The sequence below is a fragment of the Erithacus rubecula genome (assembly GCF_903797595.1).
Source record: "Erithacus rubecula genome assembly, chromosome: 2".
Classification (NCBI taxonomy): Eukaryota; Metazoa; Chordata; class Aves; order Passeriformes; family Muscicapidae; genus Erithacus; species Erithacus rubecula.
In genome coordinates this window covers 5,687,595-5,812,938 of record NC_136685.1, presented here as the reverse complement: position 1 = coordinate 5,812,938, position 125,344 = coordinate 5,687,595, and the positions used below count along the sequence as shown (strand labels likewise).

The 125,344-nt window shown below is 40.9% G+C and overlaps 2 protein-coding genes across 2 annotated transcripts; both read right to left on the bottom strand.

Moving 5' to 3' along the window:
- Positions 1 to 3,802: 3,802 nt before the first annotated feature.
- On the bottom strand, positions 3,803 to 12,072 carry ADGRF4 (adhesion G protein-coupled receptor F4). Its single transcript, XM_079298658.1, has 7 exons — positions 11,973 to 12,072; positions 11,261 to 11,593; positions 10,003 to 10,284; positions 7,951 to 9,315; positions 7,061 to 7,102; positions 6,922 to 6,981; positions 3,803 to 4,742 (listed from the first exon to the last, which is right to left on the bottom strand). The coding sequence occupies exons 1-7, from the start codon at positions 12,048 to 12,050 to the stop codon at positions 4,737 to 4,739; spliced, it is 2,166 nt and encodes a 721-aa protein (XP_079154784.1). The 5' UTR covers positions 12,051 to 12,072; the 3' UTR covers positions 3,803 to 4,736.
- A 5,598-nt stretch (positions 12,073 to 17,670) lies between these two features.
- Positions 17,671 to 92,684, bottom strand: CD2AP (CD2 associated protein). The gene is made up of 18 exons (XM_079298435.1): positions 92,413 to 92,684; positions 71,553 to 71,713; positions 56,388 to 56,541; positions 52,753 to 52,853; positions 48,621 to 48,741; positions 46,135 to 46,334; positions 42,655 to 42,763; positions 39,367 to 39,458; positions 37,714 to 37,818; positions 35,333 to 35,369; positions 34,916 to 34,978; positions 31,507 to 31,666; positions 29,600 to 29,742; positions 23,572 to 23,687; positions 22,666 to 22,752; positions 21,919 to 22,103; positions 21,131 to 21,194; positions 17,671 to 19,985 (listed from the first exon to the last, which is right to left on the bottom strand). The coding sequence occupies exons 1-18, from the start codon at positions 92,414 to 92,416 to the stop codon at positions 19,944 to 19,946; spliced, it is 1,944 nt and encodes a 647-aa protein (XP_079154561.1). The 5' UTR covers positions 92,417 to 92,684; the 3' UTR covers positions 17,671 to 19,943.
- Positions 92,685 to 125,344: the final 32,660 nt, after the last annotated feature.

The following is a 125,344-nucleotide window of genomic DNA, read 5'->3' as shown; positions in this document are numbered from 1 at the left end:
AGAAGAAAGGAGAAGAGGAAGAGGAAGAGAAGAGAAGAGAAGAGAAGAGAAGAGAAGAGAAGGAGAAGAGGAGAGAAGGAGAAGAGAGAAGGAGAAGAGGAGAAGAGGAGAAGGCTCTGGTTAATCTCAGCAGTTACTTCTGGCTTAGAATATAAAAGCTTTAAAAAAGTATGAATGAGCCCTTTCCCAGCAGACATTTTCAAGACACTTAGGGCCTGGCAGTTGGTTTTAAAGGGAATTTTAGTGCTAATCAGCACACTTCAAAGTCAGCCTTCAAGTCTTGTCTTCAATATATGTTTTGACAGAGCCTGACACACATTATACTGCAAGAGCTTTACAGTTTATTGATGAAGAAGTCAAAATCCCCTGTTCCACTGCTCTGTCCTGCTCTGCCCCACAGCACTGCAGCAGATAACCAGGGGATTTCTGCTGCACCTCTCCAGCTGCACAGATGAATCCCCCAGGCTCTCTGCAATGAGCAGGGATTAAGATAACATTTTGTAATAATGCAAGAGAAATCCAGGCTGTCCCAGGGCTCCCAACCCAACCATCTCAGCAATGTGGGAGATTTTCAGCTGCAGCATGGCAGAAACAAGGGTTGCATGAGTAACTGTGATTACCCAGGAAAAAATGGATCATTTACTGTGGAAACTGCAGAAAGGCACAGAGCAGGGTGAGGGATCTGATGGGATTTAAACAGGTCAAGGGTACCCCAAGCCCAGTTCTGCTCCTTTGTAACAGAAAAAGTCAGGATGAAATATTGACATCAGCAGGGCATTTCTGGAAGAGAAACACTCTAAGAGCAAGGATATGGGCCAAAGATACTAATAATGAGCTGCAGGGTGCACTAAAAAGGCTGGCATGGATGCAGGTATACTGAAATAAGAGACCCAGCTTCATTTCCCAGAGAGCTCTGCCTGGAGATGGCACCTCTAACCCTAGAAATTCCCATTTGGCTGCTGCTATCAATGCTGGAGTGGGGAGGACAGCCTGGGACAAGGACCAAGTGTTGAGGCCACCAGGGAGCATTTCACAGGCTGGGGATCTGCTCCACACCACTGCACAGAGCCCAGTAATTGGTGTTTACTGAAAGCCTGGTTAGCAACAGCAGGGTAAGGAAAACTCACTGCTTCTCAAAATACTCCTCTATTAACTTAATCTTCTTAAACAAAGGTATTTAAAGCCAAACTCAAGCTAAATACAGTAATTGCAGCAGTCTGCCTGTTTCCTGCCCAGATATGCTGCAGCATGAATAGGAATTACATTATAAAACTCAACTTGCACTGCCCAAGGGTTGGAATGATCTTGCTAATCAATCCATTGTTCAACACTTAATCCTCAAACAGCCCCAAGAGCTGATTTATTACTGGTCTCAACCTGAAACAAAAGTACCCAAAGGATACACATACATCTTAGATGTGGGTTGAAAAGCTGTAATTAAAGATTGATGCTTAAGTCAGCAAGAGAGCACAGGGCTTTTCAACTTTAGCACTGCTGAGCAAATAAAAGTGCCATTCCATTGACTGGCTGCAGTTAAGTAAATAAATAGACCTCAGATTATGTTTTCCAGTTGTGAAAAAGAACAGCCTTAGCACATGGCTGCAGAAATCAGTGACAGATGAACTGTTTTGTCAGATCATTTCCCAAAGCAGCCCCAGGGTGTCAGTGGAGCCAGGCTGGGCTTCAGGTGCAATGGGAAACTGAGGGCCTGAAGGAACACACGGAGTCCAGCCACATCTGATCCAAAACAGGATGGCATGTAAACATGTTCACAAGCTTTACACCATCAGAAAGGTTTCTCTGCTGTGTCCAGATGGAAGTTACTGAAGAGCACAGCATTCAGAGAAAAACCATGGAAAGATTTCATTGCATTAAAATCTAACAGGGAAGTAAAATTCTACACAACTCCAATAGCATTTTACAGAATGGGTCAGGGTGGATGGGACCATAGAGGGGTCATCTGGTCCAACATTCCTGCTCAAGCATCACCCCAAAGGACATGCACAGCACTGTGTCCAGACAATTCTGGAATATCTCCAGTGAGGGAGACTCCACACCCTCTCTGAACAATCTGTTCTTTGCTCATCACTGCACAGCAAGGTCTTCCTCAAGTTCAGCTGGAACTTCCCATGCACCAGTATCAATGTGATATTGATTGTACCCCCTTGAGAGAATGAAAACACAATCTGCTTTGTAATACAGGATATGTTAGAAACTGTAAAGCACATATTCAGCATTGCCATGCCTGCAGGATACAAACAGGACATCTGACCTGGGGGCAGGGTAAGGGAATACTGATACATTTAGAATTTTGACTCCATGGCATTCACTGATTTCTGTGATAAAAATACCTTCCCATCATGGTGTTGGCCTAAACAGAACCACTGAAATGAGCAGAGAAGGGGCAGTGCTCCCAAGGGGCCCTTTCCTGGGAGCACAGCCACCAGGGATTTTAGGAGCATCCTCCCTGTGGGGCAGGAGGTGAAATAGTGCTGCATGTCCCAAACTGTGCTTGCCCCTGAAATGAGACTGAACTTTGGAAGGACTGGCCCTACAGACCCAGGTTGTGCAGTCACATGCTCAGCCACATGTAAGCCCATGGCAAGAAAAGGGTGTGCAGTGAATTGTGACCCCTGGCAAGGTGGGCACTGAGACTTTCCAGTGTCCCCACTTTGGCAGCCAGAGTGGAACAGCCCAATCCAGCTCCTGCACATCAAGGAGTCCAACTGTCCCACACAACCCTGGCATTATTGAGTTGTTGCTACACAGATAATTTGTGAAACTGGCAGAATTCCAGCTCTGGTGATTCCCTCTCCACAGCTGCAATTAAAGCTGGGCTCTCAGCCCATGAAGGACAGCTACAGCTTTCACCCCTCAAATATATTTATTCATTAAATGCTCCTGCACAGTTTAAGTTTGGGGTATTAAAAATAGAAGTTCAGTGCTCCTCCTCACCAGGACCATGAACATGTTCTCTATAAAGCTCCCCCACCCCTGTTATTTTTAAATACCTAAATGACCATAAAACACAGAGGAAAACACTGATATATGCCAGGAGCTGAAAATAAGCACCATGCTTCAAACACCCTTTGATAAACAGCAGATGAAACTGATTCCTTCCATGGTGCTTTAGCTGGGGCAAGACTCCTGCTGAATTTCCTGGGATTCTGGAAGGGGTCTGTACAATAAAAGAAGCCTCACCCAAGACCATCTATAAATTCCACTGTTTAACAGACTGGTTTAACCTGCACACATGTGAAAGGAGGGTAGGTGCTGGGATGTGGCAAGATTGCTTAAAATTTTAGGTGCTGTAAAAAAATCCAATCATTTCATTAATAAAATGAGACCAAGAAGCTGACCTTGGGGTAATGGTCTTTTAAAATAGGTTCCAGCAGCACACAGACCCAATTTTACCTCTGTTTGAATAAAGCTCTCCAAAATGCAGATGGGCTGTGTGAAAGGAACAAGATCAGAGTCTATGAGAAAAGAAGAGAGGAGAGGAAGCAACAGAGTCCTGAGGACAAGAGATGCCCCATGGCCCAGGCACAGCTCTGCCCTGCAGACCCTCCTCAGCCTCTCCTTCCAGAACATCTGGCTGTGGCTTTTTCCATGCCAGGGCATTTTTCTCCCTCATCAATAAAAGCTTGTTGATGACATTAAATTGTGTTATTTTGCTTAAATCTTCTATATTTCAAATGTATGTGAGGCCACATGGATTTAGGTGATTTCTGACTTTAGGTAACTACAGGGCATTTATCTACATTTTTGGTAGGGAAGGATAAGTACCATTTGTTAGAAACAATGACAGAATTTCAACTTTATTTTCATTTGAAACCATCAATTTATCCTCACAAGAGTCAATAATATTTCTATCAAAGCCTTCATTAGAAAGGGTTTCTCAGATCAAGGACAGATTTTCTAATTAAACAAGACACCCTATCTCACATGGAGAAACAATCTCCTTTCTTAGGACATTTCCATCCATTTGATTAGCTCTGCTTGCTTTCCCACATTTATAGGGGGAAACTGAATATTTGCAGCATCCTCTTTCTTGTTCATCTCTGCCACTGTCTTGCAGGACAGGAAAAAGAATAAAAATTCTGTTCTGACAAAGCTCAGAAGAGCTTTGTACACCTCCTCTGGTACACAAGTTCTGAGATGGAGGCAGCAAATGGGAGGGAGAGAATGGCTGCAATGCAGAAACAGAACTGTCCATCAACCTGGGAGGACAAATGGAAATTGTGAATACAGTAGCAACAAATTGAATCAATTTTGCTCAAAAGACAGCCAAAATCAGCTAGATAATGCTCAACATTTGTACATCACATGAAAAATTAAATAATTTTAGAACAGCTCCACATACTGTACAGCTCCTTTTTGCACTGGCAAAAAAAAAAAGAAAAGAGAAAAAAGAAAAGAAAGAAATTGAAGCACTGAAATGGCAAATGAGGACAAACTCTCCTCACAGCAGTTTCCACAAAGGTGAGAAACAAGCTTTATGTTTCAGCATGTTTCCTCCAAGGTCTGCAGCAACAGTGATGGTTCCTGCTCCTGACAGCAGGTCCAGGTCCTTTTCTCTTCAGGTTTTCATGATGCTTCCCATGCTGTGCTCCCAGCCAGTGCTGTCCATGCTCTGAGCTGGTCTGGCTCTTCAGCTCCCCCAAACCAGCAGCTCTCTGCAAGAATTGCTCCTTTTCTTCTTGCTGGTCAGATCCACTGAAGACAACAGTCCACAGCTAGGACTAGGAGGGAAAACAATCAGGTCAGACTACAGGAATCATTGTGGAGGTGGAGGGTCCATTTCAAACAGGAGCTGCCTCAGCATCCTGTGAGAAACACCACAAGGTGGTCACCTTAAAATGTGACCCACAGGAGAGGCTCCTGCAGGTCTGGGAAACTCAGAGACCGGAAGAGTCTGTACAACCCTTCCAGAGCTTTACATTGACTATTAAACCCCTGGGTACACAGCCCCATTTTGGGCCCCTCATTTCAAGAGAGACACTGAGGGAAGGGAACAGAGCTGGGAAGGGTCTGGAGCACAAGTCTGATGAGGAGGAGCTGAGGGAGCTGGAAAGGGGCTCAGCTGGGGAAAAGGAGGTTCAGGGGGAACCTTGTGGCTCTGCACAACTCCTGACAGGAGGGGACAGTCAGGGGGGTCAGGGTCTTTTCTCATGTAACAAGCAACAGGACAAAAGGAAATGGCCTTGTGTCAAGGGGATTTAATTGGATATTAGCAATAATTCCTTCTCCAAAAGAGTTGCCAACAATTAGAACAGGCTGCCCAGGGCAGTGGTGGAGTCACCATCCCTGGAGGAATTTAAAAGCCATCTAGATGTGACCCTTGGGAACATGGTTTAGTGGTGGGTTTGGCAGTGCTGGGTTCATGGTTGGACTCAACTTCAGAGGTCTTTTCCAACATGAATAATCCTATGATTCTGAAGCTCTCTGCAATAAGACTTTTTTTTCTTTTTTTTAAGCAACCATCTCAGTGTGACAAACTTCTCCAGCTCTAATGAGTCAAACTCCATGTTTACACCCGAGTTTACAAAAGTGGGTGACTCACATCTTTCCCCTCTGTTATGCCACAGTAAACACCTACACGTGGTTTCTTCCACCCAGGTGAGTGACAACATTGACCCAAATTCCTTGGCACACACAGCCATGGTTTCCACATCAAGTTTTGCCCAGTGAGATCACTCAACATGTTTATCAAATGTTGCTGAGTCATGGGATTTGTGACATCTGTTGTTTCCAGACTATTATACTGATCATGTCTTGAGAGAATTTTAACTTTCAAACTTTAAATCCTGACCTAGATGTGAAACATCTTTATTGGATCTTCCTGGACTTATAAAAGAATTGTAATCTCGAAGTTGCCCAGTCTCTTCTTCCCCAAATGACCCAAATGCTGGTTTCAGAGGAGAGGAATAGTTGCCTTAACCTCTGTTTTCCCCTCATAAACCACATACATTTGAACACACAGTCACTGGGAGACCCTCTGCAGCTTTCAGTAGAAGGATAACTGAGTAATAGAGTGAAAAAAAAGCTAAGAAATTATTTTTCCCATGTCCGAATTGGACTGCCACAGTTTCTTCTGGCAGACAGCAAAAACATTGCAGGTAATTCCTGAGACACCTAAAGGGCACTTTCTATTATAAACATTGTGTGAAACCACTAAAGCCTTGGTAACAAAAGAAATCCAAGGACAACAGACAAAAGTTTTCTAGTAGAGGTAAGAAACACCAACTCAGTGATGTCAACACTTCAATTCTGCCGAAGTTTTTGGAGGAAGCTACTAAAATACTGTTTCTTTAAGGATGAAACATTGTTTTTAATGAATTGTTCTGATATTTGAAAGAACATCAAGCTCTCATGAGTGCACATCAATTAGCACCAAACACACTGGCTGGGCTCTGAGTGGTTTCCACCCCTCAGATGAAAGCAGAACAATCCTCTGATATCTTAAAGCAGCTCTGCTGGCATATAGATCCACATTTTTTTGGGAAGGCAGCAAACAGGTCATTATATTGGGAATTCTAATCTTAATTCCATCCTTCCTTTCAGTGATCTTAATGTAAATCTAATTCACATATAGGGCAAAAATAGTTACTGGCACTGTTCACCTAATGGGCTTTGACATCTGCAGGTGAAGAGATTAGATTAAAATACCACTTTTAACTTTGTAACCACAGCACTAGGTTATGTAGGAGTCACAAAAATCTATCAATTGCCACTTCTGATATTTAGAAGCTTAATATCCTGAGCAGACTTTTGAGATACCTGTATGTCCTCCAGCCAGAATTTACATTTGAAAAATGATACATGGTGTAAGATGGAGTGGAAGGTTCCATTCTTCCAACACACAAATAAAGTTTGTAAATTGGTAAATGAGCCATTAATGGGAAAATAAATGAACTTTACCTTATCCAGACCCCACTTCCGCCTTGATGAAAAGCAGTTCATCCTTAAGGCTTCTCTTGTCTGCAGATTTAAATAAAAAATATTAAAGGGACCAATTTCTCAAGTTGTAGAAAATATTCATATAATCCAGAATAAGTACCTTTCTGTCCAGAAGTGTTCCAAACAACAGGATGAAGAATCCCTAAGAAATTACAAAAAAAGTTAACAAAATCAGCATTACCACATGATATTTCTGGATGTCTTTTCATTAAGGAGAGATCTCATCACCTGTGGGTTGGGTAACAGCAATGCACAAAATGGGTTTATCCACACATGCAGGCTCTCTGGGAACATCAGGAATGGATATAACTGTGTTAATCCTGACTGTGAACTGGACTGGTGGGTAACAAACCAGGACTTTCTCAGCCCACTCAGTGCAGCCTGAGCCAAGAAGAGCTGAGGCAGAGTGGGTGTGCAGCCCTGCATCAGCTAACACTGGGTGTTTGTGCTGATGAGTTAATCAAAACCATGGAATCACTTATGGAATGGTTTGGGTTGTAACTGACCTTAAAATACATCCAGTTCTAGCCCCCTGCCATGGGCAGGGACACCTTCCACTACCCCAGGTTGCTCAGAGCCCCATCCAGCCTGGCCTTGGACATTCCCAGGGATGGGGCAGCCACAGCTTCTCTGCAAAACCTGTGCCAGTGTCACCTTCACAGGAGGGACAATTTTCCGTGCAATTGATAAGGATCAGACATCTTTGCAGTTATGGACATTAATTGGTGCATTTTACATTTAACAGAAATTAATCATGGGATTGTTTATCCCGCTTCAAACCAGATCAGTTTGTTCCATGACCCATCTGCCCCTAAAACACCAACCTGGGATGCCCCATACAGGTACCATGGGAAAGCACTGAGTGGAAGGGAAAGCTGAGATCCTAATTTTCACACACACAACACCTGCTGCCAGCCCCTCTTTGATCTGTACCTTTGTGCCAGGCTCAAGGTCTGAGCTCAGCACTATTCCCAGCACCCCAGAGTTTACCTGGAAGGCGTTCAGCAGCGCAAACACGACGTGGAAGGCCAGAGAGTGACTGTCGATGATTGTTGCTAACCCAAACCCCCAGGTGAGGCCCAGCAGAGGTGTCAGAAGGGCAACGTTTTTGCTGACTCGGATCACGCTGCTCAAATCTTGTGACTTGCAGCCTTCTCCAAACGAGGATCTCCCAGTCTTCACCACAACCACGACCACCACAACGAGATTGATAACAATGATGCTCAGGGCAGGCACCACAAAAGCCAAAAGGGCTTTTGTCTCATACCAATTGAGCCAGCAGGCTCCACTCCTTAAATACCCATTTTTGGGTTCAGTAATAGCAACAGTGAGGACAGATATGACCAAGGGACATCCATATCCAATAGAGAACGCCGCAGTTAGGAACACAGATCTCGTTATCTTAAAAAAAATTAATAACAATCCATAGAGAATCAAGAGGCCCAGGGTAAACATCCAAAAAAACAAGGCAAGATAGAAAAAGTGAAGGAAAAAGGTGGCCGCCACGCAGAGCCGGTAGTCGAGGGCGGTGTCGTGCACAAGGGCCGCCAGGATGAACAGCACGTCGGCCACGAGCAGCGAGGCGGCGATGTTGACCAGGCAGAAGTGGCGCATGTAGGTTATCTCCGTCTTGGTGACGTGGCGCCACACCAGAGCCTCGACCAGCAGGCAGAGGAGCAGGCTGAGGAGGGAGAGGCCGAGCCCCAGGCGGGTGAGCAGGCCGAGCAGCGCGCTGCGGGGCGCGCCGGGCGCCATGAGGATGGAGAAGGCGCGGTAGGCGCGGCGCCGGGGCGCGCACCGGCACACGGCGGCGCCGGCGCTGAGCGCCCGCAGCGCGCACGGCCCCGCGTCCCAGCGCCGCTGCCCGGAGTGCCACCCCACGCACTCGGCCCCCGCCTGCTCCCGCTTGTCCAGCTTCTCGAAGGTCAGCAGCACGCTCTGCAGCTCCTCTGGCAGCGACAGCGACAGCACCATCCCGTTCACCGTGGCGCGGTCCGGCCGGCCCGGTTCCAGGACGGCTCCCAGCGTCGGGAGCGCCACGCTGATGGCTTTGGCGGCCCTGGGTAACCGCAGGAGCTCCTCCTCTGGAATCACCACCTGCCCGGAGATGCTGCCTGTGCCATTGAACGCCATGGAAAAGTCAAAGCTCTTGGCTGAAGCGTTTCTGTGTATGCTGTAGCCTTTGGTAGCGATGAAGGGCTCCTGGATACTCTCTGACCCATTTCTAAGAAGAAGTTTCCCAGCAAATAAATTCACCGAGTCCAGTAATATTGAGCCAGTGTTTCTGTCCTTTACAAAAGCCCAGTTGGAAATGATGGAGCTGTTCAGAATATGGTTTGCTATCCTGCTGTAGCTCTGGAACAAACAAGCAAAATATAATTTATTTGTTTCATGTTAGAAGAAACAAATATTATTCTCCTATTCTCTCTCTAAAAAGGCTCATTTAATTCATGAGTATGTGACAGATTCACTTTGACAGTGGATATGCTCCCATGATCCATCCCAGTCAAACCCAAACCCATCTCATTTCTAGAACTGTCCTAGCCTCTCCATATCCTACATCAAAAGGTGATTGGAGAAATAAATATAAAGCAAAAAGGACACCCTAGTTCTATTGTAGATGTTGTCCCATAATGCAGGTCTGATTTTTACTACCCTCTCTGATTTCTGAATTCTTCAGGGAAAGATCTCAACTGTTGTTGTACAACACATGACAACAAAGCTGCAGGTCAGAACCCCCAAGGCTGCCTTTACCTACTTTAGAAATTAGTTCTTCCTTGTACTGTTACCCCATGCCTATAACAGCAGGTCCTGAAAACCTTTGCTTTTAAAGAAATTTAATTCCACAGTCTATTTTCATCATACATTAATAAGTCAAAAAGTTTCTCTGACAACAAAATATCCCACTCTGGAAATTCTTTCCATGTGATCTCAATGTGACTTGCAACCACCACTTCATTGGACAGTGACCATAAGGACAAAATATTTGTGGATGCTCTGTAAAGCTCAGAAACACCTCCCAAAGACAATAAAAGTAAATACCTGCATTTTTCCTCTAGTGACATTCTCTGATAGCTGCAGGGAAATCTTCTTTAGCAATTCCACTATGTCAGCAATGTTTCCTGGGATGGCTGGTGAAGACAGGATGTCTGGGATGATGCATGAAAAATCAGCTTGGCAGCTATGATTCCCAGCACCAAAATGTTTTGCTCCATCTCCAGGCTTCCCATGGCCTGGCCTTCCTCCTCCTACAAAAGGAAGATGTTCTCCAGCAGCACCACCATGTCCTCCAGAGCATGAGAGGTGTTCACTTTGGGATATCCTCTGGAGGGAGGAAATAGATTTGAGACAATTAATGAAAATGAAGCCACAGTTACACCCAGGCAAGAGATGCAATGCTGGGTGTGCAGAGAAGGTGTCAGATGGACTGAAACCCAGGACAAAAGCTCATCTGAGAAGAATATCATAGTTGTACTACAGAAAGGGCAAGAACTAAATGCAGTGTCTTATTCTTGAAGTGACTTAAATAAGGATCTTGCAGCTGAGGAGAATTTGTCATAAATAATCTGATTATTACACACACTGGTATTGTTCTTTCCTCAGTTTCATCCTACTGTGTTGTTATCTCAGTTTAGATCCACGTGAGGAGCACTAGTCAAGTAAACAAGGCAACTTCATTTCTAAATTGTTTCCATGCAAGAATCTCCCAAATTTATTTCTTATCACCTAATTTAAGATTGTGAAAGAACTAGAGCAAAGTCTGATGAGGGGTGGCTGAGGGATCTGGGAATGTTCAGCCTGGAGGAAAGGAGGCTTAAGGAGGGACCTTACCCCTCTTTACAACTACCTGAAATGAGGTAAAAGTGAGGTGGGGGTCAGGCTCTTCTCACAGGTGTTAAGTGACAGGACAAGAAGCCATGGTCTCCAGTCACATCAAGGGAGGTTTAGATATTAGGGAAAATTTCTGAAATAGTGGTCAGGCATTGGAACAGGCTGTTCAGGGAAGTGGTGGAATCACAATTCCTGAACATGCTCAAAAGAGGTGTGGAGGTGGCACCTGAGGATGTGGTTCAGCAGTGGAATGGTGGTGCTGGGATAATGGTTTCACTCAATGCTCTTAGAGGCCTTTTCCAACCCAAACAGTTCTTTGATTTCATGGAGTCAGAGCCTGTTACCAAAGTATTCTGTGTTTAAGGATCCCATCTCCCTTTGCTCAAGTCTGAAAGCACATGGAAGGAGGGTCTGTCTTTGAAAGAAGTTATAAGCAAAAGCCAAAGTAGATGCACAACAGCATCCTCACCTGAAAAAGGGACTGAACATCCAGGTTTGCACAAGCATCTGACAGCATCTGCCACTTTCTGTCTTCACAGACAAAGCTTGTCTCCCCGTGGAAAGAGGGAGAGCAAGGCTGAATACAAATTGCTCCGTTATCTTGGCAGGGAATGACATTTATACAGGCATCTGGAAAACAAACCAAGCAGACACTGTTACAAGGTGAAAGGCAGCATACACAGCCTGTGATGTGAGTATCAGGGGTGTAAAGTATTGATAACATCTCACAAAGCATTAACCAAGGCACGGAGTTAGTCACTGTACCTTGCTCATCACCAGTCTCTGATGTGTTACTGAGAACCTGAAAAATAAGAAGTGGAAGGTAGAGTGAATGTTTACATAAATAAGTAAAAGATGACTCCTTGGTACAGACCAGAAAGGGTTTCAAGAGGAAAATACTCCTTTTGAGGTCCAGAATGCAGAGCTTGTGGCCCTTTGCTCATCCAGAGCAACTGAGAACTCTCCATCTCATGTCAGCTTCTATGTAAGAAGTTTTCAGTTGGACTGTGCTACTAAGTGACACTCTGAGCTCATACACAGGATCTGAGATTAGGAAGTTGTTTATGATGAGGGTGGTGAGACTGGTACAGGCTGTCCAGAGAAGCTGTGGCTGCTCCATCCCTGGAAGAGTCCAAGGTCACTTCATGGGGATTTGAGCAGCCTGGTCTAGTGAAACTTACCCTGGGAGAGGTGTGTGGCACAGCCAGGAAGAAGTGTGCAGCCCAAAGGAGCAGGCAGTGGATCACCCTCACATCCATCACCACTCATTTGCTGATTTCCTCCTAGAAGAAAGATGTTAACAAAGTTTAGACATCTCTGTTTCCACTTTTTGAACACAGTCTGATTACTTTCCAGAAAAGAAGCAGCTAAACCTATGCTAGAGACTGTCCTTACTGGGCTTGCAAGGTGATTTTCAGGCATTCATAATGAATTATCCTTACTGAGAATGGCTTGTGAACCCTTTCTTAAAAAAAAAAAAAAAAAAAAACAACAAAAAAACCCACCCCAGAAATCTGTTCAACACTCAAAATTACTGCATTAATAATTTACTGTAAATTGCAAGCTGGAGAGCTTATTAAAGCAGTTCAGCCTGTGGGTCTCTTTTGAAGTGATTGAAGACACTCTTATCTCCACTGGACTCAATGTTCTGCTTTCCTTGGGCAGTTCTGCCATGTGAGTAGCAAACTCAGTACCTAGAAATCAAAATATGATAAACAAGGGCAGGAATGAAGAGTAATTTCCTTTGCAGAGGATTCAGACCTCTATTCCCTCCATGAAGTTTCCCACAGTCCTTAATAAAAGCTAAACATCCTGGGATGCAACTTGTTACAGGCATATTTGTTAGAGGAAAATAATCCAGCAAAGGGAATGAAGGAAAAACAACATCAAATACATGTGATATATCAAATCCAATTATTAGATGCTAGACATGTCCAAGGCAAAAGCAACAGCTGCTGTGGGTTCAGAAGAATTGAGACACTGATCTTCTATATAAGTAGATTAATTTAATCTTATAAAATAAAAAATAAAATGCATAAAAGTTACTGAGCTAAACCACTAAAGCAAGAAGAAAATGCACAGTGGAAAACAGGACTACAGCTGGATCTCAAGAGAAGGCAACATGAAAAACCTCCTCAAATGACCATGCCTTGAGAGGAGCCCTCAGTTCCCCCCTGACACAAACTGATCAGCAGAGATGCTGCTGCTCAGAAGCAGAAGGGGTTCTGCACTGGGACAGCAGAGATGTTTTCCCATCTGAGGCTTCAGGCTCTCCCATCTGACAGCATCAAGGGCCCAGGCACACAGCTGGCCTCTTTCTCCTGAGATGTTTGTGCACTCTGCTGTGCTTTTAGATCTGTAGGTTTATTACCTATTCATGAAATTACCGTAAGAGTTCAACTAATGCACTGAATTTCTAAGGTAGCTCTTAAGGAAAACTTCATGCCAGCCTATGAATTCAGCTGTTAGTATGAAAAGAAATTTCTGGGTTAAAAGCAAGCAGCCACTGCTCTTCTAAGGAAATAAAATGGATCAGGAGAAGTGAAGCAGAATATTCGGGTCAATATTGCCAAAGAATGGGAGGTGGCTGGGGAACACCTACAGGTTTGGGGTGAAAGGCTCCACCAAATTCTTTTCTGATTTCTGCAGTCATTAAATGTTTATTGTAGCCCTAATTCCATTTCACAGCTTGGAATCCTTGAGCTCATCGTGTCTCACCATTAATTAATTCACATTCATTTTGTATTTACTCATGGGTGCAACTCCACCTAGGGCTGTTACCTGTGATGAGCAGAAATCTGGGACATCTCCAAGTATCTCAGGCTCACTGAGACACCAGCCCCTGCCAGCAGTGAAACACTGAGCTTGCTTGGCTGCATTGTTTGACTCATCTTGGAAACCACCCAGTCCCAGCACTGCAACAACCTGCCAAAGAACCAGCTGGAGAAACTTGGGGCAAAACAATCAAGACAGCAGCAGGTCACTATTACTTTAGAAAAAAGCATGAGAGTAGTGACACTGTTCACTGTTCATGTGAAAGCATGAACAGAGAGAGGATGATTTATCTCTTATCATAAACTCTCTACTGACCACAATCCCTGCCTTTGTAAGAAGCTGTACCATGATACTCCTCTGTTCCAGAGGTTTCTGCTCCATCCATGGACCAGGACACAGGTACATGAGCAGCTGAGGTGTCAATACCCACTCATGTGAAAAGCACTTTCTAGTAAGGGGACACTTCCATACCCAGCTCAGGAGACTGCCACCAGATGATGATCCTCCTTCTCCAGTTCATTTCAAAGCCCTCAACAGAGGGAAAGAGCAAGGAGAGAGGGGATGGGCAGTGGTTACAAGAGAGCAAAGAGTCTCTTAAAACAGCAAAAAGATTAAAAAGAAAAACTGACATGGACTTCAAAAGTAATCCTTGTTTTGGTTAATGCTCACAGCCTTACATTCAAATCCCTTACTCTGACTCCTGTAGGTGTGAAATTGAAGTGTTTTGTAAATACTACTCTACCCCAAGCATATTCTTTATTCTAAATACTGGCAGGATGCACTGCACAGCAATCTGGCCCCATGTGGGCACAGCAAACAGAGGGATCTGTCCAAATGTACAATGACAGCTATGGGGGTTACACTCCCAGTGCTGGACCCAAAGCCTCTGGCCAAAGGGCCCTTCCATCACCTGGAGTCACCTCTCTCCTCTCTCCACTACTCCAGAAAACACACTACAGTTAAGTTTACCAGGAAAGGTGGCCCGTACAAAAAAATTACAAGCACATTTTTTGCAAAATTAAGATTTATACCAACATTGCAATGATTTGCTAGAGAAATATATTTTCCTACACACTACAAACTCACAACTTTAACATTTATTAGAAGCATTAAACCCATTATTGCAGAACCTAATCTATTGGGTTTAGGGCTTGAATGACCACATGGCCTGCTTAAAATTCAATAAACCACCATAACATGGTAACCTGCTACTGCTACCAAGCAAGTTAAGGCTCCAGCAGGAGGCTTTTGTGTTCACATAGTCATCCAAGGATAAAAAGGAAAATTTAGTTTTTCAGAATGGCATTAGTTGTATTTTTAAAGGAATCACAGTTGGAAAGTATAGCTGTAAGTGAAACAGGTTCCAAGAAGAGAGCAATCTTTATATATAGCCATAAGAAAACTCCAAATTTTCTTAAAAGCAACAACACTGATTAGAGACCAATTGCAAAACTACAAAAAAAAAAAAAAAAAGAGGTTAATTAAAATATCTAATTATTTTCACAGATGTAAAGAGAATATAAAACTCAGAAAATACATGTAAAGACATCCTTAGCAATTAAATGCATTTTAGATCATGAATGAACCAATTCCACAGGCCACTGATAACTCTCCAGCAGCTCTGGAATAATGATGTTCTGTGGAAGTACTCACTGTTTTCAGAAGTCTGGGGAACACTGTGAGCAAAGTGAAGACAGCCAGGGGTCCCCAAGGTCTCAAATGTGACTGTCTAACCACTCATCTGCTGCCATCCTGCCCCAGTCTCACTCTCAGGCTCACCCAGCCCTGCCTGGGTGATTTGATTCATTTGGAGTTTTCCCATGAAGAAATAATGTTGGCCAGCAGCTGCCTCTTTTCTTGCCTGACAGGATTAAGGCTGAGGAACCTGCAGATGAAGGTATTGCACTGCAAAATGACAAAACATGTTACAAACCCGCCCACAAATCTGCAAGATTGCCACCTCTGCCAGGAGTGCACAGGGATGAGTCACACCTGGGGGCTGGTGCCCTCCCTCCAGCTGCAGGCAGCAGCTTCTGCTCTCCTGAATTCCATAAAATTATGGAATGGTTTGGGTTGGAAGTGACTTAAAGATCATCCAGTTCCAGCCCCCTGCCATGGGCAGGGACACCTCCCACTGTCCCAGGTTGCTTCAAGCCCCCTCCAACCTGTTCCTGAACACTCCAGAGATGGGGCATCCCTGGAACAATCTGAACAATCTCTTAAAGACATCAAAACATTAATGATCAAAATCTGGTCATGTAAAGGCATTATTCTTCATAAATGCAGGAGCACACTTGTGACAGCACCTTGTGCAGCTAAAAAGCTCAATGGGCAAATAATAACCTTTTCTTCAGGGCTACCCCGTCATAAAGGGTGACAATTATCAGCTGAACCTTGCACCATGATCACTGCTGGCTCTCTAAATGTCACCTCATCTTCAAGAGCCAGATTTCCAATAGCCAGAATTTTACAGCCAAGTAGTTTATCACTACAGAAGAGCAATTTCTAACACTCCTTCATGCAGGACTGACTTGGAAGATCTCTGGTCACATTTTTTTCTACATTCCTGCACTGTGTTAGTCAGGAGCTTATGGGGTTTCCTGTCATTTTTTCTGCTGTCACAACTCCAGCCAGTCTTCAGTCACAGGTTTTAACCTAAAGATAGGTATTATTTACTGTTCTGCTTTGATGCAGCCAGCCTCACATCAGGATCAAATAGGAATTTAGCCAGGCACAATCAAGCACAGTCAACATAACCCATCTGGGAAGGTAAAATTTTAAAAAATACCTTAAAGTAAGGAAGGCTAAAAACCATATCATGTCAAGGTATGGACATGTTTCAAAGTTTTTTAACCCATGTCACCTGGTGCTGTGCTTTTACACACTCCCTGAACCTTCACTGTGATGGCAAAACCGAGTGGCCCTTGATTTTCAACAACTCCTTAACATCAAGAGCTCTCTGAAGGATGCAAATTCCAGCATCCTGCAGCCCTAAGACATGCACACACTTGTCCCAGAAGGAGCCTGTGTGAATTTGGGCTCCCAGGGGGCTTGAAAAGAGATTGAAATCATGACTCCCAACAAAGAGGGCACTCCAAACCTGACCCCAGCTGCATCAGTCTCATGATTTACAAGCTGGTTGGGGTTGTTTGCATTCCTCAGGCACATACAGGGAGGGGTTTGTCTTCTCAGCTCTTGCAAAATCCAATTAACCAAGATCTGCAACCAGCTGCTTGGATACTGTGCTCACCACTTGCTTTCTCCGAGAACACAAACATCTCAGGTAACTTTTACAGCAAATGGCAGCTGTGTAAACCCAGGTTTACCATTTGCTCTGGAAAGTATTAACAACAGACTTGTGCCAACTAAATGAACACAAGGTATTTATTTAAAAGTTCAACAGATACCTTGTTATACAATTCAAATCCTGCAATAATCACAGGTTTCCATCAGAACTTCACTTCCATGGATATTAATGAAAAAAATCATCTTTGTGGAAAAAAATCAAGTAAGTAGACCTGTAAATTTTAGGGTTTTTTAATCCATACCTTGTATGCTACCAAAAGATTTTTAGAGAATCTTAAGATTGAATGAAAACCTAGCAGTTTAAAAATGCCCTTCTGCTGCTCTGTTCTTTATGTGCCTTTTCCCTCTTCCATATCCCTATTAAACATGCCAGATCCTCAGCCTTCAGTTCTTATGTACTTAATAAGGGATTCAAACATGCATTTATCCATGTTACTGAGTGGAAATAGGGATCTTAAATAAAGCCTGAGGATGCACAGTAAGGTCAGTTCAATATGGGCCAAGAGGGGAAAAAAAAAGGGTAATGGATAGATCCTGAGGAGTTAAAGATTCCCAGTTAGGGCTGCAAAGCAAAACTCAGCTTTCCAACTGTTTGGATCCTAAGGCACCTTGATAGTCAGGAGCCAGAGCATCTCAGTGAATAAAGGGAAATCTGAAAACTTTAAAGGGGAACTATTATAAATACTTTGCTTCCATCCCCCATACTCCTCCTTGCAAAGAATTTAATGTCAAATTAATTTAATTTCTATTAAATTTTAATACAAAACAGCCCTGAACAGAACTGAGCAGACGCCTGAAGAGGTTTTTATATTCATTTTATTTGCTGAGTTTGGATAGCATGCATCATTTTACAGCACCGGTAGACAAGTCAGTGAAGCACATTGCTCTCAGGAACTTGTACTGTGGAATGTCTCCAAAACCATCACCCTCCTCTCCCCCTCCACTGCAGTACATAACACTAGCTGAAGACAAGACAGACACACATCAGGGCAACTTCCTTATGGCTACAAATACTCATAGCAGCGCCTTTTAAAGGAGGGATTATTAATCAAGTCATTGCACTTGGGTCATTTATTGCTATAGCGAACAAAGGCCATTCAATAACAAACTCCTTTCATTTGTGCCTTTAACTGATTGTCTTGTTCTGTTCATCCTCTGCAAGCTCACACACAGGCACAGTTTCTGCACAGCAACCCCCTTCCAAGATTTGTTTCATGCTCTAATCACAGTGAAGAGCTTGTATAACAAAACTGGGTTCTCCATTAGGCTCAATTCTTGTTTTTCAGCACCTGCTTTACAGGCATGAATTCCAGGCAAGAGTTCAGTGTCTGACAAGAAGCACACAATTCCTCAATTCATTTGTGATGCACTTGGGCAATTCAAGGTTAAAAGCATTAAGAGTCAATCAGCTCACTAGCAATTTGACTAGCATGTGTTACTCAAAACCTGCATAGTGTATTGATCAGATTTCAATGAGATTTCATGAACTATTTGAATCAGTAATGGACAAACATTTCCCCAAATGACTTTCTGACTTCAGTATTTTATGACACATCAATTATGGAAGAATCCCACAGTGTGGGATTACTCTCAGGAAGTAACACTTCCATGTCCCTTGAACAAGTGACATACTAAATAATTACTATATTTATGACTACTTCCATGAAGAGAAGCTTAATTACTTTCTTTTATTGGTAAAGTTGTCAAATTATGTGGCATGTTTTTGTCTTTTAAGTTATAGCAGACCTAAAGGAGATGAGCTGATTAACCGAACTAATGAATTTTACTGGCTTTCTAAAGCTGTATGTTTTTTAATTCTTTAATCAGACAAACATAGCAATAAATACCATTGTCTCCCATCACTTTGCATATTATTTGTCTATTATACTGGTGCAAGTTTTGAGCCTAGGGTTAAAGATAATGGTAATCCACAAGATCTCAATTTCTTTTCCATAAAGTAATGACACCATGTTGGACATCAGTACAATGATGTCAAAGCAATTGTTCCAATCACTCATTAAAATACAAAGATGTTACTAAGTTTAGAGGTATGCAATATACTGAGAAAGTTTATGGCATAAATATATAAATATTGAGAGCTTTTGAGAGTATCAAAGTTCCAAAGGGATTTATTTGGAGATATATTATAAACAAAACCTGACTATTGTAAAAACAGATCAAGATGCATACTCGAACCACCAGTAAGACCAATGAAACAGAAGCACAGATGCTGTGACTTAAGGTTTCCTCTTCCATGCTTATACTGTAATATTTTAGGCACAACAGGTTGAGTTAAGACTGGACTCTCCCTTTGTTTCTGTATTCCTTGCATTTTGTGGCTTGTTAATTTTGTCATGATTACACAATTCAGTCTTAAATCCCTTTTTAATCCAGTAGTGCAAGTGACAAACCGTTCTGCTGAACTACTCAGATTAGATCATTCAATCTTTCTACAATGCATAGGAGTTTCACCTGCTTCATTGCACTAACAAATTCCTATCTCATTACTCAACTTATGAACAGCATAGGATTAATATTCTCACTGCAGACAGGCACAACAGCATAACCCTGGGTAGGACTGCCAAAATTATACAAATACCATATATTCCCTTTTGCATGTAGGGGAAAAGTAGTGACTACAATTAGAATACAGTTATTCCATCCCTTCCAACAGACTATTTTACAGATTAGTTGTAAAGACAGATCACCCTATTTATAGTATAGATCTCTTTAAAAATTAAGCTACAGGTATTCAATAAAAATCTATTAAGAATTCCCTCTCCTTTCTATACAGATTCAGTAGTATTTTCAAGCAAACCAAAAAAATAAGGTCTGCAATTCCAGCACAGTAAGAAATAAGGCCTCTTTTATATTGGCAAAAAAATTACACCATTACTCTTTTTTGTTTTCTTATCTCTCTGAATATAAGACTATATTCCTTTTTTTTAACTATATTTTTTTCTTTAAGACTGTAGAACACCAGCATCCATTATAATGAAATAAGAGTCAGTTCTCCTTGTGTTCAGCTTTGAATTCCTGGCGAGTTAAAAACATTTGAGTCCATAGCTGTCTCATGTAGACATCACTGCTTTCTTCAATTTTTCTACTTCAAGCTGAAAAAATGGACATTTTGAAAAGAAAGTCAGTATTAAAACAGCTATAAAGCCTTCAAAGCTTTCACCAAAGTTATAACCTTTACATTTCAAAGACACTTAAGTATTGCACCATAGAAGCATTTGACAGCTCAAAATTTACAGTAGATTTTGTACCACTCTATTGCTAAATGAACAGGAATTTAAAATAATTAAAAATCTGACTACAGTTCTGGTATAATATTTTTAAAATAAAAAATCTGTTTTATAAATCAGTTTATCTGCATAAACTCTCTCTGAAAAAATAAGTCAAAGCTTTATGGAATCACCTAACATATCCCCATGCTAAGAGTAACTTCCTAAAACAGCCTTTCATGCAAAACACTGCCTGGATTAATTTGTATTTCTTAAAATGAACAGAGGACACCTGGAGTTACATTCTCTTCATCTTCACTGCATATTTAAGGCATCTTCATAGATTGCTTTAGAGTCACATTAAAGAGTGACCCACCAAAAGTTTCTCTCATGTGTTTCAAGCAGCTTTGTAGCCAACAAGATGTACTACTTCACAAATAAAATGTCTTTTTGCACCAGACTGAAATAATTTCCTACAATGCATCCTATTAACTTCTTCATGGCATCACATTGCACTGCAGGTAGTGTTCTTCATCAGTAAATTAAAGAGTGGTGTTTATTCATGAGGAAATGTTTCAGATGCATTCTGTTCTTTGGCAAACCCCCCACACTTAATATTTAAACAATTCATCAAAAATTCAGAGAAGTTTACTTTTGCCCTGGTTTTCTTTTGATTACCTAAATTAAATAGGTCTTTCAGTCTTATACATGAAAAGTATTAACTGTTTCTCTTGGAACTTCTCCAGTTGGACATATTTCTAGCAAAGAGCAGAATCCAGCAATGCTAGACTGAACTCCTAGCCCAACCCTCACACTGATTGTTACAGATAATAATCCAGAAAAATAAAGCTGAAATTGGATCTTCCCTATACATCCAAATACCTCAGGAGACATTCATTCTGTCACAAAATAAAACAGCAACACAAAAAGAGACTGAACAGGCTTGGAAAGACTTTCCTGTGACATCAAGCCCCAGAATGAACCCTCCACACCCCTGATCTCCCCATGCTCTCCCAAAGTGATAACATTACCTCCAGACTGCTCCGCAACAGCTTCTCTTCCTCCAAATCCTTCCTTAGTTTTTCCAGTTCTCTCCTAGTTGTAGTAAAGATAGAAACAGAAATAAGGAGGGGGAAAAAGAAACTTCAAATTACTGAGGACAGGATGCACAGGCCTTGTTTAAGTTTTACAAGTGGGATTCAGAAAACAAGGCACATGCCCACCAGTGAATTGTTACTCGTCTGTTGGGCAAGTTTCCACCACCACTCAACACTTGTTACCTACTCTATTCACCTATCCTTAATTTTTAATCCAAATTTTATGGAGGCTACTTTAAAGTTTGTGCTGTTATTTAATATTTAAAGTTGAATTCAAGCTAAAATAACCTAAAATAACCTGGCTACTTCTACACAGAGAATAAATTACTTAGAATATCAAGCTCCTACCAGCCATGTCTATACTGCAAGTACTTGTGCACAGTGTTGCACAAGGCCTGCACATGTATTTATGTCACTACCACAAAAAATTAAAAACTTTTTCTTACAATGAAAGCACAAACTGTTTAAGAAATACTTTCAAAAAGATGTAATGGATGCAGGAGGGCAAAGTAAGAGGGGAAAAAATACATACAAATTCCAAAAATACTCTGACGTCAAATCTGTATGTATTTAGAACATTTGGCAAGATCATTTTCAATAGAAAATATCTGAATTCATGTATTAATATGTTATTAGCATAGAACATGTTTCAAAGTCTGGCATTGAAGACATTTATAAGATGTCTATATAACCCTGTGCAGATTGACAAAGGAAATATTTACCCATGCTCTTTCCTCAGTGCATCTACTAAACCCAATAAATCATTAATCTGAGTCCTGAGCTCTTCCACAGAATTTTTTTCATCATCTGCTTCTCCTTTAGGTTGGAGATCTCCAGGCAAAAAGTCGAGTATGACAGAACTTGGTCTCTGAGATGAAGGTGGAATCAATGGGCTGAATGCAGATGGCTAAAACATAAATCAGCAGAAAGGTAAGAAGTGACATCTTTATGAACTTAACATTTACAGAACACAGGTTGTACCAGAATGGGAACTAAAGTTCCCTTAATTTTCTAACTAAAAAGCAAAAAACAATGTCCAGTTTGAATGGATTACTGGAGTACATGAAATAGTTAATTTATACTTAATTAATACCTGCACTCCTCTATGCTTTAAAAAAAAAAAAACAACAAACTTTAATGGATCCCACTGGATCATTATAAACAAACTTTTGTGCACTTTGCTGATCTGCTCAGTTGTTCTGCCTGTCAGGAAACTGGAGGTTGAGCAGATATGGAACTTATTTGGGAAACACCTCCTGATACAACAGTTCTCATCAGAACTTATGCACTTAGTAAGTATAAATGAACTTTGATACAAAATTTTTTACTATGAACTTTAAACTACATGATTCAGCTCACTTGTACTTAAATATAAGCACTGACATTCAGATGGCTGCATGAACCTGTGCTGGAAATGAACAGAACACCAAACTGCCTAGTGGTACTCTGGCTCCTTGGTAGCATCATACCTTCTTTGTTTCAACTGGCTTTGGTTTGGCACTTTCTTCTTCTTTCTGCACCTTCAAAATTTTTTCTGGACTCACACTTTGACTTGCCTGGTAAACCATTCATAAGGAATGAAAAGGTTTTCAAAATTTAAAAAAAACCAAAAAACAACAAAACTTAAAAATCAATAAATTAAGTAAATAAAGTAAAAGGTTTCACATATTTCTAAAAATGCAATAGTGAAGAGGAAAACCATATAACTAAACTTAAATTGCTACACTAGCAAACTTGTCTGTCCCTAACAGTCAGAGCTTTCCTTCCCCACATTCAGCTGAACTTAAACACGAGAATCTTGGGCAGGATTTTCAAGTGTATTTGCAACACTTAAGTCTGTGACACTTTTGGGAGCCTGTAGGTGCTCCCACAAAACACAAATGGGCAGGAACTGTAGATGGCAACTAGCATGACTAACCATGTGACATCCAGTGACAAAAACTGATTTCAGGTACTTTGCTTCTCATTGTCTGCCAGCCTCACATTGGCACCAAGATCACAAACCCCACGTTACAGCAGCATTAGATTACAAATTTACAGTGGCCAATTGTCAAAGTCACTAAAGATGCTTCCAGATCTCTGTGTATGCACAAGACCCATTTCACCAGTGAGGCCAGAAGAGCTGAGCATTTCCTGCAGCAACACCCCATGCAACAGAAAGATTCCTTCAGCTGGAACACAGTTCCAGTTGCTTCTCTTTCATTCACTTCCCTGCTGGGAATGGATCTCCCTGTACACAAAACCTACAGGAACTGAACCCCTGCAGCATTTTGCTCTCAGATAAATAGCTTACAAGACTGTTCCCTAGAGCAGTTCTATTTCCTGGAAAGACAGTTTTTAGCTCCCTGCTAGGAGAACAGCCCCAAAATACTCACAGGACTACTGCTATTGAAACGGGAAGGCAGCCTCCTACCCGGCATCCTGGGCCGGCTGGCGGTCGGGTGGGACAGATTATCTGAGGTAGCTATGACATCATCAAAGCTTAACAGATCTACAAAAAGATGAAAACAGAGACCACCATCAAGACCAGAAGGTTTTGCTGTGTTCTTTTTATCACTTTTTTTTTTTTAAACTTGAGACACAAAAAAGGAATTAGCAGAATTCTTATTGTTTTGAGGATTTTCAGTGTATGCAACATATGAGGTGTCTGAAACAAATGCATGACTTTGATTATCTGGGAAACTGTATTTTCCCCCTTAAAAAAAAAAAAAAAAAAAAAAACCCCAGAGTTAATTCAACTAGGACTTTGTGTGAACAGAAGAAATGCTCCAGCAACATGGCAGCATCTACAGAAAATATATTTATTACTTTTTCCAAGAGCTACCACATTCAATACTTGAGACCATTTTTTTTTTTCACTGACCTTGCATGAAAAGCATGAAAATGCAAGTTTAGTGACTAGGACAAAAATAAAAGCAAAATGGTGAAGGACATACTGGTGTACTCCACCCAGTGGTGAAAGCCAACAAAACATTAACTGCACCTATGTCTGTGCAGGGTAGTTTTTTTCATGTTCAGTATCTAAAGATAATACACAACTTCATAAAGTCTTTAATAAAACACTTCAAAACTCCACTCTCATACTTTATTCAATCACACAGATCTCTTTGATCATTAGTCTCTTCATGCTCACACCTCTAGGTAAACTCCCAGATCAGCTTTACATCCTCTGGGAACAGGCAACTTCAGGAAAAAAAGTTGATAATATAGGAAGAACTGACCACAACTAATCTTTGTAACATAAGTATTTCACCTAAGTAACAACATGACTTAGCCTTTTCTTCACAAAAGTAAATATACTTACCTGGCAACAGATGTTTAGTGAGACTGAGTGGTGTTTTTTATTTAAGCATTGACATAAGACCACAGTTATTATATATCATTTACAACCCAAATTCATCACTTATTCTACAGACTGTAACTAAAATGCCACACAATATTCACTACAGGCACCATAAACAACACTCCAGATTTTGGGTTTGATTTTTTTTTTCATGACCTCTGATTCTTACTTGACATTATGATTTAGCAAATAGAACCTACAATATCTCTTTTCCTAGGTTTCCATTACAGCTCAGATAAGAAAAAAGCCTTGGATACACTGAGCCAGACCATTCATGCCCCTTCAGTGTCTGGATATCTTAAAATCATCTGATGAATGCAACTTTTATTCACACATTGTCAAAGCTAATTTATACCTGTAGGTACTGAGTTTTCCACTGAATGTTTTAATTAATTTAAATGTGTTCTCTGCATTAATATCCTTGAAAGCTTTAAAACATTCAGCTCCTTTGGACAGCCCTGATCAGACCTGCTTCATCACCCATTCCTTTATAGCACTGTTACCAATCAGTTTTGCTGCTTTTTACTTCTATTCAAGAGAATGCCAATGCAATCTTTTGCAAACATGCAATCACACCTGCAATTAAACAAGCAGGGGGAGAAAAAAACAAAAGAAGGAAGAAACAGAAGAGTGATGGATGGCAAGCAGCTGATGGAAAAGAGGGTGGGGAGAAATAAATGAGAAGGGATTTCTGCTCTACTCTGTGCCAGTATTTCACTTAATACACTGCAAGCAACAGTGACCATGGAGTCATCAACATGGTCTTTACTCAGTTATCAGTAGTCCCAGAGTGCCTCAGATTGGAAGGGACCTAAAAAAAAAAAATCATCCTGTTGATATTTTAAGCTTTTTTTTCCCCTCATCTTATTACTTTCTGGCTTTAAATGATCCTTTTGTCATTTCCACAGAAATGACAAATCATTTTGCAAGAAATGTAAGTAAGAAGTATAAATTTAGTTGCTATTATGATTTTAATGCCAGTACTGTCTCCAAACAGTAAACATCAGGAATATTAAGAATATTAAGAATACATTAAGAAAAATTTAAGTTTAAAAATAAAATTATAATATTTGATAAGGCTTGAAGACTGCTACAGTCCTGAACTGTGTACTGTTTAAATATAGATGGTGGGATGAAACAAAAGCCAAGGATTTTTTCCATATTTCTAAGAGCTTCTAAAGGAATTTGTAACACCTGAGAGAATTGCTCAACATTAAGATTTTGCCAGCAGATTCCAGCCAGAGGGAATTCTGACTGTACTTGAACTTCTGGTTTTACGTTTTCAATTTATTGCTTTGGTATAGGGAAGAAATTAAAACAGTTTGCTGGAGATTGGGGTTTGGGTTTTTTGGTGGTGGTGGTAGGTTGATTGGTTTTACTGCAGGCTTAGGGGGTTTATTTGATTGTTTTTCTTTAATTAAACAGCACTTCTTGTTATTTTAGAGAAAATTTAACCAGTAAACCATTAAACCAATAGAGATACTGATGAAGTCCACTGAAAGTTCACAGCCTACACCCATTTCAGTCAATAAAATTATTTATTAAATATGATTCTTACAGACAGCCTGTGAGCAATTGTTAAAGGAAATTCCATTATAGTGCCAAAAAAAGCAATGCCACACACCTGGAGATAATCTGGGTCAAAAAAGGGCTTTATGACTGAGCAAGAGCACCTTTCTAAGAAGATGAGCTAAGCCTAAAGTTACACAGGATAGACTACTAGAAATGTCTCTTCTACAAGTTTACCATGGACCCACCACAGAGCTGTTAGGAGCTTTGAGAGGTACAATTAATGAGAGGCTTTGTTAAGATTTGTGAATTCTTCAGGTGTATTCATAAGAGTTTGTCTTAAAAAGCTTTCACAAAAAGAAGCAAAGCTGAAGGGTGGCTGGGGTTTAAACACCCATGATACAAGTGGAATTTATCCAATATTTTAAAAGATAAGAACTCACATGAATCTGTGGAGTAAAAAGATGGTGTCCTTTCTCTTATTACTCATCTTGCTGAGATTTCCCCCAGAAAATTCAGGGGACAGCCATAAGCTATAAAATAGTTAAGTGCCCAAAAGCTTCATGATTGTGTTCTTTGTGTGTATAGAAAAATAAAGCCATTCAACCTACATACACCAGATGTGCTAAAGGTACTGAACACATTTCACTACAAACAAACAATAAGTTTGGGTTATCAATAACTCAACTATAATTTTTTTCTTGCCTTAGTCCCTACCAGTTCCTAATGGAAAAACCTACTTAAAGCAACTTCTTTAACAGCTAAGAAAAACAGGCATTCAAACAAACAAAAAACAAAAAAAAAAGATGCATTTTTAATAGAAACCCCAAAATTTTAGTACCAATAATTACAACTGAAAACCACACTCACGATGTTAAGAAGAGGATATGTGTATGGAATAAAGCATTTGGATTTCCTTAGAGATTGTTATCTTACCAAAATGGAGAAGGGTAGGGTAATTTCCTGACACGTAAGAAGGGAAACATGGCAAACAGGATAGGAAACAAAATCTGGAAAGAAAAGTCAAGGAGAGGAATGTCTAGAAAAAGATTCTGAACAAAAAAATTATTTTACAAAGCAGGAAAAAGAAACATTTGTAGAAGAAACAGAATTGCTTTACATGTTCAGCATGCCAGTATTACAGCTTTAGTCTTTTACAGTACTTGATGCTAACCAAACACAGAAACATTTATGCAATTTTTCAAATAAAACTTCAAGGAGTTATTTCTATGTGATCAATGTTTCTAAAAGGTTCTGATTATTTGCCCTTATCTGATGGCTGGTGACATAATTTTGGCATGAGTTGGGTTGGTTTTTTTCATTACAGTGTATTTAGAGCTTCTTATTACGATAAACTGAAAGTGGCTCAATCTGAAGTTCACTTCATGGTCAAACTAAGTTGCAGAAAGACAGGACATATATTTTTTTTTAAAGTTATTTCCTAAAAATTCATCTAGCTCTGGATCATAATCTGAAGAGGGGAGAAGAAATAAAAAAAAAAAGACTGGTAAAGCAGTTGCCAGCCCCAGCTGTCCATTTTCCCTCATCTTTTATTAATACCTATTCTAGTTATTTTAAGGTTCAACAGTCTTAAACATCATATAAGGACTCAATATATTTTTTATAGTTTTATATAGCCTTGCTGCACAGGGTATTATGTCTTTAGCAGCAGAGTATGTAGAGAATTAGAGCATGAAACTCATTACATTTTACTGGCAGGAGTTTGGATCAGTCCCTTTTCACAAGAGCAGTAGGAGTGACACTCAGATTGTTTTAAGGAAAGTCAGTTTGACAAAACAGGAATCTGAAACTTTCCTTCAATTGCAGCCTCCTGACCTTCTCATGTTGGAGACCCACATGAACTGCCTGAGCCTCCTTTGCTTGCTGTGCACCAAACAGAACTGAACAGACCTCACCCATCAGCCCATTGTGCACCCCTGTGCCCTGCCCCATCTAGATATTACAATCCTTAATTTCTCCATAAGCCTGTAAAAACCTATGTTAGAGAAAAAAAAAAAAAAAAAAAGTCACAGATTTTTTTTTTCTCAATCTGTGTAGAATTATTCTGTTTCTATCACAGAATATTCTAAGTTGTAGTATATACAAGAACATCTGACAGCACAAGTACTATGTTGCCACCCTGGTTCTTAAAGATGTCAAGGTAACTGAATGTAAAGAAAAAAAAAAAGAAAAAGATATTCCAGCTATTTTCATAGGGAGTTTTTCCTGGGGTTAAATGATACTATCCTATCCAGTAATACATCTAACACAACCCTACTGATAATCATAGAATGCCTTGGGTTGGAAGGGAACTTGGAGATGTTCACCTTTCACTATCTCAGGTGGCTTCAAGCCCCAACCAACCTGGCCTTGGACACTTCCCAGGATGGGGCAATCACAGCTTCTTTGGGAAACCTGTGCCTCACCACCCTCATATTAAAGAATTTCTTTTTCTACAATCTAATCTGAGTAGTAAAACTTCTGCATTCAAGACATACATGAATCAACCTTTACTCATATAAAGTATTCACACTTAAAAAGCATATTTTAACATGCTCAGTGAAAAAAAGTCAGGAGTATTCTTTTTATTCCTAAACTCTTTTAATGCATTGTTTTTATCATCCCAATGAATTTATTATACTTTGGACAACTATAATATCACAAATTGCCTTAAAAATAAATATATTTATAGTATTTTTAAATTTATCACTACTAAAATATCTTCTGAGACAAAAAGTTGCATTTGAGAAATGCAACATGAACACTGCAGGTATAATTCACTACAGCTTTTTCTGAAGTGCATACTCATAAAATATAAATAATTTAAGAGTTTAGAAAAATATGCTCACAGCAGCTGATCTCTGCCTAAGTGACACCCAGAGGTCTGGTATCAGATGCACTGTTAGTCAAGGGCTAATGCTACCAATACAGTAATTCAGAGATTCTGATCATTAAATGTGGGTGCTTTAACCACTATCAAGGGTTTTACTAGATATGTTTAGAATTAAGGAGATGCCAGGTTTGGTTCAAGGTGCTTTAAGCAAAGCCATAAGCATGCTATTCAAATGTAAAATGCTCCATGCTTTCTTAAGGTATGATAAAGTCAAAATCTAGAGTAGCTCTGAATTAAATCACAGGAGGCTGAAGGTAATGGCATGACTAAGAATTCTGAAGTTAGCTAGAAAAGCAAAGCTATCTGAACTGCAAGAGCAGAACAAACTGAACCAGCCATTAAGAAAACAACTTCAAAAAAACTCAAGATGAAAGAGGCAGCAAAAAAACCCAAGCTTTTAAATTAAAAGAACCATCCATTATCTCTGTCTCCCTTCCTGCCCACTGTCAAAACCCAGAGCTCAGCAGCAACCTGCAAATACCCTGCTGACATCTGCTCATCCCCTCCTGATTCTTACCTTCAGCTGCCTACAGCACTTCTGAAAAACACATAAATGCACTCTGTGGCATTTTGAGCAAATCTCTCAAAAAGCTTATTCCAATCCTGTAAAACACAGCAATCCAAACAGAAAGGCCCAAAAGAGCATTTCTTTTCTTACCTGATTCTTTAGAGCTCTTTACCACAAGTGAATCTACCTCTACTGATTTTGGTCGGAGTGGCAATGGTTCAGAGTCTAACTTTGGTTTTGCTACTGGCTCAATTTCAGATTTTGGTCGAAGAGTAACAACTTCTCCATTAGTTCTGTGGCAAGAAAAAAAAAGACAAAACATATCTAGTCAAGAGGTGAAATAATTTAAAAAGGAAATGCATAAAGAAGTAGAAGCAAACTGAAAAATTACAGCAGATTTTATCACTTTCTAAAGTCTTGTTTTAAAATCAAGGCTTCTGGAGATCAATTCTACTCCTATGAAATGCAATGCTTCTGTTCCTCTTATAGAGTAGTCAGATGTGCACAAAACCCATGTGAAAATAATCCAGAACTTTTACTATAGGACACACTTTGGCATTTCAGTCCAAAATATTACACCTCCAATGACAGGTGAGTTGAGTAACATTTTCACTAAATAATTCCTGAAATAATTCAGAAACTGACTCCTTGACATTAAATAAATCTTCCTTACAAGAAAAAAGGCTGACAAGAACAAGTTATTTCTTGCTGGATATGGAAAAAGCAACCATTCCTTCCATATCTGCTCACATCATTCACAGACAAAAAAAAAAAAAAAAAAAAATCTCCAAGAAGAACAATGAAAAAATCTGAAGTACTAAAACCCTCCACCAAAATAAAGAATAGGCAACATCTTCCTTTACAATTCTTGTCATCACAAACCCATTCTGACCAGGCCTGATCACATAGTTGGCCTGTACATGCCAAATATAAACTGTGCTACTTTGACTAATTTACCTCCCAAAGTCTGTTTTCTTGCAGTAGAAAAAGAGTCAGCAGCTTGATCTTCCTAACACAATGTTAAAAACTTTCAGACATTAAAGGTTTCAATTATTAAAGGCCCACAGTTTACTACAGGCCTCTATTTAACTGCACATGTGCACCCCTTTAGAGCAACAATTATTTTCTAAGCTGGAAAAGAATATGACTTGTGGTTTTAAAAAAATAATCTTTACTTGGGAAAGCCTCCAAAATACCAAGTGAATATAAGACAATTCTATACTGAAAAGTTATTTAAGGTGTAAGCTCTTTGATGTAGCAGCTGTCTGCTTTATTTGCTCAAGGCCAGATGTATCACAACCTCACTTTCTCATGGTTCTTTTAAGGCAACTGAACATCCCAAAGGAACAGTTACCAGTCAGTTGTTGGTTTACACTTCTTTAGGGTAAGGGCCTAGCAACTACTGTGATGGAGAAAAAAGGAAAATTGTATGTGTGGGAGATTGTATGGATTCAAAATTCATTAAAGTTTGAAACTCATGAGGAAAAAAATGTAAGTGTATGTAGAAGCATTTGTCCCTATTTATCCAGTAAATCAAGTGAGAAGGCTCAAGAGTGGAGAATCTGAATGTGTTTCTGTAGCAAGTGTTTGTTTTCCCAGAAGCAAACATAAGCCACAGTGAGTACCTTTAGCACAGGAAGCTGTGCCCAGTTCTTCCCTTCCATCTATCTTACCCTGTACAAAGTGCTCAAGCCTTGAACACTGAGCTCAAATTTTCAGGGTTTTCTTCTACACAGTAATAATTCTCAAGGGCCATGTCCACATTCTCTTACTCTTACTGTAGGTACAGCAGCTCCCAGATGAGCAATTTCATCTGCCCCATGGTCAGTTATGCTCTAATACTGACTCTGAGATGGATTCAATGTCTCAAGGATTTGAAAGGTCTAAGTTCACATTGACAGAGACTTGGAGAACCAAGACACTGGGAGGTGCAATGCAAAACTTATTCTTGCATCCTTTTCACCCTTAAAGCACACATTTCTTCCCAATTCATCCATGAATGAAGATCAAACAACAAATTGAATATTCTTGGTGGCTGCAGTTTAAGTGACACTGACTTGGATGCAGATGATGGCAAACCAGGTTTGTCTGGACGTTTTGGGTGCAGGAGCCCTGCTCTCAGTAAGCTGTTGGTCTTGCTTGGAGGAATGGGCTTCTTGGGAGGGACTTGAGGAGCTTGTGGCTTCAAAGGCTTCTGATCCAAAGCTCCTTTTTCATCTGACAAAGGAAATCACATTTTAAAAACCCCATGTCGTTTAGAATTCTTACACTACTAATCAATTAGAAAGCACCTGCTGTCAGAAATGCCTTCTCTGAAGATCAAAATGAAAAATAGATAGGTAAGTGTCTTAAATAACTCCTTATCAAAATAAACAAACTACTTACTGAGCTCAAAAGCTTTATCTTAGAGTAAGACAAACTTTCCTACTGACATGAAACAGTAGTAATAAATTATGGAGTCACATTATTGCACTGGAAATGACAGTTAAAACCAAAAGAATCTTTGTGCTGCTTTGTCTTTTCTACAAATTCATTTGATTTCCTTTTAAAGAGGTAAGGTTTTTTTATTTTTTTGTAACTAGACTTCTTACACACACAAGCAGCATAATTTATGTATGGAATAGGGGGAGAGAAATGAGTTATCTGAATAGCTGAATTTATCTAAAGTATACCTTCCTACAAAGAGATAGAAATTAGGTATGGATAAAAAAAAAATAATCATGTATTTGTCCACTGTCTGCATAACCTAACTGAACCCAGTCTAGAGAAGCTGACATACAGCATAGGGACACTGAAAAATTCAAGCTGCTTTACAAGCAATATATTGTTGAATAAGTTTCAACCCATGTGTCCTACCCTGATGGACAGCCAGAGCAAACCTTCTACTTCTCCCTGTAAAACTGTGCCACAGTTCAGTATACACATAGTACTGAGTAATTTTAAAAATAATTGTTAAGTTATAGCAAGGGGTTACAGTTCTTTATAGTTACTGCCTTTATAGGGCAGTGAATCAGTAAAATGGAATGGGGAGAGTGACCTTCAGCTTTGATCCCCTCCTTTGCTTTTAACCAAGTATTGATCTGGTGTAAAGTGTGTACATATGCTATGGATCTGGGAGCAGGGCTGGGTATTTGCTTCAGCTCCATGCCAGCAAAGTGCCTGAACTGCCAGGTCAAGGACTGATTTCCTTTGGACAAGTCCTGCAGCCACTGAGCATCCCTCCAACCCTAAAACAGGAATATTGGGAAGCAAACAGATGCTAGAGATAGTTCTATCAAAATCATTGCTCAGGGGCAGAATTGTCTTCCCACTTTGGGACACCTGAGCATCAGGAGGAGACATGAGCAAAAGAACAAGCTGGTTGCCATCTCAGTCTCCCTCAGCTAACAGTGCAGGATGCTGAGCAGTGGGAGGATCTGCCACACGGTGGGGCTGCCTGCCCTGTGTAAAGCAGGATGCTGAAGCAGCACCAGCCACTGCTGCCTCCCCACCCAACACACAACACAGCCAGTTTCCATCACCCAACCAGCCAGCACTGACTGCACATCAACTGGATTTATTGATCCTTTGCTGACCACAGGATGAGAATTGCCCCTTTTGCTTTTAAAAATGAGTGAGTTCATAAACAGGGCAGAAAACAATGCTGTCATCAAACCCTGCTCCTGAACTCTCATCTGTCAGTTCTCCCTTCTAATACTCCCATTCAAAACCTGAATATAAAAAATGTTTATAGCTAAGTGGAATAAGTTAATACCAAGGCCAAGGTTCACCATGAGCACAGAAACTGGGCATTTCTGCTGGACAAAATGACATGTCTTTTTTGGATTTTGCTCCTCAATGAACAAGAGTGCTGGATAAAAATGAATAGTTTAGTAATGAAAATCAGAGATACAAATCTCAAGACATTTACACTGGAAAAAAATTTCTACACAACACCATAAAGTGTCTTTCACTATAAATACAGAAATACTCATAGAAACTCTACTTTTTCCTTTTAGATCAGTTTTGGATTGCAAATAAAGGCAGACTTATTAGTCTCTCAACAGGCATAAAAATGACATGGTTTGATAGTTTCTGATTAGAACTGCTCAATTAATTTTTTTTTTTCTGAGAACTAGTTTACAGAACAATTTCATTCTAAATGGGTTTAATTACTGGTATTAACAGGGTTATTTTTCCACAAGTACAACTGCTCTGATAAATGGGCGTATCTTCCAGTAAAACTCTAGTGCTTATCTAAAAAAGGAATTTTTATGACCTGGTCTGCAACTGAACACATGACAAATTTTTCCTTCTGCATTTCCTGTAGCTCAGTAAAGAAAAGTTCTTTACCTTATGCAATTTTGTAGCTTTCACATTCCTATGTTTTTTTGGACGGTGTCACTCAATATTTTTTCCTATATTCCTCCATGAACAGGGAGCTCAACTATGCAAAGATTAACACTATAGTCCAAACAGAAGCATTTAAAATTAAACTTCCTTCAGTTTAGAAGAATTTTAAAAAGAGCCAGGTGATAAACATTTCTGGAATCATACATACATCTCATTTCACACCTGAATACACCACTCCAACAGATAAAAGTTACTTGTTTGCTCACATGCAGAACAAATAGAGCTGACTTTAACAAGTATTTTTCATATTCAATAACTGAGAAGGTACTTTGTTAAAATGGGGGTAATAAAAACTGCCCAAGGAAGCCAAGAAACCCATCAGCAGCCTCACTGGTAGAAATGCTGGTCAGCCACAGTTCACCATTCACAGGACAGAGTGGTTTTGTAATTTAGTTAAGCTGCAGGAACATCAGGATTTCTTCTGCAAGGCCCAACCTTATTTAAGGTTGTTTAAGCATCTCACTTTCAAACATAATCAAACATTTTCACTTGGCAAGTTTTTCAAACAAGAAGCCTTTTAGAATCTGTTTGAGTAACAATAGCAGCTTTGCCTCTGGAAATAAATGTCCTTTCAATTTGAAGAATAAAGCAGTAAATGTCTCCAAATTCAGTGGAACATGAAAATATGGAATACAGCAAGAATTAACAGGACAAGAAATATCTATTTCTAAGTATTATAACTGCAACATCTATCTAAGGAGTCTTGTACCTGCTCTGTGTAACTCTTTCAAAATACTTTTGATCAGGCTGATTTTTGCAGCAGTTAACCTTTCCCTTTCTAATAACTTACCACTGCAGCTAAAAACTGCAGCCACTCTCACAGAACAACCCTTCATTAATTTATAGCAACTATGTCACTGTGCAGTGCAATTACCAATGTTCAGAATGAAATGTAGCAACAGAAATAAAGATTTCAATAGTTTAGCAGTTCCTCTAAACACTCCAAAGATATTTCTGTAACATCTCACACATGAAAGCTTTAGTAGAAGGTATCAAGGAAGTTTGTATGATGGCTCCTGAACAGGGAGCCTATTGGCAGAGCAGCCAAGTCACCACAGAGAAAATTTTCCTTACCTTTTTCTTCAGACCTCAAAGGAAGGAATCTCTTCTCTCCAGTTGGCAATTCAGGTCTTGCAGCTGAATGCAAAAGCAAACCATAGACATTTCTCAAAGAGCTTTAATTATCTTGGTCACTAACTAAAAATAAAATTCATGCCAAGTTGTGTCTTCTCTTTTGCAAGGAATGTAATACCATTTATAAACACTCACTTAAGCCCAGAAAATGGCAAGCCACTGTTAAAATGTTCCCAAAGCAGGCTCCATCATAATTTAAAAAATACACAGCAGCAGCAAAATGTACAAAGTATGAGAAGTAACCTCAAAGAGTGACTATGGCTGCATTATTAAGAAATAAGAAGCTACTTCTAAATTTTATTTTGAAGTCATGCACTGCTTCCGAAATTTAGCATTTTCTTAGACCATACTACATACCTGGACTTTTAACTGGAGGTGGAGGTTTCTTTGGCCTCTGCAAAATGAAGGGGAGAAAAACCAAAGTCAAGCAAGCAAGCAGCAGATATTCTCTGTATCCAAGGCAGCCTGATTTGTGTATTGTTTTGCATACTGTAACGTGGAGCTTGTTTACCAGCTGATTTCCAAGTATTTCATAAAGGAGGCAATCAATTCAGACAGGAAAAACAAAGACCTGGAATAATTCCTCTGATATCTCCCAGACAACCAGTTATAAAAATTCAGGACCAAAATTCAGGTCTGTTCAAATGAAATCAGTGCTTCAGCAATATGCATAAACACAGGAAAAACAAAAAAAAAAAACTGAAAGCCAATAATTTAACCTTTTTTAGTCCAAAGAATTGCTCTGATCACATATTTTAATTTCAATACGTAAATCTCAATCTTAGTGTCAGTATAAATGCCAGTTTAAAAGAGTAACCAGGTAATTTTTTGAGCCAAAAATGTTCACTCTCACTAAAAACAGACTTCTAAATTAAGTATCAGATGACTGGCTTCAATTAATTGACTTTCAAAGTACAAGTGTAAGACAAAACAAATAAATGCTGGCAGCTGGTCTCAAAGACTGCAGTTACAAGAAAAACATTGATTTGAGCTTCCTTATTATGTTTAAGTGGGAGAAACAGGACAAACTACACCAGCCATTAAAAATGTACAAATCATCACAAAGTATCACAATGCAGCAGTTTGCACATTGAAATTGCTATTTTGAAACACTCATTCATCACTTTCTGATACACTTGAAGTTGAATCTCTCTCCTGCCAAAAGGAGACTGGCATCTCAGGAGAGATCTGAAACACTCATCCTCACAATGTGATTCATTAAATTGCTTTACAAGAGGGGCTTTTCTGGTTGTACTGTGGACAAGATTCCCTGATAAAATGACACAAAAACCTACAAAACCACTTGTTCTTCACACAGCTACTACTGAAACTATACAGGCTCAGTCTAACACAGCCCTGCCAAAAATGCCTCTCAGTGGGTATTTTTAAAACTGTTGCTATGGATGGATTTCACTTCTGTGCCCCTACAGCTATTGAATAAACTCTTTTTAATGCAGCAAGATTTTATTCTAACATGTGAAATGTAATTAAGCAAGGAGAAGAGCCCATATACAATTTCTTTCTCTCGTTTCAGAGGGCACAAAAGCAAGTGAACCTGAGAAACAAGATTCTATTTTCTTTCTTCCCAAAAAAAGTACCTACATTATCCAGCTGTGCAGCATTGCTGCCCACACCAAAAACAATTAAACAGAGTTCAGCATCAGCTTGCCATTATACAGTTCTGCTCTGTGCTTTCATGAAGTCAGTATCAAATAGCTGATTATGATCACCAGCCACCCAATGCCTTGAACCTCAAAGCTGCTCAGTGCAAGATGAATCCCTGTGCTGAGACACTGCACACAAAGCAGAATAAAGGATCAAAGCAGGGAAATGCTGTTTAGGGTAAAAGAATGGTTTTTCCTCCCTCTCTGAAGGAAACAACTCTGTATTGTCAAACAGCAACACTACCTAGCCTTTCTTCTTGTATTTTATGGCATTTATGCTGCCCTGCACAGCTGAGAATCCATCCAAAAAGAAAATTCTAACTGGGGGTAGGTAGGTTTCTGTGGATGTGATGCAATTCATGATGAATGATAAATTTATAACTCCTGATTTGGAGCTGAATCCATTTCACCTGGGCTTGATGTACATTTGGGAATTAACACAACCATCTTCGCTAACATTTGTCAAAAATGTGACAGAACCAAAACATCACACTAATCTCAACAAAAAAAATTGTAATACAAGGACCAAAATTTTAAGATTATTGAGTACCATGGGAAAACATGAATCACTGAAAGTCAGTAAACAAGATGGTGAAAAAATATTTTTAAATCCCACCCAAAAAATATCCTTCATATATTGCAGCCTACTGCAAGTTTTGACACAGAAAAATCCCAGTCAGGCCTAGAGGGGTCACTCAGCACTTTGTAATTAGTTACTGAAGGACTTGAGATGGAAAAAACAACAGCTTATCTCCTTCCTAAAGAGTAAGGGTTTAATTCAGTAACCAGCAGCATTTAACACCATGCTACCAGAACTACACTCTTTTCTAAATGATCTGACCACCCTCACTAGAGTTTATCTCAAAAAACACACCTCACTTTAGTATTTATGGACACATTAAACACAAAGATTAACCTTTTCATCTTTCTTCTTTTATACAACTAGGTCAAGATGAAGTTAAAAGTGCCACAATTGTAATATTTTAAGCAGCATAATGTGCTGGGACTTCTTTAATTCTCTGCATTTTCATCAACAGTTTTTTGTGATACTCAACAACAGGTGTAAGAACTTACAGGGAAGTCTTTATCAGACTCTTGTATTTGAACAGCAAAGTTATCAGGGAAGACTCCTTCTTTACCATTGAGTTCTCCTCTCCACCAGCCTGGCTCTCCAGTGTCCTAAAACAAACAAAAGGTCATTCCAACCAATATTTACTTCTCCCCCAGAACAGAAACAGTTACACAACAACTTTTTCCCTTTTACACGCAACATAAAGCAATTGTTTGCCTGAAACTGGCCAACTTAACAAGGGGAAACATCTACAGATCAGATCACATTTGGTCAGGTTTTGTTGATTTTCCAAAATGCAGGATGAAATTATATTACATCACATAAGATAAGGGTATAAGGATAAGATCTCCAAAGGGAAGGAAAGTATACAAACCCAGTTAAGACCTAACACACAACATCTGATCTTTCCAGCTTCCTTGACCAACAAGTTATTCTGTAAATATTTCAAGTGTTATTGGCATGATGCACAATTCTACTAAATAAAAGTGATTCTGATGTGATGGATCAGCTCCACTGGTCTGAAAGGGTAAAGAAGCAGAATATACCCCACTGAGAGAAAAAAATAACCATACTATGACAAAAGAAAATAAAATATTGGATAATTAATTCAATGGCAGAAAAATCCATTACATGATTTTACTGGATCAAGGCCATTGTCCATAACAGAATACATGATGTTAGACTTTACCAGCATAAATAACAGCTTTCCTCTCTACCTCCAATCCAAAAAAAGCCTCACAGAAACCTACGATGGTTTGGTTGGAAGGGACCTGAAAGATCATCCAGTTTAAAGCCCCTGCCATGGGCAGGGATGCCACTCAGACTGGACTACTCTTCTTAGATCCACTTTGGACCAGTGTGTGATTGGAGTAAATTGGTTTATAAAGACAGAGAGGCAAGAGATTGAGTGGAGATGGAGCAAGGGTTGCTGTGTTTACAAAAGGGCCTTCCATAACTACTCTTTCCTACTGTACTTACAATCAAGGATGCTCATAATATCTATAATTTAATTGCATACAATTAAAATCTTAATAAAGAAAAATGTGTTATGCTTTCTTCTGCAACTGAGAGAAAGTTGAAGATGAAACTTCCCACTTTTTTAGGGAAGTCATTATTCCTTAATATAGCAAGCATATAAACAAAAGACTGCAGAATAGTGCAGGGAAATAATGTATGGGTAGGTTTATTTCCTGTTTAGAACCATCTCTACAACAAAGAAATCTATAAAAGGTGCTTTCAGAATTCAACATAAATGAGAACCTACAATTAAATAGTCATGTTTCTCTTATAGACAGGAAGTATCACTAATTTCTGTCTGGTTATTCTGAATCACCAGAGAAAAATAACTGGTTTTGAAGGTAAAGGGGCTGTTTGCAAAGCTTTTCCCATTTCCTCACTGAAAAGGCATTTGGTACTGAGTGTACACAGATCCCATCAACCTCTGAGGACCCAAAGATAACATCCTACTCTGGAACCACCTTTAAAATCACTTGTACCAAATCCACCAAGCACAGAGCTCACTCTCACATGAGAGAAATCAGTCTACAGGAATATCTGCTCCAACAGACCCTCCTGGCTCTCAATTCATACATGACCTCCCTGCACAGAATTCACCAAAGCCATACACATGGCCACAGCAGACCAGACTTTCTTACCTTACTGATTATTTGAATGATCTCGCCTTCCTTAAAGCTGAGCTCATCATTTGAGCCATCATAGGAAAATATTGTCCTGCAATATTCCTTGGCTGGAACAGAAAAGTACAATTAATCTGGATACCATAGGTAGTAACATTTATTGTAACAGCTCAGTTATTCTGAGAGCTGAGAAAACCACATATAACTTTCCTTCTAGACCAGCCACCTGAGACTGCTTTATGATGCTCAAATCACAGGAAAAAGAAAATTATATATTTATTGAGCAAAGGAAATAAATATATCTTTGAGAAGTTGGAGGTATAAGCCCCAAAACATTTTTTCACAACAGCAAATTAATTCAAGCCCTCTGATTTCAGAGGGAAAGAAGAAGCATTAGAAGTGTGACAGTTAAAATTGTAATGCCCTAACTCCTCCATAGCATTTATATATTCAATTTTGAGCTACTTTACATAAAAATGGTTTCAAGGTTATTAGAGTTTATATGTATTTTCTCAAAATTAATCTAAATTTCAAATTTGCAATCCTAATTAAATACAGGCAGCTGTTTTCAAGTGACATCCTTTATTAACATGAACAACTACAGAAATTTCAAGCAGCAGACTTCAGAAATTGTGCAGTGAAACCAAGCAACTGAAGCAAAGTCATTCTTTGGCTAAGCACCTGAAACCAGAGCTCATGTGAGCCAGCAACTCAGCCACAGCCTCTTCTGCAAAAGCAGAAAGAATAATTCTTTTCTTTCCATTTGGTACAGTTCAAAACTAATCCATTTAAAATTGTGGTAACAATTGAAAAAGCAAGAGGATTTGTTTTCCTTTCCCACACTGGCACAAAAACAACCATGAGAAAGGCCAAAATACATAAACAGACTTTTTAAAATAATTGAGCAGATAAAAAGGTTGAATTTCTGTATCTGACACACCAAGAAAGAGGAAGAAAACAAAGAGGGTTCTTTAGGTGCTGCCATAACCTATCAGGTGTTTGGCACTGACACCACAATGAGCAGCTGCTTCATCCTCCAGTTAGAGCAGCACACCAAGTCAGAACCACAGAACCATCTGCAGCTCTTAATGACAGCCTTTGCTGGGTGGTAAGAGAATAAATCAGTTGCAGTCAAACCTTTTTGCTGCTGTTGTATTTTATTTAATCAAGATACACATCTTAAGTTTAAAAATGCACAAATTGTATTCACAAATCAAAACCAGTGATAACCACTATGTTAAAATGCCAAGTATGCCCAGGTTCAAGAGATAATACTAGAGATATATGTATGTGTGTTCATAGATATGTAACCACATGAGCAATCTTAGGCACAAGAACTTGTATTATTTTCATGTCTTACCTAGTAATCAAAAATGTTCAGCCACAGCCTGATAACATTGTGGTTTATGAGGAATTACAGAAATGTAAGAACCATGTCAAAGAGATGAATATTTAAATTGAGGTCCAAAGCCCAAAATTCACATTGACTCTAAAATAATTCAACAGGTACACTACAAACATCTACCAAATTTGAGGATTTTATCAGTAGTCATGAGTGACTGTAACATTTCACTACATCCTGATCCTGTGAAAATACATGTATTTCCTTACTGCTGGGGAGTTGGTCAGTATAATCCAGTATCTCCTCCTCCAAGCACTTCTCCCCTCCTCACACAGACCAAGTCCCAAATCAGACAAAAAGCAGTGACAAAGGGGATGCTTTGCTCAGCTGCCAAGAGGCTGAGACAGGGAGCTCTGCACCCTGCCCAGGTCCCCACGTGCCAGGCTGCATCAGCACCACCAGGAAACCCAGACAGATTGAGGAGTTTGTACCATCTCCCCTTTTGCAACTAATTTGTGAGCCTGGTATTCTGCCAGTAGTTAAGTTTAAGAAAGACTCCAGTTTAACTTTACAGCATTTAAATTTCAGTAAATGTTTTTAAAAGAACTTAATTTAAAATAAGTATTTTCCAAAGTCTCAAGACTAACAATAGAGTAGCTGGGATCACAGATATTGTATCCTAACATAATTGGGGGAAAGACGGGTCACATTGTAATTATTTTACTTTTTAAAGACAATATTTTTACATACTTGCACCAGAGGCCAAAACAAGTTTCCAAAACCAGAACCTCACTGTAAAATAAGCCACCCTAGCCTAAACATTTCAGAGATCTGTGTTTATCTGCTAACAGATGAGCACAGTTTATTTTAAAACCTGGTGTCTCAAAACTGAGGATGAGACACGAACTAAATTATGGTCTATATTTAAACAAGACACTAAGGAATACAAGCTTTCTTCCTATGGTTAAGATGTTCTTATCTGGTGCCTACAGGTATTACCTATTGATATTCTTCTACAGATTCTATTGCTGTCATATTTAAGTATGCTGTCATATTTAATTTTATGCCAAATTTTAGACAAGTTAAATTTCACAATGCATTGTCTTGCTGGTTCTTAGAGCAACACCACTGTAATGGTTTAAAAGCAAGATGTCACCATTTTCTTATTTCTGCAAATTACACATTCCATAAAAAACAACAAACCAAAATAAGATATTTCCACATAAAAGAAAAATATACTTAAAATTACAATACATAAGTTGAGTAAACGTCTGTCCTGGAACTGGGGAAATAAGCAGTCTACACATCACATAATCAAAGTTAATTTTCATACTTGGTTGGTACTCCCACAAGATGTTTTGGGTTGACTTAAAAATCTCTCTCGATAAAAGTGTGCAATTTGACAGCAAAATGAAATCATAAATTCTAAAAAGATGATAAAGAAAAATTTTAAAAAACAAAAAAACAGTATAAACAGAACTACAAAGGAACTGGATTATCAAGAGAACAGACCTCAACACAACATAAACACCAACTTTCTGCTCCACAGAAAATCCTGAGCCTACAAAGGAACTTGTGTAACTTGGGGACAGAAATTGTGCTGGGAAACTGTTCCATGGAAACAGGTCTCCAGCATCCCATCAGAATCAAACCAGGCAGAAAGTACACCTCTTTCAACATGTCAACAGAAAATTAATGCAAAAGCACTGTAGCAATAGTAGTTCCTACCAGTCTTACTTTGTTCTGGGAGACAACCCTAAAAATTATTTTGATTCTTTATTTACAGATATATAAGCAAAAAATTCCTTCAGACTTTTTTGCACTTGCCTAACTCCTCAAAGGTACAGAACATTACATAAAACAACACAAGCAGACATTTTAGATTTTAACACAAAATTATTTGATAACAAAATAGTTCATAAGAAAGGACTATCATGTAACATGTAAATATCCATCAGTCTTACCTTTTGGTTTGCTTTCAGCTTCTGGTTTTATTACTTCAGGTGTGTTTTCAGGTTTTGTTATACTGGGAAAATGAATTAACTTTGTTCCAGGGGGAGGGTTAGGTAATGGCTGCATGAAAGGGAAATAATTTTGTTAACAAAAATTCTTTAGAGTTTTGCTTTTGATTAGGCTACAGAACACACTGAATTTTTCATTAGCTGAGATTATGAAAATTACCATCTCCAAGAGATTTAATGAGCCTTCCCACTAAGCACTTAGCTTACTGTATTTACTTCATTACAGACACTGCAATTAGAGTTTGTTTACTGATTAAAGACAGAGCACAGCTTTCAAACTGATCTCAGGATACGACCAAATATACTTTAGTAACTGTATTTCAGCAGTTCCAGGTGTTATTCTCCCATTAGTCTGAATTTTGCCTCCTCCAGCACATAACAGAAGCAGTTACTTAACAGCTATGCTCAGAGTAACTTGCTAGCCATGCTGACTTTGCACTGGAATAAGGCAGGGATGTTCAGCAGCCACACACCACCTCAGACAAGCAGTTTTTAACTACTCAGACAAATGAAAACTCCCCAGCTTCCCTTCACTCTCAGCAATTTGTATGGAACAGATTAAGTGTCACTAGCAATTTCTCCTAAATGAAAAAACAAACAGGCATTGTCACAAGTTTCAGAGTCAATATCTAACCAAAATAAACTATGGAATATTTCATATTTCCCCTTGGAAACTTACTGAGCTGTCAGGCATATTCCAACAGCTTCAGCTGCATCCACCTTTTCACACCCAAAGAGCTACAAACACAGAATATGATCTTACAGCCAGTACTTACCTGAGCAGCCCTAACAGCATTACCAACATGAAAAATCCCACTGCCTTTAGTTACTCTGCTCATTGTCATCTACAGTTCAACTCTCCCAATCTTCTGTCAGGGAAACTGGATTTACTCTCCTTAGAGCCAGACAGTGCCTGCAGGCTGGTACTTGGTGCCATACCATAAAGGAAGCCAAGGTCACTTGGGATGTTCCTGCAGTACCTATGCAATTTAACTCTCTCCAGAATGGTATATGAAGGAAGCACTAAAATAACCCTCCTCTGAGATTAAACACCTCCAACATGGAAATAGTTCTGTGCATTTCTCCCTTCCAACATAAGATGCAATTAGAAGTAAGAGAGGAAGTTTAGGCAGAGTATAAATAGCCTGAGTCCAGGCAGGATGCTGGGAGAGCTGGAACAATCTCCTGCAGCAGCATATACACTCTTGGGCACTTCAGATCCATCAGTGCTCAGCCTTCCTGTGCTGAACAGTCTGAATTTTCCAAGGGAAAAGATCCCTCTCTCCTCTACACAGCTTTTTTTTTTTGTTGTTTTTTTTTTTGTACTGTCTTAAAGGACTGACAGTGCTCTCCCAGCATTTCATCAGCTAACCCCAAAGCAAGTTAAGCACAAAACCAAGGAAGCCATCTATTTTCAAAAGAGCTTCATGAGAATTACCTCCCTTGGGCTCACCATGCTCTTCTGTAACTCTGTCCACCTTTGGGATGACTTTGGCAACAAATGTAAGTGGAATATTAAGTGCTAAACTAAACTGTTTATTTCTCTGATATTAAGCTATGCAAAACTATTTTCTCACTTCACTTCCTCTCTTTATGAGAAATGACCTACAAGACCCTCCCAGCCAGGCCAAACAAAACTGCACAGCACCAGCACATGTTATTATTTATACACAGTCAAACAGAACAATTCAAAAGGTCAGAGCAGACTTCACATTAATTGCACAAGTTTGGATAGGCTCTTCATATTCCAAAGTGAGAAGTTTTACAGCAGGGAAGCACCCTTATGACAAGAAAGTAAACTGTAAGCTAGGTCCTGAAAACCTACTCCAACAGCATCCACATGAAAATATAATGATCACAGACTGCCACATCAAGGGACAAAGGAGAGGAATGAGGAGAATCCATGCAAATTCACAGAAACAGAAAGGTTTGAGTTGGAAGGGACTTTCAATGAGCACCCAAGTCCAACTCCTGAGCACAGACAAGGAAGAATGCTGCTCAAAGCCCCACCCAGTCTGGCCTTGAACAATTCCAAACATGTGGTAACCATAACTTGTGTGGGCATCCTGTTCCAGCACCCCATCTCCCTCAACATGAAGAACATCTTCCTGAACTCTCCTCTTTTCTTCCTAAGTCTCCCCTTTTTCAGTTTAAACCATTGCCCCTTGTCCTGTGATTAAAGAAAGTAAATAAATCTCTCTCCATCTATATATCCATTTATATACTGAAAGGTTGCAATAAGATCTGCCACAGTTCTTTTCTAACCAACACCTTCTTTAGGAGGCAACATTCCCCAAGCTTTAAACAGAAGGCAACACACTTGCAACTTTTCAGAATCATCTGATGCTCTGACCAGACCAGAAACACACTACACACACCATGGCATTGCTCTGAGCATTGCTATTGAGACAAAAAACATTCAAGGATGCCTCTGATTCTTCCTCCTCCCAGGGACTCACCTCACTTTTTGCCCCACACCATTACAATTATCACTATGGCAGAGGAAAACAAATCACTCACCAGAACAGCATTAATGACCATAACCCACAAACCAAAACTGAAATGCACAAAGGCTTTAAAAGCTTTCTTGATCACCTGAGTGAAAACTGAAACTCTGGACTATCTCAGCTGCCTTTAATTTATCAAAAGCTGAAAATCCATATATAAGCTCTTGGAATAGTAAGTTCTAGTTAAAGGACTGAGCATCATTGCTGTGCTTCCAAGGGGTAAGAGGGCTCAAATTTCAATCAAAATAAAATTCAAATAACAAGGAATAAAAATGCTCCTTTTCCCACTCACTAATAAGAAACTGCTGGAAAAAAATGCAAAATCCTAGAACTGTATTTTTCAGGCAAACAGGCTTACACAACCAGTAATTTATGAAGCCAGCAGCTTGGCAGCACTCACTGAAGGTAATGGCAATTGACACCTAGAACAGCAATCTCAACATCCATCAAAGATTGGCAAAAAAAAAACAACAACAACAACAACAAAAAAAAAAAAAAAAAAACAACAGCCAAAACACAAAGAAATGCCAAAATATTCCTTATTTTAACAGACAAGTTTAACTTGCATAGGTAGGGTTAATCTTCTCCCTGACTATATAGAAAGTGTCCTACAAGGTGAACTACAAGAGATCTCACACTGCAGATGTGTTCAAGATGTCATGGTGTCTTTCACCACATGGCTCTGAATTGACAATTTATGTATCAGCTTGATTTTCAGTCTCTAATGGTTTAAATACCAAGACATTTGAATAGATCTTTTTGAGTCAATGTTAAATACCACTTACTGTGAAACAAATCTGAGGGGTTTGTTTAGTTTTATAGGCAAGAGCCCTGTGAGAGGATAATAGTCAGATTCCACATCTCCTAAATTATTTTTACAGGAAACTCCAAAAGAAGAATATGTACCACTACAAACCTTATCTTGCTTTTTATCTTCTGATCTTTTATCTTCTGATTCATTACTGGATAATCTTGTTTTAAGTTTCACTGAGCCTTCCTTAAAGATATCTCCAAACCCAACTCCTCGGATTTTCTTTGGCTGTGCTGGTCCCAATGCAGGTTCACTCCCATTTCCTGGAGAGGTCACAGGTGAGGTAGGACTATTGAAAACAGGCTCTGAAAATAAAATAAGAAAGGGAAAGCTATTTTAAAAGCTGAAATTATTTATTTGCCCTTCTGGGAAAAAAAGTGGAAGCAGCACAGCTTTGTGCATTGCTCCTGATAAAGAGCTTTTCTAGGAACAGCACTATAGCAGTAACACCTCACATTTGTTCTCTTTTTATATTTAATGTAAGACCAACTTAAATCACGCCAGTTTTGCCCTGATTACTTTGGCAACTAAGTCAACAGCTCACCAATATTCTTGCTATTTCAATTAGCACTCAGGCTCCACAGCCTGCTGATGTCAGTGTTTTCCATTAGTTTTCTGAAATGCTGTTTATGCACTCTGTGAAAATGGCATTTTAGTTTAACATTTAAAAGCTTCTCATTTGAACAGCTACAGCCATAGAAAGTGATAATCAATAAAGGTCCATAATGAATTCAAACATGTTTTAACTGCCATAGGATAACACAGTGCATTTCAGTGGCAGAATGATGCCTCTCAAGGAAGCAAAGTGACATTTTCCTATTGCTCAAAATGCTCCAAGCATTCAAACCAAATGTAGTTGTTGGAAATTATTCACTGGTGTGTTAATTCAACTATTTACAATTCTTTTAATCTTTCAGTTTTAGGGGACAGCATTTACCCACTCCCCAGAAATGTATTTCAGAGAATAACTTAATTTTGTTGCTAAGAGCTTTGCAACTTTTTTTTTAAATTTTTTAAATTATGGTTAGATCTCTTAAAGCCCAGATTAGTATACATAGGCTAGCAATTTTTGCATGCAAAATTCCAGAAGACAGTCATGTGAGAACAGACAGCTTTTACAAACCAAAGTCAAAATGGCCTCTACATCTTTTAGCCTTTGGGTCGAGTTATTTTCAGCTCATGCAGGCCTGTGAACTGCAATAAAGATTAAAGCCTCTTCCTTCTATCATAAATTTAAGATATTTTGATGGTACTGTGAAGCCCCTTTTGTCTACCCAGATGCTCTTTATTTAGTTATATCCCCCTCAGATGCTTCATAGGACAGCTAAACATCCCTTGGGTGGGCAAACTCCAGGCTGCACCTTTGAAGGACCACAGGTGAGTGAAAGAGGAGGTTACTGTTCCCAAGAGTCAGGAGGGAACCAAATGATAGTCCAGACTGTGAAAGTACTGAGCATTAAATACAACCCCTGGGGGATGAGGAGCTGAGCACACCAGCTTGTTAGGTACTGACAGAAAACACAATTACTTCAAATTACTGTGCAATGTCACTGATCTCAGTATTCAGGAATTAACACCAACACGTACCCATTTGTTAATTCCCTGCACCAGACCTAACTAAATTCAGACAACATGACCTCCAAGGAAACTGAGCTATTTGGGACTGCCCAAATCAAACTATTGTTTTATGCTATTGTGATTTCCACAATTTAAAAAAAAAAAATTGCAAGCCAGGCTCTTTGCTATGTCCAAGCAAGCAATTGTTTGAAGTAATCAGTACCAGACATCATATAAATGAGGGTGCACATTACCACAAGGGAAAAAAAAAACCAAAACCTGTTCTCCTCAAACATTATACCACTGTCTTTCAAAAATCAATTCACTGCTGCTATGATGCTCCCAAAAATCATTCCTGTTTCAGTAATACTGTATCACAAGTCCCCTTCAAACTGACCTTCATAGACTGAAATGTTTCTAAAGATCATTTTCAAGGAACAGAGTAACTGCCTGGAACACTCAGCTACTGCTCAGCCACAGAGTATCTGCTTCTGCCCCAGCTATACAGTCATATCCAAAAAAGGACAGTTAAATGCAAATTCTGCCTTTAAAACATCTTATTGTCAGATTAAAACATAATCTAAGGCCTAAGGACCAGGGTCTCCTTCCCTGGACTTAATTTGAGGCTCCTCAAACTGTTTTGATTCTCAAATGATTTGGCTAAACACTTAAATTTTCTGTTTTAGAGAGCTCATGTCTGTGAGAACAAGACTGAAAGAAGTTACTAAACAAAAGAATAACTTCATATCCAATTCTAAAAAATATAAACTTTGGATATGATAAAATTTCTAGTGATAAAGTGTAGAAGGCACATTTACAAGATTAAGATCCTGACTGCAATTTTATTATGAGTGCAGTGGGAGCAGACAGGTATTTTCATACTCAGCATCAACACTTTCTAGAAAGAAATTGAAACACCATTCTTGGGAAAATTGAATTCTTTACAACTTTGTTGTACTTTAACCATAATACTCCATATTATACCAGAAATCAAAAATTAATTTGCAAAGACTTTGTAACAAACAGAACACTACCTGTGTCATCCAGAGCATCCTGTGTTTCTCCATCATCCGTTGATTCCAATTCTTTCACAAAGTTTGAAGGAAACATCCCTGCCTTGCCATTCAGTATTCCACTCCACCATCCTTCTTCTACCTGTATAGAAATATTTTGCACATTACCAAAGGAGTAAAATGAAATTGCTATCAATTCCATACTAACTCTACAATTAACTTTGGGGAAGTTCAAATTATCATGACTTCTTTATAAAGAAACCTACCAAAGATGTATAAGCATTACCCAAAAAAAGGGTAAGAAAACAATTCAATATTACTTGTATCACTACAGCAATGATCCTAGAACAGGAGATTAGCTTCATGCCAGTTAATCCCAAAGAACAGCAAAATGCTCATCAACTTTCTCAAGACAAAGTAAGAGACATTGCACATTTAACCACAACAAGAAAGTATTAAACTGTTCATGAAATACAGATGAAACTGAGTCCATGGAAATCTTTATGTGTCCTTGCTCTCCATCTGTCTTTTCCTCTATCTTGCCCACTTTCCACCAGTCCTGCTCCAACTGGCCTCATATCCACAGGGCAGCTTCACACCATTTCAAACAAAAGACAAGTTTCAAAGATAAAACTTCTACAGATAATGTTGGATAGAACAGAGAAAAGTCCTTAAGGACATCAGAGTAATGGAAAACTAAGCTGCCCACTCTTAGCAGAAGGTTGAAGAGCACACCTGGCCCTACATGTGCCACAGGGGCAGGGACCTGCCCATCAGAGCTGACCAAAGTTGCCAAGTCCACGAGGATTTTGTGGTGGCACACAGCAGTCCTAAGGCTAGAAACACATTGGAAAGTTTATCAGGAATACCCCACATGGTCTAAAGCAGAACAAGCAAAAGCGGGGCAGGAAGAGGTGATGGGGTAAAATGATACCAAAGGAATAAGAATTGTCCTCTTTGAATTTATGAATGGTTTTCAAAATGTCTTAAATAAATTCAATCTATTTACCTAATGGGCACTAGTAAAAAACTGTAATTAAGATAAGTTTCCGAATCTTTTATTTAGGTTGCCCATTTTGAGGCTGGAAAGCTGCTTTTAAGAAAGGAAGGAAAGTGAGAGGAAAAGGAAAAAGCAAACCAAGCAGCAGCTGTTTGCATTATCTTTTTTTAGCCTGGTTTTGTAGGTCACTACGCCTGACACACAGGCACAGTTTTTAAATGCCAGCCCAGCTCCAGGCAAGCAGAGCCCAAGCAGAAGCTGGCAGCTGCAGAGACAGGCAATGAAAAGAAGACTGTTGTTTTTAAAGGCATCCTGATGCAAAAATACAGCTTTGTTGTGGATGATTCAAACTCAGAGACTGGTCCTCTGAAACAGATTTTAAGCACAGATTACTGGCAAGTGCTGCCCAGGTTCTGGAACCTCAGGCTTTATGGAACACAAAACAGAAAACTAAAATACAAATGCCTTGACTCACCCACACCATTCACTCAGGAGCCACGAGAAAGGGACTTTTAATGGCTACAATAACAAAAGTGACTTGAGCATCCATTTACTCTTCTGGCAAGAGATGTGGTCAGCAAAGCACTTTACAGCAAAGCAAAGCAATGCCAACTCAGAGGCACTTGGGAACAAACCCAAAATTTCCTGAGCACACTCACTTCAGCCTCCTCACCATACTGCATTTATATAAACCCATAACTACACACTAAGTGTATTGTCAGAAAAGGTTTCTTTCATCAACATTAAGAGAGAGGCTAAAAAAGTTCTCCATGCTTTGGTGGAGAACATCTGCACATCTGTGAGCAGCAGAAACACAGATGACAATTTCATAACCCTTCTCTTCCATTCCAAAATATTATCATATGATCCAATTTCCACAAGAGGGAGGTACAGCTCTGGTACACAGACCAGAACTCTTTTTTTTTTTGTGTGATTCCCATTGATTTATTTCTACAAAAAAACTCAGAATTCTACGGGAAAAATGGGGAAGAAGGGTGAAATAAGCAGCTTTACCAATCTGGTTCAGTTATTTTATTTTTTTTTTACTAAAAACATCCCAAATGATGTTATATGAAATTTTATTTCACTTGAAAGAAAAGTATGCAAACACCAAAAATATAATACTACAAAAATAAATCTGCTATTTAGTGCTGCTCCTGACAGGAAAGAGGGAAAGATAAAACAGAGAAAGGTTTTAAATCAATGACACAGTCATCACATGTACTCTGTGCATGTTCTTCATGTGTAAAACCCATGTGACATTCTATAAACAAAAAACCCTGTGGATCCAGCCAGCACATAGCACAATTTTCTTCCCAAAAAGTTACTTCTGCTCTCTTCAATATCAACCATTTAATTTCTAAACCCATTGGCCTCCATCCTTGATTTCATGATCAGTGGTGTCATTTATATCTAATCAATTTACAAAAACCAGTCAAGAGCAAAATATTGAATTATTCTCTAGTAACTAATGGAGCTGATCCCCTCACAGAGGTGATTTCACCTTATTTTCCCCACAGAAAGAGGTGACCAAACAATCTTTCCGGTTATAAGCCATCTACATGTACAGAAACAGCAGCTTTTATATATAAACAGAAGTGAGCTATCTCATCATAGTGAAAACAAATTACCTAAGACAAGTTAACCCAGCATAATGCACAACCAATGTGCAGTATTTTCTACATTCTTTACATTTCTGGTCCCATCAGTACAGTTTCATGAAGCAGACAGACATAGCCCACACCTGTCAAGTCTCCTCTACACCACCATGAAAATAATGTGCAAACAGCTCTGTGATCATAGTAAGATGCAATATTTTTTTTACCAGGAAGCATTTCCCTAAAAATTTGTTAACAGTTTTTCAAAGAAGTACCAAAGACTGGGTACTACAAAAACACACTTTCAAATCATTAAAAAAGGAATAAGCACAGCAACTAATAATAAAAAAAAAAAAACTAAATAATAAAATATAATCCACACTTCCATAAGAAACCAGATGAGGAAATGCTCTGATCTTTTTATTCTGTTAGGCTACTTGGCCATCTCTGGTACACAATACCACACAGCCCTCTGAAAATAATTCCAGATGCTGGCACATGCAACCAGAACAGTTTTCACAATAGTTCACTGCACGTGCTCTCTCATGAATGCTTACACTGGACCATCCAGTCACTACTGCCAGTGCAGCACCATCCACAAATTAAATTAATTGCTGAGGTTACCCAGGAACACTCCTCTAAAAACACCCACACACAAAGGTATTTATGAAACTGAGTTTAGTGAGCAGGTTTTGCAAGTCACTTGCTCTGTTTACTCCCAGATATTAAATTCAGGAAGTATTACTGCAACTGCATTGAAGGCACAGTTTTTTCCTTGCTAGGAAAATGGAAGAGTCCTTTCTGGCAACTGGCAGGTTAGCACTGTCTTCCAAAGAGGGCCATGCACATGAAAAACAGTCTCATAAAGCTATTTAAAAAGCACCATCAATAAGACATGGCTAGAAAGAAAGTTTCACTCTCTTTCCTCAGAGAGGAAGAGATGGCACCCGTGAAGGTCAGAGCCTGCTGTGCAGAAGTTTTCCACCCAGTTCTAAAAAGGTTCCTTCCACAATCACTCTGATCTTTTCCACAGCTTCCCTGTGGAACAGACACTCCTCTCACTCCTCTGACACACACAAGCTTCCCACACTGCTATTGCATGGAACAGATACCAAGGAAGCACAGGGTAGGAAAAGATAAGAAACTACCCCTCCAACTCAATGAGGTTACAAGAGATCTTGAAACTGGCAAATCAAGCCAAATAACATTTTTCACCTATACCAATCTGGAGTATCAGCCTAAAGAAAGTGGTCCAACAGTTTTACCAAAAGCATCCTAAAGCCAAGGATCACACAGACAGGGCCAAAGAACTGCAAAACCCTTTCAAAAAATGTATCTGTGTAACAGGTCACAATTTATAACAGTGATGCTCAAATATTTCTTCTAAACATCTAGCATTCATTATTCTAGTATCAGATCTTGAGAGAAAAAAAACTCCTAAATTATTAACTTCAGCTGCAAAAACACTTCCCAACATGCTTGCAATACAAGTAATCAGCCAAAAGAGTGGTTTGACTCTCAGCACATGAATAGCCAGCTCTGTAGAACAGCTTACCTCGTCAATGATGTCGATGACATCCCCCAGCTTGAGCTCCAGCTCATCCTCATTCTGCGGGATGTACTCGAAGAGCACTTTGCACTGCCGCTTCTTGGGCTCTGGTTCAAGGGAAACACCACAGGTAAGAAACCCCGTGAAGGAGAAGACATCTTTCCTACACTCTGCTCCTGAAGACCCAGAAACCACCCCAAGAAGCAATGGAGCTTTTGATCCTGGTTTTGTGGTTGGCTTGGGCTGCCTTAGGCTAGGGAGCTATAGTTTTAACACACAAACACTTTATCAATTATCAACCTGCTATAAAAAGCATATTGACACAAGCAAGTCAGGTAAATCCACACTACAGTGATTTCTCAAGCTATTTCTTAACCAAAATCTGCAGGAATGGCAATGACTGCCAGTTAGCACCTACTTGGAAGAAAATGTCCAAGTTTGAGCCTCCAGTCCTTAAGAAATCCTGAAAGCAGGAGCACCTTTTGTTATGCACCGTACTGGAGAGCTTACAGACCTTCTGGACTCTAACAAGGACCTTGCTAACCACAGCTCTGAGGTAATGCTAACATTTGCTGGGCTCATATTTCAAAATCTGAACTCATCTTGATCTGTGAATTAAAATAAATCCCTCCCTTTTCTCAGTGCCAGTATGGCATATAGTAATTCAAATTGTCAATTAGCAGTCTTTGACAAAGGCAAGATTAAAATCAAGTGCAGCCTTTAGCTGTTTGCCTCATATCATTAAAGCTCTGCAGACATTAAAAAGGCAAAATGACATCCTGAGAGGAGAGAGCACTGAAGTGGCTTCTAACAAGCCAAGCCCTGCAGCCACAGTGGTGTGAACCCACACTGCCTAATTACTCTGCACATATCCTGGAGTGCTGCTGCTGCTGCACCCAGGCAGTTTATGCACCTCTCCTTCAAACAAGAGGCCATGTCCTTACACCTTTTCCACAACAGAGCAGCCAGCATGTTTTTGAAGACAATTATCATCTTGAGCTATGACCCATGCATGCTCCCTTCTCCTCAAAACAATCTGCCACAGTTTAAATGAAAATATCAATCAAAAGCTTGAGGTGGTAAAGCCCAAGCTTACAGGAGCTGTGTGATTTCCATGCTCTCTCTCTTTGTACTCCTTCCACACTCAAGCTTCAGCAATTAAGATTAGCTGTGTAAAAACATTTCAAAACACAGATACTGCCTCAAGATTTATCCTTGTCTTTTTATAGCACTGTTCAAAGTCCAGAGCAATGCATTTAAAAAGCCACACCCAGCATCCTCAGTACAAAATAGGCCAGGCATCAGAGTAATACTCAGCATCTAAAATTTCTGAGAGAGGGCTCACCAAAGCAAGAATTTTCTACATGCTGATATATGAACTATGCAAGAAACAAAAACCAGAAATAAGAAGCCTTATGAGTTGCTTCTAATAACACATAATTGCCCACATTATATACCCTGCTGTTACCTCCACTGGAACTCATGCATGAGCCCAGAGGGATTGTTCAGTTAAGAGTAATTGCAATAAATGGTTCAATGGCCTTTACTGCCTCCTGCAGTGCTTTCAAGGCTTCTGCTTTGTAGGAGATTAACTGATACCAAAAAAAGGCATATTAAAAAGTCAATGCCACTTGGTATAAATCTGATCTCAGTGTTCCTTTTCATAGTGTAATTATATCTAAATGGCAGTGGGGGGGAAACCCACGGATATATTTCACATCCAGAAACCTCCCTCTCCTCTGAGGTCTGTTTCCAGTGACACAGTTTAGGAAGTACTGCCTCTCACTTTTGCAAATCCCTAGAATAATAGGAAGGGAACTGGATCCCTCAGAGAAGAGCACTCAGGTTTCACCAGGCTGGCAGCCTGCAGGCAATTCTGTCCCTTTCCAAAACAACTTCTCAGACTTCAGGTTTTGTTTTGTATAGGGTAAACCAAATTTAGCTCTTTGTTGTCACTTAGCACACCTTCTGTATTTTCCTTCTGCTGAACAAAAACTGACATGCAACTGATAGGAATTCTGCCTGCAGCTTACCACTCACCTGACACAGAAATACCTGAATTCAGGGAGAGCTGCATGAAAGAATCTTAACTCTGTTTTTAACATTGTAAACCTCATTTCAGCTAGTGAAAAACCAGAAACACAAAGACAACTGAGCTCTGGAAAGCAAGTGATTGCCCAGGCACAGAGTAAACAAGATCTGCAGGAGCTGTTAAAACAGTCTTCCAGGAAAAAGGGAACAGCAAGTGAAATGGAAATGCAGAGACTGTCACTGTACCAGGTAAACAGCTGTGTGCCTGAAGGGAAGTGCTTGAACACCATTTTCTCCAGAAAGATGAGAGTAGCCAGAGCCCTGCAGAGTTTAAGACCAAGCTGTACCTTCTACCCTGGCCACAGCCACCAGCATGAGGATGTGACATGGAAAATATGGGAGCATTCCAGGGTTAGGGTGACCAGAACAATATCTGACAGCTGACCTAGTATCAGATCATGTTCACAGAACCCTAAGGTACCTCCAGGTGGAAGGACCCATAAAGATCCCATTGATTCCCTTTCAGAGCCTGGCTGTATTTATCTAGGAACAGCACTAATCTTTCAGGTTGGATTTTTCCAAAGCCTGCTGTGTAAACATCCAACAGGCACCTACATGTACTGTTGCCAACATGCACACACAGATCAGAGTCACTAAAAAGTGATTTTAAATCCTTAGATTCCTGGAACAAAGTCTCAACAAATTTGTAAAGGTGGTGGTCCTTCTTTCAGGGTTTTAAAAGACAGCTAGTGGCTCTTCTTTTATAGGCAAAACCTCAAAGCATAAACATGCCAGAACCAGTAAGTTCTGAATTCTTTTTTAAAAAGCAAGCTTAAGTCATAAATGTCTTCAAAACCTGGTAAAACAGAGGAAGCCACAGCAATTTAAAGCAGCATCTTACAAGAGATTGGTATGTCTAAATACAAATCACAAGCCCATTTTCTGGATGCAGGGAATGGTAACCTTTCTGCTCTAGGCTTTAGTTACCTTGATATTAAAACTGGCATTATAACAAAGAAAACACAGATACAGAAGCACCAGTCCTACACTCCTGTCATCCTGAGGGCTGAAGTTACAACAACAGGAAAACTACTGCTCTTTGTTAATACCACCAACCTTAGGTTGGTGTTAGCACCTTATTTCACACCAGCAGCAAGCCTATCAGGAAGAATCTGGACTACACAGCATTTCCTTGTCATAGGCCTTGAATTGTAACAAAACTTGTTTGCATGTTTCAACTTTTCATTTAAAATCACCACATTTTTGTGATAATTTTTGATTACCATTGACAGGCCTGCAGCTCTCCATTCAGGTAGCTGGTAATACAGAGCTCACATGAAGTTACATAGCTCCCTGACATCTGGAAAGAGTCCAAATCCTGGTCACAGGAAAATTACTGATATTAAAAGCTATTACTGATGTTAAAAGCTGCATTTCAGCTTTCTGCCTCTACATACAGGAGCAAAATTTGTCTTTGAATCCATTTTTCCTCATATGTTTCTAGTTTTCCACATAATCTTAATTTTAAGTCATGCATTAAATAATTCATGTTTATTTTAAAAATGCACATCAGCAGCAAGCACAATTAAAGGAATTGGAAGACCACATACTCTTCTTGAAGCCTTTGGATGGGGGATGAGGCTGAAATCCTCCTGCTGGAAGCCCATAGCTGCTCATACGCTGCACAAGGCTGGCTACATTGCCAGACTTCTCCCTCCTGAGTGGCACAGCATCATCCTTGGGCTCTACATCCTTCTTAACTTCCTGAAACAAGAGATTTAAAAGATTCAGAGGCCACTTAAATCATCCAAGATGTCAGTGGTTTTAAACAGGTGCACCATAGACTAACACATTTCAGGTACTTACCATTTGGGGTATAATGACATAATATACTCAAAAATCATGGCATTCATCCTACAACTAAACATACCCAAGGTTGAAATAAACTCGACCTTTTCATACAATTGTGTTAGTAAACAGGTATTGTGCTGAGAAAAATCAGAAATAGGGGCAGCATTTTAGCCATCTACTCTAAGTCTCAGAAAAGGAGCTTTGAGTCCATCATATTACAACTTCTATTTAACAGCTCGTAATTAAAAACATTTTTTGAAATACAAATATTTCCTCAATGACAGATCATAGGGTAGGGTACTGAAATATTTTCATATATAAAACTATTAGGTGACCATCTCTGCTCCAGAAAGCTCCAAGGTGTTTACAGATGAGATGCAATTGCATTGCTGAAAGATGTGAGCAGAAATGAAAGTGAGCTCCAAGAAACAGAGTGGAAGCAAGTGATGAGAAAGATCTAACAGGAAAATAGCAGAGATACCATTTTTTCTAGTTAATGTCTCCCACTCTCCTAATCTTTCTAAATTAGAATGTTAGCACTGAAATTGATTGTGCCAAACAAGACTGAGAAGCTATAAACAAGAAAGCACCAGTTCTGAACAAAAAGGCCAAGCAGCACCAGCCACTCCACTGTATCAGCTCATTAAATGGGATTCCACTGGAGAACAGACACTCTGAGAGAAGGAAATCATCACTTTGCACAAGAACAAACCCATTAAGTCGGATCAATGGCCCATCTATTGCAGAACACAGCTTCCAGCAGCCCAAATCTCAGATGCTCCCACACTCCCAGAGCACCAGTAAGGTTCCATCAGGGAGATGGATCACCTCCTCTCCCCCGTGTGCCTGCAGCTGGAGCTGTCTGAATCCTTTCTGCACCCACAGTCCTGTCTGCTCCACAGCACCCTTGGGGATGCAAACAAACAATAAGTACTTGCAGATTTTTGTGATCCACTTCAGAACAATTCTTGTATCCACCATCAGCAGCCACTGGCTAACAACTCCATGAGTTGCTGTAGCTGCAATAAAATACTGAATACTTGAAAACAGAACTGGCAAGGCACATATATACATTTACTCATGTCATGTGAGCTCTTCAACATGAGCTTCAATACAAAGTCCATACATTGATAAAATGCCAAAACTATGAGAAATATATTCCCCAGGACCTGTCTGTCTGGTGCTTTTTGGACCATTAAAGCCCAGCTTTCTTACTTGTAGCTGTCCAGCTGGAAAACTCAGCAGGTCTGAGCACTCACTGATGCCTTCAAACGTGCTATGAACCACAAGCTAAACAGACCAAAACATCTTCCTGTTTCTCAAAAAAACAGAGCAAGACTACAGACAGCAGGATTTTTCCTCCCACTCATCTACATTACATAAAAAAGGCTTTTTAGAAAACAGTTGAATAGTTCCTGCTGTTACTCTCCTTCCTCCACAGTGACTTCTGCCCTGGCCATCTTAGCTCTGCTGAGATCCATCCCATCTTCCAAGTTCAAAAAAATCCCAAAACAAACAAAAAAAAAGCCCCTCTTGAATAGCACAGCATCCTACTACCTCCTATTTGAGTAGACATTTCACATTTCAAAGATTTTATAATTCTCAGGCCTACAGCTGTTTTTTGGTCTGTTACTTACAAGTCTGATAAAACCATAAGCAATTAAATTTGGCTCCAGCTGAAAAGTTTGTCACCTCCAAAACACCTTTCTAGCTGCCTTGCTGACAAGGGCATTCTGCTCATCTTAAAAACATACTGGTACTTGAAAATCTGCCTAGAGTGCTTCTGCTTGCCTTGGATTTTTAAATTTTTTTTTTTTTTTGCTATGCAATTTATACAGGCACTAAAATCTCCAAGCTGCTCCAGGAATTGTTTCTCAATTGTAACACTTTCCAGTGAGGAGTGAGCTCCAAGCTCCTTCCCCAGGTCTGTACTTTGCTCAAGACTTCAGAAGCACTTGCTTCTATTGCTTTGTAAAAAGCACAGAGATGCAAAAAGTAAGTGGGGAAGCCCCACACAGGCAGTTTAGTCAAAAACATAAGGGGTTTTTTTTGTAAATTTATTTATTAAAACAAAAAGCATAAAAACCACCACATACACTACTTCCAAATGCTAAAGAATTGTGTGAGAAAAGCACTCCCATAACCAGTAATTTTAATTAAACAATATGCTTTTAAGTCCAGCATCAAAGGTAATAAGAAAATGGATAGGTTATAAATAATAGGAAATTATTTCAGATAAAAGCAGTGCACTACAAAAGACCAAGGACCCAAAACCAGAAAGAGGAATGCTTGACAACTTTTCTGCCAGGCTTGCATCTCCACCTGAAGTAGTGACAGGTAGAAAATGCTGTGGGTCTAACACAAGATAATGGCAAATTTTAACATGAAGTACAATGGAATTACATTTAAAAATAGGATCTAAAATAATGGGTTTTTTTCATATTTAACCTTCTACCCTTTGCAACATTCACATAAAGCAATAATTATTTTTTTGTTCTCATTGTTAAAGAAGAACTGCAAGATTAATTATCCTTCCTTGGGAAATTATAAATCATATTAAAATTAAACCAAACTGAAACAGATTCAGGAATCCCTGGTCTCCACACCTGCATGCAGTCCACTACACCACAGCCCAGTAGTTCTCATCAGTCTTCTAACAGCAGGGAAGTGCTCCAAGATTCCTTTTCAAAAGCACACATCAGGATCCTCTGACACACACCCACCACCCCTGCCAGCATCTTCATCCTGGGCACCATCCTTCTGACTCCTTTCACAAATGAAGTAATTTCTATACAAAGACAGATTGGATATCTCAAGACTGACACTTATTGATGCAAACATTAGTTCATGCCTCATTAATAATATTAATAAGAGTTTGAAATTCTTACATCTCTTCCAACAGCTTGCTTGCATTTGAGTGGTTAGAAAATGACATTGCCCAAAGGGTCTCACCTCTGAGGTAACACTACATTCAACCCAAGACTCCTGCCCATGGGTTTCACAAGGCAGTTTTTTTTGGTTTTGATGGGTTTTAAATCAGCCTCATATGCCCAAATTATCAGAGAGAGTCTGTGTTGTGACAATACCAACAAAAAGCTCCAGGAGACTTCATCTTGTTCTGAGGTGAGGCCACTGCCAGCTGCCAGCCAGCAAAACCAAAATGAAAATATGACATTAACTGCAGCTGGAAATTTTAATATTTTTATTCTGCTAGTCCTTTGCAGTTTAAGGCTTGTCAGTGTTTCCATGAGCAACACAGACTTTATGCATTTATGACTTGGCAGTACAAGGTCAATACAGACTGTCTCTTGGCCTAAAATACACTCCACTGGGAAGCAACCACCCACTTGTTCTGTTGTGAACTACAGCAGCAGTCATAAAGGTTTGAAGTTTTCATAATCTCCACTAAATGTGTATTTCGCAACACTTACAAATTCACTGGGGCCTGATAGATGAAAAACAAGTATATAAATTTAACTAGCCAAAAAAAGAGTGGTTTCTGCTTTAATTGCATCTATCACAGTTTAAAAATCCCTCAAGGAAATGTGTATGTTTACAAATAAAAATCTCAAAATCATTGAAGTGCAGCAATGTGTGATGCAAGAACTATTCTTTACACACAGACAAAAAGACAACACATGTAAATGCATGCACAGCCCCATGATGCTTCTAAAATAAGCTGCTGCTCCTGACCTACTTCTGAGGCAAGCAGGAGCAGCCTCCCCTCCATCAGCCACTTGCCCACCCATGGCTCCAGCAGGGACAGCTGGATCCTCCCCACTTCCCTTGCCAGCAGCCACGAGCACTCCAGTCAGCCAGGCACTGAGAGGCAGAAAGCAGGTCAGAGTGTCTGAAAAGCCAGGAGTTAAAAATACCAAGTCTATTCCTGAATTATAGGGCACAGAGAAGTTCATTATGCAGCAAATCTAAATCCTTAGCTAGATTCAAGCATAAATATTAAGGCTTCAACTGCCATCTCCTCCTGTATATGCCATTATACAAAGAACAAGCATCTTTAGACTTCTGATATTAAATCCTCTGTAACATCAGTTTGCACAAAAATGATGTGCATTACTCTTAGTGGCTGAGTGCATTTTAAAGCAAGATCTCAAGCAGCAGATAATGGTCTCAATCTCTAAAGAGGCTGATAAAGCATACACAAAGATAAATGCCTGGGCCTACTCATACAATTATCTCATCTCTTTTCTTCCCCATCAGGACAGCAATAAAGAACTTGTGGACTGGAAAGTCGAGGCCTCTCATTTCACTGAGTAGAAAATAAGTAACTCAGAATTGAACCTGTTATTTTAGGGGAGAGGGAGGAATTGGAAACAGGCAATAGTTCTGTTTACACAAGTTCACAGCCTGTAAAATCCCATTCCTAACAAAAAAAAAAAAAAAAAAAAAAACCCACATAGAAATGTGACTGTATAAAAATCCATAAAAAATCTGTACAGCTACCTACAGAGGAGAGATTGTCATCCATATCCTGTTCAAGAGCAATGAAACCTCAGTTCCTGATGCACACAAATCTTCACATAATTAGTTATTAGGCACCATATTTCCAGTTTTAGTAACACAACAGGTAGGTACATAGCAGCTTTAACAGCTCCAGTCACTTAAATCTTAGATATCCCATATCCTTTCATTTTGCCTGTGTCTTTTCCTTGAGTAGAAAACATGACTTCTCATCCACAATGTAGATGCCCAGAGGCAAAATATTTAATAAAGCCAATGAAAGAAAGATTAGTAATGTGCAGCTGCTCATATCTGTCTCATTACTTTACATGAGCTAAAGAGAAGCATCAAGAAAATCCATGGACCAAAACAGCTGAGAAGCTGCTGAGCTCCTTCTCTGGAGCATTCAGGAGACCACAGCAGGTTTCACCTCCCAAGAGAAGAGCTTGGCTGGGAGAGGTCAGAGGTTGTCCATGACTCTCCAGAGGATTAAACATTATTCTTGAAAACAGAAACAAATCACCTGAAGATGAAAGCAGCTCCCATCTGAAGAGCAGACAAGATAGATAACCTTGTTTTGCAAGACACCTCCTGGAGAGTCTAACACATATCATGGGTTGATTTTTTGGAGGTTTAATTTATGGTTGAAGTAGGAATGTTTAACAGTGAATCACTGGGTTTAAGTGCTGACCCAAAATCAGGCAGCATCACTCCCTGCCTTTACCTCTTCAGTCTGACTTGTTGCTTTGTATTAAACTACACCCACATCACATAACATGGTTTAACAAGTTACCAACATTTTTACATGTGTTATAGTCTATACTAAATATAGATCTTTTAATCATACTGTCTCCTTGTGTGGGAGGAAGACAATCATCCACCAGGCAAGGTATCACTTCTGTCTCACAATAGGCAACACGTGGAGTAATTGGGTTCTCCAGGAAGCATAAAAAATTCACTGCATTGCTGCAGATTTACAGACTAAAGCCTAAACTGTGATACTTAAAGGTCAAGAACAGACAAAGACTTGAACTTTGCTAGATAAAGAACACTCTATAGAGGTAATGCAGAAGCAGGGTTGAAGTCTCAGATTTTGATACAGATTATAAAAATACATGCATATAGTTTTTATGTATGCAAAGAATTCAATTTTGTCATGGAGAATTGGATATGTATAAACTGTGTCAAGCAAGCATCAAATCAGAATCTGACATGAAGCCTTGTTAATACTGGCAAAATACAAGAGACCTCAAACAGAACATGAAAGCCCAGACACAGGAAAGCTCAACTGTCAGATCACCAGGTCTACAAACAGCACAGCAAAGAGTCCTAAATTAATAGGAGTAACCAGAGGAAGCACAGATCTTTACATTAATGTTCCTCAACCATTTAATTAGGAAAAAAGTTCATTTTAAAGTACTTCTGAAAATAATACCTTAAGAATATTTTATGGTGTTGCCATGTTCATAGCCAGGTAAAACCATTTTAAAAGGCTGATTGCATTTCTTCTCTACTGTATTTGCTAATACATACATATGAAAATTTAATTATATTTCTTGTAATTGTTTTATAGAATAACAGTTAATGCCCTGTCAACCTCCAGCCACAAAATCGTGCTTCAGACCAATGAAAGCAGGAATTGCATGTGGCAGAGGGCAAGAGAGAGCTCCAGCTCCCACAGCACATGTGTTTTATCAGCTTCCCCCACCTGGGAAGGCAGGAAGACATTTCTTTCCCTTCTCCCAGTTAATTGTCTCTTCTGCTGGTCCAGAGAAATGTGGGATCCAGTAACACTACAGAGTCACTTTGATGTTTAACTCAGAACATTCCTTGTTCCTTTCCACCATCATCCTGTCTTTCTGCATCCACTCTGTGGCACTCAGTTTTCTTCTTCCCTGCATCCTTTTTCCAAGGTACCATCTCCTTGCATTTCCTGTAAAACCTTCAGATTTCACTAGTGGCCACGAGATAAAACACTGATATACCACATCACTTCACAAGTCTTGCCCAGGACACAAAATTACATGCTTAAGAGTTTGTCAAATAAAGACTAAAAATATAAATCTGGAGTCTCAGTGGAGATTAGAAAATGTTTAAAGATTAAGCATTGCTAGAGATTCATACAATAAATAACATTTTTAACTGAAAATGCATCTTGCTTTCTGCTCCTGTTTTGAAAGCATCTACATAACATGCTTATCACCATTAGTTTCCAAGAATTCAAAAACTTATTACACCAAGTCCAAAGTTAATGAATTCCATACATACACCAAAATATATTTTTACAAAGTGAAGAACATCAAAAAAGCTTGTTAAACCTACAAAATATTTACCACACTAAACTTTCAGATCAGCTCATAATATCAAATAAAGCCAGTGATCAAGGAACATATACATTTGAAAGTCATCTTAATACTGAAAGTCCTCCAGTTGATATGAGCTAACTTGCCCCTCCAAAATGATCAGCCACCAAACAAAAAATTCACAATTGGTGCAAAGGTTAAGAGATGACAGGACAGAGATCAGCTACCCTTATGCAGGTTTATGCTTCAAGTTCACATTTAGATTACTGCATTCTACCTCATGAAAAAGCAAAAGAACAGATTTAATATTAACTGTGTTGGGTGTACACACACATTGATTTATGAGACATATGGCAAAGGACTACAGTTACATGGCTTGAGCTTCCTGGGATGCAACAAACATTACAGCAAACAGCACCTGGATAACTGACCTCTTTGGTCTTACTACATGTGCTAATTCCAGAGTGCACATTTATAGCCATATTTTAGACTTCTGCACACAGGGAAGGTCTAAACTTAAAAAGCCAAGTCTCTGCACAAGCCCACACAGTCCTGCTGCCTGAGATGCCAGCAGTGCTTTGAGCAGTTTGCTCAGTGATGGTTGCAAACACCTTCTGATGGAGCACACCCTGTTTGAAGCCTCCAGGCAGGGAATGATTGCCTTGCTCCCATGTGTGGAGAGAAAGCTATAAAATTACACACAAATCAAGTGTAACAACTAAATAAGGACAGACAAAGGAGGAAACTGCTTCATGTGATTACAGGAATAAGGACATGTATAGACCTGCTTCTTCCATACAAACCATTACACTCAATCAGAGCAGCTCTGGGAGTATCCAGGAGTGTGGGGTTACCACAGAGCAACATCCCAAGCTGATAAGGCATTTAAAAAAGCAAGTGGCACAGGTACAATCAGCAAACTTGGATAACTCAAATCAGAGGGAATAATTAGCATATTAAGCACTATTCACACAGATCATTAATCATGCTTTATCCTGCTGTCCTCCTGAACAGCACCTAAAGTTCTACACGAGTGCTGCCGCCGAGTCAAAACTCAGAAGCTGTTTCCATTTCTCCAACGCCTTTGACAACACAGTATCAACACACTTGATACATAATTGTTATGTTTCAAATTTTCCATCTTTGAGAAGATACTAAGTATTACAAGAACCACCAGCGTTTTCCCCATTCCATGTTCACACCCAGCCCCTGAAGATTTCACAACACAGATTTTTACTCTTACAGTGAAATAATAGTTTGTGAATGCAAAGTGAAATCTTCTCAGGTAATTTTTTCGACATCTTAAAGCACAGGTGCTCATATTAGACAGGGAAAGGACCACATCATTTCAACAAATTTCCTGCAGTTAAATAGTTCACTTTTGAGGAAAGCACCTGTGACATTTCAGATCTAACAGTCCATCAAGATAAATATTTCAAATAGTCAACTCACTTGCATGCTCTTTCTTTCCAAACAAGACACCTATACTGCCTCAGAATATGAAATCATTCACACATCCCCAACAACACTGACAAAGGAAATGCCTGTGACAGCTGAGAAGACAACCTGACACAGAGGTGCCCACAAATGGCTGAGTGGGCACAGCAGTGTCAGCAACAGCAGCTCTGCAGTGCTAAACCAAATACACCTCCACAGTTCCCCTTCTTCCCTTCTTCTTCCCCTCTGCCAGGTACAGTCACATCACAGAGAAACTTCACAGGGTCAGGACCCAACTGGTCTGAACCAAAGCAGTCCATTCAGTGACTCAACTGGAAAAGTCACAGGAATAAGAATAAATCATGGTAAACTCTGAAAGACAGTGAAAATGCTTATATACCAGTGCCATTAGTTATATCTGTCAATGTTTTCAGTTGTTTTTCTTTATCATTGTTTTTAGAAACAATAGCTTCCCCATCATAAGCAAGGCTCACCCAAGCCAATAATAAACATCCCAGTTGGAAAAAAAACAGCTGAATAGCAGAGACTTGTCTCTCACCCCCCAAGCACAGGAATCATCACCATTCTCACAAATCTAAGACATGTTTCAATGGATGGGATTAGCAGGTGCAGCTCAGGCAAACACACAAGGCATTCCCTGAAATTACATTTTCCTCCAGTGGTCCTACAGCCCCCAAAAGCCTGAAGAAAAACCAGCAGGAACAATGGGTGGCACCACAGTATTGGCAACAGGTGCTAAAGCACCAGCTGAATACTCAGCTTCACTCCCTGCCTGGAGACAAAGAACCCAGTGCTTCTCTCACATACTCAGCACTGAAACTGAAATTACTTCATATGGCTTTCAATCTTGCAAGTAATCTTTGTTTCTGAGAAACAAGAACTGCCAGCTTTGAAGCAAACATCACCTTCTTACCAGCAGGGCTGCTCTGAGCACTCAGTGTCATCTCCCTGCTAGTGGTGACAGCTCCTTCAAAACAGTAATAAAGCAAAGGAAAAGGCTGTACAAACTCAAGTGTAATTTGACCAACAGGACTGATAAATTGCTGTGCATCTTGTTTCCTCCAAGCCTTACCTGGATGCAAAGATGTTGGACAGAATACTTAAATATTTTGGACAGAATACTTAAAGGAGACATCAACATTTTGGAAATAGGTATTTTATTCTATTCCTTAAATGCATCCTACTTACTTCAAACTAAATGCATATAGTTTAACCTACAAACATTGCTTAAAATTTTATTTATTAATCTGCTTTTTAACTAATGTTACTACATTTTTTAATTGTGCACAGGTTAGAATTAATCTGCAAGAGTCTGTCTTGTCTGTGATCTCTCCCAGCTCCATGATTCCTGTTTTAAGTTCTGGGTGAGGTCAATTTACAATGTTTGAGAAGGAATTCAGGAAGATGTTATGCTTGAAGGAGCTTTCAGCCAAAACTTCTCCCACTGGCTCACAGCACACTTGTGTTGAACAGCATCCCTCCAGAGAAAACACAAGACAGGCAGTAAAGACAGACTTAAGAAGGTAGGTCAGATATGCTAATACTCTAAAAAGTGCTTGTCTAGGGGTGATGAAAAGGGAAGAAAAGAGGCTTGGGCTGTGTTTTGTTACAAACACACAGACCAGGAAGTTGAACAGGAAGAATTACCTAAAAACAAATAATCTTTTTAAAAATGAACTCTTTCCACAAGCACTGTCTGCAATTCCTAAGTGTCTCCCTACACTACAGAAGGGGACATGAGTTAAACCAGCCCCAAGTAATTTTATTATGCAAACAATTCTAAGACCAAGAATTTACACCACACACCAAATAAACTCTCAAAATCACATTGCAAGCACAACTTTTAAACTCATGCTGTTTCCATCCACTACCCCCGAAACACAAAGTCTGTTTACAACATTTAATGTTAAGAACATATGGAAAATAAAACAAGCTTACCACTTCCAAGGACATATTTGCTCGAACACGCCCAGTGTTGCAGGGTTTTTTTTTTTTTTATTTAGGGGGAGGAAGAAAAATGTCACAGTGAGCAAAGTTCACGTGCTAACCTGGAGAGGATCCAGGCTCGGCGCTAGAGCAGCAGCAGCTGCTCACACCTGTGCAGGCAGGAAGCTGTTCCTGCACCAGCTCCAAGGCTGAGGAGCTGCATGTCCCAAATTTGCTCAGAGAAGTGTCCAGCTCACTCATCAGAATGTCCCCAGAGCCTCCTGGCAAACTTCTCTGCCTTAACTAGCTACTGATTAATCTATCCACTGCTCCTCCCTCATCCGAGTTACTGCCTTGAGCTTATGATCAAACTGGTTTTACTACCATGTAAAGCCTATTACTCACAATATAGCTATTTTAAAAACTAAGATAGCAATAAATGAAATAAAACAAGGAACTTTGGCTCTTAAAAAAAACTTCTCAGCTATGCAGGAACAAAAACCCTAAGAAAATAAGCAGAAGGATGAACACCAAATCATCACTTTCAGTTATCAAGACAATAGGTGTCCGGAGAGTGAACAGAACTACTCAGAACAAATAAATCAACAAAAATGAATCTTAGTCCATCCTGTCAAAATAAATTCAAAAAAAGGAGTTAGAACTCATTGGGCCAAAGAGGGAGATCTGGGAAATTTCCTGAAGGAGGGGAGGCCTGGACTCTTAATCTTTACTTTCAGAGAACTGTTCCTGTATATTACATAAAGTCTAGAAGCAAACAGAAATAAAACCCAACCCAAAACCAAAAAGTGTTCCACATTCCACACCCCTTAATAACTCCAAAAACCTTCCATCTAACAGCATTACTACACTGCTCTAAATCACACTGAAAAAAAAAATAAAAGTGTGCACATTTTTCACTGTGATGAATTTTAGAAAGGAAAAGCTGCTCTCAAAGAAAACAATAAAAGTCTGCTAGGTTCCATTGCTAATTCCTTTCAGGAATTTATGAAGCTGCTTATTTTAAATTGCCCATACAGGAAGAAGCAGAAAAATGGCAATAACAAATGTCAGAAACAAAAACTCTAATTCAACCCCACTCAAAGAGGATATGCACACAATTCAAACAGGAATTTCACACCAGGTTTTGTTAATAACACTGGAAATGTGTGCATTCCAAAATCCAACTTTACAATACAAGCAGAACATCTTTAAGAAGCTGCAGCACTGAAAAGTGAATTCAAGGAAATGAGCTTCACAAGTAGGTAGTAATTGCTTGAAGTTTTTTTAAACTACTTGTACTCAACTGTACATTTACCACCATCTTCTGGTTTCGGGACTGCTTTGGACACCCCACACACCCAACCTTTACAACACCTCCCAATGAACAATTGTATCTGAGGATGTTCCAGAGGTTTTATGGGGCTCCCTTCAGCTGAGTCTACTATTCTCCTTCTTTTAAAGCAGAAGGATGCAAGTAAAAGTCAGCACCAAGGACTGCACCTTTTGGGACAGACTATCTCAGAGTGCTGGCCAATCCATCAAGTGTGGGCTCACAGGAAACATCCTGGTCCCAGCTGGCACCAGGAACCAGACATCACCAAGCTCTCATCATTCTCCAGGATCTCCCCATCAATATGCAAAAGGCTTGGGTAGAAGCCAACAAAACCCAATCAAAAAATTACCAGATGATGTTACAAGATACCAAGCATCAGCATTACACCAGTACCCACATGAAGCTTCCCTTCTCCATAGCAGTGTTGCAAAGGCACATAGTGCTCAGCTCACCCACACTGTACAACAAATTAACCCAATTAAAAACACAGTCTCAGCTTCCTCTACTGCACTTCTGACAGCAAAGACCCAACTGCTACCACTACATGAAACAAGCCTACTACTACAATTTAAAATTATTTTGCAATATTTAGAAGACTTGAGAAATAAAAGGAAGACATGACCAAAACCTATTTCATGCTTTAACAACCCAAAATGAAGCTGACAGCACTTAGTCATACTTCAAACAGAAAAGATGCATTTGTCAAAGCATGAGAAGTGACATAAAATGTCAGTAAATCCACTGTATGGGCAGAGACCAGAAGGAGGGAAGAGAAGGGGACTGATCTGCTTTAGCAGTGAGGATACAGTCTGAATCTGGGGCATCCAACACATTCAGGCTGCATGCAGCAATAATCCTGTCCACATTCTGCTTGTCCTTCAAACAGGCAAGAAGCAGCTTTGTGCTGCCCAACAGCCAAGGACAGTTTGTAGGTGGCACCACAGCAACAAGCTCTTTTCCTGCCCTCATCCCTCACACAGGATGAAGAGGGGACAAACTAACAAAATTAGCAAAAACAAACTAGCTAGAATGAGAACCTTCCTCCCAATTCTCTTCCAGTTGATGAAAATCAAAGGCTTTTATTTCTTTTTTAAAAAACAATTTATCTTCTCTAATAACATCTAACATTTGAAAAAGAAAACATGTTTATCTTCACTCACTTTAATCTGTCATATTCATTATGCTTTTATATTTCACACACGATGGCAAATCCAATGGATAACACATGCTCTTTCAACTTCAAATTTTAATCATTTCCAGATCAGCACAAATCATAATTTACCATCCATAGTCAGCATGGAGAGACTATATCCTGGCCACAGCTCAATTCTTAACAAACCACTGTGTATACATATGTCACCAAAAAGCCACCACAAATTAAACCACATAATGCATTCAGGTCAGATCCTCATTTACTGCATGAAATTATATTCATAACAGGAGAGTAAGATGATCCTTTCAGGAAGTAATAAATATTTAAGTACTGCACCAGATTTTTGCAACCATGTATGTAAAATTTGGTGCAACAGGTAGGACTGTCCACAGGAATTTGTGCTCTTTGACCACATTTCTGTCTTCTTTCAGACTTCTGTGCTCCATACCTTTCATGTGGGTCATGAGAAGTCAGCAATATTCATCCCTTGTCAGCATCCTCACTGTTCTTACCACTCCCAGAGGCAGTGGTTGCTGTCAGCAGCAAACAAATAAATCCATTTCTCAAGGGACTTTCCTCATTCACAAGGCCAAAGTCCAGCCCTGTTTGAGCTCATTTCCACCTCCCTCCAACAGGTCACCCACACCTTGCAGGTGTTAACAGCAACCAGGACAAGAAGGGGCATTTGAGTTTATTGCTGAGGCTTGGTACTTGCAACAGTCTGGTCAAAGTAGCATCCCACAGATCCTGCAGCATGATCCAACAACCTACTACAGCAGCAAATGAGAATGGTTTAGGAGGAGGCACCAAAAAAGGAAAAAGAATAAAAAGAAACCACCACCAAAACACTTTTTTGCAACAGCTTTTCCAGAAATAGCCTCTCAAACTACCACTACCTGTAAATTAACTTTTACAAAGAAACTATAATCAAATTGACCATGAAGAAAACACACAACTTTCACCTCTCTAACAATTAATGCCTTCCCATGATCTCACCACTGCAGCCTAAACATACCATCTTGAAGAAAAGTTCCCAAGATCAGCTCCATAACTGCACTCAGCTCCTGCACCAGGAAGGCAAGTTACCCCTGTTGTCATGAAACAAAAGTGATAATTTTCTTCTGCACAACTTCCTTTGTACTTCTCCAAACCCCTACACCTTCTTGAAAACTGACTGTACCCTGCAATTCAGGACATCCAGCCATGCCATCCACATATGAACAGCTGGAAAGTTAAAAATACCTGCAGCTGAGATGCCAGGATGGAAATAATTTTAAACAAAGTTTCTAAAAGCCAGAGCTGCAGAAGGCAAGAAAACACCCAACAAGTATGGTGATTAACACAGAAACATGTCACATCCAGCTTTGCTCTTCAGCAGGACAAACTGATGACACACAAACCAGCATAGAGCTGAGTCTGATGCTTTCTTCCTACACAGCACTTGAGAGCTAATTAAGAACATCAGCACAATAATCATCAAAGCACCACTTGAGGTCAAATTACTATTTATACAAGACTCAAAACCCAAAAATTACTTTGAACTAAACTACCAACAACCTGAAAATGTTAGACAAGTGAAAAGCACTTGTACAAACTTTCCCTTGGTAAGAGACCCTTATAGCACTGGACCAGTATCCCCTTAGGTTTTACAACATGGAAGTATCACAGTAAGATACACCAGATAGTTCTGGTTTGCAAAGAATTAATTTCACTTCAAAAGAGACAAGGAGTATCTACATTCATTTGGACTATATGGAAGTGTTACACCAAGGAGTTTGCAGAGTCACGAAAAATGCAGTGCCAGCAGCAGAGTCCAGGGTGAAGCAGAATTCCCCCTTCAAATAAAGCAGCTTGATCCCTGAAGAACCCACATCAGCACAGCCTGAGGATGCAGTTTTTCATGACAGATGAGCTGACTGAGCTGTGACCCCACTTTCCCAACTTTCTTATGACTGGAAGGGGTAGATTTAGGGGTCTTTTTATATTCATCCCACTAAAGCAGGTAACCATGGCTACAGACAACTTGGTGCACTGCAGAAGTCAAGAGTGACACAGAACACATAATGGAAGAGTACAAATCAAAAGAAATGTTTAAATAAGAATAGACAGCAAGCTTAAATTAAAAAAATCTTCAAAAGCATATTTTAAAAATGTCAGGACCTTGAATGTCTTCACATTAAAAAAACAAAAGATCATCCTGCTAGAAATACAACTGTTGTGTATTGCAGCCACTTCAGTAACAATGACCCAGCCACACCATGACAGTAAAATCAAGTCAATGCAGAAAACTCACCTTCACAAAATTGTCAGGGAACATGCCCCTTCTGCCATTTAACTCCCCTTCCAACCATCCTTCTTCTTCCAGTTTTTTCACATTCCTGATGATTTCCCCAACTCGGATTGTTAACTCATCATCATGCACTGCATCATAGTCATATTCCACAATATAGTCCACTAAAAAAGAAAAAAAAATGTATAATGAATACAATCCAGACTGGGAAATGCAACTTGAAAACCATGCACATTCAAAATGCAAACCTAAAAATGACTGCTGACAACAAACATTTCCCTCACAGCAATGCTCATTTGTGAACTGTGACAATCCCATGTATTTTTGAGAGGAAGAAACAACTGGTTAGCCCCCTATTAGGATAAAGGAAATTTAGGAATATGACACCAGGCCATATTTTGGTGGTGGTGGATAGGTTTTTGTTCATGTCTGGTGGAAGGAATTGCTTGCAATGATTTTTTTCCCCACCAAGTTCCAGCTGAAGATTTACCAATTATGAATCACTGCCCACAGGGCAAGTACTTCTTACTCAGTGCTCATATGGGGCCAAGAATCAGAGGTTGTGTGTATGGTACATACTTGCAATGCTTTGTTAATTCTCATACTTGAGCCTACTACTATGTCTGCAAAAAACTAATTGCTGCACACAGAGAATTTCTGCAGGTTTGAGCCAAGAAATGCAATACAGCCAGGAGGTGTATGATGGACAATATCATACAGCTTAAATTGCAAATATGTAAAAAGCACCTTCCTTCAGAGTCATTTGGTTTGCATGAAGTAGAATAGCAAGTGAGCTCTACTTTTGATACAATTAAGTTTACTCAGAGGAGCACAGCAGTGTATACACACACTTCTCCATCTGTTGCACAAGATCCATCAAAGTTGCTCACTGACAGCTTAAGGCTTCTTGGGCAATAAAACACCCATTTGTTCATCAAGAAATTCTGTTCTTGCCTGAAATTTTCACAAACCTCCAGCAATCAAATAATCTTCCCTCTCACTCAAATTCAGTCAAATATCCAGGCACTGCCAAATGTTAAAATACTGTCCTCACTGAAACCTCCCTCTCCTCTGCAGATCACAATGCATAAGAGCACAACAAGTTTAAAAGACATAAATGCTGAATGGTTGTAGAAGGTTTTTCCCAGGTAAATTTATTTTATCAGTGCATAATAATACCAAACAATTCATTAAAAAATGAAGGAATCAAATGGGAAGAAGCATTATTTCCTTGTCACTGAACTTACAGCTGCATTAAACCAATGTGTCATTCCAATCTGTGAACAGTTTTAATCACAAGTGCAGCTGCAGTTATTGTAATTAAGCCTTTATCCCTCTGCTGCCTATGGATGAAGCCAGAAAACCCTTATTAAAAAACAGAACTACCTGATGGTGCCATGAATGCAAGAGATGCTTGAATTACATGTCTGGCAAACTACTTTCTGAATGCACTTGTTGACAAAGGAACCAGTGACATAAATGTGAAGACTTAGTTTTGTTTCCTTCCTTTAACAAAAAAAAAAAAATTTTCTTGCTTCTTAACACAAGTCACCACCAGAGTTACCTGCCTGTGATATGCACCTGGAACTTCTAGCACACACTTTTTCTACTGCAGACATTTATTTCTGCCAAATGTACTCTTCTAAGCTTGTTTCAAAGCATCATATTCCCCCATTATTGCCTGCAGCAAGCAGAGTAGTTCTGTCTTGCTTCTGCATGGAATTGTCTCTTGAGTGGCTGACATAAAATATTGCCAAACATACAGGAAATTCTGGCAGTCACAAATCATAAAGACAACAGCCATTCATCACCTAAGAGTCTGGAAATGAAAACATCACCTTCCAACCAACTCAACCCAGCCATTCTGGAAACCTACACATGCAGAAAAATGTAAGAAATATCCATGCCACGTATTTCTCTCATGACACACTGTTTTGAAGCACATTAGCAGGTAGCATATTTCAATATACACACTATATTTCAATATACTACACTACAGCTTTACAAAGCTAAACATGGAAAATGGATCACAACAGAGTGTCACTCGTGACAAATGCTCACAGCAGTGGCTTGAATTGCCAAACACCTGGTCCTTTTTCCACAGCAGCAGTAGATAATCACACCCACACTGTGTCAACATGAACCAATTCTATTGAAAACTTATTTATTACCTTGGGAGAACATTTCTGTATTTGTGTTTGAAATACACAGCACATTCATTTGGTCACCTTTCCAGACTATAAAACATGAACTTGGTCATGCCAACAAGAAATAGAGAACCTGAACAACCTCCCAGTCATCATCCACGTGTCTTTATGCTCCAAATAGCAGTAAACAGACATCAGCTTCTTACACCTGAAATTTAGGTGCTGAATTTCCTCTTGTTTTATCAGTGGTACCCAAAGACACCCTCACTGTCATGGATACAAACCAGATGTGAATTCTGTTGCCTCATCTGTAAAGGGAGAAGGGATCATGAGGAATGTTAAAATAGTTTAATCCCATAGATTTTTTTTTCATATGATGGGAGAGCAACAGCAAGGAGCTACATATTCCATATCTTGCTACTACGTGGTCCTCAAGAAGAACACTTAGAAGTTTTGCTTTTCAATATTAGCAAGTAACACTAGTTGAATCATCCAGGTGATGGGCAAGAGACCTCTCTCCTCCCAGTCCAGATTAAATATATCTCTAAAACATCCTAAAGTATAATATTTACCCAAGTAAAAACAGAGTCCAGCGATGACAGAAAATGTTTTTAAGGAATCACAACTCCTTATAATAACACTAACTAGAAATTACATTAGTTTAATGATTATACTTAATGCTTGTACTAGCTCTGAATGCATCAGGTCCTCACATAAAAGCTTTACTCAAGAACAGATACACTGCAATCAGTCAGCAGTAAGGTGGACTCCAGTAATACAAGCTGGTCAAAACTTTTTTAAAAAATTCTCAACTGGTAGAAGGTGCAGCAGAAATCCTCAGCAACACAAGCTATCAAACCCACCTCTCTTATCTCCCTCTGCTTTTTACACAGCTTTCTCTGTTTCAAACCCCACTCAGATCAATTATCTGTAGCTTAAAGTCTGTAACAATCAAGTCTCAAATGAAAAATAGTCTCAAGGCTTAAGCAGGAACACTGCAAGGTTACTGTGCTTTTCCAGCACATCCAGAAACACCAAAGTTCACCTGAAAGGGACAGACAACTTTCTCCTGAGTTTTCAGAATATCTGCATACAAGGAAAGGCTGAAAAATCTGGGAAAAGTCTCAGAGATATCTCATGAATCAGGGTGTGGAAAAGACCAAGCAGTGCCCAATGAAAACACAAGAGGCAGTGGGACAAAATTAAACCAAACAAATGCCACTTAAACATATATAAACACACTCTGTCATCCAGCCATGACAGCTTTCCAACTCATTCAGGAAACCTTCCAGATGGCGTTTTTTGAATGTTCTGACCCATTTTCAGGGGCAATTAACTGATTAAAATCAATAGAGCTATTAAAAAAATTGACTGGACATCTTTGGAGGAGGGTGGCTCTGTGGGAGGGGGTCTGCCCAGCTCCTGCTTTTTAATAAGATGACAACCTCGCTAACAAAACAAGAATGAAAAAAATAGGTTGGACATTAGGAAGAAATTCTTCACTAAAGGGTGAAAAGAGTGATGAAATATTGGAATGGACAGCCCAGGGAGGTGTTTAAGGGAGCACTGGATGTGGCACTTAGTGCCATGGTCTGCTTGACATGACAGTGTTTGGTCATAGGTTGGATTTGATGATCTCAGAGGTCTCTTCCAACCTGACTGATTCTGTGATAAACAGATCAAACACATCAAAGCCAGTCAGCAGCTACAGACTACATTATCCCCACAGCACAAAGTGTCCTACCTAACACCTCTTTGACAAAATAGCTCCCACTGTCAGCCAAGACAGCAACACTGCCTGCACCAGGCATTCAATCACTGCTGGCACAGCTGGACTCCCCACTTGTCCAAACCTTACACAACCAGCTCTTCTGCCAACCCCACCCCAGTGCCAAGGCAGAGGCCAAGTCTCCCTACAAGCATGGCCACATTATACCCATCTTCTCTGATTTTAAACAAAGGATGCCTTCAGCTACTCAGGCTCTCTCCAAAGTTGCCTATTAGAGGTAACTAAGAGCCTCTGGTAGCCCTCAAACAGAAATCAAAACATAAATCAAGGAAGAGCAGAAAATATATCAAAACTCCAGTATGCCTGTGTCTTCAACAGAAACAGACACTCATCCAGCAAAGAGCACCATTTCACATTCTTGGTACATTGTTTGGGGTATAACAATGCTGTCAGAACCCAGCAGTAGCTGGGTTCTATAGTAGCCAAAAAAAGACAAAAACCAGATTTAAAATAAATCCCATTAAAAAAACACTTTAATAGCTCACACTTTTTTTTTTTTTTTTTTTTTTTTTTTTTTTTTTTTTTGTAAGAGGGAAGAGGGATTTATCAGATAGCTGAAATCCTTGCATATACTGGGAAGCCTTGCTGAAACTTGTTGCAGGCCAGGAGGGACAGAGTCCAAAGGGAAGCAGCAAGAATTGCTGCAGTACTCCATAAAGGTCTCTTCAGGCAGGTTTCAGGCCAGTTCAAAGTCATTTATTGGAACAATAGCCCTGGAAAGTCGTGTGACCTCCAGAAGTACCTTGCCAGCAGAACTGCAGTTACCTTAGAAACTGAGCTTTTGCTTTTTCCAATTTATCACAACAGACAGTTGCTAGATGCCTAAAACAAACTTCATAAGTACTGTTATTTCCACTTGTACATTTATCACATTAAACATCCAAAGTTCAGTCTCCTATAAAAGAAAGCCTAATGAATTTGTTATTATGTATGAATTACAAAGTGAAGAGTTACAAAACTATTTCATTTTATAGCAGACTAAGTTTACACTAGAAAAAAAGACCACAGAGGACACAATCTTACTCTTTTAACTACCATACTTTTCTTCACAGCTCTTTCAAAATCAGGTGCTGAACTTTAGGAGAATGATCCTTCCAACTGCTTTCTGACAAAAACATCTCTATCATTTAAGAGCTATAGGAATTCCACTGGTTTAATATTAATATAATAGTATATGTTCAGCCACTTAAGACAGACTTTAAACTGAAAGAGTAGCTCAGGTGTTTAAATGCTGAACAATGAAAACACCTCTGTAAGTGTTAAACATAAATAGTGGTTACAAGAATGTTTTCTTTCCACTTCAATACCATATAATTTCCTGTCACCCTGACCTGAGTCACTGATGACAACCCAGATGTTTAAATAGAAAGGCCTGACAGACTTCCCATTGCCCTTAAAATTCTAATTTCTGCTCCCAAAACTGTGGGTTTTGTCTCCAAAGCTCTGCTGTAAAGACACATGCACAAGGAGAGCACCAGGGTTTGGGTATCAAAGACAAATCTCTGCTGGACAGGAGCTCCCACTGCTCTGCAGCCAGCCTTCCTCCAGGCTTGGCACTCCTGCTTACAAATGACCAGAATAACCAGTTCCCCAAAGATCCAAGCATTCCTTTGGGATACAGATGTAGGTTTGCTCTTCCTCAATCTGAGTAGGGAAATGCCTCACCTCTCCCACTATCAGGGAAACCACTCTGAGCACTGGTCTTGGGCAAAAGTCCTTCCCTTTCTTTCACACCCCAATAACCTTCCAACTGAGAAGCAGTCAAGAGACTGAACCTTGAGCAGATGGAAACATTCAGTATTTGCCTACTTCCTTCTCATGGTGTCATATAAAGCTACATCACCAACAGAAAGTTGAGAAACCCAAAGAGTTGTTTTTCCAAGACATCTTAACCTAAGGATGTTGTGACCCCATGCTTTCTTCTGTGTGCATTCACCAGCCCCTTCCCCCTGGTCTCTGTTTAAATTAGCAGCTATTTACAATACTGGTGAGTCAGATACAGAAAACAACCCAAGAGAAAGCCTGTTTCTTGCAACTTTCTGCAAGTTTATCTACTTAAGATGTCTCACTGCAGGGTCAACTCAGATCAACCCCTGTATCCCTGTTACAGCCCAGATCAGGAGCACATTGCTCAGTGAAGCTCCAAACCACCCTCCTTTCTGGTGGTCCAGTTCAGCATGGAACAGTCTCAAAGTAATCTGGAATTTTCACTGAAACTATATTCAGGAATGCACCTAATGCACATTCATCTTTAACAGGCACTGTGTCCGTGGGACAAGACTAAAACTACAATGATATAAAATGTCCAAAACTTGAAATCTGAATATGGTCCCTCACCCAGCAATTTTCCCCTGTACATACACTCATATTGCCCCTCACCACTTGCTACTTTGCTCAAAGCCAGTATCTGCCATGAAACCACATCCAGACATAAACATTATTGTTACAAGGCCACTGGATTCCTGTCAACTCTGATGGTAAGGATGCAGTTCCATGCTATTAAGAAACTGAACAAATGTAATTAGCTAATGGAGACCATGCAGTCCACACATATTTAACAGTACAGTCACTAGTTTTCAGCCACACCACATGAAGAGCAGACATTTCACTGAGCTGAGCCATGCAGAGCCATCACATTCACCTTCCACGTGGAGGAACTCGCCAGCAGTTGCATCACAAGGGCTACTGCAAGCATTAAACACCACCAGTGAGATGTTTCCCCTCACAGTAGCTCAGAAGGAGGTCAGGTGCCTCCTGGGCAGTGACACATGGCAGAGCCATTTCTACCTGTGCCTCCTCCCAAGGGAGCCAGCTCCAGCCTGGCCAAACAGCTCTGTGCCAAAGCAGTCACACCTCCTCCTGCTCCTGAAGCTTCAGTCCCGTGTGCCAGCCAAGCAAACTCTGTTGCCACAAGGAGGGGATGTGGCAGAGGAGGCTCTCTGCAGTTTAACACCATGCTGACCTCATTTATGCAAATATTGACTTATGGTCTTATTTTAAGCAAAATACCCAGAGCCATGAGAATTATTTCATTAGTTTATAACAATACAACACAATGTATATGAAATAAAAATATTTTCATGTCATTCTGTGTACATTTTCTTTTAAGCATACACAACTAATTCCCAATTTGCTGTAAACTGTTTATTCCAGTCATGGATTATTTCAAAGACACAGAATCTAAATCTGTACAATTTATTAGTTCAGGTTGCTAGGCAAGCAAACAGTCCTTTCAAGCACTAAAGATTATTCCAACACATACAAACACACAGTGTTGGACCCAGCTGATTCTACACAAAACTAGCTCAGCTATGTCCACCCAGTCTCTGGAAATACCACAAACACCCTGCTGTCACCCACTGGGGACTCAGTTTGGATGCCTGAGGGTTTTCTTGTTTAAAGCAACTTCATGCTGAAGTGAGTATGAGCTGACTCTCTCTTCAACACACCCCATCTCAGAAGGGTCAGCAGGTTCAAAGCAGCATTAGATGGGTGAGGGCAATCAGACACTGCTGCAGTCAGGCTAAATTCCCAACAAGCCCCTTTTCACTTCCTCAGCACATGGGCTGACCAGTCAGAGCACCAGTCCCCATCTGAGCCAACATCAAATTAATCACAGAATATGCTGAGCTGGAAGGGAGCCACAGGGATCACTGAGTCCAGCTCCTGGCCCTGCACAGCAGCATCCCCAGGAGTCACAACAACACCCTGTGCCCAAGGGTGATGCCCAAACACTTCTTGAGCTCTGTCAGGCTGGTGCTGAGACCCCTTCCCTGGGGAGCCTGCTCCAGTGCCCAGCCACCCTCTGGGGGCAGAAATAAAAGTTTTTCTAATATCCAACCTAAAACTTCCCTGACACAACTTCAGGCCATTCTGGCTCCACAGAGCAGAGATCCATGTCTGCCCTCCCTCTTCACTCCATGAGGAAGCTCTAGACCACTATAAGGTCTCCCATCTTTCTCCAGGCTGAACAGGCCAAATGACCTCATATAGATTTCCTCTCCAGAGCCTGCACCATCTTGGCTGCCCTCCTTTGGATACTCTCCAGTGCTTTAGTATCTCTTTTACACAGTGGTGTCCACAACTGCACAATATTCAAGGTGAGGCCACCCCAGCACAGAGCAGAGCAGGACAATCCCCTCCCTGGCAATGCTGCAGTGCCTGATGTACCCCAGGACAAAGCACTGTGCCCAAACAACTCAGTCTTTCAGCTGCAGCTCCCATTCCTCTATCAGATGGCAAAAAAACTCAGGAATTTTAATATCAGTCTTCTCAATCAAAAAAATCATTTCACTGTTATCAAAAAAATATATAATTCTTCTGGAATAATTTATCTTAACTATCTCAAGTCACTACCAAAAGCTGTTGGATATGTGATGGTTTAAAAGATCTGTTAAAAACTTAGTAAGTATTCTCCAGTGTTTACATTGAGAGTATTTTAAACTGCTACAAAGACAGCAACTTTGCTTCCCCACACCTGAGGGCCAACAGCTTCCCATGTTGACTAAGTACTATGAGCTTAAAGGGAACAAAAGCTATCACTGCAAGAGAGGAAGGAACAAGCTGGCACAAAGGCAGTTCTGTTATTTTCCTGAAGTATGGGGTCTCACCACATTTTGTGCTTTCTAATGATAACAGCTACCTTATTGCACCATTGCAGTATATACTTTTTCCCAAGGTCTGTAATGACAGGATGGAGCACTGGTTTAAAGTGACAGAGGGGAAATTTAGGTTAGACCTCAGGATGGAACTCCTGCTGCCGAGGGTGGTTAGACAGCACCTGGGGCTGCCTGGGGACTGCACTGTCTGAGAGTTTGTGACTCATGTCAGTGGCATAGCAGTGAGAAGGTATTTTTGGGAGAAGTGTTTAGTGGTTGAAACTAATTTCAGTTTGGCTAACTTCTGCAGAATTTCCTGTCAGCTGTAAAGATTAAATCAAAGTGTAAGTAAAAAACTTCAGTGAGAGATATGAGAGATCTTGTGGACTATAAGAAATCAGCGAAAGTTACAGGATGTCTCTCAAAAAGAACATGCTAATGACAGGGATTTGTTTATTTATTTGTATGGTCTACAACAAAAAAAATCATAAAAGATATTTGTCCATGAATCACAGGAGAGCTTGGGTTGGAATGGACCTTTAAAGATCATCCATAGGCAGGGACACCTTCCACTAGACCCAGCTGCTCCAAGCCCCATCCAGCCTGGCCTTGAATACTTCCAGGAATGAAACATCTGCAGCTTCTCTGAGCAGCCTGTGACGAGGCAACTTGAATAGTTTCTTTTTCCTTCTTTTGTCCACCCTGCAGTATCTGCTATTTTTCCTTACTCCTTTTGTGGTTTGCTCCGTGCTGCATCACCCAGTTCTAGCACAAATATTTTCTGCTTAAAGCAACAATTCCTCTACACTCATAGCTTGCCTAAAATATAGAAAAATGAAAACAAAAATAGCAGTGTACCCTTGAGACAGTCTAAAGCCAGGAGACTTGGTTCTGTCAGCACAGAACTCGTCCATCTGGAGCTGCCCTGGATCCGCCTGGCATTTCTGGATTGGGTAAGGCAATGGTGCATTCTCCAAGATATGACTCACCATGCATTCTTAATAAAAAGTTTGTGTTGAATTTTACAGACCAGTAAGAATGCCTGAAATTATTAGGAAAATGAACAGCTGAAAACAGTTTAAAATGTAGGTTTTTCTCATCAAATTATTTCAACTAATGAGAAACTCATTACGTTCTAACAACCATCACTTCAAACATCAGTTCTTGTGCTGGCTCAGGTGCAATTAGCAAGAGAAGGAAACTGAACAGTATAGCAGAAACCCTGGCCAACAGCCTGCCCTGAGAGACACAAACCACATATGCCTCATTTTCCAACTCCAAGCTCCTGTAATTTTCTGGAGTGCATTATAGTGCTTAACAGTGTATAAGATAAAACACAGTTGAAAATTCAATGTTTGTCAATTTTCACTTACTAAAGCAAATTGTCTTCACACACACCCTTATAATTTTACAACTGTATGCTGTAGATGATAAGTCACCACTGCCAGCTAGATGGGAAGAAAAATGTTTTAGGGATACCTCACTGCAGATTTATCAACTCTAGAAGTATCCCATCACATCTCCTCCAGTATTATCAGAAATACTTGTCTTAAACTCAGTCATAAATTTAATAAACGTTACAATTTTGGATTTCATTTGCCCTCTCACTTCAAAATGCTGGGTTCTTCCATTTACAGCAGAAGACTAGAAATGGGAAATATTAGAATAAAATCACAACCACATCCAGGTATTTAATACTTTTTAAAAGGTCAAAATATTTCACAAGTGACACAAAACAGAAAGTGATGGTTTGTGCTACTTGCTATTTCCCTCAGCCTGAGCAGATCTCAGAGCAAGAAACCAGCCTGGAAATGAGAGGTGACACCTGCAGGAAAGGCAGAAATGCCTCCACGAGCAGAAGTGAAAAAATGCTACTAATTCACATTGCAGAGAAAACCAGGAATCTTTGAGGGCACAGGGAAATGTATGAAAAAAAAAAATACCACATTTTCTGAAGCCATGACTCAGACATTGTTCTATATATAGATGTATGCCTCTTCCTCCATTCCTTCCCTTAAGTTAATTTTATAACATCTATTTGGCAAAACATTCAAGGTGAGTCACAAAACACCAAATTACAAATTCTGCTGAAACAAAGTCATGCCAAAAAGCACTGAAGAACAAAAGAATCATACCTCATTTATATTTTGTTCAAATCCAAAGCAACAAATCAGCAGTGAAAGTACCTTGAGGTCAACACCCTATTTATAGGTGTCCCCATAAAGCCTTCACCAGATAATTAGCTCACAAAAATAAGTTTGAAGCTAAAGATTCTGTTGCTTATCTGAGAAATCTTTTTACAAAGTCATTTCCCCGAAAAACAAAAAACTGTATTTGAAGTTTCTTTTCTTCTAAGAGGACTCCACACAACTACAAAAGCTTCAGCTCCTCCTGCAGATATTTTATTTCAGGATTCTCCTAACCAAAAAGGACATCATGATCATAGCCTCAGGTTATGAATTCAAGAGTTATGAAAACAAGAAAATCTCTGAAAGCCTTTCGGGTTTAAATGAAAACTCCTTTTACACTCCAAAGAAATGCAGAAATGCTTTGACAGACAGCCTACAATTTGGCACATCCCTAATTCTGAATGACAATTAGTACTTGTGCAAACAAAGCAAGAGTCTAGCTTTGAAATATATTTACAGGAACTTAAAAGCATAATTCAGAGCATGCACAAAGTGTTCCCTTCATCTGTGAAAACAGACATGATGCAAGAGTCTGAATGATCCCAGATTGGAATCTTGCAAAAACCACAAAATATGCTTAGCATTACAACAAGAACAAGTGTTTGTATCTGACTCCATGCTGTCAGGGCATACTAATTGTGACAAAGTTAATTTATTTTTTAGTGTGGACATTTTAGTCAAGACAATAAACTGAACTTCTGATGAAAAAGCACAGAAAGAAATCCTTATGAAATGGATTTTTACAAAAGCCAGTGAAAACAGTAAATGCTCAAGGGCACACTACAATCTCAGACAGTTTTAAAGGAGGCAAAATTGTTTCATTAGGTCAATTGTGTTCTAAAAGTTCAGGGATCAAGTCTTTCAAATATCTATTTCCACATGTATTTAGAAGGATTCAAGTAATTCTTATTAAGATCATTATTTCAATCTGCATGGCTTGCAATGCTTCCAATCACAGGAAAATAGGATTTGAAAGGACCTCTGGAGGCTACTTACTCCAAACTGGTCAGAGCAAGGTTAATCTCAAATCAGGCTGCTCAAGGCTTTGTCCAGTTAAATTTTAGAAGTCTTGAAAGTCTTGAAAGAATGGAGATAAAACAGCCTCCCCAAGCACCTCTTTTGATACTGAATTCTCATATTTTTTCCACATTATATTCAGTAGGAATTACCACTCTCCTAACTTGCAGGTATTAGTTCACAATTGTGCACTGTGCCTCCAAGGAGAGTAGGTTGTGCTGTTCTCCAGGCACAGCCACTTGCTGCACACCATATGCACCAGCCCCCCAGACATCTTCAACTTTAGTTCAGTGACATTCCTGCTGACTTTGAGGGGAGGGAGGAGCAAAAGGGGACACAGTATTTTAGAGACAATCCTGTGAGTGCCAGGGAGTAGGGGACACTCACTTCCCATGACCTGCTGATTACTATCCTGCTCGTGCCCCCTGGCAGACAATAAGGTAGTTGATTATTGCAGCTCATCAATCACCCCCCACCCCACTCACTGTGGACTTTTTTTAGGTACCTGGTCATAATCTTGAGCATTTGAAGAAATCAGCATTATTGTGAGCATCCCTACCTGCCTGTCCTCCTGCTTCACTCCCAGTAATTCTTCCCCTGTACACCCATTTGGCTGAAACATGCCAGATGAGCAGCATCTCTAAAATATGAGCAGTACATCTTTTGTTTTTAGGTTTTTTTGCAGAGTCAGCACTGAAGCACTCAAATCTCATTCCTTCCTGAGGAAAAGACTTCAGGACTTCCCAACATTTACCCTTCTAACCCGATGGCTGGCTGATCACCAAATACACAGCTTGAAAGCAGTTAGAGCATGTGCTGTGTCTTGCAGAGCTAATTGATAATAACACCACAATTGGTATTTGAAGAATTTGAGAAGGGATCAGAGGCCTTACAGGAGTTTATGAAAAGCAGTCTGGGGCAAGGGATAGCAGTGGCTGCCATCAGGAGACAAAGCACCCGAGGCAAGTTCATGGAAAGCCAACCCTCACCTCTGCTGCTCTCAGCACAGTCACTTGAAGGAGTCGTTTGGATTTCAGAAACACAAAGGAAATACTCTTGACTGTTCCCACATATTCACAACTACAGGTATAATCCTGGGGACCCAGCTAATACACACAACAAAAGTGAAATCACAAGAGAAGAGTCAGCAATACAACCTTGACTTTTTCCAACACCAAGGTCAGGATTTACCACTCCAGTCACAGCTAAGAACTAAAAAACCAGGATACAGCAGTGAACAGCAGGATCCAGCAACTCTGTGCTGATGGGAAATCAGGAGAGGCTCCTTGCTGCATGGAGATGACAGACTGTGTCTTATTGTACTGACAGCACACCTCCTGTTTCATAAACAGCTTTATTTCATCTGCTGTTCATCCAGCCTGAGACTTTCTGTTACTAGTTATCTACCAGGGAAGTGTTTTTTCAACCTATATATTAGAAGCTATTTACATTACAATCCATACATGTACCTTATAGGTCTGTCTCAGTAAGGATGAAACACTAGGACTGAAAGAGCAAACTTTTTCCACAAAATAAGCATCTAGGAAGGTGATGAGAACATGAAAATCAGAGGAAGCGATTTTATGTAGTCTTAATTGTGCTTTTACTTTCCAACCCCACTCTGTTAATTTATATGTTTAGCCCTATAGCACACAATGATGCAAGAAATGCCTTCAAGCTCTCCTCAAGCTGCAAAGGGTGTCAACTGAGATAGTTTCCAATTTCTCTACTTCCTTGCACCACATCCTTATTCAGCTACTGGTGGTCTGTAAAAGCAGGCCTTGTTATATTTAGGTTTTTTATAATGTGAATGTGTCAGTGTAATAATCTCCCACCTCACAGATACTCTCCTTCCCTGTGCTGTATTTTCAGTAACCCGTGGATCAGGCAAAGGAAGCTCTGTATTTGATTTTCAAGAGCAAAACAGCACAGTTCCTGATAATTTATCCTTAATTAAAAGGTTACATTCTGCTGTTTGCACTTTCCAAGAAAATCTGCTGCCTCCTTATCTACCATACCCATGAGAGCATGGGATTAACATATTTGCTTTTATCCTCACAACTTCAAAAGCTTTGCTCACCTCAGCACTTCCACTGCCCCACTTGCAGCACAGCATCTCATTCCACCTGGATTCACAAAGGCACCAACTCAGCTGAACACAGCACAAAGTGCTGTTTGGGACACTGAGGTTTTAAACAAACAGCCCTTTTGTCAAGTCTTGCACCAAAGTCTCTTAACAAAAGAATATTTCTTCACTTAACCTCTTTGGAAAGGGAAATAGTCAGCTCTGCTTTTCAGGAACGACAGCTTTAGCTGCTTACAGAGACCAGAGTTTTACAGTGGCTGCAGCAATCTGAAGCTAAAGCAGTGACCCTGCATGGTCTCTCTGTACTCATCCTCATTTCACCACCTCTTCCCCTGCACTGGTCTCACAGTTGTGCTGCTCCAGGGTGTGTCAGTCTAGTTTGCTGCCAAACCAGCCAGCTGGTTCTCTTCCAGCTGGATTCAACCCTGGCCAGTGTCTTGAACTAGATCATTGTATGGACACATGATCACTAAACCTGCCAAAAGGGGAGATTGAAGAATACACTGATATCTGCATTAGCCAGGGATTGAACATACCAAGACAAAATGGCTTTAGAATTCTCCTGGCAGTTTGTTCTAGCAATTAATAACTTCCCTGACAGAAACATTTAGATGTTATAATGAGTACAAAGAGCAATATGATTTACCTGAAGTTTCAGGCAGGCTTATTCCACTTAATCTTATATTTACTGGCTTATGATAGTGCTAAAGAAGCCAAACTCCATAAAACCATTTAAGTGATAGAAATGTTGCAAGTCCAGCCCAACTGCAGAAAATCGGGATACAGAATAACAGATGCTTATTTTTACATACTGTGCTCAGTCCTTTTCTCAAGACAAACTTTATTGAGAACAAACAAAACCAGCACCTACAGAAATACAAAAGACATCTCATTAACAGGTTCTAGCTGTTTAGAAACTATTTTCTCTTTAAAGGTATTATTAAATGACTAAAAAAAATTGCAAATCAGAGGTAGTTTAAAAGGAATATTTCGTTGGCTTAAAATGGATTGGGAGGGATAAAAAAAAGCTGACACTGATGTAAGTGTGCTGCAGCTGATAGAAGTGTCAGCATCCTCACTCTCCTGCAGCCATGAGCTCAGTCTCAGTTTTTGGACAGCCAGACTGGCTGAAAACTGATTCAGGAAGGCAGGAAAGTTTCAGATTATCTACTTCATACAAGCAAGGGAAGAGGACAATGCTCATTAGCCAGAGGTAAGCAAAGGCTCAGGCTTAACTTAAGTGTCAGTTTAAAAAGATGAAACTATATCCAGAGCCAAAAACATTTGACAAAGGCTGACCACTCAGTAATTTTATCAAAGAGGCAGAAACTGATGACTTTAAAGTCTTCTTTAAATAGTAAGTCAGGCAAGTTTCCAGGAACTCTAGCAAAATTGCCTTATTTAAAATTAAAGTAAAAATCATTAATAACTCCCATCCACAAAAATCTATTCACAGCTGCTGCAGAAGCAAAAATAATGGCATTGCCTAGCACTGCTTAATTCCAAAACCATTTGCCTCTAATGACAAAAAGTATGTTTACAGTGATTTACTCACCGTTAAAGAACAGTAATCTTAAGCCATTTAAATAATTTAAAGCAACACTTTATCTAGTTAAAACAATGAAAGCAGTAACATTCACTTTGAGTTTCTTTAACAACAATGTCAAATTTAAACTCAATTTGCAATCACAAAGCTCTTCAGCACTAAGTGGAGAGCAACTGCAGTCCTCATCTACAACACCACAGGTCAGCAATTAGTAAACTGCTGAAATTAAAGGAAAATGCTTCATTTTTTAATTATTCAAAATATTATATCCTCATTTATTCTGCTGTAAGCAATCCTGGTGTAATACAGATTTCACAGAATGTTCTGAGTTGGAAGGGACACACAAGGATCATTAAGTCCAACTCTTAAATAAATGGTCCATACAGGGACTAAACTCATAACCTTGGCTCTGATGAACTGAGCCAACCTCAGAGTCATGAGCATATTATAGGCAATAAATACTCCTTTAAGAAAAGTGAACTTAATATTCTAAATTACCTCATATTATACTCTCTACAGTGTACATCACCCTGAAAGTGGAAAGATTTAACTCATCTGGCAGACAGACACATACTGTGATTTTTTCCTTCAGTCTGATTTAGGACTCTGGCAGTGGGAAGACTTAAATTTCTGTTCAAAAATATCTACAATGCATCCTTTTCTTTGTTCAATATTTCTGAAAAGTATTTAATATTGATTGTATATGTAGAAAGTCAATTCTATATGGTATTAGTGAAGTAAAACACAATCTCACCCAAAAACTGTTGGCATTAGAGAAAGAAAACAGCAGTGCTGGTGAGATAAAGTCTGAAGCTTATGTTAGGAAACAGGGAATAATTTATGGTAAAAGGACACTTATTAACATTAGGAAAGAGGTAACTGGAAAGGCAGTTTTAGTGCTTCACTCCTGCTGTCACCAGTGCACCAGGATGATGGGTGATGCTCAAGCAGGGTTGTGCTTCCACCACCACAGCACTGGGGAAATCTCTTTCTCACCACCCCACTGAACAGTGGGCACATTTTAGATAATTAGCACAATCACAACTCAGAGTAAAAACAAAAAAAAAAAAAAAAAAAAGGTTAAACCCCAGTCAAGGCCCAGAGACACATTTTAAGTGCCCAGGTAGAAATCACAGCTGATAGAAATTGCTACACTCCAGACCCACTAGCAACAAATTTCACCTGATTGACTCACCACTTCTGTCAAGATGATTTTAGTCACTTTAAGCATCTTTACTGCTGTTCTTTCCTAAGAAATCATTTTTATCAAGCCATGTTAAGGAACTATCAGACCAGCAGTCATATGTGACAGCATCTCCAGGGAAGCAAAATGAATGGGAAGAGCAGAGCTGTGACAGCCAGAGTGGGACAGATCAGGCAGCCACCTCACTCAGCCCCAGACAGCACAGCTGCCCAACCACACATTTCCTGTGTTTATGCAACAAAAACCCACAAAGGAAAAAAAAAAAAAAACAAGCACAGACAGACAATGGAGAAAGCCAGCGAAGGTGAGGATAATTCAAGGGCAAGGTCATACCCAGCTGAAACTAAAGCTCTTAAGAACTGCTAGAAAAACAAAAGAAATCAAGGCAATAAATGTAATTACACCCCTACATGAAGTTACCTCTTGAATAACATGAGAAACTTTTTTCAACAAGATTGGAAACTCGATCAGTACTAAAATAACTATCCAGCAAAGGTGACCAGCACCTGGAATGACTGGCACATGACAAAAGTAGATGTAGAGAGACTTCCCCATATGAAGCCATCAAACAATCACCCACCATTTCTCAAAAATACAAAGGAGTCTGGCAGAACAAGGAGAAGTTTTAGGGCAAAAAAACCTCACACTGAAAGGACATATTTGCCCCACACATTCCCACAGATGTTAAAGAGGGACTCCCATTGTCACAGACATTGGTGGTTGGCAAAAACCACAGGGTTTTTTTGAGCCCCTTAGTGATGGACAGCCACAGACTCGAGCTATCTATAAAAAAAGATCTGGTGAAACCACAAACACCTCTGAAAAAGTTCATAAATCACTAACTGCCACACTAGGGGTTTTAATTAAAAGGGGAAAAAAAAAAAAAGGAAAAAAACTTTCCACAATAAACCTGCTTTCCATATCCTTTTCCTCCCTACCTGTCTCCACAGTAAGGACTCTCAGCACAGCAGTTCTTACATTCTTGGGCAAAAATAACAAAAAACAAAAAAGGCCAGAGCTGAGCTGACAGAATGTCTAGCATCTTTTGACAGGATTTCCTCTCTGGTTTGACCCAAAGTCAGGGTGCACTAACTCTTCTCAGTTACTGTATTTTGGTTTCCCACTAGCTTAGACACATATCTCTTCTGGAAGTCAATTTTACATCACCCTCCCTTAGGTTTTTGTCTGCAATAAAACAGTAATAAAAATCACTTGGCTGATCACCACAAGTACAGTTGGTCAACATCAGGCTCATCAAGTACCTGAGTACAGAAGGGTTTAACAACTTGAATTTCTGATTGTCATTTTACTCTACAATAAAGTCAGACTGAAGCTCAACTGTACATCCCATCTTACATATTTCTTGGTAAAAATACCAGCAGCAAGATTCCTCATCTATCCTATCCCATCTGCTTGGGGGTGTATGGAGTAGATTTTTGGTGGGGGTTGTTCTGTGTGGGTTTATTGTTTGTTTTTGAATTGAAGAACAAATCCTGAAGAAATGTTCTAACAGGTTCTTGGAATACTACTGGTGAATACTTAAACTGTCACTCTCACCACAATATGTTAAAAGTATAAAGTCTGCTTACAAAAATGTTCTAGATTGTTTTTTGTCGCTAACATGAAATTAGCAAAAGGCTTCACACAAATTTAATGTTCAGTGAACTTACTCTGTAGACCAAATATATTTATACTTGGCAATGAAGAAATGTACCTGGCTTCTTAAAGTACTCCAAAATTATATTTTTTCTGAAGATCACACATAGTAAATTCAGATATACTAACCATAGGAACAACAAATCAAAGTCTGCACAAATTTCTGGAAATAAAAAAGATACATATAGCTAAGAAGATACTGACATTCAGTGGATTGCAGTGTTCCACTGTAGCAATTTATCAGCTGCTACTGCAATATTTCCTTCTTAGCTATAAAGCCATTTGACAATTAGCTGGAAGCTAATCTCTCCAAGTTAATGTCAAACCAAGACAGCAAAAGACAATCAATTAAATAGTCTTTTCCACCTATAACATCTGAATACATTTTCTTCCCTTTAATCTGTTTGTCAAGCTGTTTCTAGAGTCATACACACATGATTAATCCAGTGCAGAAGGAAGAGAATTATAATGACAGAGCTCAAGAGTGTCACTGGACATTACCAATAACTTTATATGGTGTTGTGTGCATCACCTCTGATCACACCCCCCCATCCTTCAGATGCCTAAATGACACGTGCTCTTGAAACATTCATTTCCAGCTACCAGAAGAACATGAAAGAATTTGTTTCCAAGGCATTGTGTATTTCTGCCCTTCTCCTTTTGGCTCCTCCAGAGTCATATTGGCTGTTCTTACTTCATAAATCTCAAAAAGCCTTGAGTTTGTCAAGGATACCTCAGCACTCCCCTCTTCCATGTAAAATCCCTTCCACAAGCTGACATAAAAGAATCTCTTATCAAAAGACAGCTCTACCATGACGCCAGTAATAAAATAATCAACTAATGACTTCTCAAGGTAAATTGTGAGGCAACTACTAATTACAGTGAGTGCAAAGCAAGCTGTAGTTACTTCTTTTTCCACTCTTATTTTTAGTGATGTTTTACTGTACTTTTGACCACATGAATGAAATACTTAGAAATCTGATTAAACAACACCTTCAGAGCAAGTCTCTGGGATTATCATACAATCCTTTCTAGAGCTTGGCCATCATTCTGGCAGGAACTGCTCTGTAACTGCACATACACACCAATTGTTATGGTAATAAATAACCCACACAACAGCAACACTTGACAGTGTGTGCACACACTCAGTTCAGTCATATCTGGAACAGTAATAATATGCTCATTATGGTCTTCAGAAGAGGATTTCCTTTAGAAAAGCAGAATTAAGGACAAAAATACAAGAAACCATGTAACAGAATAATCATATACAATCATGAACTGGACTAAGCCCTAACAGAGTGTTCCTAACTATATTAATTGAGCACACTAAGGATTTCAATAACTCAAACCTACCATATGTCAATCCAGAGGTATTGCTCATTTCAGCATTTCAGCCTGAGCTCAATAGGTTTAATTAGCACACTAAGACTTTCTGCTTTAGGAACTACCATAACAGGCCACTATAATGACCTGGGCAGACATTTCTCACTTGCAAATAAAAGAATGCTGCCCAAAAATAAATGAGGAGCAAGTCTTACCTATTCTAAATAATAACAAAAAGCATCGAAAAATGAGATGTTTGGTTTCTACCAAATTTAAAACGCTGATTTCATTTTATATTTTCAGATTTCATTTTAAGCGTGCTTTGACCCCGTATGACAACTTCCACTGAGATGAACACACTGAAAGCAGATCTTGATAATCAGCAGAACACCAGCCAGGAGCAGTGCTTCTCACTTCACTAACTGCACGTTTGATCTGCACACCGTGCACTTCTTCATCATCATGCACAACGAGGAGGCAGAAAAGCCATCCAAAACCCAGGCAGCACCCTTCCACTTTAAAAGCTTTACTCTCGTTCTGACAGGGCGTGTTTGCACAGCGGGCACAGAAGGCACTGCCACCTGCACACACCCTCGAGTGCAGAGCACACAGCAGGGCAGGGCGCAGGTACCAGACTGGCAAAATGACCCAAGCACCGCTCTGGACCCCACTGAGGTCCAAAGTCTATAAAGGGGAAGTCGCTATAAGCAAAGAGGGCTCTCAGGAGTGGTGTGTGAGTGACTCGTTGATATTTCCCTATGACAATGCTCGCATTAAAAACCAGACCCAGTGTGAACCTGAACCGGCACATCCTGAACACAGGAACACTCCCAGGGGCTCTACACTCGCTTTTTTTAAAATACAGTGAGTGCTTGTCGCCTTGGTGGAGAAATAGGTGAAGGCGCAGCTCAAACTGACGTGAGGAAAAAAAAAAAAAAAAAAAAAAAAAAAAGGCGAAAGGGCAGGATTTGACCATAAAAACTTTTATGCTCCACCAAGCCACTCCCTCCAAGCAGCACCGGGCACTGCTGTACACCTCGCCCTCCCCACAGAAACCCACGGAACCCCCGCGGTCCCTCCCGGCCGGGGCCCCTCCGCAGCCCCCCGCAGGGGGAGCGCTCACCGAGCACCTGCCGCGCCGCCGGCCCGGCAGCCCCTCCACCGGCCCCGCGTACCGGCAGCGCTCCCGCCCGGCTCCTCGGGGCTGCCCCGGGCCCCGCGCCCTCCCCTCAGACAAAGGGCGGCGAAGGCGCCCCCGAGGAAGCGGGAAGAGGGAGCCGGTCCCGTCGCCCTCCCCGCCGCGCTCACCCATGCTGCGCCCGCCCGCCCAGGCTCGGCGGAGCGGCTCCGGGTCCCGCCGACGCGCTCAAGCCGGGCACTGCGGCTCCATCCGTGGCGCTACGGGCGTGGAAGGGGCGGCTCCGAGCCGCGGGCGGCCCGGGGCAGAGGGGCCGCTCGCCCGTCCCGTCCCGCCGCTCCCGCTGCCGCTCAGCCGAGCTCGGGCACCGGCGGCTCCGCCCCGCCCACGGCGGGGGGCGCCAAGTCCCGCGAGAGCCGCGCGCCGCCACCGCCCCCACGCCGTTGCCAGGCGGGGGTGACGTCACCGCATCGGCCCCGCCCCGCGTGGGGAGCTCGCCCCGCCCCCGGGCCCGCCCCTCATGGCTCGCTCCGCCCCCGCTCCGCCCCCTCGCCACACCCTCATGGCTCCCCTGGTTCAACGCCTCGTCAGCCCCCAGCCCGCCTCTCATCACCGCCCTCATCAAAGCCCTCCCTCATAACCCACTCACAGCTCCCTCATCACTCCCCAATCAGCCTCCTCACAGCCCCTTCATCATCCCCCTCACATCCCCCGCAATCCCATCATCACACCCCTCACAGCCCCTTCATCCGCCTCCTCATCACCTCCCTCACAGCCGCCTTCACGCAGTCACAGAATAGGGCAGGTCGGAAGGGACCACAGCGGTTCCACCTCCGTGCTTGAGCAGAATTAACCAGAGCACAGGGCACAGGATTGTGTCCAGACAGTTCTGGAGTATCTCCAGTGAGGAGGCTCCAGCCCCTCTCTGGACAATCTGTTTAGTGCTTGGTCACTGCACAGTAAAGAAGTTCTGCCTCCTGTCCAGCTGGAACTTGCTGGGATCAGTCCCTGCCTGTTCCTCTGGTGCCATTGCTGGGCCCTGGAGCAGAGCCTGGGACTGCTCTGACCCTCCCTGCACACAGGGACACACAGGGACACACAGGGACACACAGGGACACTCAGGGACACTCAGGGACACACAGGGACACACAGGGACACCCAGGGATGAGGTTCCCTCTCAGGATCTCCTCCCAAGTCTGAACAGCCCCAGCTCCCTCAGCCTTTCCTTGTAAAAGATGTTCCACTCCCTTCATCATCTCCATAGTCTCCACTGGACTCACTTCAGGAGCTCCATGTCTCTCCCAGAGCCCAGGACAGGACACAGCTCTCCAGGAATGCCCGAGCAGAGGTGCAGGATCACACCTGTGGCAATGCTCTTCCAAATGCACACAGGATTCCTTTCACCTTTTTTGTCCTCAAGGGCTCATAAACGCCACCAACCCCTCACCACTGCCATCACTGCTGGGGCCACCCCACATCCCTGCCCTGCCCAGCATAAAGTTCTCTGGGTCTGGAGAATGAATCTTATGAGGAAAAGCTGAGGGAGCTGAAGGGGCTCAGGCTGGAGCTTTTCACAGAAAGGGTGGCTGCACACTGGGAGCTCAGGGACAGTGGAGTCCCATCCCTGGAGGGATGCTCAGCAAAGGCTGGACGTGGCACTTAGTGCAGGGTCTAGCTGACATGGTGCTGTCTGCTCACAGGTTGGGCTGGATGATCTGAGAGTCTTTCCCAACCCAGCCATCCCCTTGGCCAATGTCATTAACACCATGCACGTTTGTTGGCTTGTGCGCTGCTTCTGAAGAGTTTATAGGGTAGGGGTCTTTTTTGTTGGGTGGTTGTTTTTTTTTTACTTCAGATGCATGGAGGAAAGTTCTCCAAGCTATATCAGGCTGCCACTGTTTAGGTTTTTGTGGGAAACTCAGGAATGAGTGAAACAACTACTTAGAACTGAAGCAATTTAAAGAAAAACCCTGACCTTGAGGCCAAAAGGACAAGTAAACATGGTCTGGTTTTGATGAAAATCAGGGAATACAACACAGCAGGACTCTCTGAAATGAAAATATTCCCTCTTCCTTGCTGCAGACATCCTTTTATGAGTGGTTCCAAATGAGCTGTTTCAGCCAAGCTCAGGACAAAATTAGCCTGAAAAGAATGTCAAGTATTTCCAGGAGTCAGCTTTTGCTTAGCATCTTTCTCATGGCACAGAAAGGGAAAATGAGTCAGATCATGAGCATTAAAGACAGAATATGAAGTCTGAGTGTATAAACAAGTATATATATCACATTTTATTATGGTATTTTATCTGCTTCACCATACTTTGAGGCAGGTGCTTCCATTTTTTTCAGCTGCAGAACTGGGAACGTACAAATCATACTCAGAATTTCCTTGAAGCAGGTGCAGTGTTTTGCTGATAAATGGCCCCATGGTACTACCCTTAAAAGGAGAATTTATCTTTTATAAAATTACAACCTTTCTGCACCCCCAGGTTTAAAGTACTTAACAAGAAGAGGAAGTTCAGGACAGAAAGGAAACATCAGCCTTAGAGTTTGAAGTCACCCACAATAAAAATTCAGAAAATAACTTCCATGAGAATGAATTACCCTCATGTGTCTAATGTATTGCTTTTTTTCCACTTCCTTTGTAGAGCTATGTGCTAAAAAAAGAAGGATAAAGGATAAGAGGAACTATAAATTTTGTCTGATGTAGCAGTTTTTACTTTTTAAAACACTGCCACAAACCTAAGTTTGCATGGACAAGAGGTGAGAAATAAAATGTCCATAGTGTACATGTTTACAGAGCATTGAAGGAGCTCCAGGTAGCCTTCTTTCTGGAAGCTTTTTCCTGAAAGCTGGCCAAATTCTAGCTCATATTCACTCATGCTGGCATAAAGCCCCTGTGGCTGCTGAGCCCAAATCTCTCTGTGGATGCCTGTGATGCTGCTGAATCCCTCACCTGCAGCCTGAGCAGTTTTCTGTCTAAAGCTGGGCTGTGGCCCCTGAGGTGTGTGGTTCTGGTGGTTGTGTTGAGTTTGACATGCTTTGTTGAGTTTGACAAGACGTCACAGCACTGAGGTTTGCAGAAGTGCAAGAGTCTGCTCATGTGTGACTCAGAGCAGCATGGGGACCCGTATTTAGCATTCTCATATGAGTTGGCAATTGTAATACATGTAAAGAAAAAACATCTGTGCCAGGCTATTGACTATTTTCACTCAACTGTTACATCATGTGGCTACTTCATTTCTTTTCTCTATGCTCTATGTCTGGCGGCATGTGCCAAATGCTTATTTACCAAAAATTGCCTTCTAAATCACCTACAATGAGTTCCTTTCTCCTTTTCCACGTCAGTAAAAGATGAACATTTTAATGAGCCATTTTCCCTTGGATATTAGTCAATAATTGGTATTTATGCAGTCCTTTGAAAATAGTTTTACTCATATTCAGATAGATATACAGGAAACACTGGCTTTGCTGTTTATTCAGACCTTCCTTTCAGTTCAAGTTGTAGAGAATTGATATTCTGACTCTATGGAATTCCAAAAGTGCACATCTATTTCACAGTATTTTCAATCCAATTGGGTTCCCAAAATAACACAATCGTCTCACAAATTTGTTCAACAAAACTTTTAAAATGAAGTTTAGCATTTTAAGAGTTTTATGATTGAGCTTAATGGAATATCTGAATTTCTACCTTGCTTGTGAGAGAGGAAGAGTTGTGACATACATGCAGATCAAGATAATATCCTGTTAACGTCACTAACTGCTGTAATTTTATTTTACGAGAGAGTTCATTGTATAGTTCCTGCTATGCAGGTTTATAACGCAAGATAAGTATGATACAATTTGTTACCACTGGAGCTGATTTCTTTTCTCACACAAAAAAAAGAACTAGTAGTAATGAGACTCTTTCCCTAGTGAACAATTCACTTGACCTTTTTTGCCACTGTAGTCATCTTAAAATTACTCCAGTATTTCCAAATAAAGAAACCTAAACCAGGAACTTTCAAAGCTTCTCTCTAAAATGCAAAAAAAATAAAGGAACTGACTTTAAAAATAAAAAAATAAAAAAAAGAAAAGAAAAAAACAACTGTGTCAGCTGTTACCACACCGTGGTTTCACGCACATTTGCATGGCACATGCACTGAAATAACTGTAGATTCCCCTTTAACCAAATAGTTTGCTCCCAAACATGCCAGCTGAGTTGGTTTCCCATGCTTTTAATTCTCTAATGCATTTTTCATTGCAGCAACTTCTTGCACAATGATATCTGTAAAAATTGACTTGAAGCAAGCAGCCTCTAGCCCTAAGGAGTTAAACAGTCTGGATGGCAAAATTTCACCTTTTCTTTTCAGCAGCCGTTTGTGCCAGGTAACAACAATACTGAAAAAATAGGATTATGTTGAGAAGTTTAAAAATTATTTGGGTGAGCAAACTCCCTCTGCTGGTTTGAAGCAGCAGCAGATATATTTCATCTAAAAGCATACAAACTGGGAAAGTATTAATTCAAAGCACGCACTACTTTTCCCTTCACTGCATAATCAGTGAAGAGTAAATCTGTTTATTCCACAGAAGGAGGCAGAACTGTTATTAAAAAAAAAAAAATAAGGGAGAAAATATAAAATCACAGAGCGGTTCTTTTGTAAATAGAAATTGTATCAAAATGCAGATTTTCAAGCAAGGGGAAAAAGAAGCTTGCATAGTAATATTGAACCTATTTTTTTTTTTTTTTTTCCTGTTTTGGAGGTGGTTGCATGGAGCATGTCCAAAGAAGGGAACAGAGCTGGGGAAGGGTCTCGAGCACAAGTCTGATGAGAAGCTGGGGGGGCTGGGGGTGCTGAGCTGGAAAAAAGGAGGCTCAGGGGAGACTTTCTGGCTCTGCACAACTCCCTGACAGGAGGGGACAGCCAGGTGGACAGAACAGAGGACATGATCTCAAGCTTTGCCATGGGACATTCAGACTGACATCGGGAAGAATTTCATCAGTGACAGGGCTGTCAAGCACTGGAACGGGCTACCCAGGGAGATTGTGGAGTCCCCACCTCTGAAACTCTTCAAGGAAGACTGGATATGGCACTTGGTGCTTTGGTGTATTTGGCATGGTGGTGTCCAGTCAAAGGTTGGACTCAATGGCTCAGGGGTTCTCACTCATTAAGGAAGCAACCATCTAAAATGAGGGATTCTGAAATTTTATCCTGATTTGATTTGTCTTTAACTGGAAACTGTTGTGGCAACACCACAAATATGGTTTGTCTTTTATTGGTTAAAATCTTAGTTGGAAAGGTGGAGGAACATCAGCCAGCAGAAACAAATTCCCCTGTCCTTTGTTTCAACCACTCTTTGTCGATTTCTTTCATTATTATCAACCTCTTCAGTCAATCACATTCTCTTTGCTATAATCAGTTCAGCCTTGACTAGTGAGTACCATTCCTTTTCCCTTGTGTCATTCTTTTGCCACATGCCAAATGCTTTGGCTTTTCCTGGGCTGAGAACAAGACAGGAAGCCAGGACAAGTTTCAAATCTGTGCCCTCATTGTGACATAGAAAAATGCATCCTTCAAATAGCACCTCATGTTGACTTAAACATTGTTGTAGGTGACAGCTTGTCCTGTACTAAGTATTTTTAAAGTTCTGAATGAAGTATTAGAGATGTCATTCCTGCCCAGGTATGAAATTAAGTACTTGTAATTGTTGAATCTTCAAATAAAGGAGCTGAGGGAGAGGGAGATGTTTGTGAAATTCAGGCTAAGTACAGGCAATGATTAATCATGTTTCTGTCATGAGGCCATTACAGCAGCAATCTGAAAGAGGAGTTGTCTATCCTGATGACAGCTATTATGTTTTTTTCTTATACCTCTCTTCTGAGGATACAATTAATTTATGCAGGGCTATTGCAACTAATTAAAACAAAGCTGCAAACAGCAGGAGAGTGTGCAGCAGCTCCATCCTCATTATGCTCATAGAAACCAGTTCACATGGGCATGCAGTCGTTAACGGTACAACCATATGTGTAGCTGTGTAAAATATATCAAAAATATTCTGTTTGATTTGAATACAGGAGAGTTTACATCTCACAGTTTGTACATCACACTGTACTTAAGAAGGAGAAAAAAAGCAAACTTGCTTTTCACTGGCTTTTTTTTTCTCTTTTCTAATAAACAACCATCTACCTCCTTCCTTTCTAGGTACATTTGGCGTTTTGCATTTGTATTATGTCCCTTTGGCAGTCCCTGTTTGGGATTTCCTTATATTAACATTTAGCACAAAGGAATCTCATCTTCAGGGTCCAATGGGCTAATGGTTTCCTTCGGCATCTGAATAAATCAACAGCTGTGGCCTTCAGCCATTTTGTCTTTCCAAAATAAAAGTAGGGGAAGCTGCTCGTTGTTGTAACAGCTCTCACACATGCTCTGTGAGCACTACAAAGCCTTTTTTCTGCAGAGATGACTTCACACAAAACATACAGCATTAGCAATGTAATTTTCCCCTTTCCATCAGTAATGTAGCGCAATTCGAAGTGATCAGAAGATACAAAGTTTGCTCAAAAGTCAGTGAGTTTTATTAAAGCATTTGATACATAAATGCCAGCATCACGGTAAATGCACACACATTATATATGTGCCTGCATTTCTGCGCCACAGGCAGGATGATGGCATTAACTGAAAGCACTTTTTTATTAAAAGACAGTCATTGATACCTGTACAGGCCCTTTGTGCTGGGAGTGTGGTTCCCAGCAGCAGCTGAGGCACTGACACAGCAGCTGGAATGTGTCACTCTTTGACACTGAATTTCTCTTTCTGGCTCTCTAGCTCCTGTGCTGGTGCTGCTGCTCATCTGATGGCTGTGCACAGTGAGTTCAGTTTCAACATCCAGCAGGAAAACTTAAAGCACAGAATTGTTCATCTTTAGAGCAGTGTGGATTTGTAGTTGAATGATGCCTGACAGGATTTTTTAAAATTCCAGATAAAACCAGTCTCACCAAACGGCTGGATAGAGTGCAGGCTGTGGTTTTGTTGTGGGTTGTTTTTTAATGGAAATACAGCAAAGACACATCCTGAAGGTGCCAGGACACAAAGACACAGTTTTCTCCCTGGAGCCTTTAGGAGAAAGGGATGTGAAGTTACCTGTAAATTTATATTTTTCTGTATTGATTTGCCTAAACTGACAATGCCAGGAGCAGGGTGCTGCCATCAATACCCCAGAGAGGCCAAGACAAAGCAGTGCAAACACACTTCATGCCTAAAGCTCAGCACAAAGCCTCTTCTCTCCTCATCCTCCAACAATGTCAGATTGTCATTAATTTTCTTCAAACTGGCAGCCTTTTTGTGAGTGCTGTTCAGCTGCTTTTGCGTTTATAAATAGCATTCCCAAAGGGCAGTAATTCTGTATGTCTGTGGAATTGCCAGAGTTGACCAAATTTTATAATAAAACACTGATTTCCCCTGACAATTGCACACTCTCACCTTCAGTTATACCAGCTGAAATCTGTGCTTCTAGAGTCAGTAGATGCTTCTGTGAGATGTATAATTATTTCCAGCAATCTACTAAATTTTACAAAATAATATTTCCTGCATTTTTGGTTCTGAAAGTTATTACATAAATAACAACTGACAAAACCATTAGGCATTACTACAAGGAAAATATTGCCCAGTGTTAGAAAGGACACACATTTCTCCCTGCTTGGCCCCAGAAAGATAAAACCCTATAGATTATTTTTTTCTGTTGTCAAAAAAAGTCAGAATTATGATTGGATCTATTAAATTTGAAATATTTTCAATTAGAAATGTAAGCTCTCCTCTTAGTAAGGTACTTGTGACTATGAAGAAGGGCCCCTTGGCAGCACTTTGAAGGCTTTCACTGATTATTTTTTGTTATTGTTGTTATGCAGAGTAAGAACTTAGATGTTTATCTACATTCCTGCAGGCTTGTATATCCTCTCCCTCGGGCCACTGATGTTTGCTGCCAAGAATACACATCTAGGTTTTCTAGAGAAGCAGCAAACTGAGCCAAATAACAGACAGAGCACTACAGAAGCACCTGATTGCCTTATATTTTCCCTCCTAAGAAGTATTGGGGATTATTCATTTTACCTCAGTGTATTCCCACAAAAACAGCAGAATATGAGTTTTCTGCTTCACTCATTGACTACAAGTGTAAATTTTGACTCTGTATTCCCACTTTAACTGTTACCAAAATCTCAGCCTGAAGGAGGAAAAGCAGCTCCTGTTCTGCTTTCAGAGCCAATGAAGTTGGAGATGCAGACAGAAGATTGGATTTACAGCCTGACAAGTAAAATGTCTCTGAATTCCCATTCTAAGTGGGATGGTGAATTGAGATTATTGCTACTTCTCCTGATGAATGTGCAAAGAACTGCAAGGTTTTTTTGTGTGCAAAGGAAGAGACCACAAAGGAATTAATACAGAATAGTTTGTTGCATTTTTGGATTTGCATTTGCCCATCAGAAAGTGCAGAGGGGGATGTGTGACAGAGAAGGGGAGCATGCTCCTGCATGTCCCTGAGTTGCCAAAAGTGTATCATCAAAGGTATTTGGAAACCTCAGGGTTTTTTCTAAGGAAGCAACATTTAACTAACTCATCAGCTGATTTGTGAGTTGATTACCCACAAATTTGGGGATGGGTAGCACATACTTATCCTACCAAAAATTGAATCCTCTATCTGGCACTCTCTCAAAAACACCCACTCTGAGAACAGTTTGCAGACACGATCTTTACTTTTTATTTTTCACTTCTCCATCTGTGTTATTTCTAGCCCAGACTGGAAGATCAGCATCTCTTCTTCTGTCTGATCTGTCCTTGTGCCTTGGCCCTTCACATCAAATTTTCTCTTTTTCAGAAATTCATGTTAATAGTTATTCCAGAGATCCTGCTGTACACAGGAACTCCAGTCTCTATTCATTACCATTTGTCACAAACAAAAGGGAGAAAAAAGAGGGAGAGCAACATGTTTGTTTAAACACACTGGTCTGATAAAAGATCATATTTTTTCAGAGTGAGCTCCTAGAAGATGGAATTGGTCTAATTGGTATAAGGGCAGAGAGCAACACAGGATTGAAGGGAGGAAATTTCTTGTTTCAGTCTTTTTTTCCACCATAAAATTAGAGCTCTGTCATGCGATACCAGAATTCCAAAATTTATTCTTGTTCCAATTTGTAATTAGAGTAATTTGTGCAATGAATATTCCAAAAGTCACTTGCTTCTGGGGGAAGAAAAATGGTTAAACATCCTGTTTTTCTTTCAGTGTTTATGTTTGTCCCGTGACATGTTGATAAAGACCAGATTTAGGGAATTTAGTTCTTTTAAAACAGTTCTCTGACATCCCAGGTGTCTTCTCTGTGATCTCTTTTCTTCTCAATGAGTGAAAAATCCAAGTGTCGTTGGCTGAAATATTCTTTTGGATTTTAAGATAAACAGTGAGGAGAGGCTCATTTCATCTGCTTTTAGGTGCATGCTCCAGCCACACTGCTGATGCAGATTCACTTGACAGTCTGTGGGAGGCAAGAAGCAGGCACTGATGGGAAACAGTTCATCAGATCCTCAAGTAAGTGCCTGAGTGATAAAAACCCTGGAGAGGTGCCAGCATCTTCTGGTGGTTGTGAAGGGAAAACACACAACCACCTTAGACTTTGATGACTGAAGTTTGATAAAGCAAATGCCATCATAAAAATTCCTTTTGCAGCATCTCTGTATTGGGTTTGCCTTTAGGTTCTGCTAAACCTCTGTTTTCCTTGCAAACAAAATTAATAGTCAGTTCAGACAATCCAGAATTAGATTTAGTTCATGACTAAAGCTTACAAGCAGCACTGCTCAGGATCAATAGACACAAAATGGTGGTGGGAGTGCTTAGACTGGAAATTAGAAAAGAGATATAATGGCAGAGCACTGCCATGATATTCTGGAACAACATTCATACAGGAGTTTGGAGAAAAGTGACATTAATAGCTCTCAGGATGAAGCTTGTTCCTTTTATGTAATGGATTATTATTCAGTGATTTATTTAGTAGCAGGAAAGAGGATTTGGTTCCATTATTCCCTAAGTTTGTGCATTAACCTACACACATACAGAATGTACATGTGTATGTGTACTGATACAGCTATTTATTCATCTTTTAAAAGTCCTGGGCACAAGGGTCAAGTTCTTGCCAGTCCATGGAAAATAAAGGGCATTGGCATCTGTGTACCTTTATAGGCTGATAAAATTCCCATTTTGCCTTTGGCATCCAAACATCCAGGAGTAATAACTCCACACAGCACAAAGGTGCCAGAGCAAGCTTAGCACTGCCAAATCTGAGTCCTGGTGACAGCAGTCATGGCAAAGATCTCAATGAGCTGGGCAGTCTGCAGTCTGAAGTCATAGCATGGAAGGATGGAATTGTTTAGGTTGGAAAAGACCTCTGAGATCATCCAGTCCAACCCAGCACTGCCAAGTTCTCACAACCACTAAATCATGTCTGCAAGGCCACACACACTCATATTTTGAATATCTCCAGGGATGGTGACACAACCCCTCCCCTGGTCAGCCTGTTCCAATGCTTGACAACATTTTTGGGAAGAATTTTTTTCCATAATATTCAATCTAAACCTCCCCAGTGCAACCATTTCCTTTCGTCCTGTTGCTTTTTACTTGAGAGGACAAAGCCTCACCTGGATACAACCTCCTGTTGGGGAGATGTAGAGAGTGAGAAGCCTCCCTCTTTCCAGGCTAAATTCCCCAAGTTCCCTTAGCTGCTCCTCATCAGGCTGGCTTCATTAATGGGTTATCACAATCCCATTTTCCCTCTGTTTCTTTTTCCCAGGAAGAACAGCTTTCAGATTGCTAGAAGGGCATCCTTAAAGGGAAGGGAAAGGAAAGGGAATGCAAAGGGAAAGCAAAGGAAATTTTCTCTCAGTTTTGGCTGTCATCCCACAACATTGAGTTACCACCCCAGCCCAGGAGTGCTGGAACACTTAAATTGTCTCTACTTGTGCAAGCTGTGGCCTAGAGTATCTGTTTCGATGAGGTCACCAATCCAGCACCTGCCACAAGTGTCTAGTTGAGAGCAAGGAACAAAGGGAAGTCCCAGTGACACATCTTCCAGCTGCAGTCCCAAGGAAGTGTCACAGCAGGACAATAGAATGCCTCTTCTGCAATGAATGAGTGGGTGTTATTACGAGACACATAAAATATGCACGGGGTTGAATTTCACCCATGCCAAAGGCAGGAAAGAGACACAAAATATGTCTAATTTTACTGCTCTGTGGAGTTTTGCTCCACAAAGTCCTTGAAGAAAGTTGTAGTGGGATGAGTGTCATGGCAGTATCTGGTAACAGGATTGTAACTTCCATTAGAAAATGTGATGCATGTGATGTAGTAATCACATTCTCCTAGGCTGCATTTGCAGAGAGGGAGGAAGAAAGAAAACAAGAGCCATTATGTCCTTTTCACATGGTGATTTCTTTTCGTAGAAAATGAGAAGATTGTTATTTCTTCTATTTATTTATTTTTGTCAGTACAACAACACTGCCCTATGCAGTCTTCAATCTCTATTCCTCTGCTCTTGCCATTCATGTGTATTTGGGTTTTCTCAACAACTTAATCTCCCTTTGCCCATACCATTTTTCCCCTTGTCCTCCTCACCTCCACATAACACTATTCATTTTTGTTTAAATTGTGCATCCAATTTATTTATGCAAAACCATTTGCAAAAGAGTTGGTATCTAATCCAGAGGTCAGTTCTGTGTATCTTGCCATTTGTAGGAAATGCTGATAATTTTTTGTAATAAACTTCAGGATGAGACTGGTCTTTGAAGCATCAGCTACTCACCTGCTGACTTAAAAAACCTTCTCAAGTCGCTCCCCAACGAGGTTATAACAGTCACAAATGTGTCATAGGTGCATGTATTTTTTATTGTATAATTTCATAAGTCACCTGGTTTTCATAAAGTTACCTCTACCCTCAATTTCAGTCTGCACACAAGAGCACAGCCTGATCCAAGCAGCAGTGGGGCAATACCAGAGCAGGAGAGTAGAAAGTCCCTGGTGTGGGAAGGCAGAGGAGCTCCAGGCACAGATGCAAACCAGAGAAGCTGAAAAGAGAGGAGGTCAAAGGGAGGAAAAGGCTGATAAGGAATTGTACCCCACACAGCAAACACTGACCAGGGAAACAAAAGCCTTCTCCAGGAAATGAGCACAAGTGTTGGAGAGGAAACTTACCTCACACAAAGGCTTTCTATCAGATAGATCTGAGCTAAGCCTTGGAGACAAAAGCCTGAGGTCTAAAGAAGGGAACTCCACTCACAGAACTCTAAAAGGATGGCAGCCTGGAAAGAGGGAGCAAAGAGCTAGAATCTGGAAGCAGGGAAGGAACCTAGGGAAATGGATTAATTTTTGTGTTTGAGAAAGCCATCTGGAAGATGTTGGATTTTTGTTTAAGTTCTCCATATTTGGAGAATTTCTGTTTTAAAAAATTAAGCAAGTAAAAAGACATGAGAAAGGGGAGGAAATTACACAATTACTATAACACAAGAAAAACCTGAGCCAATTCACCAAGCCAAAACAGGCCTGGAGTGACTGGTCTAATCTTTCACAGCTTGTAGCTTTAGGGCATGAAAGTACATATTAAAGAAGAGAAAGAAGGAATCGTAGTAAGGAGGGTCTTAGGGGGAAATCAGATCTTGGGGTAGAAATGATTGAAGAAGAGGAATAATGGTCAAAAAGGGACTGCTTACTAGAGGAGCCAGAAGAGAGAAGGAGCTCTGGCTGGCTGCAGGGTTGTTCAGAATTGAGTCATCAGCTTTTTTTATCCTGGGAGAAGAGGCAAGGCTCAGAGTCTGCCCAGTGGGGTGTTAGTACTGGAGATACAAACCCTGAAATTACAGAAGGAGGCTTCAAATTGTTTTGCCTTTATTGCTTAACTTTGGGAGAAGTGCTCCTGGTCATTGCATGCTATTATTTTTTATATTTAACCTTTGACAAGTTGCTGTCATTTTAAACACAGTGATTCATTAGTGTGATGGGAAAGGAAATTTTCTCAGGTGTCTGGGCTGGGGCTCAAATCAATCTTCACAACAGTCCTTCACAGATAATCAAAGCCAGCCCTTATGGCTGCCATCCAAGGCCCCCCAAAAATATTATAGAAAAGCTGAGAGCACTTTTATGGGTTGCTTGGCTATTGGAAAAAGGCTGCAGCTGCATTAAGCACTGTGAAACACCTGTCCACAAAAAACCTGCTCCCAAAAGTCCAAAATGTGAGAAATGACATGGGCTACAATTCTGCCCAGGATCAAACTTTATTCCAAAAGAGCAGTGCTAGTCCAGCCCAGGAAGAGAATCAAAAGGACTTAATGGAAGAAGAGGAATCCTGCAACAGGCATATTTTAGAAAAACGGAGTTTAGCCCAGTAGGATCTGAAGGCTGCAGGTTACTTCTTCAAAATATAAGCCAAAGCTTCTGAGTGTAGTTTTTGCAAAGCATAGCCAACCTATGACAGTTTATTGTTTTTCTGAGAAAGCTTTTTTGTGTCCTTATGTTTTTTTCTACAACAGATATTTATAGAAATTGTAGTCATAAAGTTGCTAAAAGCACTTCCTGTAAATTACATAAAGGTCTGTCTCCCTTCCAGTATCACAAGGACCTCTTAACAAGCTTCCCAATACTTTTGAGACCTATTTTTTCCACAGAATAGAAGAATTCTCTGGCTGTTACCATACACTATCTCTGTGCTCAAGGAAAACACCTGCCCACAGTCACTGGCAGAGAGTAGTAACTGTGAATGGTTCACATAGTCAGTGGTGGTTTTGTTGTTGGGATTTTCAGATCTTTAAAATGTTTTCTTGAGCTGCTTTTCCTTCTGAAGTTATTTATTCAGATTCACCAGCATAGTCTGTGTTGATCATTTTCCCTGGACAAAAGTGCTTGTGATTGTGGACTCTCTTTAGTGTCCATCAAAATATGTGCTTCCACCTCAGTATTTTCACAGTGAAGTAGCTGTGCACCTTCTGTTCAGATCTGGGCTATGCTCACCTTTATGGATGAGAAGACCCTGGCATATACCCAGCAAAATTAAATGGTTTAGAATACAGAAATTGTGAAATAAAGCTAAAGTGCCTGGATTAATTTTATATCCAACTGAGCATATAATGGTTGATAGCAGTGTTCAAGAGGAAAAATGTGAAACTAAAGAATTGATCTAATCTGCATTGTGGCTTGTTAGAAAACATCATGTATTTTAGTGGGCCTAAATATGCACATTGCCTGAAGCTCAAAGGAAAGTGAAATCCAAGCAAAAGGTTTAAAAATGTGGAGAGCATAGTTGCATAGTAAACAATCCCATGAGCTCATGCTGTGTCCTTTCTTTGTCTGCCTTTGATGTTTGAGCTCCCATTTTAATGGTACAAACTTGGTCCTGCTGCTTACAAATTTGGTGGGAAGACTTCTCATCAACTTTGATTGTGAAAAAAAAAAAAATTACTTTAGATTCTTGCATGGCTTTTTGGGACAATGAGGCAGTTTTGTACTATTACTGTGTGATAGAATCCTGAACTCCCCCATGTGGGAAAGAAACAGAACCAGAGCTGTGTTGCACTGGTTTTCTGTTCCCAGGGATAGGAGGAGCTGCACCCCTATTTTCCATCTGTTGTCCTTTTTCCTCTCTTCACCAAAATGCCAAAAGGAGACAAGCAATGGGGCAAAAAAGATCAGTGGGGGTACAAGGGGAAGGAGCAAAGGAAGGATAGAGGTAGAGGGCTTTACTGATTAAAATAGCACTATAAAATCTTAGAGAGGTTTAGGTTGTAAGGGAGCTTTGAAGTCCATGGCCTCTGCAATGAGCAGGGACATCGTGAACTACATCAGGTTGCTGAAAGCCCCATTCAGCCTGACCTTGAATGTGTCATGGTGGTGGCACAGAGGAGGTGCCTCTGATGCCTTTCACACTGTGCTGGTCTTGTAGCACAGTATTTTTGAGGGGAAATGGGATACCACTTCCCAAAATTCGATGTCAGCAATTGTGGATACAATGCTTCTCCTCAAAGATGTGTTATTAGTTCTTATGCAGAGAGTTATGAACACAAGATTGTGATACACTGCTTACATTCCCTAATTGCTAGAGGAGGACTTTGACACCAAGTTTCCCCCCAGGAAAGGAAGAAAAAACAATACAGAAAAATATTGGAAATAACTTGTCCAGCTTGCATCTTCCTCAGCTCCCTCACATTCAGAAAAGTACAACTTCAAAAGGTGCTCTGCACTAAATGAGCAATCCCTGACATGGCAATTAATTAACTGAGGAGAAAAACTATCTGAGGCTCCTCCCAAGAGCAGACTAATGGAGATGGGCCCTAAACTGTACAAATTGTTTTAGATTAAGCTTTACAGTGCTATAGAAAGGATTTAGAAAGTGCCAGTGGATGTCCCAGCCTAGCCCCTGGCTGCCAGGAGACAGAAAGCAGTGAAGCCAAGCAAGGAGCCCAGTGTCAAATGCCTTGAGCAGGAGCTGCAGGCACCAGGGAATGGAGAAGCACTCAGAGGGGAGCAGAGGGGCTGTGAGCATCACACAGCTCATTGTGGCCTCAGCCACAGCTGGCAGCATCACACACTTCTAATTGAACTTGGAATTGAGGTGATTTCCCAACACATTGTTTTGCTCTTGAAACTTCTCCCTCAGTTCCCCTTTTGATAATTTATTAACAAATTAGGGTGTTTGCTGTAGCAGATGAAGCAACTTGCATTCACAACTGCACAACACTGGTTTAAAATTAGTAACAAGAAATGTAATAGCTCAAATACAGGGTGTCTACTTGGAGAGTAAACATGTCTACAGTGTTAGCTCTGCCTTTAAAACAAACTCAGTAATTGCTTCCAGAGGTAAAACATTTGCAAGCTGTTATTACAGCACACATTCATTAAAGGGAAGAAAACACAGTTGTCTCTTTGGAGCAGGCAGATAGGAACAGAGAAAGCTGTGCTCCATAATTAATCTTCAAGAGCTGTCAGGTACCTGTACCTCTGACAACTCAACATTAAAACCTTTTTCCGTGGAGCATTCATCCATGCTGCTGTTCCCCAAGCCAGCAAAATATGTTGTGAATTTGTTAATTCATTTCTGGGAAACATCATGAGTCTCTCTTCAAAAAATAGCCCAGGGAGATGTAAAATGTCTTGAGCAGAAGATACCTGCAAATGATTCCAGGGTTTGAATATTGTGCATTCTTCAAGAGCAGTGGAAGAGGAGGGCCTGTGCAGCTAGCTCATGTCCTTACACAGTGATGTGTTTTTTCATGAAAGTGGCTGTTTCACATCAGAGCCTGTGATCCTGCAGCTGCTAAAACTGACAGCCAGCTTCTTCACACCAGGACAGGCTGGGCTGGGGGCTGTCTGCAGATAACAGAGACAGCACTTTGCTTTCTAGAGATTTCTTTAGGGTTATGCAATAGAACATATTGCTGGCTTTTGTTGTTCACAGAAACATCCCTCACAGACAGCAGCACTTTCAGTCATGGTTTTAGTTCAGCTTTTCCTGTCCTTGACAAAATTTGGAACAATTTTGCACTAAAAATATAAACAGGCAGGGAAAAATAACCAAAATAAAGAACTCAAGCAAAACATAAATCTACATTGTTTCCTTCTCAAGGGATAATAATATGGTGATATGGCAGCAGGCCACAGCAATAAATTGCCCCATATCTACACTGCACACATGCTGCATCAGAATGGCACATTTCTGTTCACAAGAGCACAACCTAAAATTATCTATCAGGGGCTCCATACCCCAGCAAGCTTAGTTAAAATTCTGATGCTTAAATGAAGAGCCTCACTAGCACTGAGGACATCTGAAGCACACAGCCTGCTGTGGAGCTCCTAGCATTTTCAGTGTGAACACAGCACATGTGAATCCCAGGGTTACTCACTTGTTTTACAGTAAACACTGGTCTGGATTAAACCTCTCTGGACTTATTTTTGGCCAAGGGCTACTTAGAATTTAGAAATTGGGCAACCCTCAGCAGGTCTGATTCACACCAGTTGTGTAACACACGCCAAGGTTGTGATCCCACACACACAGCCAGGAGCAATGCCTGCCTCTTGCAGGAACCCCTCTGACCAGATCTCCTGCCCAGGAGGAAGAATTCATATTACAGCTGCAGATTTTCCTGATATGCTTTGGATCCCTACTGTGCTGTACTCTAATTAACAAGAGTGTCTCAGCAAAGACTCCACCTCCACCTCTGTTAAGGGAACACCCCTGTGGGCCCATAAACATCCATGGCATGCAGCCACAATGCCTTTTTCTGTCTGGGATGGTGTTTATTTAGGGCTGCAGCCCCTTAGGGAATTGCCTGCTGCATTTTTATGTGAATCTGTAAAGCCAAAATTTGGCAAAAAAGGAAAGAGATATCTCCAGGAAGCTCCTACCCTTGTGAGCATCCTGCTGGTGGTCACCATTGGGACATTGGTCTGGGAACATCCCCAATTCAGCCCACAGAGAATCTTTGTGGGCTCTGCTTCTGAGCTGTTGCTAACATCTGCCTTGCAGGTCTGTCTTAGGAATCTGCTGTGGAAAGCAAACAAAGATCTTCAGATTTCCAGACTGCCACCCCTGTTTCTGCCAGCTTCCACCCTCTTGGCCGTACATTCAAAGAAAAAAGATCATAGGGAGATGTTCTTTGGCCAGGAGCAGCACCATGTGGTTACCCTGGTTCTCTTGCACTCTTTATTAGTTAGAAGGAGACACAAAGGAGGGAATTTTTCTAATGGTTGGCTGCAAGGATTTCCAGCAATCAGAACTCGTGATCCCCAGGGATTATTTGGTTAATTGTGAAAGGTGTTTCATTTGTCCTGCTACAGAGGAAGCTCAGTGACTCACTGTTTGAGGTATAACAATGATTTTTGCCAGATCAACTTCCCACAAAAGAGAGCATTTAATGTAAACAAATCACTTACTGTGGAGCAGGACTGGTTTGCAGTGCAAGAGAGGACAGAATTTACTGCAGCAAACACAAACTGGAACTGTTCAGTCACTTGGGACTTCAAAACATCAGTGCAAGTGTAATTTCTGTAATTTGTTATTTTATCTCCCTTCACAGTGTACAAGAAGAACAATTCCTCTTTACAGGAGGATTCTTTTTGTGTTTAAGGATTGTTAAAATCTTTTCCAGCTGCTCTCTCTTCTAAAAAATGTCTAGAAATTTCCAGAAAGGGAACTTCTATATCTTCTGGATATCTTCTAAATATCTTCTATATCTTTTCTGGAGTGTTTTTCCCAAACCAAGGACATGTATTCCATCTGCAGCCTTGTCAATGTTATCTAGACTGGCAAGGATATTTCAGCATCTTACTGGTGGAACCAGCTGATTGTCTACAAACCTGCCTTGACTTTTCTTAATTAGATGTTTCCTGCATCTTACAAGCACGGTTCTGTTATTTTTTCTGAAAATGCAATCAGGATGATTAGTGACAATTCCAATGCAACTCCCTTCCTTCTTTTCTGAAAACAGTCACCCTAATTGTTCTTCTCCAGTGCCCTGGAACCTCATCTGTCCTCCCTGCCTTCTCAGGGAGGATCACTAACATCTCATCCTGCTAACAGCAGCTACTTAACCACTTTAAATAAACTTCCTTTTATTAAGTGACTACTGAAGGAAAAAAGCCCTTAAACATGTCACCTATTATTATTTCTCCTTTCCCATCACATGTTGGACTAAATTACCTTTCATTTCTTTGGAGAATGTCCTCATGTTATTTTTCATTCCATTTCCTTGTTGTGTCTTATTTTGCTCTTCATTTTTGTCCCTATAGGAATTCATCATCTCCAAACCCATTTGATTCAGGACTTCTGTCACACAGGGCAATAGCTTAGCTTTTCTCTAACAGATGACAATAAGCAAATACATTTTAACCAAAAATACCACAGATTTTTTTGCAGTCTCTTCATTTTTATAAATACACATGCAAGAGAGGAACAATTTGACCACTGAAAGCACATTTTATTCTGTTTGAATACCTGAAACCTAACTGTATTATTAAACAGCTGCTCTAGCAAAGGATGGATAAACCCAAACTCAAATATTTTCTGAATGTTTCCCACACCAGAAAAAGAAGAGTATTTTGACAGTTCTGAAGTGTTTCCATAAGACTATTTTTCTCTGATATTTCTCATTTCTACTGTTTAATATATTTTCCTTTAAACTGAATTGAGAGTTTTAACAGTAAATTTTTACAACGTTTCTCTAAGTGTGATTCAAAGCACAAACTGAGCCTGCTCAAAATGAACAAAAATGTAAAAGTCCAGATGCTTGACTGCCTTTGTGAGCTGAGGGCAAAGCTTGAGCCACCTGGTATTTACCAGTTTTATTGCTGCTCACTTCCCATCTTTAAAATCCTCTTCAATCATTAACTGATCTCTCACAGCTCAGCAATGCAGGTAAAGTTCTTTCTTCCTGCCTGGCAGGAAGAGACAAAATGATACAGTGAGTTGAAGAGGCACAGAGGCAGACCCCATCAGTGCCCCCATTCAGAACATGATTTAATTAATCTTTACATGATGGAAAAAAATAGCTGCATTTTCCCTTTTAGTCAATGAGTCATCCATCTCTTTCACATCTACATTGCACATCTTTTTCCTCTTGCTTTTTACAAAGAAATTCTCCTTCTTTTTTCCCCCATCTTCTTGGTCTCTCCCTGTGAAAGTTATGGTGCAGGGAAAAGGATCCTGTGTCTTGCTCTGAGTTAATCTGTGCATTTGTTGGCAGACAGTCAGGTAAAAAGCAAAGCAGAGAGATTTGGCACAAGACAAAGTCTGAGTGTTTGGTTGTTTGGGAATTTTTTTTTTTTTTTATTATTGGGATTTTTTTCCACATCTCTTCTTGAAAATGTTTCACTTAGGCTGCCCTTCAGTCCAGGGAATAGGAACCCATTATATGAAAGCCTGGGGTTTGATGTTACAGCTATTCACAGGAAAGTGGGACTTTCCTTTTATTGTTCACAACAAACATTTTCCTTCATGAGAGGCATAATAGAAAGGCAGGTCTGAAGTTAGGGGAAAAAAGCATTTTTGCCCAGCTTTAATCAGATATGAATTGCTTGAATTGCAGATATGAAATTTTACAAGAAATATATTGTTTGAGCTAAAGAACAGCAGCTGATACTTCCTTTCCTTTTTGAATGCATCATTACTAAATAAATATGGGAAAAGATAAAGTGCAAGTATTGTAATGTTTCACAAAAAAGCCAAAACAAACAAAAAAAAAAAGCCAAAAAACAACAAAAGAAAACCTGTTTAAAAATAACTAATAAGTTGTGGTGCTGGGTCTCTGCACATGGTCTGTCTGTCCCTGCTTGGGGGTGAACTGCTCTGTTCCTGGGTCTGTAGCACCTCTGCGTGGGCTGAGCCAAGAAAAGTGATTCCTCACTCTGCTTGCAGGATTCACTGCTAATCCAGGGTCACTTCCCACCTGCTTGGCAGCTCTGTCATGGGACATCTTAGAGGTGTCCATGTTAACCCTTTAACTACCAGTTTTTCATCACCCAGCAGAAATAAATCCCTCTGCTTTTCAGAATCAAACATGACCCAGAACATAAATATTTCAGCATTTCCTGGAGCTCTGTTAATCACAGGCAAAGCTTGATCCATCCCCACCAGGCAGCCCCTCCTCAAATTCACCCCAGAGAGGAAGGGCTGTTTCCTCATGCTGAGAACCTCCTGAGCCAGGGAAATGATGCCAAAGGAGCAGGAGAACCTTGGGCTCCCCATTCTCCAAACTCCATTTTGCAGCTTCTTCTCCACTCCTGCTCTGAGGGGTCTCATGAGTGTGGCTGAGCTGTGTTTTCCACTGCAGCCACTCTGTGAGGATCAGGATCACAAAGCTCATCTCTGGGACTGTCCCTCCTTTCTGGAAGAAGCCAAATCCCTGCATGAAGCTCATCCAGGGTGTGCAACACTCAGAATTTACAGGATTGCTGAGCTTCAGCTTTAGCAAGAGCTCTGATCTGAGCAGTGTTTGAATTCAAACTAGTCAATCACTATTTCTGTAAAGCAGGTGTTTTCTATATTATACAGGGTGTTTGTGCTCTCTTTCTCTGCATGACCCATGTCTGCATAAGATGTTCATGAAACACAGTGCAGTCTTTTTCAGCAGATCTTGGACTTTATCTTCATCAAGCTGTCTCTGGAATAAACTAAAGTTTTATATGTTGTGTATTAATTCAGACAGGGGCCATGAATGGACATGTCTCTTTCAGAATAAACTGAATTATCAGCAAGCAAAGGAAATAGCCTGCATGGGAAAGTTGAGGGAGGGGAAGAATAAAGCTGATCTGTATCTAGGCAGATACAGAAAGGTAAAGCCTGGAGGTGTGAAGAGCCATACCAGACCTGTGTTCCTGGAAAGCCACTCTCTGTACTGGAGAAAAGTTAATGGGGAATTATACAACTCATGATATGTCAAAGAAAGAGCTAATAAAAGATGAATTGACTCTGTGACCACAAGAAAAAGAACGAGTCATTGTTGAGATTAAAGCAGCACTTCAGCCCCCTGTGTTACAGCAGGAGCTGTTGGCAGGTGTGTATTGGGGCTCATTTGCTTAAAATCGTGAGTTTATTGTATAATGTAAAAGGGGAGAAAACTATTTCAGGAAAATAAATTTTTAAAAAATTATAAACTCTTGTTCTAGTTTTTCCTCAGTGACCTAAGTGAAATTTCACAAGACTCATTCTTCACTGGGAATTTTTTATCAAATACAAGTATCATATTTTGCAGAAAGTCTGCATAGGTTGTTCTTCAGCCACATATTGGATAGTCCTGTCATATAGAAAACACACTGGTAAAATTCTTGGTTTAGTGATTGGATGATATTTTTAAAAAGCACCTATTATTCATACCATTTACATATGCCAGTAGTTCAGAAGGACTTGGGCTACATTGACAGCTGATGGTAAAGTTTGTGTCATACATAGAAATTCACTTTTACAAGTTTATTTTGAAATTTTCTTTCTAACATATATGTTCTGGAATAACAGAGTCAAGTAAAACTGGAAGCCCATGAACCTCAAAAGAGCATTAAAAATATTATTATTTTAAAATTTTAAAATACTTTTCCTATTCATAATGATTTAATAAAGCCATGCCAAAGATTAAATTGCACTAATTACATAATTTTTGAAATTAAGCCTTTTCAAACTATAATCTAACAAAGTATAATTAATGCTGGCATGAGCAACCCTTAATTAACCATGGAATTTTACAGAACCCGATGTTTTTAATGTGAAATTTCTTGTAGGAATATTAAAGTTATTGTAGTGTAGGAAATATCCTGTGTTAAGTGAATGCATGAATAATTTGCCTTCCAGCATTGCTCTCTAGAGATGTTTCTCTCTGTGCATCCTTTCCTAGGTGTAAATATTGGGAAAGCTCTCCAAACAAAAATAGAGGCAAAGATTTAGCCTTATGCCAAAAATTATTTCCATGTGCTCACAACCCCACTTAAGAGGGCACTTGGCCATTTTTGCACATCCAGCAGGAGGGTTGGTCCACAAAGTTCAGTCTGCTCATTCTCTAAGACAATGTCACATTACTTCAAAAAACACATCAAAACCAGGTCAAACTCAAGATCTCACAAGAAGTCACCTAAAGAAGGGAGCATTTTGCAAAAAGACCTCCATATTTTTCCTTGGTGACTTGGTACTCATTCAAAAAGGATTTTAGATGGAGAAGCTGCCTGAAAAAATATTATTTGAAAGATCAAAGGAATTGTATTTATTACACTATAGCTCCTGAGCATGGAGGAGAGGCAATCACAAGAAGCCTCCACTTTTTTCCACCTTCCCTCAGCTGTCAATACCATGAACCAATGTGTTGGGTTGCAATCCAGGATATGTCCAGCAATGTCTATTCTGTCCCCATCTGTTAAGCCAGGTGGGGCAGTGACCCTGATCTCCTGGCACATATTATCTGCTAATGGGCCATTTTTAAACCAGCTGGGGCAATCATCTTTATCTTTTCCACAGCCCATTCTCCCTCCAGGAAGATATCATCTGCTGCTGGGCCATTGAGTCCCAGTGCATGACTGATAAAATTCCATCATCCCACTGGGAGATGCTCCAGCCAGGGGAGGAGCCAAGCCTTTCCTACCCAGATAAAAACTGAGATTTTTGGACAGCAAGTTGCTGTCTTTCCACTGGATTCCAGAGGAAAGCCAGACCTTTCCACATCATTCCTGGACCTTCAGAGGAAACTGCACCTTCTCCAGGAGCACTGCTCCAGCTGAACCACATCTGCCACTGCAGGAGGATGCAGCCACCATGGAATGGGACTGCTGCCACCACCCTGACTGACTGACGGGTGTCAGCTTGGATTCTGACTCTGGCAGTGTTTGGGGTTGTTCTTTGTAATGCTGTATTTCTATTTTAATTTTCCTAGTAAAGAACTGTTATTCCTAATTCCCATATCTTTGTCTGAGAGCCCCTTAATTTCAAAATTATAATAATTTGGAGGTAGTGGGTTTTTCATTTCAAAGAGAAGCTTCTGCCTTTATTGGCAGACACCTGTCCTTCAAACCAGGACAACCAAGCAGGAGAGCAAACCCACAGTTGATTTCTGCTGGAGCTCTGCACACTGCCCATCCCACAGCCAAGTGCTGAGCCCTTTTGTATGGGTGAGCATTGTGGCCTGCCCACAAACACTCTGACCATGCAAAATACCCTCAGAGATAAGGAGAGAGCATCTTCACCACTCCATGGTTCTCCTGCTGAAGCCACAGGCTTCATCTCTCAACCCCTGCATTAAAGGTTGGGGTTAATGGTTTTAAAGATCTTTTCCAATCTAACCAATCTGATGATTTTACACATATAATGTACCTGTGTGTTATCAACCCCACCTGTCTCAAGCTGGCACTGCAAACCTGAGTTCCCCCACCATGCAGAGTTGTCCATTTTGGTTAAGGCTCACATGCATAGCTCTGATATCTGATATTGTTGATTGTTGTCTTGAAGTGCTGTGGCCTAATCAAGGCAAACTGAGTGAAATTCACCAGGAAAATTGAAATCTTCCTGTCCAGATGGATCTAAGATGAAAGCTGAGCAGGGCTGGCTGCAAACAAATGTGTAGGAGGTTGTTTGAAGAGATGTCCTGTACTTCCCACACTGACCAATGCTGCCTTCATGTGATCTTGGTGCTCTGCACTGCATTCTGTCAGGGACAAAGCAGAGACAGCAGGCTGCAAATGTCACAGCAGCCGTGGTGATCCAGCATTCAGTGCTCTCTGGGAATTTTTCAGAGGGTTTTCCTGGGAGTGCAGGGAGGTCTCAGCAGGGCTGGAGGGAGCAGGTGGCCCTGCCAAGTGTTTGTCACCTGATGTCTGTGACATGCAGCAGTTCTGGGAAAGATGTCAAGTCAAAACAGAAAACAAGTCAGCATTCATAATTCAGACCAAGCTGATGCAAAGTCAATGAAGATGAGTGGCCCAGCTGAGAGCAGGGAAGTGCTGGAGCCACCATTCCTGGAGGAATTTGCAGGATGTGTAGAGCATGGCACTCAGGGACATGATTCAGCAGTGGTTAGGTCAGTGGTTGGATTAGATCTCAAGGGTCCTTTCCAATCTAAATGATTCTATAATCTGCTGTCTGATTCACTCCAATACTTTTCTTATCCTAATGTGTTGCCAGCTCCATTTTCTCCTAAGCCATGCAGACCTTCCCAGAAGGGAATGAAGACAATTCTCACCACCCAGCAGAGGAGGGCAGCTGGCCACCTGCAGCACTGTGTCCCTTTGGGTGTCCTGCACTGGCAGCAGGCTGGGGACAGCACTGTCACACTGTTATCTGATGGCACTGAGGAATGTCTCTGACCTGCAAATGTTCTTTAATGTAACACCACATAAGACAATAAAACCTTACAGGGAAAGTGGTGCAGAAGACTGATGTGTCACATCAGTCAGGCAAATAAAGCAGTCCAGCAACAGCTGCCTTAATGAAAATATTCCAGAAATACCATGTTTCAGCCCAGGCTTGCTATGAGGTCATTAATAAATCCTTAAAATCAGACAAATAAAATGTTATAAGTAAGTAACAAATATATAAAGGGCATTTTTGACACTTTGGTCTTGAAATGCTCCGATGCCATGCTGAAGGTATGCTTCAATATAATGGGCAAAGTTAAGGCTCATTTTTGGAGTATGTAATGTGCTATTTCACACATGGTTGGGTTTTTTTTGGAGGGAATGAACATGTTTATTATTTATGCAATGCATAGCACCTGCCCATTCCTATCAGTATTCTGTGCAGACACAGAACTGAAATATTTGTTCAATGCATATCAGCCCCTGTCCACAGAAATGTAGATATGCCAGGACAAAAGCCAGGCTCAAGGAAAAGAGGCCAGACATGTGCTCTGTGCCATGGGGAGAGTCTTTGTGCCAGGAGTATCATGATCCAGTTTTACCTTTTCTGCATATTCTAATAAGCCAGCAGCAGTCTTCCACCACTCAGGGCAAACTAAAAAAAGCACAAAGACTCAGCTCTCTCACCTTCCTTTTTAAAACTTTCTTCTTCCCACCATGTTTTTCCTAGGGGAATAGTTATCATGACTTTTTGAGCCTGGCTATTTTATTTTTTTTTTTAATCTTTATTTCTGATTTAATTTCACATCTGCCAAAGTATCCCAAACTGCCAGGGTTCTCCCAAAGGTGCTCATCTGGGACAAGGTGAGCACCAACTACAGCAGTCATGAGAGCCACAGTCACCCTAAGGGCAGCTTGGATGGGACTTTGAGCAGCCTGATCTAGTGAAAAATTTCATGGCAGGGTGGTTGGAATAAAGTGATTTTTAAAGATTCCTTCCAACCCAAACCATTCAATGATTCTCTCAAACCCCATCCTAATATCCACATTTTGCCACAAAAGCAGCTCTTTCCAGCCTGCTGTAAGCTCTGCTTTCTGTGAAGCATCCACCCTGCAAACCCAAAAATCACAGCATCTTTTTTTAGCTTTAAAGGAAAGGTGCATTTCTATCCCAAAGGCACAGAGCACTTTGCAAAGGAGAATCATGCTTTTTTTCTGAAGCCTGCTGTTTGCACACAAATAAAGAGGTGGGTATTGTCGTGGAATAAACACACAATCTGTTTTGCAGACCCAGGTCAGGCAGAAGAGGTTTGTTTCTGCTGCTATTGGAGAGCAGCAGTGATCCATATGATCTGATGCAAAATGAAAGTGCTGGGGCTTGTGTGCATTTATAGCAGATAAAAAACTGCCCCAAGAAAAGCCATGGAAAGGAACTTTGTTAGAGCAGATGTGCCCATCCTCAGGGGCTCAGGTAACTCAGGGGCTGCAGCCCTGTGGCCTCAGCCCAGCTCTGTTCAGCCTGTCCCTGTTGCTCCAGATGCTGCTGAGTCCTCCAGCAGTTCCAGGCCTGTGTCCACATGATGTACCATTCCTCAGTGCTGTGATTCCAAGCAGAGCTCCTGTTTGAGGAGGGAAGGATCTGTCTCCTGGCTTCCAGTGATACTTCAAAAAATCTTTCATTTCTTCCTTCTTTATCTTGAACAACAGATCCACAGCTAAAGATGGGGCAATGTTGGAACATTTCTTATAGAGAGAAGCAGGTAAGGGCTTGCAGAGTAAAACAATTCCTGTGCTGAGTTGTGTGCAGGAGCCAGACCATGCCATCTGTGCTGTCCATGGGCTGTATTGCAAAAAAAACCCTCAACTGCATGGACAAAGTTGAAAAAAACATACAGGAGTGAAAAAAAAAAAGACCCATTCCTCATTGTGCTGCATCCCTGTGTCAGTAGGTGGCTCTGCAAGCCGTGGTGCTGCCTGGCTCAGCACGGAGCTCAGGATGGGCAGCGGGCACAGCCCGGCTCTGCGCCTGCTGCAGCTCCTGCTTTCTGCCTGGGGAAATTAAGAGATGCCCCAAAACCTGCAAAATGCACGGGTTTTGTCTAAGCACTGTTCTCCCTGGCATCTTTTCCAGCCTGACTTTATTCTTTTCTAGCTGATGGCCATCCCATCCTGCTGGCTCGGGAGGTGCAGCCCGGGATGAGCGCAGTCATTCCATCCCTGCCCATCTCAGCTTTCTCCCGTCGCTGGGTGCTGATGGCACTGGCTGGGTGGGTTCCTCAGCCCTGCCCTCCTGCAGCATCCCAGGCAGCTCAGCTCTGCTCCCACAGCATCCCCGAGGTGCCACAGCAGTGTCACATCTGGAGACACCGCAGCTGCCACGGCAGCCGGGGGCACTGAGCAGGTGAAAGCAGCAGCTGCATCCACTGCAGAAAATACAGCCCAGAGCAGAGCCTGTATCATCCCTCCCCGTGCCCAGTGCTGCAAGCCTCTAGAGATCCAATCTGATTTAGTTTTTTTTCCTATCTGGCAACTCAATTTACTGGCGTTTGTCTCCTGTGACCGTGCAGAGTCAACAATTGTGTTTCATAGAGAGCACATTCAGGTTGGGGATGCAAGCCAAAAGCACTCTTATGGAACAGCACGGGCTTGGAACAGTCAGGGAAAATGCATCCTTCCCAGCTAGAGCAGATTGCTATGGAGATATCAGAAAGATTTTTCTAGGGTGGTTTAAATAATGTAAAGAGATTTTTACCTACACAGTAGAATCCAGGCTGGCAAAAGGGGCTGCAGCTTTACCTGTTATCCCAAAACAGTGAGCTTGTTCTCTAAAATTAGAACCAGAATCATTTAGGTTGGAAAAAAAACCCTTAAGGTCATCAAGCCCAACCTTTAACCCAGCACTAAACCATGTGTCCAAGCACCACATCTTTTAAATTCCTTCATGGGTAGTGATCCCATCCAGCCCCACAGACTCCTGTCTAAGTGCTGTAGCAGGTCCAAATCCATTTCCCCTTGGATTTAGGGGGCTTCATTCTGCTCCTCATCTCTGTTTTCCAGCTCAGGGGTCTGGCTGTCTGGAGAACAACTGGCATTAAAAGATTTAAAGACTAAGGTAAAAGAAGGCGTTAAGTACCTCAGCCTTTGTCACTATGTGTCCCCTGCATCCAATAAAGGACAGAGATTCTCCTTAGTCCTTGTAGTGTATTTGTTTTGTATTATCTATTACAGCAGAAGCCAGATTAATTTCTAGCTGGGTTTTGGCCCTTGTAATTTCTTCCCTGCATAACCTCACAACATCCTTGTAGTCCTCCTGAGTTGCCTGCCAAAGCAACTCTCTTTTCCCCCTGAGTTCTAGCCAAAGCTGTCTTTTCAGCTGAGCCAGTCTCCTCCACCAGCTCATCCTCCATCACATGGGGACAGCATGCTCCTGCACTTTGAGGATTTCCTCCCTGAAGAAGGACCAGCCTTCCTGGACCCCTTTACCCTTCAGGAATCTGGTACTAGACTGTAATAGAGATTTTCGTACTCTCCTTCACCACACAGGATATTATTTAAAAAGGTCTCTGAAGTTGCTTAGGCAGTGGATTGCACCATTTCTACACTGAAGAGGCACAGAAAAATTTTCCTTAGGGGATTGGAGCTGACTTGAAGGAGATTGCCTGGGAATGGGTGACTTGGTCATATCATTGGATCTGGGCTGGAAAGATTCCCCATTTATCCACACTGAGCCCCTTCAAATCCCTTCCATCCCCAAGGGACACACATTGTTTTGCCTGTGCAGAGCATTTCTCAGCTGGAACCCCACCTTAAACTGGGACTACAACCTTGTTATCAGTGTTCACTGTTTCTTTTTAAACCCTGTTGCCTTTCCTCCCACTGCCTCCACTTTTCTATTTATTTCTTCTATGTCTGAGTATTTTCACTTATGAAGATGAAAGCCATGGAGAAGTGAAAGTGAGAAACTTTCCCACTCGAATTTCCAAATCCTTGACCCTGGGCTGCCAGAGAAGATCTTTGCATGGTGGCAGTGTGCCTGGTCCCAAAGAGGGACACAAAGGCCCCATCTGTGTGAAATGCAATGTACAGGCACTGGTGCCCAGCTGTCTGCACGCTCATCTTGGTGGGACAGCCCTAGACACAAATTTGGCCACAGCTCTGCCCAAGCAATTCCTGGAGTGGATTCAGGGATTAACCCAACACAGGAGCCATCCCCAGCAGCAAACTGGATGCAGCTCCTTTAAAAGGTGAAAGTGTAACAGTATGGATGCAGCTTTATCATACCATAAAACCTCAAGGTCAGGGAAAAGGCAAAGAAGAGTTTTATGAGACAAAACTGAAAGTGATGATGTTTCAGTATGGAAATAAAAATGTTCTCTCTCAGCAATGCTGAGCTTTGGCTCCCTTGACAAATTCCAGACAAATCAAGGCAAGAGCATGCTCATTTGAACAGACAGTGGCTAAAAGCCATTCCTTCAGGGAAGCTGGCACAGCCTGCCCAGCACACAGAACAAACCATGCTCTGCCTATTCCCACCTGCCCACCTGTGTTCAGCAGGGTCAGCTTCTCTGGGGGGTGTCCCATGGGCACTGCAGGGCACCATTTGGAAGGGGAATGTAAAGAGCTCCAGCTCACAAGCACTATAAAAACAGCTACATCCATCTACAGAGCCACTGCCTTGCTTTTCAACTCACTCCCACATCCTCCCTGGAGCTGCAGCTCCCAAAGGATCTGACTGTGCAGACCCTGTGTCCACACCGTGGCTGGGCAGGGCTGTGGCTCATCTTGGAAGGTTTGGTGGAATGTGGAGTTGTGAATTACGGCAAGAAAGGCACCAGGTGCCTCCCTCCTGTGCCACCTGCTCTGCCGTGGCAGATGGTGACAACAGGGTGGCACAGGAGCAGTGCCAGGCACCAGGGCTGGATTGGGCAGCTGGTGTGTCACAGGAGCCCACATTCCAGGATGCATCCCAGGAATTCCATCCCCTGAATGCAGCTGTCATTTGGGGAAGCCACCCACGGCAGCCATCACCAGGGCACTTCAGTGGCTGCTCACATTTCTGCTCTTACCACAAAACCTGCAGGAGGCCCCAAGATCTCTGGAGCAGCCCTGTAGTTCCAGAAGAGCTGCCATGAGCAATCTGTGCAGCTGGGGTTGGCTGGGCTGCTGCTCCCTGGGCTCCTCATCCTCTCCATGCCTCGTTCCTCACACTGGGCACAGGGAATGAGACAGGCTCCTGCCATTTGGTCAGGCTGGGTAGGAGCAATAAGGGCTCAGCAGCCCCATAACCCAAACCAGGGCAGCCCTGCCTGGTGTGAGGGCAGTGCTGCAGTGGCCAGCAGCCTTAGCAATGAACAGCAGTGCCTCTGCCTTCCACCTCCATGTGCCCTCCAGCCACTGCTTTCCCCTTTTGCTGCTGCCCATCTCCTTCCACTGAGCTGAGCTGCAAACCACTGGGTTTTATCAGCACTCACCAGCTTGGGCAGGACAGGACAGGGTAAAGGTTGCTCAAGGAAGATGCTTGATACCTTGTAAAGGGCCAGCCCGAAGGGCAGTAAAATCTTTGGAGGATCTATTGCCTAAGGATGCCTTCATGACTCACAGCAATGAAAAGGATCCTTTCTCTCTGCCTGGGCCCTGGGCTTGCATACAAAGGCATCTCCAAAGCGTCCTGGGCTGGGCTGGCTGGTAAATGCTGAAATTCTCGGGTGTTTATGAGTGGAAGGTGTGTTTGATGACTAGGCTTTAACGTGTTAATGCCTGCTGTGCCCTGCTGTGCTATGTATTCACTGTTTTAGAATTAGCTGCTAAGATTTGTTTCAAATCAACCCTGGAGGATAATAGCCTGTGTCTGAAAACCTTCCTGTGTCAATTTGACTCGGGACCCTCACTGGTTTATCACTCAAGGACTGAAATCTGTAATCAGAAGCTCTGCTGAGCCCCCACTTTGCTTAGAACATTTCCCTCCTTTAATATAATCTTCCCATCAGCAGCAGGGAATGCACCAGCTCCTTCATTGCTGGGCAGCACAGCACGGCTGTGCATGGCTGGGATTTTAAGTTCTGATGTGGAGAAGCTGATATGAAGCTGCTTTCTCAGCAGTAGAACTCCTGTCCCTGCTTCATCAGTCACATTTAATCGTGGCAGCAGCCCCCAGCCCCAAATCAGCGTTGGGACACCCTGGGCTTCGCACAAGGAGGGTTTGTGGAGGAGAGAGGCAGGGGCAGCAGATTTTGGGGGTGTGCTCACAGCAGCTCCTGCTGTGCTGGATGATTGGAGCCAGACATGTCTCAAGAGCCTCAGCAGCAAGGGGAGAGATCTGGGGGTATTTCTGGGGTGTAGGCTGGCTGCCCATGGTTACCCATGCCAGTCTCATTCCCAGCCTTGTCTGCACCTGTGTGCTCTGCTGGCATCATGATGATTTCAGGTGGGCCTGGCTAAATGCACTGATGGGTATGAAGTTGGTTATTCCCTTTCCTACTAGTCCTCCTTCCCCTCCCAAAACCTCCACCACTGGCCTTCTTCAAAAGCTCATGTCTATTCTGAGGATCTTTATAGTAAAATAACAACCCCAGCAATGAGTAAAAAGTCTCCATGTACCTGTTGTACTGAACAGAGGCATCTCCATGGTCTCTCCTGGCAGCTGCCCTTGCCCTGAGCAGCCCTGAGACCCCTGGGAATTCTGTTATTTTGATCCAAAACCTGCCAGGGATCTTGGAAACAGATTTACTTTCCGAAAAATTCAGTGTTTCCAAAACAAAACTGCAGTATTTTGGTTTCTTTAATGTTGTTTGAGGTTCCCTTCTAATCCCACATGAAAATAACTCTGCAAATCCCAGCATAATTTCAAGGAAATGGGGCTTCCCAGCAGCTCTGGCATTGTCAGCCCTCTTTTACCTCCTCTGTTGTGCCTCCACTTGCTGAGACTTGGAGGCACCACTGTGCTGGTTTTAGGGGACATTGTGCCAGTTTTCCAGAAAAGCAAGAAAAAAGAGGACAAGGTCTTAAACTAAGCCAAAGTCCAAGGCTTTCCATATTTTCTGTGTCATCACTTCCAGCAGCTTCCTCCCCTTTTTGTGTTAAGGATGGGCTCTTCTTGAGATCTTCTCCTGGAGGGGCTGCTGTAGCCCTTGTGTCAGAACCTTACAGGGTGTAGGATGATCCAGACCTGCTGAAAGGAATAACCAGTCCCATTCCCAGTCAGCCTGAAATGGTGCAGATAGCTCCAGGCAAAATAAAATTCTCTGTTTCCTTAACTGGAAACTGGAGAGAGAGCTGCTAATTCCAGTACTGATCAACTCTTCCACCAGTCTGAGGGAAAAAAAAATAATATAATTGCTGTTAAGATCTGGGGATTGCAGAAAGACTGGTGGGATAATCAGTAATTAGTGACAGAGCAATTGTACCATGGCCTGTCTCTCTTCCAACAATGTAGGATGAGTATTGCTCCATGCAGTGAGATGTACAGGAGAACAAGAAACACAGAGAATGGGGCTCACTGTGTCTAGAAGAGGATTTAAGGGATTTAGGGGGATCATCTGTACCAGCTCTCAGTGTGATGTTGCAGCAAAATGGACTGAGACTGAAGAACAGATGGGAAATCTGTGCCATAGTCAAACACAAGCTGTTGGACTCAACAGGAGGAGCTGGTTATATCTTATAATTCTGTGTGAAACAAAAAAAAACAAATGAGATGTTCCAATGGAGTGTAAGTTTTTGATTTGCCAAGTGTCACACATGATATTTATCACAAAAAAGAAATTTGAAGATGCCTGTGAAGCCCTGTGGCCAGCATCCATCTTCAGAATGTTTCTCTTGAATGAGAAATATCAAACAATTTTCATTGCTTTTCCTTTCTCTCCCCCCTTGGGTTGGAGTGGGCTGGCTGGGAAAGCTGTGGTTGTGAAAGGCTGCACCCAGAACTGGTATTGGGAAAGCTGCTTTGGAGCAGAAATTCTGATTACAGCACAACCTTGTCCTGCTGCACTTTGTGCTGGATCCTGCCTGGATCCTAGACATGAACCCACTGCAGTGTGGAACACAGTCTCACTCCAAAGGCTCTCCTGGTCCCTGACACAGCTGTCCTGGTTCTCACAGGATTTCTCTGCCTTGCTGCAGTGGGTCACCAGTGAAATGGGCTCAGAGAGAGGATTTGCTCTGCAAGCACATCCAGAAGGGGGAATGCTCCTGTGCTGGCAGCACTTGTTAACTCAGTGTCAGAGCTGCTTCACCAGGGACGTGGGAAGTGACATGTGGCTCATGTGGGGAGCTTGGCAGCCCTTTCCCT

Bases quoted from the DNA above. Each gene is read 5' to 3' on its own strand.
- ADGRF4 (XM_079298658.1), bottom strand. From the start codon at position 12,050: ATGGATGTGAGGGTGATCCACTGCCTGCTCCTTTGGGCTGCACACTTC. The intron at 11,594-11,972 runs GTAAGTTTCACT...CTTATTTTTCAG, and splicing joins TGCCACACACCTCTCCCAGG to GTTCTCAGTAACACATCAGA. The intron at 6,982-7,060 runs GTACTTATTCTG...TTAAATCTGCAG, and splicing joins GAACACTTCTGGACAGAAAG to ACAAGAGAAGCCTTAAGGAT.
- CD2AP (XM_079298435.1), bottom strand. The intron at 48,742-52,752 runs GTAAGCTGTTCT...ATTTCTATACAG, and splicing joins TCATCGACATCATTGACGAG to GTAGAAGAAGGATGGTGGAG. The intron at 46,335-48,620 runs GTAGTGTTCTGT...TTTTATTTTCAG, and splicing joins GGATGCTCTGGATGACACAG to AGCCTGTTTTCAATAGTCCT.